At 46.3% G+C, this 144179-nt stretch overlaps 1 protein-coding gene across 1 annotated transcript; it reads right to left on the reverse strand.

Moving 5' to 3' along the window:
- Positions 1-1297: 1297 nt before the first annotated feature.
- LOC132383253 (ras-related C3 botulinum toxin substrate 1-like) lies at positions 1298-116499 on the reverse strand. The gene is made up of 7 exons (XM_059954197.1): positions 116309-116499; positions 51394-51465; positions 47280-47397; positions 41045-41107; positions 38168-38327; positions 10450-10582; positions 1298-5410 (listed from the first exon to the last, which is right to left on the reverse strand). Exons 1-6 carry the CDS (start codon positions 116341-116343, stop codon positions 10452-10454), a joined length of 579 nt encoding a protein of 192 aa, XP_059810180.1. The 5' UTR covers positions 116344-116499; the 3' UTR covers positions 1298-5410; positions 10450-10451.
- Between the last annotated feature and the right edge of the window lie 27680 nt (positions 116500-144179).

The raw sequence follows: 144179 nt of genomic DNA on the forward strand, positions 1-144179 counted from the left end.
CCAGTGGTCATTCAGCAGAAGACAAGCTGAATTGTGTTCAACTGCAGACTGCTGCAACATTCATGTTCTCAGGGTCTTGGACTGTATGTTTTGGCATAACTGCATTTTACAGCTATCTTATACTGTATGTGCTATATTTGCTTTATGCTGTGTGTGACTGTTAGTACTGTGCTCTGCACCATGACCCCAGAGTAACACTATTTGTTTGGCGCATTCATAGTTCAGTGACAATTAAACTGGAGTGGGGAATCTGATCGAAATTGACTGGACACTGAAAAGTCATGTAGAGGATTTTTCCATTATTCAGAGAGTCCAGCATCTTTTCCAACATGAGGGGACCAAAACTGTTCACAGTACTCAAGGTGACACCTCACCAGCACCTTATAAAGCCTCAGCAACACATCCTTTCTCTTACGTTGTAGAGCTCCTGAAATGAATGCCAACATGGCATTTGCCTTCCTTACCACTGACTCAACCTTCAGGGTGTTCTGCACAAGAACCCCCAAGTCTCTCCACATCTCTGATTCCTGAATTTTTTTCCCCATTTAGAAAATAGTCAGAACATTTATTTCTACGACCAAAGTGCATGAGCATGTACTTCGCCACTGTCTTACCCATTCTCCTAATCTGTCCAAGTCCTTCTGAATCCTACCTGGTTCTTCAACACAAAGGGATAATAAATCAGCCAAGTTGGAATGGTGGAGTAGACTTGGCTGTATATTGCTCCTATGTCTTATGATGTGGAAGGGGTGGGACATGAGAAAGAAACTGACGAGAGGCAAAACACTGGAAAACAAAACAGTTGATATTTCAGGCCAAGCCCCTTCTTCAGTATTGAAAAGGAAGAGGGTAGAAGTCAGAATAAGTTGAAGGGCAAAGAGTACAATCTGGCCTCTGGAGGGACCATCTGAGGGGGCAGGTGGGAAGGCTGGGGGCAAATATTGTGAGAAGCTCAGCTGCAATATGTATTAAAGATAAAGGGCTGAAGAAGAAGGGACTTAATAGGAAAGGAGAGTAAGCCAAAGAAGAAAGGGAAGGAGAACCAGAGGGTGGTGATGGGCAGGTGAGGAAAAGAGAAGTTGTAAGAGGAGAGCGGGAATGGGAAAAGAAAGAAGGGGGAGGAGAAGCCACCTTGTACTTCTTCCCATTTTCTTTCCAGACCCGAAGAAGAGTCACAGTCCAAATGTCAACTGTTTATTCCTCTCCATAGATGCTGACAGTGTGTGTTTGCATTGCTCTGGATTTCCAGCATCTGCTGAATCCCTTGTGTTTTAAAACAGAAACAAGTAAGGCCAGGTTTAGAATGCTCATTTTATTAGAAAAGACGTATCGAAGTTCATACATGGCTCATCACCAGCAGCAATAGCTTGTCCTCACAACTTTATTATTCTTTGTAATAAAAATGGAACACATACAATGAACTAGCAGGGTAGCAACTAGATCAGAAACTTAAAGGAAGAAATTGTAACTAACACTAAGTAGATGACCTTAGGCTACAGTCAATCCTGTCACCACGGCTGGTGCACCAGGGTGGGTGGGGAGGGAGCATTTTTAACCAGGACATTTAACAGAATGCAGGGAATGTTTGGAAAGGAACTCTTTTCAGGGACAACATTGTTGAACTTTACCATCCCTCCAAAATCTAAGGAAATGGCTCCCAGAATTTTCAGCGATTGAGGTCCAATTCCTGCCATAGCCTGTGAGAAGTTTGCCTGTCCGCCATGTGATTTGATTTCCTCCCACATTCCAAAAGTTTACAGATTAGGATTAGCGACTTGTGGGCAAGCCACGTTGGCATCAGAAGCCTCCAGCACAATCCTTGTTGACTTGATTTGACGCAAGCAACACACTTCACTATGTCTTGATGTATATGTGACAAATAAAGCTAATCTTAATCTCTCAGAAATGGAATGGAAAACGATTAACCGAAGTTAAGATGATGACATCATCTCTCCATTGTAAATAGGTCCTGCCCACCTGGTTGTTACAAGAGGATAAAGAAATTATAAAGGAGGTTAGGAGTCATGTATCACCTTCCTGTCCTACTGCGAAGGAGATTAATCTGAGGAAAGGTCATCTGCTGCTTCCTTCTCCCCAGATGCTGCCTGACCTGTAAGCCTGTTCTAATTTCATCTGCAGTTTCCGAAAATAATGAGCGCAAAGCTACTTCTGACACTACCCGTTTCTGAACCTCTCTTTAATCCCACCTCTCCATTTTTATACACGTGACTTTAATGGAGGAATAATTTGTTATTTTCTGACACAATTTAACATAGCACAATAAATGGTACAGGGTGTTGTGCCAGCCTTTTAGCCTATTCTAAATTTGTTGTGGGGGAAGAATGGAGAGGGTTATTAACTAGTAAAACAGTGATGTGGATTGTGTTAATGCAGTAACAGGAAACCACAGACAAAAATAGAGACATGGAATGCAGCAGCAACACCACCCACGTTTCAGGAACTTCACTAATTATGTTAGAGTACCCATTGTGGTAACAGAAAATTGGATTGGCCGTTAGATCGTTATTCTGTAATCAGGACCCAGTCTGTTAGTTAATTCAGTCCTCCTGTTGCCACCATTCTGTTATCAAATGTACTTTCACTGGTAATCTCCTCAACTGAGAGTGTAAAACCCATACCAAATTCATGCCCCCCGAGACCAGGTTCAGCCTGTCTCCTGGTGCACACCATTTTTAAAAACAAATTGCCTATGTTTTGAACACAAGTGTAAAGTGATTTCTCAGTTTGATCCAACAAAGATCAAGCTCACCCCTTTCTCCCCTAAAGCCCTTTATTTTCCTTTCATCCATTTGCCATTAGCTTGGAATTAAAAACTGTACATGTGAAAGCACTTTTTGGGGGAAGAAGAGGGGGTTGGGGGTGGGGAGGGGGGAAGGGGGAAGAAGAGGGTGAGAGGGGGGAGTGAGGTGATGGAGGCAGAGGGTTTCTTACCCCCCAACACACACACGCACAACATTTTAGGGAAGAATACTGAAAAATGGGAATCACATTAAACCTTTTCTAAATTAAATCCCTTAAAACAAGAATGAGGAGTGACTTCATGGAAGTGCTTCAAATTCTGAGGGGCACAGAAAAGGTGGACAGTAACAGTATTTTCTCCTGGATAGGGGAGTCCGAAACTAGGGGACACAGATTTACGGTGAGAGGGAAAAGATTTAAAAGAGACCCACGAGGCACCATTTTTGGTGAGGTAGATACAATTTTATCATTTAAGAGGCATTTGGAGGGGTGCAGCTTGGGTCGGACACAGGAAATCGTGACTATCTGCATGGGCCCATCGGTTGGCATGGGTTCACTGAGCCAAAGGGCCTGTACCTGCAGTAACACACACAAAATGCTGGGTGAACTCACCAGGCCTACGAAGAGGAATAAAGGGCCAACATCTTGTGCTGAGACTCTTCACTAGGACTGGCAAGGAAGAGGAAGACACCAAAACAAGAAGATGGGGAGAGTACAAGCTAGGAGGTCATAGGTGGAACCAGGTGAGGGATGGATGGGGGAAATGGAGATGAAGTGGGAAGCTGGGAGGTGATTGGTGGAAAAGGTTAATGGCTGAAGGAGAAATTGGAGAGTAGACTAGGGTAGAAAGGGAAGGAGGAGGGACACCAGTAGGAGGTAATGGGCAGCTGAGGAGAAGAGAAGGGTTTAGAGGGAAGCCAGAACAGAGAATGGAAAATGAGGAGGGTGAGGGAGTGAATTTTTTGGAAGTTAGAGCAATTGATGCTCATACTGTTAGATTTTTCGTGCTGTGACCAACATATTGGTACTGATATGGCAGGAATCTGTGTCCAACAATGCTACAAGCAAGGGCCCTACCTAACCCGAGATTCAGCAGAAACTGCAGAACCTTTTGCAAGAGGCCTCTGCCATGGGGGCCAGATTGTCAGATTCACTCCCACACTCCAGTCTCTCCCTCAGCTCACTTGCAGAGTTTCCAGGGTTGTCTGGGGTTTTTTTTGTGAAGTATTAAACAACTTTTTGACCCAGAAACTAACTGTTACAAAGTAGCACAATATGATGCTGATGGTGGATCTGGAGACAGCATTGCCTCTTGTGGGAGACTATAAACTGAAGAGTAAATATTTGAGAGGTCTCTCATCAAAGGCAATTTCTTTTTTGAAAGGATTGAACGCTCTTCCTTAGTGGGCAGTGGAAACAAACGTCTCTAGATAACTTTAAGGCAGAAGTAGATAGATTTTCCACAAGCAAAGTTAAGTTACGGGGGGGAGGGGGGTCAAATGGAACATGGAACCAAGGTTACAGACAGACAGAACTGACTCAAGGGGCTGGGTGTCTTATTTTTGCTCCTAATTAGCACACTGGCTCTGAAAGTTATTAGCATAGAAAAGTACAGCACTTAAATAGGCCCTTCGGCCCATCTAGTCTCGCTGAACCATTTAAACTGCCTGCTCCTATCGACCTGCCCTCCATATCCCTACCATCCAAACTCCTCTTAAATGCTGAAATCGATCTCACTTGAGCACTTGTGCTGGCAGCTCATTTCACACTCTCACGACCCTCTGAGTGAAGAAATTTCCCCTCATGTCACCTTACACCTCTCACTTTTCACCCTTAACCCATGACCTCTGGTTGTAGTCAAACCCAACCTCAGTGAAAAAAGCTTGCTTGCATTTACCCTACCTATATCCCTCATAATTTTGCATACCTCTTTCAAATCTCCTCTCAATCTAGGGAATAAAGTCCTAACCTGTTCAATCTTTCCTTCTAACTTGGGTCCTCCAGACCTGGCAACATCCTTGTAAATTTTCCATGTACCCTGTCAATGTTGTAATCATCTTTTCTGTTGGTAGGTGACACACAATATTCCAAATTAGGCCCCACTTATCCCCCAATCCCCATCTTCCACAAATTGGCCAAGACCTTTGCTGGAGTCATTTTAGGGGTCCTCAATTTGGACAGTTGTTGGGGATAGCTTTTCAGTATTAAAATGTACAGAAGCCTCCTTTTTGAACTGATAAAACCCTCCTATGTCCTCCCAGATATCTTCATTCGGTTTAATTGCTTCTGGTTTTATAGGGAGTGGTGAAAGAGGGCCCAGCAGGAAGAGGAAAATAAGTTAAATAATGTTCTTGGTTCACATATTTTATAGGATGTTTTTCAACATTAAGCTGCTATATAATATGTTTCAACTGGGTGTGAATTCTGTTTAATTAACAGAACTGGCAACAAATGCGCAAGCAAAAATAAAAGATTTTTTTTGGATCAACCTAGAATTTTATAAAACAAAATGAAATGAAACGTTCTAAGAAACGTAATTAAACAACCCCAAATATGTTACAAAAGGCATCATTCATCCGCATAAGGCTTGATGGTGCTTCCTCTGGTAGAATTCCTTGGCTTGGTTATTGGCTATGTGGCATCCATACAACTGCAATAGTGAGAGAAATCAGACAGGAGTTATAGTGACAGTGTTGAGCACCAGCAACCCTGTGTAACCAAAACTCTCCCCTGCAAGACTTACAACTCACTGTCTGAAAATTTGATGCACAGAATAAAAGTACTCCCTTGTGGAATTTACATGGAAAAAGTCAACTAATAAATATCAAATAAACACTCATTTCTTGACCCTAGCCATGTTATGGAAAATCTAGGCATTTTATAGGAATGTAAACTCCCATCCTCATAACGAAGGGGTCACCTGATCCAAAAAAGGACAAGAAAATAGGCCCCTCCGGCCTCCTGTATTCAGTACGAACATGGCTGATAGGCCAAGGCTCATCTCTTCCTCTATGCCATAGCATTTAATTTCCTGATCTCTCACAAATGGATCCCCTTCCACATTACATGCACTCAATGGCCACTTTATTAGGTACATCTACACACCTGCTTTTAATGCAAATACCTAATCAGCCAATCATGTGGCAGTAACTCAATGTATAAGAGCATGCTGACACGGTCAAGAAGTTCAATTGTAGTTCAGACCAAACATCAGAATGGGGAAGAAATGTGATCTAAGTGACTTTGACCATGGATTGATTGTTGGTGCCAGATGGGGTGGTTTGAGTATCTCAGAAACTGTTGATCTGGAATTTTTACACACAACAGTCACTGGGGTTTTTAGCAAATAGTGCGAAAAGCAAAAAAAAACCATCCAGTGAGTGTCAATGAGAGAAGCGGGAGGGGAAAGGTCAGACTGACAGGAGGGTGACAGTAACTCATTACAACAGTGGTGTGCAGGAGAGCATCTTTGATTCCTCTGGCCCTAACAAAAATCACCGAGTGGAGAGAGCTTTGAACTTGTGCCAGCAGTCAAAGGTGCATGTTATACCCTCAGTACTGGCCTGCAGCAGATCTTCCCTCAACCTCCCCACAATACTGGCTGGGGCACCTCCTTAGACCAGGGTCTTTTAAGTTCAGTGGAGGCCTGCCCTGGGGCTGTAGGCCTGCCTGTGTGTGTGTGTGTGACTGAGTGGGTGGAGGAGGGGCTCGATTTCCTGTTGCTGATTGTGTTATTCTATGGAACATTGTGGGCATGCTAAGTTGGCATTCGCAGGCTGTCCCCAGCGCATCCATGGGTGTGGTGGTCATTAATGCAAATGGCACATTCTCACTGTATGGTTATGTTTCGCATTAGGGAAAGGAAGAGGATGGCAGCAGTGATCGGGGACTCTATAGTCAGGGGGTCAGACAGGTGATTCTGTGGACACAGGAAAGAAACACGGATGGTAGTTTGCCTCCCAGGTGCCAGGGTCTGGGACATTTCTGATCGCGACTACGATATCCTGAAGTAGGAAGGAGAACAGCCAGAGATTATAGTACATATTTATACCAACGACATAGGCAGGGAAAGGGAGGAGGTCCTGAAAGCAGACTACAGGGAATTAGCAAGGAAGTTGAGAAGCAGAACCACAAAGGTAGTAATCTCGGGATTACTGCCTGTGCCACGTGACGGTGAGTATAGGAATAGAGTGAGGTGGAGGATTAATGCGTGGCTGAGGGACTGGAGCAGGGGGCAGAGATTCAGATTTCTGGTTCACTGGGACCTCCTTTGGGGCAGGTGTGACCTGTACAAAAAGGACGGATTGTACTTGAATCCGAGGGGGAGCAATATTCTGGCGGGGAGGTATGATAAGGCTATTGGGGGGAGTTTAAACTAGAATTGCTGGGGAGTGGGAACCGAACTGAAGAGATGGAGGAACAGGCTGTTGGCTCACAAATAGAGAAAGCTTGGAGATGGTGCGAGAGGAAGGATAGGCAGGTGATAGAGAAGGGATGTGCTCAGACTGATGATTTGAGATGTGTCTAATTTAATGCAAGAAGTATTATGAACAAAGTGAATGAGCTTGGATCAGAACTTGGAGCTATGATGTTGTGGCCATTACAGATACTTGGATGGCTCAAGGGCAGGAATGACTACTCCGAGTGCCAGACTTTAGATGTTTCAGAAAGGATAGGGAGGGAGGCAAAAGAGGTGGGGTGTGGCACTGTTGATCAGAGATAGTAGCAGTAAAGGAGGAAGACATGGAGGAATTGTCTACTGAGTTTCTGTGAGTGGAAGTTAGGAACAGGAAGGGGTCAATAACTTTACTGGGTGTTTTTTTTATAGACCACCCAATAGTAACAGGGACATCGAGGATCAGATAGGGAGACAGATTCAGGGTTATTATAACCCTGTAATAATAACAGGGTTGTTGTGGTGGGAGATTTTAATTTCCCAAATATTGATTGGCATGTCCCTAGAGCAAAGGGTTTAGCTGGGGTGGAGTTTGTTAGGTGTGTTCAAAAAGGTTTCCTGACAGAATACATAGATAAACCTACAAGAGGAGAATCTGTACTTGATCTGGAGTTGGGAAATGAACCTGGTCAGGTGTCAGATCTCTCAGTGGGGGAGCATTTTGGAGATAGTGATCACAATTCTATCTCCTTTACCATAACATTGGAGAGGGATAGGAACAGACAAGTTAGGAAAGCGGTTAATTGGAAGGGGGAATTTAAGGGGAAATATGAGGCAATCAGGCAGGAAATTGGAAGCTTAAATTGGAAACGTTCTCAGGGAAATGTACAGCAGGAACGTGGCAAATGTTCAGGGGATATTTGTGTGGAGTTCTGAATAGGCACATTCCAGTGAGACAGGGAAAGGGTGGTTGTGTACAGGAACCATGGTGTACAAAAGCTGTTGTAAATCTAGTCAATAAGAAGAGCTAATGAAAGGTTCAAAAAACTAGGGAATGATAGAGATCTAGAAGAATATAAGGCTAGCAGGAAGGAGTTTAAGAATGAAATTAGGAGAGCCAGAAGGGGCCATAAGAAGACCTTGGCAGAAAGGATTAAAGAAAACCTCCAGGCATTCTACAAGTACATGAAGAGCAAGAGGATAAAACATGAGAGAATAGGACCAATCAAGTGTAACAGTGGACAAATATGTATATAACTGGAGGAGACAGCAGAGGTACTTAATGAATACTGTGCTTCAGTATTCACTACGGAAAAGGATCTTTGCGATTGCAGGGATGACTTACAGTGGACTGAAAAGCTTGGACATGTAGTTATTAAGAAAGAGGATGTGCTGGAGCTTTTGGAAAGCATCAAGTTTGATAAGTCACCGGGACTGGACGAGATGTACCACAGGCTACTGTGGGAGGTGAGGGAAGAGATTGCTGAGCCTCTGACAATGATCTTTACATCATCAATGGAGATGGGAGAAGTTCCAGAGGATTGGAGGCTTGTGGATGTTTTTCTATTATTCAAGAAAGGGAGTAGAGATAGCCCAGGAAATTATAGACCAGTGAGTTTTACTTCAGTGGTTGGTAGGATGATGGAGAAGATCCTGAGAGACAGGATTTATGAACACTTGGAGAGACGTAAAATGATTAGAAATGGTCAGCATGGCTTTATCAAGCGCTGGTCACGCCTTACGAGCCACATCAAATTTTTTGAGGATGTGACTAAACACCAATGAAGGTAGAGCAGTAGGTGTAGTGTATATGGATTTTAGCAAGGCATTTGACAAGGTACCCCATGTGAGGCTTTTTGAGAAAGTAAGGAGGCATGGGATCCAAGGGGACATTGCTTTGTGGATCCAGAACTGGCTTGCCCACAGAAGGCAAACCAGTGGAGTGCCTCAGGAATTTGTTCTGGGACCCCTTCTCTTCGTGATTTTTATAAATGACCTGGATGAGGAAGTGGAGGTATGGATTAGTAAATTTGCTGATGACACAAAGGTTGGAGGTGTTGAGGATAGTGTGGAGGGCTGTCAGAGGTTACAGCAGGACATTGACAGGATGCAAAACTGGGCTGAGAAGTGGCAGATGGAGTTCAACCCAGATAAGTGTGAGGTGGCTCATTTTGGTAGGTCAAATATGATGGCAGAATATAGTATTAATGGCAAGACTCTTGGCAGTGTGGAGGATCAGTGGGATCTTGGGGTCCGAGTCCATAGGACACTCAAAACTGCTGCGCAGGTCGACTCTGTGGTCAAGAAGGCGTATGGTGTATTGGCCTTCATCAGTCGTAGGATTGAGTTTAGGAGCCGAGAGGTAATATTGCAGCTATATAGGACCCTGGTCAGACACCACTTGGAGTACTGTGCTCAGTTCTGGTCACCTCACTACAAGGACGGATGTGGAAACCATAGAAAGGGTGAGATTTCCAAGGATTTAAAAGCGTGCCTTTTGAAAATAGGCTGAGTGGACTCGGCCTTTTCTCCTTGGAGCGATGGAGGATGAGAGGTGACCTGATAGAGATGTACAAGATGATGAAAGGCATTGATCATGTGGATGTGGCTTTTTCCCAGGGCTGAAATGGCTAACACGAGAGGGCACAGTTTTAAAGTAGGCACAGAGGAGATGTCAGAGGTAAGTTTTTTTATGCAGAGAGTGGTGAGTGCGTGGAATGGGCTGCTGGTGATGGTGGTGGAGGCGGATACAATAGGGTCTTTTAAGAGACTTCTGTACAGATATATGGAGCTTAGAAAAATAGAGGGCTATGGGTAACCTGAGGTAATTTCTCAGGTAAGGACATGTTCAGCACAGCTTTGTGGGCCAAAGGGCCTGTACTGTGCTGTAGATTTTTTATGTTTCTATGTGATAAAGATAAGGCAATGACATAGAATTAGGTCATCCAGCCAATTGAATTTTTCTGTTCTACCATCCACCATGGCTAGTTTGTTATCCTTGTCAATCCATTCTCCTGCCTTCTCCCTATAACCTTTGAAACCCTGACTAATCAATAACCTTATCAAACTGTACTTTAAATATACCCAATGATTTGACCTCCACAGCCATCTGTGGCAATAAATTCCACAAATTCAACCATCCTCTGGCTAAAGAAGTTCCTCCTTATCTCTGTTCTAAAGAGACAGTGGATCCTATACCCATGAAACTAGACATCCCCAGATCTGGAGCCAATTCAGGTGTACACATCTAACACAACAGCGTAGTGTCTCGTTCACAAAGCAAAACCAGGCACCTTTACAGTAGCAGGCACTTCTTCTTGGACCTTTCCTCAGGGGCAGGGCAGAGAACAGCCCGAATGGCCTCATCAAACACAGTCTTCAGTCCTCGCTGGGTGAGGGCGGAGCACTCCAAATACCTCATGGAACCTGTGTCAAAGAAAGAGGAAAATATAGGAATTGCTTCGATAATAAAATGCTTGTTGCAATGTTTGGGCCAATGTTTCCCCAGCAATGCAAATGATTGGCCTCTTGTTGGTTTTCCTAGACTGGCTGAGAATCAGGATCACAAAACAAGCCCATTCCATCTCAGCTAAAGCTCACTGAACACATCCACGAGAGGCGGTGTCACAGGAAAGCAGCATCCATCATCCAGGACTCCTTCCTTCAGGCCATGTGCTCTTATCACTGCGGCCATTGGGAAGGAAGTGCAGGAACCTTCAGTCCCACACCAGCAAGTGGCTAACTTTACTCACCCCAACACTAAATTGATTCACTTTCAAGGACTCTGCAACTCAGGTTCTCAGTATTTAAACAACACACACAAAATACCGGTGGAACAGTATAGATGCATTTTGTGTGTATTGTTTGAACTTCCAGCATCTGCAGATTTCCGTGTTCGTCCTCAATATTTTATTTATTTTATTAGTTTGTATTATTCTCTTTTTAGCATTTGCTTTTGCACGTTGGTTGTTAGACTTTGTTGTGTGCAGTTCTTTATTGATTCCGTTGTGTTTCCTTGTATTTAATGTGAATGCCCACAAGAAGATTAATCTCAGGGTAGCACAGTAGATTCTGGTTAATTGGGACACATCAGGCCCAGTACATTTTCGCCCAATTAGCTGACGTTTCATGGAAATAGTTAAAAAGGCATAAAAAAGGCATTCAATTCAGTAACACATTATGTATTTAAGTGAAATACAGAACAAATTAGAACACTAACATCACTTGCACAGTAAAACTATCTATTAAAAAGTTTCAAAGATTCAGTTTATTATCAAAGTATGCAGAATACAACTCTGATTTGTCTTCTCCAGATAGCCATAAATTACAGAAAAACCATAGTAGTTGAAAGAAAAGCCATGAATCTCCCCATGAAAAGAAAAAGAAACAAAATAACCCAAACCCACAAAACCCCTCCCTCACACAAAAACCAACAGATCACCCAAACCCACCCAACCCCTCCCTCACACAAAAACCAACAGATCACCCAAACCCACCCAAACCCTCCCTCACACAAAAAACTAACAGATCACCCAAACCCACCCAACCCCTCCCTCAAACAAAAACCAACAGATCACCCAAACCCACCCAACCCCTCCCTCACACAAAAACCAACGGATCACCCAAACCGACCCAACCCCTCCCTCACACAAAAAACCAACAGATCACCCAAACCGACCCAACCCCTCCCTCACACAAAAAACCAACAGATCACCCAAACCCACCCAACCCCTCCCTCACACAAAAACCAACAGATCACCCAAACCCACCCAACCCCTCCCTCAAACAAAAACCAACAGATCACCCAAACCCACCCAACCCCTCCCTCACACAAAAACCAACGGACCACCCAAACCCACCCAACCCCTCCCTCACACAAAAACTAACAGATCACCCAAACCCACCCAACCCCTCCCTCACACAAAAACCAACAGATCACCCAAACCCACCCAACCCCTCCCTCACACAAAAACCAACAGATCACCCAAACCCACCCAACCCCTCCCTCACACAAAAACCAACAGATCACCCAAACCCACCCAACCCCTCCCTCACACAAAAACTAACAGATCACCCAACCCCTCCCTCACACAAAAACTAACAGATCACCCAAACCCACCCAACCCCTCCCTCACACAAAAACCAACAGATCACCCAAATCCACCCAAACCCTCCCTCACACAAAAACCAACAGATCACCCAAATCCACCCAAACCCTCACTCACACAAAAACTAACAGATCACCCAAACCCACCCAACCCCTCCCTCACACAAAAACCAACAGATCACCCAAATCCACCCAAACCCTCCCTCACACAAAAACCAACAGATCACCCAAACCCACCCAACCCCTCCATCACACAAAAACCAACAGATCACCCAAACCCACCCAACCCCTCCCTCACACAAAAACCAACAGATCACCCAAACCCACCCAACCCCTCCCTCACACAAAAACCAACAGATCACCCAAACCCACCCAACCCCTCCCTCACACAAAAACTAACAGATCACCCAACCCCTCCCTCACACAAAAACTAACAGATCACCCAAACCCACCCAACCCCTCCCTCACACAAAAACCAACAGATCACCCAAATCCACCCAAACCCTCCCTCACACAAAAACCAACAGATCACCCAAATCCACCCAAACCCTCACTCACACAAAAACTAACAGATCACCCAAACCCACCCAACCCCTCCCTCACACAAAAACCAACAGATCACCCAAATCCACCCAAACCCTCCCTCACACAAAAACCAACAGATCACCCAAACCCACCCAACCCCTCCATCACACAAAAACCAACAGATCACCCAAACCCACCCAACCCCTCCCTCACACAAAAACCAACAGATCACCCAAACCCACCCAACCCCTCCCTCACACAAAAACTAACAGATCACCCAAACCCACCCAACCACTCCCTCACACAAAAACCAACGGACCACCCAAACCCACCCAACCCCTCCCTCACACAAAAACAAACAGATCACCCAAACCCACCCAACCCCTCCCTCACACAAAAACCAACAGATCACCCAAACCCACCCAACCCCTCCCTCACACAAAAACCAACAGATCACCCAAATCCACCCAACCCCTCCCTCACACAAAAACCAACAGATCACCCAAACCCACCCAACCCCTCCCTCACACAAAAACCAACAGATCACCCAAACCCACCCAACCCCTCCCTCACACAAAAACCAACAGATCACCCAAACCCACCCAACCCCTCCCTCACACAAAAACTAACAGATCACCCAACCCCTCCCTCACACAAAAACTAACAGATCACCCAAACCCACCCAACCCCTCCCTCACACAAAAACCAACAGATCACCCAAACCCACCCAACCCCTCCCTCACACAAAAACCAACAGATCACCCAAACCCACCCAACCACTCCCTCACACAAAAACCAACGGACCACCCAAACCCACCCAACCCCTCCCTCACACAAAAACTAACAGATCACCCAAACCCACCCAACCCCTCCCTCAAACAAAAACCAACAGATCACCCAAACCCACCCAACCCCTCCCTCACACAAAAACCAACAGATCACCCAAATCCACCCAACCCCTCCCTCACACAAAAACCAACGGACCACCCAAACCCACCCAACCCCTCCCTCACACAAAAACCAACAGATCACCCAAACCCACCCAACCCCTCCCTCACACAAAAACCAACAGATCACCCAAATCCACCCAAACCCTCCCTCACACAAAAACCAACAGATCACCCAAATCCACCCAAACCCTCACTCACACAAAAACCAACAGATCACCCAAATCCACCCAACCCCTCCCTCACACAAAAACCAACGGACCACCCAAACCCACCCAACCCCTCCCTCACACAAAAACCAACAGATCACCCAAACCCACCCAACCCCTCCCTCACACAAAAACCAACAGATCACCCAAATCCACCCAAACCCTCCCTCACACAAAAACCAACAGATCACCCAAATCCACCCAAACCCTCACTCACACAAAAACCAACAGATCACCCAACCCCTCCCTCACACAAAAACTAACAGATCACCCAAACCCACCCAACCCCTCCCTCACACAAAAACTAACAGATCACCCAACCCCTCCCTCACACAAAAACTAACAGATCACCCAAACCCACCCAACCCCTCCCTCACACAAAAACCAACAGATCACCCAAATCCACCCAAACCCTCCCTCACACAAAAACCAACAGATCACCCAAATCCACCCAAACCCTCACTCACACAAAAACTAACAGATCACCCAAACCCACCCAACCCCTCCCTCACACAAAAACCAACAGATCACCCAAATCCACCCAAACCCTCCCTCACACAAAAAACTAACAGATCACCCAAACCCACCCAACCCCTCCCTCACACAAAAACCAACAGATCACCCAAACCCACCCAACCCCTCCCTCACACAAAAACCAACAGATCACCCAAACCCACCCAACCCCTCCCTCACACAAAAACCAACAGATCACCCAAACCCACCCAACCCCTCCCTCACACAAAAACTAACAGATCACCCAAACCCACCCAACCACTCCCTCACACAAAAACCAACGGACCACCCAAACCCACCCAACCCCTCCCTCACACAAAAACCAACAGATCACCCAAACCCACCCAACCGCTCCCTCACACAAAAACCAACAGATCACCCAAACCCACCCAACCCCTCCCTCACACAAAAACCAACAGATCACCCAAACCCACCCAACCCCTCCCTCACACAAAAACCAACAGATCACCCAAATCCACCCAACCCCTCCCTCACACAAAAACCAACAGATCACCCAAACCCACCCAACCCCTCAATCACACAAAAACCAACAGATCACCCAAACCCACCCAACCCCTCCCTCACACAAAAACCAACAGATCACCCAAACCCACCCAACCCCTCCCTCACACAAAAAACCAACAGATCACCCAAACCGACCCAACCCCTCCCTCACACAAAAACCAACAGATCACCCAAACCCACCCAACCCCTCCCTCACACAGAAACCAACAGATCACCCAAACCCACCCAACCCCTCCCTCACACAAAAACTAACAGATCACCCAAACCCACCCAACCCCTCCCTCACACAAAAACCAACAGATCACCCAAACCCACCCAACCCCTCCCTCAAACAAAAACCAACAGATCACCCAAACCCACCCAACCCCTCCCTCACACAAAAACCAACGGACCACCCAAACCCACCCAACCCCTCCCTCACACAAAAACTAACAGATCACCCAAACCCACCCAACCCCTCCCTCACACAAAAACCAACAGATCACCCAAACCCACCCAACCCCTCCCTCACACAAAAACCAACAGATCACCCAAACCCACCCAACCCCTCCCTCACACAAAAACCAACAGATCACCCAAACCCACCCAACCCCTCCCTCACACAAAAACTAACAGATCACCCAACCCCTCCCTCACACAAAAACCAACAGATCACCCAAATCCACCCAAACCCTCCCTCACACAAAAACCAACAGATCACCCAAATCCACCCAAACCCTCACTCACACAAAAACTAACAGATCACCCAAACCCACCCAACCCCTCCCTCACACAAAAACCAACAGATCACCCAAATCCACCCAAACCCTCCCTCACACAAAAAACTAACAGATCACCCAAACCCACCCAACCCCTCCCTCACACAAAAACCAACAGATCACCCAAACCCACCCAACCCCTCCCTCACACAAAAACCAACAGATCACCCAAACCCACCCAACCCCTCCCTCACACAAAAACTAACAGATCACCCAAACCCACCCAACCACTCCCTCACACAAAAACCAACGGACCACCCAAACCCACCCAACCCCTCCCTCACACAAAAACCAACAGATCACCCAAACCCACCCAAACCCTCCCTCACACAAAAACCAACAGATCACCCAAATCCACCCAAACCCTCCCTCACACAAAAACCAACAGATCACCCAAACCCACCCAACCCCTCAATCACACAAAAACCAACAGATCACCCAAACCCACCCAACCCCTCCCTCACACAAAAACCAACAGATCACCCAAACCCACCCAACCCCTCCCTCACACAAAAAACCAACAGATCACCCAAACCGACCCAACCCCTCCCTCACACAAAAACCAACAGATCACCCAAACCCACCCAACCCCTCCCTCACACAAAAACTAACAGATCACCCAACCCCTCCCTCACACAAAAACCAACAGATCACCCAAATCCACCCAAACCCTCCCTCACACAAAAACCAACAGATCACCCAAATCCACCCAAACCCTCACTCACACAAAAACTAACAGATCACCCAAACCCACCCAACCCCTCCCTCACACAAAAACCAACAGATCACCCAAATCCACCCAAACCCTCACTCACACAAAAACTAACAGATCACCCAAACCCACCCAACCCCTCCCTCACACAAAAACCAACAGATCACCCAATTCCACCCAAACCCTCCCTCACACAAAAAACTAACAGATCACCCAAACCCACCCAACCCCTCCCTCACACAAAAACCAACAGATCACCCAAACCCACCCAACCCCTCCCTCACACAAAAACCAACAGATCACCCAAACCCACCCAACCCCTCCCTCACACAAAAACCAACAGATCACCCAAACCCACCCAACCCCTCCCTCACACAAAAACTAACAGATCACCCAAACCCACCCAACCACTCCCTCACACAAAAACCAACGGACCACCCAAACCCACCCAACCCCTCCCTCACACAAAAACCAACAGATCACCCAAACCCACCCAACCCCTCCCTCACACAAAAACCAACAGATCACCCAAACCCACCCATCCCCTCCCTCACACAAAAACCAACAGATCACCCAAACCCACCCAACCCCTCCCTCACACAAAAACTAACAGATCACCCAACCCCTCCCTCACACAAAAACTAACAGATCACCCAAACCCACCCAACCCCTCCCTCACACAAAAACCAACAGATCACCCAAACCCACCCAACCCCTCCCTCACACAAAAACCAACAGATCACCCAAACCCACCCAACCACTCCCTCACACAAAAACCAACGGACCACCCAAACCCACCCAACCCCTCCCTCACACAAAAACTAACAGATCACCCAAACCCACCCAACCCCTCCCTCAAACAAAAACCAACAGATCACCGAAACCCACCCAACCCCTCCCTCACACAAAAACCAACAGATCACCCAAATCCACCCAAACCCTCCCTCACACAAAAACCAACGGACCACCCAAACCCACCCAACCCCTCCCTCACACAAAAACCAACAGATCACCCAAACCCACCCAACCCCTCCCTCACACAAAAACCAACAGATCACCCAAACCCACCCAACCCCTCCCTCAAACAAAAACCAACAGATCACCCAAACCCACCCAACCCCTCCCTCACACAAAAACCAACGGATCACCCAAACCGACCCAACCCCTCCCTCACACAAAAAACCAACAGATCACCCAAACCGACCCAACCCCTCCCTCACACAAAAACCAACAGATCACCCAAACCCACCCAACCCCTCCCTCACACAAAAACTAACAGATCACCCAAACCCACCCAACCCCTCCCTCACACAAAAACCAACGGACCACCCAAACCCACCCAACCCCTCCCTCACACAAAAACCAACAGATCACCCAAACCCACCCAACCCCTCCCTCACACAAAAACCAACAGATCACCCAAACCCACCCAACCCCTCCCTCACACAAAAACCAACAGATCACCCAAACCCACCCAACCCCTCCCTCACACAAAAACCAACAGATCACCCAAACCCACCCAACCCCTCCCTCACACAAAAACCAACAGATCACCCAAACCCACCCAACCCCTCCCTCACACAAAAACTAACAGATCACCCAAACCCACCCAACCACTCCCTCACACAAAAACCAACGGACCACCCAAACCCACCCAACCCCTCCCTCACACAAAAACCAACAGATCACCCAAACCCACCCAACCCCTCCCTCACACAAAAACCAACAGATCACCCAAACCCACCCAACCCCTCCCTCACACAAAAACTAACAGATCACCCAACCCCTCCCTCACACAAAAACTAACAGATCACCCAAACCCACCCAACCCCTCCCTCACACAAAAACCAACAGATCACCCAAATCCACCCAAACCCTCCCTCACACAAAAACCAACAGATCACCCAAATCCACCCAAACCCTCACTCACACAAAAACTAACAGATCACCCAAACCCACCCAACCCCTCCCTCACACAAAAACCAACAGATCACCCAAACCCACCCAACCCCTCCCTCACACAAAAACTAACAGATCACCCAACCCCTCCCTCACACAAAAACTAACAGATCACCCAACCCCTCCCTCACACAAAAACTAACAGATCACCCAAACCCACCCAACCCCTCCCTCACACAAAAACCAACAGATCACCCAAACCCACCCAACCCCTCCCTCACACAAAAACCAACAGATCACCCAACCCCTCCCTCACACAAAAACTAACAGATCACCCAAACCGACCCAACCCCTCCCTCACACAAAAACCAACAGATCACCCAAACCCACCCAACCCCTCCCTCACACAAAAACCAACAGATCACCCAAACCCACCCAACCACTCCCTCACACAAAAAACAACGGACCACCCAAACCCACCCAACCCCTCCCTCACACAAAAACTAACAGATCACCCAAACCCACCCAACCCCTCCCTCAAACAAAAACCAACAGATCACCCAAACCCACCCAACCCCTCCCTCACACAAAAACCAACAGATCACCCAAACCCACCCAACCCCTCCCTCACACAAAAACCAACAGATCACCCAAACCCACCCAACCCCTCCCTCACACAAAAACCAACAGATCACCCAAACCCACCCAACCCCTCCCTCACACAAAAACCAACAGATCACCCAACCCCTCCCTCACACAAAAACTAACAGATCACCCAAACCGACCCAACCCCTCCCTCACACAAAAACCAACAGATCACCCAAACCCACCCAACCCCTCCCTCACACAAAAACCAACAGATCACCCAACCCCTCCCTCACACAAAAACCAACAGATCACCCAAACCCACCCAACCCCTCCCTCACACAAAAACCAACAGATCACCCAAACCACCAGCCTACCAATCGGCAGCAAGGGTGAGAACATGAAAAAAAAACAGAAGTGAAAGAGGGCAATTTGAACTAAAGTCCAATCTATAAATGTCAGAATTTAGAGGACATCTCTGAGAGCATCGGGACTCCAAGGGAAGCAACATGAACCAGCAGACTCCCCAAGGACAGCGACACGAGCCAGCCGCCCAACCGAGGGAAGCAACATGAACTAGCCACCCCTCTGAGGGAAGCAACATGAACTAGCCACCCCTCCGAGGGAAGCAACATGAACTAGCCACCCCTCCGAGGGGAGCAACATGAACTAGTCACCCCTCCGAGGGAAGCAACATGAACTAGTCACCCCTCCGAGGGAAGCAACATGAACTAGCCACCCAACCGAGGGAAGCAACATGAACTAGTCACCCCTCTGAGGGAAGCAACATGAACTAGCCACCCCTCCGAGGGAAGCAACATGAACTCGTCTCCCCTCCGAGGGAAGCAACATGAACTATCCACCCCTCCGAGGGAAGCAACATGAACTAGTCACCCCTCCGAGGGAAGCAACATGAACAAGCCACCCCTCCGAGGGAAGCAACATGAACTAGCCACCCCTCAGAGGGAAGCAACATGAACTAGCAACCCCTCCGAGGGAAGCAACATGAACTAGTCACCCCTCCGAGGGAAGCAACATGAACTAGCCACCCCTCCGAGGGAAGCAACATGAACTAGCCACCCCTCCGAGGGAAGCAACATGAACTCGTCACCCCTCCGAGGGAAGCAACATGAACTAACCACCCCTCCGAGGGTAGCAACATGAACTAGTCACCCCTCCGAGGGAAGCAACATGAACTAGTCACCCCTCCGAGGGAAGCAACATGAACTAGTCACCCCTCCGAGGGAAGCAACATGAACTCGTCTCCCCTCCGAGGGAAGCAACATGAACTAGCCACCCCTCCGAGGGAAGCAACATGAACTAGTCACCCCTCCGAGGGAAGCAACATGAACTAGTCACCCAACCGAGGGAAGCAACATGAACCAGTCACCCCTCCGAGGGAAGCAACATGAACTAGTTACCCCTCCGAGGGAAGCAACATGAACTAGCCACCTCTCAGAGGGAAGCAACATGAACCAGTCACCCAACCGAGGGAAGCAACATGAACCAGTCACCCCTCCGAGGGAAGCAACATGAACTAGTCACCCCTCCGAGGGGAGCAACATGAACTAGCCACCCCTCAGAGGGAAACAACATGAACTAGTCACCCCTCCGAGGGAAGCAACATGAACTAGCAACCCCTCCGAGGGAAGCAACATGAACTAGTCACTCCTCCGAGGGAAGCAACATGAACTCGTCTCCCCTCCGAGGGAAGCAACATGAACTCGTCTCCCCTCCGAGGGAAGCAACATGAACTAGTCACCCCTCCGAGGGAAGCAACATGAACTCGTCTCCCCTCCGAGGGAAGCAACATGAACTAGTCACCCCTCCGAGGGAAGTAACATGAACTAGTCAGCCCTCCGAGGGAAGCAACATGAACTAGCCACCCCTCCGAGGGAAGCAACATGAACTAATCACCCCTCCGAGGGAAGCAACATGATCTAGTCACCCCTCCGAGGGAAGCAACATGAACTAGTCACCCCTCCGAGGGAAGCAACATGAACTAGTCACCCCTCCGAGGGAAGCAACATGAACTAGCAACCCCTCCGAGGGAAGCAACATGAACTAGCAACCCCTCCGAGGGAAGCAACATGAACTAGTCACCCAACCGAGGGAAGCAACATGAACTAGCCACCCCTCCGAGGGAAGCAACATGAACTAGTCACCCAACCGAGGGAAGCAACATGAACTAGCCACCCCTCCGAGGGAAGCAACATGAACTAGTCACCCAACCGAGGGAAGCAACATGAACTAGTCACCCAACCGAGGGAAGCAACATGAACTAGTCACCCCTCCGAGGGAAGCAACATGAACTAGTCACCCAACTGAGGGAAGCAACATGAACTAGTCACCCCTCCGAGGGAAGCAACATGAACTAGTCACCCCTCCGAGGGAAGCAACATGAACTAGCCACCTCTCCGAGGGAAGCAACATGAACTAGTCACCCCTCCGAGGGAAGCAACATGAACTAGTCACCCCTCCGAGGGAAGCAACATGAACTAGTCACCCCTCCGAGGGAAGCAACATGAACTAGTCACCCAACTGAGGGAAGCCTGGTTCCTAATATTTTCTGTTCCCAATTGTATTTCAGCTTATTTCTCACCAACTATCAGTGACAAAAATATCCTCTTTTTGAAGACTAGCACACACTACTGATGCTATTTAAAAACTGTTCACTCTAAGCAGAGTGTAGTATCGAATGGCCACACTGACACTAGTTAGAAGATGTCTCCTAGTCTCTTGCCCCAATTAAGTGGCATAATGTCTTAAATACAGGTAGGGAATCCAGGCTATTTTCTCAAGTAGTTTTTGTTCTTCAAGAGTTGTCCCAAATAATTAATAGCCCAGTTAACTGGAATCCACTGAATATGGTGACAATATATGTACTTTGACAATAAATTTAATTTGAACTTTGATTTTGGATCTCAGGTGTCAAACAAACTATCAACATCTATTAAGCTTTTTCATGCACATAAACATCCCGGGCAGATGTGAAACTGGGCAGATTTAGGAAGGCATAGAAGCTGCCTGGCCTGTTGAGCTCCTCCAGCACTTTGTATGTGCTGTTCTAGATTTCCAGCATCTGCAGAATCCCTTGTGTTTAAAATTTAGGAAGTGAGAAAACAGTAGAAAAATAAAGGGAAAATAAAATATTAAAAGAAAGAGCTAGAAAGCACTATAGGTGTGTGCTTCACAGTTGTCATGGCAACTGCTCTGCATATGACTGCAAGAAATTATAGAGAGTTGTGGGCACAGCTCAGCACGTCACAAGAACCAGCCCCCCACCCCCCGTGGCCTCTGTCTATACTTTCTCACTGCCAGACCAATCAAAGACCTCATCCACCCTCTCTTCTCCCTTACACAGAGAGCAGTAGGGCACTGAGGAGTGTGGTAGAACAGAGGGATTTGGGACTGCAGATCCAGAATTCATTGTAAGTCACAGGTAGATAGGGTCATTAAAAAAGCTTTTGGCACATTGGCCATAAATCAAAGTACTTATGAAGCACAGGAGATGGAATGTTATGTTGAAGTTGTAAGATGTTGGTGAGGCCTAATATGGAGCCTTGTATGCAGTTTTGGTCACCTACCTACTGCAAAGATGGTTGAAAGAGTACAGAGAAAATTTAAAAGGATATTTCCAGGACTTGAGAGTCAGAGTTATAGGGAAAGGAAAAGATCAGGATTTTATTTCCCAGAGTGTAGGATGATGAGGGGAGATTTGATAGAGACATATAAAATTATGAGCAGTATAGAGAGGGTAAATGCAAGCAGGTGTTTTCCACTGAGGCGGGTGAGATGAGAACTAGATATCATGGGTTAAGGGTGAAGGGTGAAAGGTGAAATGTTTACAGCAAACATGAGTGTTCAGAGTGTGGACTGAACTACCAGCAGAAATGGTGGATTTCATCATTTAAGAGAGGTTTTTTAAAAAATACTTATTTATTGAGATACAGCTCTTTGGCCCTTCGAGCTGCACCACCCGGCAACTCCTGACTTAATCCCAGCCTAATCACAGAACAACTATCAACGGGTACGTCTTCAAATTGTGGTAGGAAACCAGAGAACCTGGAGGAAACCCACAGGGTCACAGGGAGAAGTTACAAAGTTCCCAGACAGCGGTGGGAATTGAACCTGGGTCACTTACACTGTAAAGCATTGTGCTAACCGCTACGTGCCACCACAAGGTACATGGATGGGAGAGGAATGGAGGGCTATGATGTGGGTGCAGGTCAATGGACTAAGCAGATCATTAGTTTGATGGGCCAAAGGGCCTGTTTCTGTGCTGTAGTGTTCCATGACTCTGTCTCCCCTGTCCCATCAGGCAGAAGATACAAAAGCTCGAGAGCACATAGCACCAGGCTCAGTGACAGCTTCTATCCCGCTGTTATCAGACCCTTGAACAGACCTCTTGACAATACGATGGACTCTTGACCTCACTCTTTACCTCGTTATGATCTTGCACTTGATCATTTATCTGCACTGCCCTCTCTCTATAGCTTTTACCCTTTATCTCCATTGCTACTGCAGATTATTGGGCCTTCTTTTAGCTCAATGCACCACTTTTTTGTTCTAATTGCATTTTTCTTATAAAATATCATGTACAATTTATGCTTAATTTCTATTTCCTTGTGAATACCACGTAGCTGACGCTTTGTGCCTGTGGTGCTGCTGTACGTATGACAATAAACCGACCTGGAATTGAAGGTATGGCCACTAACATGGAGGTGGCAGAGACAGAGTTGTGCAAAGAGCCACAGTTGGAGACATCTGAAGGTAGTTTCAGAGACTGAGAGAGGCCGCAGACAGATTAGATAATCATAGAGGTGTTCCTGATTTTTCACACATCTATGCCGCGGAAAGTCATTTGTATCATGGATCATGAATTATCACGTGTACATCTCAGTAACAAAACATGGGTAGGTTTAAACTGTACTTCCACAATAGGGACAGCTTGAACACCGTTCGAAGTAATCCGAACAGAAATGCCCCAACAACAACATTCCATTGGCCAGTGTGACTGAGAGCACCTCACAGATTCTGATTGAATTTACCACTCAGCTGGTTCGGGTCCAACCTTGTCCATCAAACTGCAAAGCTGAAATGAAAAGTTAACTCAGGTCTTGCCCTTAGCCCACTGTCCTAGTGGCATTCAGTGTGAAAACCAAACTGCTGGACAGATTCAGCATTTGTAGACGGAGGTGGAGAGTCGACCGTTCAGGATGAGACTCTGCATCTGTGTTGCTACATTTCGCCAAAGCTCAAAGTTGAAAGTAAGCTTTATTATCAAAGTACATGTCACCATATAGAACCGCAAGAGTCATCTTCTTGCAGGCATTTACAATAAATACAAAGACAAGAGAATCTGAAAAACTGCTCAGAAAGACAAACAGCCCATGTGCAAAAGACGACAAACTGCAAACAAAATGAAAGAAAATTAGTAATAAATAAATCAGCAATAACTATCAAGATCATGGGATGAAGAGAACTTAAAAGAGAGTCCATAGGTCATGGAATTAGTTTAGTGTCAAGGTGAGTCAAGTTATCCACTCTGGTTCAGGAACCTGATGGTAATAACTCCCTCAACCTGGTAGTGTGAGAACTAATGTTTCTGTACCCTTTTCCTGATGACAGCAGTGAGAAGAGATTGTAGATGTAATGGCATCTACAGCCGTTAGGTATTTTAACGGCAGCTCTTCAACAACCAACAAACGGAGTCATGATCCCAACTCAGAATGTTCCTTCAGTGAGCAAAAATTGCATCACTTGCATCAGAGCCAAGATGCACCACCAGAGCTCATCCAACAGGTGGCGGTGTAACCCAGACTGCAACAAGGAGGCAGGGGTGGGTTCTCAAGTCAGGCTGGGCTGGCCTTTGGGAAAGAAGTCTGAACATTGGTGACAATGGAACAACCTTGTTGGTCTGGTTGGAAGCAGGAAACAGAAAAAGAAAAATAAAGCTGTAAAAAGATCTGAAAATAGAACAGTACAAGACCACTTTGGTCCGCAATGTTGTGCCAAAATAATTAGATGCTTAATTAAACTAGTTCCTTCTGCCTACATATTCCTCCATTCTCTGCACATTTATGTCCCTATCTAAGGGCCTCTAAAATGCTTCCAACATATTTACCTTCACCACCACCTCTGGCATTGAGTTCCATGCATACACTATGCTGGGTAAACTTGCCCCCCTCACCTTAACAGATATCACTTAATTGAGATCTGTGGAGAGAAAAACAGTTAATTTTTCACGTCAATAATCTTCCAAAAAAGGCTCTGATGTGAGGTTTCTCTCTGCACAGACGCTACCTGACCTGCTGAGCATTTCCAGAATTTTGTTTCAATCTCTCTCCAAGACTATGAATGGTATCCCTTCCTTTCTCAACACTGCCAAACCTCCACCCTACTCCATCCTCAGTATTGTCATCCACCAGCCAACTTGTCAGCGAGCTCTTCCTCTGTGGGAGAGTCTCACTAGTAGACTGCCAGCTCAGTCGTGAACATATCACTCACATACATTTGGCACTGGATGGTCATCAAAACTAGGATTAACAGGTAGACTAATCCCATAAGGTTGGTGCAGGTAGTGCTGCTGCCAAAAACACAAGGGATTCTTCAGATGCTGGAAGAATTCAGCAGGTCAGGCAGCATCTCTAAAGAGGAATAAACAGTTGATGTTTTAGGCCAAGAACCTTCATCAGGACCATAAAGGGAAGAAAGAAAGTAACTCTACCCCTTCCTCTCTAGTCCTGGGGAAGGGTCTCAGCCTGAAGTATCGATTGTTTATTCCTCTCTGTAGATGGTGACCAACCTGTTGAGTTTTGTTGCCAAACAACTTCAGTGACCCACATTTGATTCTGACCTCTGGTGCTGCCTGAGTGGTGTTTGCATGTTCTTCAAGCGATCTAAGATGTCCAGTATGTTAGATGTCACTGTAACTTACCCCGAGTGTGGAGGTGAGCAGCAGAGGAGTGTTGGGATGGGATGGAATCCATAGGAATGAGTGGAGAATAAAATGGGATTAATGCAAATTGCTGTTAATACCATCTTAGTGGGCTGAAAAGGCCCCATTATCACGATTCCATAATAGCTTTGAATTCAGGCAGTATACCCACACCAACTGAAGTAACCAGGACGATGAAAACACAACTTTGATCACTTCAAGCAGTTCTCAGCCCAGGGAGTCCAACAGATTCTGAAAAATTGCAGACTCAATTTCATACATTTGGTTCCTTTCCTCAAATCAGGCATGTCAGTCTGCTATGTGGGGAGAAACCCTTTGTGAAATTAGGCCACAAGACAAAGCAGCAAATGTAGTCCGTATGGCCCATCAAGTCTGCTCCGTCATTTCATCAAAAGATCAAATACAACCCTGAGATTTATTTTCTTGCAGGCATTCACAGTAGATACAAAGAGACACCGTAGAATGAATACACAAGCAACCAATGAGGAAAAGATCAAAAGCTGCAGAAGATCGTGAACATAGCCCAGCACATCACACAAGCCAATCTTCCATCCTTGGACTCATTTTACACCGCACGCTGTTGGAGCAGTACTGCCAGGATAATCAAGGACAACACACTTTTTGTCCCACTTCCCTCACGGAGAAGGTTCAGAAGCATGAAGATTCGTATGGCCAGATTTGGGAACAGCTTCTTTCCGACTGTGATAAGACTGCTGAACAGATCCTGACCCGGATCTGGGCCGTACTTTCCAGATATCTGGACATGACTTGCACTACCTTACTTTCCCTTTTCTATTTTCTAATTATGATTTATAATTTAAAATTTTATTATATCAGGGAGCGCGAAGCGCAGAATCAAATATCGCTGTGATGATTGTACGCTCTAGTATCAATTGTTTGGTGACAAAGTAAAGACACCAAACTGCAAATACCAAAAGAAAAAAAAAGCAAATAAATGTCAAGATCATGAGATGAAGAGTCCTTGAAAGAGAGTTCATAGGTCATGAAAACAATTTAGTGTTGGAGTGAGTGAACTTATCCACTCTGATTCAGGAGGCCTTTACTGTGATTTCTGAAGCTGGTGGGGTGGGTCCTGAGGCTTCTGTACCTCCTTCCTGATGGCAGGAGCAAGAAGAAAACATTTGTTCTACAATTGTAGATGTTAGTGGTTATATATATTTTAGTGGTTCTTTCTCAGCAACCAACAGATCATGTCACGATCTCTACTCAAAATATTCCTCAGTGAGCAAAAATTGCATCACTTGCCTTGGTGAAGGTGCTTGATGATGGATGCTGCTTTCATGCTACAGGGCTCTGTGTATATGTACTCATTGGTGGGAGGGCTTTACCTGTGATGGACTAGGTCGTATGCACTATTTTTGTAGGCTTTTTTGTTCAAGGAAATTAGTGTTTTCATACCAGGCCGTGGTATCCTGCCTGTTATTTCCTCAAAGAATTCAGGCAAGATTTCCCCTTAAGAAAACTATGCAGACTTTGGTCTGTTTTATCATGTGGCTCTAAGAACCCCAAAACTTCATCCTTAATAATGTAATAGAACTGTATAACTATTCATTGGAAATAAATAACTCTGAATTAAGGTCAGGGCAGGTTTTGGAGCAGAGGGATTTTTTTTTAAAAGAGAGCAGGGAAAGCAGAAGTGGCTAACTTGTTTTGTTTAAATATAGGCCGGATTTCCCCCACCCTCTCAGTCACCATCATGAGGTAGTGAAGCAAATGTCTGCCTCTTTCACCCATTCAAATAGGTCACGGCTTTTTCAAGGTTCATATTTATTTATCACATTTACATCATAACAGAACCTTCTGGTAAGTTGGCAGTACACTCAGACGCAGTGGCCTCCACGGGGTCAACCAAAGGTGTTAATGTCTTTTTTAAACATTTTTTAACAAACACAAGAGCTTAAAGTCCTGCAGGTCTACCCCATCAGCCAGTTCCTCACTAATGGAGAAGTTGGATTTGGTAGGGACGGTGTTGATGTGAGCGACAGAGAGTCATTCATGCGCGAAGGAGGTGTGCAATCTAAAAGCAAGTAATCGTCTTCATCGTTTTTCTTGTGACTGCAAGACCCTGTTGGATAATGGAGGTGTGGAATGTGCAAGTCCAATTCAATGGTTTATTGCCCAACGACAGGAGCATTTGGTGGGGGAGCTGTGTGGCCTTGGGCAAAGCGAGAACTAGGCCCCAAGCCGTGATGTCACTCGGTGCGGTGTGGCATCCACGCTAAGGGTAGTGCTGCCCCCCAGTGTTAGCTCGGCAGAAGACAAGCTGTATTGTGTTCGACTGTAGGCAGTTGCAACATTATGGACTCAGGGACTTGGACTAGGATCATTATACTTGGGCACTACATATAGTCAGGGTGCCTAAGACTCTTGCATAGTACTGTAGTAGTTTTATATATTGCTCTATACTGCTGCTGAAATTAAAGTTCATGACATGTGAGTGAAGACAAACCAGATTCTGATGTGGGTCTCTATTGTGGACTGAGAGTGGGAAGGGGGCAGGGAGAGAGGAATCATGTATGGGAACAGGGGAAGGGAGAGGGGAGGGAGCAGGAAGCACCAGAGAGACATTCTGTAATGATCAATAAACCAATTGTTTGGAATCAAATAAACTGGTGTCACTCAGGGCTGTGTGTGCCTGCCCACCCTTGGCACTTTCTCTGCCACCTGTCCCATACCCCTCCTGTGGCGCTCCACCCTTGCCATTCCTAAATATCCTTGGGTCCCGCCAGATTTACAAGCTTGTTCACCGCTCCGCTTTGGCAAATACCGTACTAGCTACATGCCTAAGACTTTTTGCACAGTACTGTACATAGTTTTGTGTGAGACTGTATTTTACTGCTGTTTTGTACGTGCCCTGTGCTGTATCTGAATGTTGGAATTGTCTTTTGAATCTTGGCACTGGAGGAACACTGCATTCATGGGTATTCATGTATGGTTGAATGACAGAGGAACTTGAACCTGCAGTGAGATGCTGCATCTGCATTAACAACCAATTCACTCAGGGAAATGCTGGGGGTAGTGCCCATGTGCTGACACACATTCTGGCAACAACACAGCATTCATTCCATGTTCAGCAAAATATGATTAGCAGCAAAACCAGCCCCATTCCTCCTTCACTCTCAAGCACACTCTCATTTCCCTAACCCCAGCAGATTCAGAGACAGTAGCCTTTTGATTTCCCCAGCTGGACCCAAGACTTTGTCCAATGGGCCTCAACTTCCAGACTTCCGATCGACCCTTGGGCCATAACATCGACTCTGAAACCCGGTGATCGCTGAACACCGGATTTGCCTGTGACGGACTCCAGACACTGGACCTCCAAACCCAGTCTCACCAATTTGCATACCCCTTGGATTTCGTTCCTCCTGTCCATACAGAACCTGCTGACAGTTTGTTGGCCTGGAGGAGGGGGTATCAGCCCTTGTCCATGCCAGTCTGCCAACTCCACATCCAACAGCTGACCACCAGTATCCCACCTCTGCATCACTGGCTTAGACTCTGGCCTGACCCCCATATCGCTTCCCTAGACCCTAATCTGACCCTTCACTTCCCCAAAAACCATCCCCTTGAAGCCACAGTGATTGACGAGTGTTGTAGGCATTTGGTTTGGGAGAAGAAACAGGCCACTCTGCCCAATGCAGTGAAGATGCTCCCACACATTGCTGGGCCAGGATTCCTTGGGTGCTGGTGAAAGGCAACTGTAGGGAGGTGATGTGAGGGAGGACCAGGGAGATGATGAAAGGGTCTTCACAGAAACAAACCAATTCAGACTTCGCCAGCATTCAATATTATCAGTGCTGAGTAGCAAAATTCAGGAGTATACCCCTTTCCATCCTTGCTTATATAATCCAGTCTTTAAAAGCAATGTTGACATTGGTCAGACCTCACGTGGAGTAACATGAGCAGTTTTGGGTGCTTACCTAACAAAGACATTTGAGAGGGTTCAGAAGAGGTTCTTGCTAATGATCTCAAGGCCATTTTATGGCTCCGGGCCTGTAGTCACTGGACGTTAGAACAATCCGGGGATTCTCAGTGAAGCATACTGAATACTGATAGAGTGGTTATGGAGAGGTTGTTCCCTATAAGTGGGGGAGTCTGGGACTAGAGGGCTCAGCCTCAGAACAGGATATCCCTTTAGAAAAGAGATGTGAAGGAATTTCTTTAGCCAAAGGATAGTAAATTTGTGGAATTCAGTATCACAGACAGCTGTGGAGGCTAAGTCATTGGGTACAGGCAGTCCCCGGGTTACGTACGAGTTCCATTCCTGAGTCTGTCTTTAAGTCCGATTTTTAGGTAAGTTGGAACAAGTACATCTGGTATTATTTAGCATCAGTTCGTCAAACATTTGTTTTAGTATATACTATATATTTTACCTTTCTATGCATATAAAACACTTAAGAAACGTATGTATTGCAATAATTAAACTGCTGCATTGCTTAGAAATATTTGTAGCTTTCATCGGGGCAGGGCCTTTCACATGCTCCATTCTTCTCACTTTATCTGTTATCCTTTAAAAATTGTTCTGAATGTTAACCAACTGTAGCCTAAAGCTTTTCCAATGACCGACAGCATTTCACCTCCTTCCAAACGCTTTATCATTTCCACTTTATTTTCAATCGCGATCGCTTCCCGTCAATGGAACAGAAACACTGTGGGCATCGGGTCCCGAGCTGTGCCGGCTCCCGAGGTCCGCTGGGTCCTAAGACTGAGACAGGCTGAATGGGACAAGCGGGGGCTGTGCTGGGTTTGGGTATTTGATCCTCCACAATATTCCGTGGGTATTTAAACTGGAGGTGGTAGTGTTTTTTTTTTACTAGGTTGAGTTGCGAGCTCGACATCCACCTGGCACGGATGGTACGGAAGTCGCTGGATTGACATCAACCCAGCACAGGAGCAGTCACTGGATTAAACTCACTGATCTCACTGCGCCACCAGCCGACCAGAACTGGGGAGGGGGGCAGGGTCAGGGTGAGTCTTACTAAGAAAAATTTAAGCCAAGTACAAAGTTAAACACTCAACACAGTGTCAATGGCAATGACTTAAAATGGTGGACTGCGTTCTCCTTCCTTGGTTCGTAAGTATAAGTTGTCCATAAGTCGGACGTTTGTAACTCGGGGACTACCTGTATATTTAAAATGGAGGTTGATAGGATCTTGATTAGTAAGGGCAACAACAGTTGTGGGGAGAAGGCAGGAGAATGGGGTTGAAAGGGTTAATAAATCAGCCATGATGGAATGACAGAGAAGACTCGATGGTCCAAATGTCCTTGTTTTATGCCTGCCCCCTTTCTGTTTAACTCATGAGGGGTACAGATAGGGTAAATGCAAGCAGGCTTTTTGCACGAAGGTTGGGTGGAGCTATAACTAGAGGTCATGGGTTAAGAATGAATGGTGAAAAGTTTAAGGTGAACATGACGGGAGATTTTTTTTTCTCAGAGGGTGGTGAGAGTGTGGAGCAAGCTCCCAGCGCAAGTGGTGCATGTGAGCTCGTTTTATAGATTATAGATAGATTATATAGAATATTACAGCACATTACAGGCCCTTTGGCCCACAATGTTGTGCCAACCCTCAAACCCTGCCTCCCATATACCCCCCCACCTTAAATTCCTCCATATTTTCAACATTTAAGAGAAGTTTGGTTCAGTACATGGATGGTAGGGGTATGGAGGGTTATGGTCCCAATGCAGGTCAGTGGAAGTAGACAGATTAGATGGTTCAGCATGGACGAGATGGACTGAAGGGCCTTTTTTTTTTGCTCTACTTTTCTATGATCCTATGACTTATATTCCTTTAAATCTCTTATCCTAAGAACAATAGCCAAATCCTTCTCGAGTATTAAATGATCTGACTTCAACTACTTTCAGCTGTGCAGCTCTGCGAAAAGAACATCCTCATCTTAAAAGTTTTGCCCCTTCTCTCAGTCTGTGAACTCTTCCCTCCCCACCTCATCCTTAACTGTGACCCCCTGACCTTGGACCTCCTCCCACCAGGAGAACATCCTTCTCAGTCTGACTGAGTTTTGCAAATCCGAGGAGATCCTCCCTCATTCTTCTGAGCTCTAGTGAACACAAGCCTAAATGACATCGTGCTGCCCTTCTCCGAGGGTCATCATCTTATCGTGGTGCCACTTCCCAAGACCCTCAGAGCGATGCCGTCTGGAGCTTAGCTCCTGGCCGGGTCGCCCATGCTGGTACGGTGAAGGAGGGGGTTCTGGACAAAGAGCGATCCAACTGAGAATTCAACAGTGGAGCTGGCAGAAGATGATGACACATCACAACGGCAGGGAAGGTGGAGTGAAGGTCCCCAGTCATCTTTCACTCCATGCCACTATTCACTGATCCTGATCTGTCAAGGGCCATGTTGTGGCTGCCCGTGCATCAGCCTCTCCACAATAAACAGTCACATACAGGTGTACTCGATTAAGGGAAACCTCCCTAATATCCCGGATTAAGTCCCATGATGATCAGCAAGTGGCAAAGAGGTCGGGATTGTGTGGATCCCAGATTGACCTCCACAGCCACCAATAGACAACAACTCATACTCGACTCAAAGTGATTATATTACTATTAATATCGTGCTGCCACCTCAACATCACTGCTCCAAATTCCACATTGTTATTACTGCAAATAACAAGACACTGAACACAATGCCGGAAGTAAATACTTTAAATTCATTTCTTTGGCAATCTGGGCACTGTCAGCACAAGGGAATGTACAGATGCTGGAAATCCAGAGCAACACACACAAAATGTTGGAGTAACTCAGTGGTCAGACAGCGTCTACGGAAGGGAATAAACAGTAGATGTTTTGGGCTGAGAGCCTTCAATAGGACCACTCTTCACCTGAACACCCACCTCTTTGCCTAAACTGCTGATTCCTGTTCTAATCTCCTTACATGCCTCTAAATCAAGTAGACTTTGAACACACTCCTGTGATCAGACAGCAAAGGTTTAGCAAGTTGAATCCTGGCATGGCAGCTGACTCACAATAGGAAGGATTAAACAGGCCTTAGTTTTACTGGCTGTATATGGGAAGATCAAGATGTGATTTTTAAAACTTTTTTCTATAGTGAGTCAGTTGCCGACTATATTAGAGGGGAGGGAAGAGATGGTCTCAGTTGGTGAACAGAATGCATACTGAAGTAATGACTTGTTCTGAAAGTCCGTGGTACATAGAAACGTTAAAGGAAGTGGTGTGTGGTTGTGTCCAAATTCAGCACAGGGCAGGGCTATCCTTCCCCAAACACTCAGAGAGATTACAACACAAGGCAAGTTACCAACTTCCTCAACCGAGCAAAGACAGAACCAGTCATATCAAACTCCACCATTCCCTGTGGACCAATAGTTTGGACTCTACCCCTTTCCGGCAATCTCTGGAATCATGGTTCCTCCCACATCAATATCTGGAACAGTTGTTGCACATTGACGGGGTGCTATGGTGAGAAGGAAATGGTGGGCAGGAAATTACAGCACAGCCTCTCAGCAAGAGTCCCGGTCCGAGGGCAATAACGAGCATATTGGTGCAATAGCTTGGAACTCGGGACAATATTTCTCCGGATACAGGTTTGAATCCCCAACTGCAGCTGGGAGATTTAAACCACAAGTCTGGAATTAAAATCAATTCCAGTAATAATAAACATGAAATCAACCCCAGTTGTTGTATAAAAACAATTCAGCTGGCATGGCCAACTCTTAACTTGTTCAACACTGTCCTCAAAGTTTAAGTAAAATTTATCAGAGTACATACATGTCAGCACATACAACCCTGAGATTCTTTTTCTGCCAGCACACTCAGCAAATCCGTAGAACAGCAACTGTTAAACAGGATCAATGAACAGCAAACTGTGCAAATACAAATGTAAAATAAATAACAAGAGCATGAAATAACAAAATAAAGAGTCCTTAAAGTGAGACCTTCAGTTGTGGGAACACCAGAAATAGAATGAGTGTAGTTATCCCTTTTGTTCAAGAGCCTGATGGTTGAGGGGTAGTAACTGTTCGTGAACCTGGTGGTGTGAGTCCTGAGGCTCCTGTACCTTCTACCTGATGGCAGCAGTGAGAAAAAAGCACAGCCTGGGTGGTGAGGATCTTTAATGATGAATGCTGCTTTTCCACGGCAACATTTCACGTAGAGGTGCTCAGTGGCTTTACCCATGATGTACTGGGCCGAATCCACTACCTTCTGTAGGATTTTCCACTCAAGGCATTGGCATTCCCACACCAGACCACAATGCAGCCAGTCAGTACACTTTCCACCACACATCTATAGAAGTTTGCCGAGCATTTTGATGACACGCCGAATCTCCACAGTCTCCTGAGGAAGTAGCCATACTGTTGTGCTTTCTTTGCAATTATGATGAGATCCTCTGAGGTAGTGCACCGTGGAATTTAAAGTTACTGACCCTCTCCACCTCTGATCCTCTGATGATTACTTACTCATGGACCTCTGGTTTGCCTCTCCCTGAAGTCTACTATCAGTTCCAGTTGACATTGAGTGACAGGTTGTTGTTATTACATCATTCAGCCAAATTTTCATTCTCCCTCCTGTATGCTGATTCAGTCCACAACAATAGTGTCATCAGCAAACTTGTAGATGGTATTGTAGCTGTACTTAGCCACACAGTCGTAGGTGTAAAGTGAGTAAATCGGGGGGCTAAACACACATCCCTGTGGTGCTCCTGTGCTGCTGGAAATTGTGGAGGAGGTGTTTTTGCCAATCCAAACTAAATGGAGTCTACAAATGGGGAAATTCAGGATCCAAATGCACAAGGAGGTATTGAGACCCAGTCGTGGAGTCTACTGATTAGTTTTGAATAGTACTGAATGCCAAGTTGCAATCAATAAAGAGCATCCTGAAGTTTGCATCTTTGCTGTCCAGATGTTCCGGGGTTGTGTGAAGACCCAATGAGACAGCATCTGCTGTGGACCTGTTGCTTTGGTAAGCATATTGGAGCAGATCCAAGTCGTAACTCACACAGGAGCTAGTATGCTTCAACACCAGCCTCTCAAAACACTTCATCACTGTGGATGTAAATGGTGATGGTCATTCAGACAGGTAACCACGCTGTTCTTGGGCACCGGTACGATTGAAGCCTAGGTAGGTAACACACACTGCTGGAGTGAGGGATTGAAGGTATCTGTGAATACACCAGCCAGCTGGTCCGCACAGGTTCTCAGTACTCAGCCAGGTACTTCATCCGGACTGAATGCTTCCTTGGATTCACTCCCTTGAAGGCACGTCATCTTCAGGTACTGAGACCAAAGATAGTGCAATGGTTCCTCTCTGTTCTGATGATCAAAGCGACCATAAAAGGTATTGGGCTCATCTGCAAGTGAAGCTCTGCTGTCCCCTATGTCACAGATTTATCTTTGTAGGAGGTTGTGGCATTCAAACCCTGTCATAGCTTTTGAGCATCCCTCATTGACTCCAGTCTAGTCCGGAATCTCCACTTCGCCCGAGAGATGGCTTTCCAGAGATCATACCTGCACCTCTTGTAGCAATCTTCATCTTCAGACATGAATGTCTTTGTTCTGGCTCTCAGCAGGTTCCAGATTTCATTGTTCACCCAGGTTTCTGATTGATGAAAACCCTGAACGATTTTGTGAGGGCACACTCATCCACAACTGTTTTAATAGAGTCCATAATGACCCTGGTGTGGTCATTCAGGTCCTCAGGTGAGTTCTTGAACTTGGCCCACTCCACTGACCCAAGGCAATCCTGTAACCGTTCCTTAGCCTCCCACGACCACCTCTTGGTTACCTTGATCTCTGGAGCCTTGCTGTTCAGGATCTGTCTGTACGCAGGAAATAGGAGTCCAGCCAAATGATCCGACATGTGGTCTCAGGAAGGAAAGACAGGTGTTCCTTATTGCAGTGTAGCAGTGGTCTCGTGCTCGGGACCTCTGGTGCAACAGGTTACAGGCTGGTGATAATTGGGCAGAGCTTTCTTTAAACACGCTTGGTTAAAGTCGTCACCAATAACTTGAAATGCATTGGGACGGGCTGTTTCTTGTCTACACACAGCATTGTGCAGTGTCGTGAGTGCTTGCTTATAACCAGCCACTGGTGGCATGAAACTGCCGTCAAGATCATGGATGAGAACTCCCAAGGGAAATAGAATGGTCTACGTTTAATTGTCAGGTATTCTAAGTGAGGGGAACAAGCAGCTGACCTCAACATATGTAGAGGAGGAATGATCAAGGAACCAAATAGACAAGCAAGACTTGTTTTATCATTCCCTCAGAACTAGTACTCACATATAGGATGTGGGCATCAATGGAAGGCTGAAGTGGGGACGACTAATCACAAAAATGCTGATGGATTGTCCTGTTTACCCTTGGAAAATGAAATGCCTGAAAAATTTACAAAAGAGGATACTCCTCTTGATGTACTCCCTCTAATGCCAATTAAAAGTCTCCCTATTATGGCAGGAATGATCCAGGGAGAAACCAGAAAAGACCCCATACTGTCGCAGATGTACATGGCAACTCAAAGTGGCTGGAAAGTACAGCAGAAACTCCAGTTCACCAAGTCACTGATGACTCTGGGTTTCACAGAACCAGCGCTCTCTACAGGGATTTAATTACACATTCAGCCCTCAAATGACAGGATTTTCCTATGGTGGGAGAGTCGAAAATCAGCCTCAAAATAGAGGGGTGTCCTTTTAGAATGGAAATTAGCAGGAATTTCTTTAACCAGAGAGTGGAGAATCTGGAATTCTTTGTCACAGGCAGCTGTGGAGACCAAGCCTTTCTGTATATTTAAGGCAGAGGGTGATAGATTCTTGATTGGTCAGGGCATGAAGGAATATGGAGGGAAGGCAAGAGATTGGAGCTGAGAGGAAAAATGGTCAATTCTGCTCCTATATCTTAGGGTGTTTTAGAAAACATTCACTACCTCAATCCAGGAACTTGATAGAAGAGCATATTGATAAAGGCATAGATCGAGTGGACAGTCCAGGGTGAAGTTGGTTAATACAAAGGTGCATATCTTCAAGGTGATTGGAGGTAAATAAAGTGAGATGTCAGAGGTAAGTTTTTTTATACCCAGAGTGGCACACATTGACAGAGGTGGCAGTGAACATTGATATGTTAGAGACAGTTAAGAGACTTAGACAGTCACATGGATGAAAGAAAAATGGAGGCTGATGCAGGAAGGAAGGGTGCAATTGATTTTGGAGCGGGTTTAAAGGTCAGTGTGACATTGTAGTCCAATGGGCCTGTACTGCTCAAAGCTCAACGTTTACATCATCTTTATGACAGGCACTCAATGAGGAACTGGAGTGAAACATGTTCATTTTGATTGAGCAATATACTAAAGTTTGGGACACAAGCAGACTTTACACAGTGACAATGCAATCTTAGACAGTCAAGATTGGAAATACTTAGCAGGTCAGGCAGTGTTCACAATTGACCTGAATTGTAAGCGAGTCCCTCTCTCTCTCTCTCCCCTCAGACGCTGCCTGACCTGCTGAGTGTTTCCAACATTTCCTGTTATCCAGGTTTCCAGCATCTACAGTTTTTATTTTGATCATGAGTATAGAGTCATAGAACAATACAGCATGGATACAGGCCATTTGGCCCAACCAGTCCATGATGACCACCCAATTTCCTGTATTTAATCAATATCCCTCCAAGACCCAGGCTTCCATGTATTTTATTTGATTGCTTCTTAAATCATACTATTGTACCTGTCTCAACCACTTCCTCAGTCTCCCCTCATGTCCCTTTTAAATCATTCCACCATATCAATGTGCCTCAACTTTAGACTTTTTTTTAAAGATGTTGTCCATCACTTTCCTACACACCAAGAAATATAAACCTAGTCTGCTCAACCTCTCTCTATAACTCATGCCCCCTAGTCTGGGCAACATCTTCGTAAATCTGCTCAGCAGACTTTCCAATTTAAATTAATCTTGGAGCAAATTAAAAGGACAGCATAGCATCATTGGCTAAAGGGCCTGACAGTCTTGTTCAAAATCATTGCCCAGTGTTTAGAATTAGGGTCATTATGAAGTAACTTCAGACAAACGTAATTCCACACTAACCATCAACCACCTATTTATATTCATCAATTCACCCCACCTACTACCACTCACCGACACATTGGGGATAATTTACAAAGGCCACTTACCCACCAACTCAAAGGCTTAATACATGTCAACCCCTTAACACACTGAGCCATCCTTACAAACACCCGCTCCCCTCAGTGTGGTGTGCACAGCTGATGACCCAGAGAAGGGACAACTCATACCAATCTCCTTTGTCATGGCGAGCCCTTGAGGATAGGTGATAGGAGCCAACTTCTTCTCCTTCAACTTCTCGATGGTGTCCTTGTCGTCCCTCAGGTCCAGCTTGGTGCCCACGAGGATGATGGGAGTGCTGGGACAGTGATGCCTCACCTCAGGGTACCACTGTGAGAAGAAGGTTAGATCTGTCAGCTTACCTGCCATCCACCTCCTGGTCCCCACACCAGCAGCTCATGATCGTGTCCCATAGGCATTTTAGATCATCACTGCTCCACTCAGAGAGGGTCCAGACAAGGTTCACAAGAATGAAAGGGTTAACTTATGCATTTTGATACCTCTAGGCTTGGACTTGCTGGAGTTTAGAAGAATGAGAGAGGACCTCATTGAAACCTATTGAATATTAAAAGGCCTAGGTGGAGTGGATGTGAAGAGGATCTTTCCTGTGTTGGGGAAACCTCGGACCAAATGGCACAGCCTCAGAATAGAAGGATGATGCTTTGGAACAGAAATGAGGATTAGTTTCATCACCACAAATGGCTGCAGAGGCCAAATCATTAGATATATTTAAAGAGGTGGCTGCTATGTTCCTGATTAGCAGGAGTGTCAAAGGAAAGGAGGGAGAAGGCAGTAGAATAAGGTTTGGAGGATAATATATCAGCCATGATAGAATCATGGAGCAGACTCGATGGGCCAAATGGCCCAAGTCTGCCCCCTGTGTCTTATGGTCCTACAGTGCGTGGCACAATGGCCATTTAACAAGCTCAGGGTTAGCAGTTTACTTCAGGCCACTGTCTTGCATCAAGATCACATCCCTGAATTCCTTAAACATCCCAATATCTACTGATTTGACTTTTGACTATAATCTATGACTGAGCCTCTTGGAGATTTCCAAAGAGTAAAGATCTTTCATGAATCATTAGATTCTAGCATGTTTCTAAAGGACTGGAAAATTTCAAATGTCACTTCACTCTTCAAGAATGGAGAGAGGCAGAAGAATTAAAATTATAATCCAGTTAGGTGGTTCAGAAGATGATTGAGTCAATTGTTAAGGATGAGGTTTCTGAATACTTGTAGGAACATGATAAAATAGGCCAAAGTTGGTATGGTTTCCTCAAGGGAAAACATTGCCTGAGAAATCTGTTGGAATTCTTTGAGGAAATAACAAACAGGACAGACAAAGGAGAGTCAGTGGATGTTGTGTACTTGGATTTTCAGAAGGCCTTTGACAAGGTGTCACACATGAGGCTGCTTGTGTGACACCCATGGTCTTACAGGGAAGATACTAGCATGGATGGAGCACAAAGAGAATATTTTCTGACTGGCTGCCAGCGACTAGTGGTTTTCTGCTGGTGTTGGGACCACTTATTTTTACATTGTATGTCAATGATTTGGATGATGGAACTGATAGCTTTGTGGCTAAATTTGCATATGATACAAAGATAGGTGGAGGAACAGGAAGTAGGGAGGCTACAGAAAGACAGACAGAATAAGAGAATGGGCAAAAAATGGCAAATGGAATACAGTGTCAGGAAGTGTACCGACATGTGCTTTGGTAGAAGGAATAGAAACGTCGTCTGATTTTTAGATGAGGTGCAGAGGGACTTGGGAGTCCTTGAGTCAGATTCCATGAAGTTTAACTTGCAGGTTGAGTCGGTGGAGAGGATGGCAAATGCAGGTTAGTATTCATTTCAAGAGGACGAGAATATTAAAGCGAGGATGTAATACTGAGGCTCCAAAAGGCACTGGTGGCACCTCACTTGGAATATTGTGAGCAGTTTTGGATCCCCTGCTTAAGAAAGGATGTGCTGACAATGCAGAGGATTCAAAGGAGGTTCATGAAAATGATTACAGGAATGAAAGGCTAATCAATGAGGAAAATTTGATGCTCTGAGCCTGTACTCACTGGATTCTAGAGGAATGGGGGGGACATCATTGAAACCCATCAAACATTGAAAAGCCTGGGTAGAGTGCATGTGGACAGGAATGAGTGAGTCTCGGACTAAAGGGCACAACCTTGGAATAGAGAAATATCCACTTAGAACAGAGATGAGGGATTTCTTTAGCCAGAGAGTAGTGAATCTGTGGGATTCATTGCTACTGGCGGGTGGGAAGGCCAAGTCATTGGGTAGATTTAAGGCAGAGGTTGATAGGTTTTTGATAAGTCAAGGAGTGAAAGATTACGGGGAGAAGGCAGGAGAATGGGATTGAGGGAATTGGATCAGCCATGATCAAATAACAGAGAAATCTGATGGGCTGAATGGCCTAATTCTGCTTGTATGTCTTATAGACTTCTGTCATCCATTGAATGACTAACCTTCTTATCTCTACCCAAAATGACGGACCCTTTATGCTGAGACTGTGATTCCTGGTTCTAGACTCCTCAGCCAGGAAAACATTATTCATGTATCTTCCTTGTCAAAACATTTTGTAGTTTCGGGGTCAATGGTGACAAGCAGGCCTTTCAGCCTCTCGAGTCCATACTGACCATTCTACACTAGTCCCATTTTCTTTGCTCCACATCCCATTCTCAGACATCACTAAGACACTCTGCTCTCCCTTTCTGAACATCCTGTCCCCATGAGACCATGAATTTAGTGCATGCATTAGTACTGAGGTCTCCAGATGCCCACACGTGCCTTGCATGTAGGGCAGACACAGTGTTGCCAGGAGCCACTGGCTCGATAAGCCAATGACAGCAAATTGAACGACCAGATTCTGAGTAGCTTGGGGCTGTTTGGAGCGATGGTTCCGGCAGTGAGCAGTGGCACGTTGGCAACCAAGCTCCGGCTTTTAATACCAGAGTACTTGGCAGAATCAGCAATGCCTGGACACGATTCAGGGTGCACTGGGTGTAGGCAGCACCGACTCGAAATTACACTCACCTTAGCACGAACGTTTTCAAACGATGCAGGACTGACCAATGAAAAGCAGATCAAGAAAACATCCTGGAAAGGAAAGACAATAAATGGTCACTCGGTGGGTTAATGCAGCCCAACACCCGCCTGTAACCGTGACATCCTTGAAAGTGGACCTGGTAGGAACAGACTCACTCTTCTTTTTGTCTCTTCTTAGCACTCGATAATTTTTGTTTCTCCCTCTATCCCCATTCACCTACTAAATAATTGCTCCTCACACACACAAGCATCAATAACAAGTGTCCCTGAGCCTTTTGTCTGTATAGGAGAATCAAATAGGATAGGAAAATTGGTCCTGATGAAGGGTCTCAACCTAAAATGTTGACTGTTTATTCCTCAGCATTGATACTGCCTAACCCGTTGAGTTCTTCCAGCATTGTGTGTGTGTTGCTCAGGATTTATAACACTCTTGTCGATGTGAAACTGGGTTTCACTTCACCCCTGCATCTTTTCCTGGTCACTGGCGCCAGTCCACTTGGCAGCAGCTTCCCACTGACCAATGAGAAGGTGATTAGATACCAAATGAGATCATGGTGTGGAGACCCAGCACAAAACACAACATGACAATGATCTCTCAACAAAAGGGCAAAGCGCACATGGTGGCCTTCAAGGTTGGACAGAGTGCTCCACAAAACCAGAACAAGGAATAGACAATAGACAGTAGGTGCAGGAGTAGGCCATTCGGCCCTTCTAGCCAGCACTGCCATTCACTGTGATCATGGCTGATCATACACAATCAGTACCCCGTTCCTGCCCTCTCCCCATATCCCTTGACCCCGCTATCCATAAGAGCTCTATCTACCTCTCTCTTGAATGCATCCAGAGACTTGGCCTCCACTGTCTTCTGGGGCAGAGCATTCCACAAATCCACCACTCTCTGGGTGAAAAAGTTTTTCCGCATCTCTGTTCTAAATGGCCTACCCATTATTCTTAAACTGTGGCCTCTAGTTCTGGACTCACCCATCAACGGGAACATGCTTCCTGCCTCCAGTGTGTCCAATCCCTTAATAATCTTATATGTTTCAATCAGATCCCCTCTCATCCTTCTAAATTCCAGTGTATACAAGCCCAGTCGCTCCAATCTTTCAACATATGACAGTCCTGCCATCCCGGGAATTAACCTCGTGAACCTACACTGCACTCCCTCAATAGCAAGAATGTCCTTCCTCAAATTTGGAGACCAAAACTGCACACAATACTCCAGGTGGGGTCTCACCAGGGCCCTGTACAGCTGCAGAAGGACCTCTTTACTCCTATACTCAATTCCTCTTGTTATAAAAGCCAGCATGCCATTAGCTTTCTTCACTGCCTGCTGTACTTGTATGCTTGCTTTCATTGACTGATGTACAAGAACACCTAGATCTCATTGTACTTCCCCTTTTCCTAACTTGACTCCATTTAGATAATAATCTGCCTTCTTGTTCTTGCCACCAAAGTGGATAACCTCACATTTATCCACATTAAACTGCATCTGCTATACATTTGCCCATTCACCCAACCTGTCCAAGTCACCCTGCATTCTCATAACATCCTCCTGACATTTCACACTGCCACCCAGCTTTGTATCATCAGCAAATTTGCTTATGTTACTTTTAATCCCTTCATTTAAATCATTAATGTATATTGTAAACAGCTGCGGTCCCAGCACTGAACCTTGCGGTACCCCACTGGTCACAGCCTGCCATTCCAAAAGGGACCCGTTAATCCCTACTCTTTGTCTCCTGTCAGCCAGCCAATTTTCAATCCATGTCAGTACTCTACCATGTGCCCTAATTTTGCCCACTAATCTCCTATGTGGGACCTTATCAAAGGCTTTCTGGAAGTCCGGGTACACTACATCCACTGGCTCTCCCTTGTCCATTTTCATAGTTACATCCTCAAAAAAGTCCAAAAGATTAGTCAAGCATGATTTTCCCTTCATAAATCCATGCTGACTCGGACTGATCCTTCTATTGCTATCCAAATGCGTCATAATTTCCTCTTTTATAATTGACTCCAGCATCTTTCCCACCACTGACGTCAGTCTAACCAGTCTATAATTCCGTTTTCTCTCTCCCTCCTTTCTTGAAAAGTGGGACAACATTAGCCACCCTCCAATCAGCAGGAACTGTTCCTGAATCTATAGAACATTGGAAAATGATTACCAATGCGTCCACGATTTCTAGAGCCACCTCTTTAAGTACCCTGGGACGCAGAGCATCAGAATCTCACAATCAACCTAGAGGCAAACAGAGGCTTTAACCTAAAAGTCTTCACTGACTGTCCAGTAACCATTTACATGAATCCCATTTTACTCAGCCCATATTCCCCTTAGTTACACCCTCACCCGCCAAGGTTCTTCCCCTTACCCACACAAAAGGGGAAATGTACGGCATCCCATTAACCTTAACAACCAGCACATCTTTGGAATGTGGGAGGAAACAGGAGCAGCCATTGAAAGCCTACCAGACCACAGAATACGTGCAAATTTCACACAGACAGCACTGGAGGTTAGGATCTACCCTGGATCACTGGAGCAGTGAGGAAGTGCTCAATTGGCCGTGCCACTTGTCCAGTGTAACAAGTAGGAGCTTGCAGAGTATCACAGTGGTGAGTGTAACATTATTACAGCAGCCCAGGTTCAATTCCCGCCATTGCCTTTAAGGTGTTCATACATTCTCCCTATGGCTGTGTGGGTCTCCTCTGGGCACTTTGGTTTCCTCCCATATTTCAAAGACGTACAAGTTAATGGGTTAATTGGTTACGGGTGTAATTGGGCGACACAGGCTCATTTGTATAGAAGGGTCTGTTGCCATGTTGTATCTCAAATTAGAATTAAAAATTGGGAAAATAAATTATCACTATATTCATGGGATGCTGACATCACTGACAATGCCGGCATTAATTGTCCATCCCTCACTACTCCTGAATTGAGAAAGCAGTTAGAGCCAAGGTCACTGTTGGATCTGAGTCACTTTGAGCAGACTGGGTAAATCTTTCCTGAAGGCTGCTCAGTTACATGCCCAGGTTTCAGCAGAATTGAAACTGGAGTCACCCTAGACCATTGGGTTCCCCATGATGCTATCACTGTGTAAAACACATTCCCAGGACGAGTTACACAAACACAATCCCATCCTGACTGGTTCCATCACAGTCTGGTATGGAAACACCAATGCCCAGGAACGGAAATTTCTACAGAAGGCAGTGGATACAGCCCAGTCCATCACAGGCAAAGCCCTTACCACTAATGAGCATATTTACAAGGACCACTGCACAGAAAAATAGCATCCATCAAGGACCCCACCAACCCATTCTTCTCACTACCAGCATCGGGTACAAGGTACAGCAGCCTTAGCTGTTCCTGAATCTGGTGGTGTGGGACCTATCAACTATAACCACTGGGCTCCTGAACCAGCATTGATAACTTCTCTTACCTCAACTCAGAACTGCTTCCACAACCTGCAGACTCACTTTCATAAATTCTACTGTAGTTCTTTATTTTCCTGTAAATGCCTGCATGAAAATTTACCTGAAGGTCGTATATGGTACAGACACTTAGACTGAGATCCTGTGCTAACTCGGTGACTCCCATTACACTGACACTGCAACTGCATCATGGAGTCCACACGTACACAACACTCACCCCCCAAGAATGCATTGTCATGCTCGACCAGGAACTGGTCCTCGCTAATGTAGTAATAGTTCAGACAAAACAAGAGGTTGGGGGTGGGGGAGGAAGGTACAAGGAATGGAAGGAAACGTTGGATTTCAATGCAGGGGTGTTATCGACTCTCAGAAGTAGAGCTGATTGTTGACATCAGGAGGGGGAAGTAATGCAAACATGTGTCTATTATTAGGGAAGGCAATGGAGAGAGTCATCAGCTTTAAACTACTGGGTAATAGATGACCTGTCCTGGGCCCAGCACAGAGATACAAGAAGGCCTACCAATATCTTTACTTTCTTAGGGTTAGGAGATTTGGATTGTCAGCAATCACTCTAAAACAAACTAGCCTGATTGGTGGCATCATGGTCTAATAAAGCAATTCAAACTCACAGAACTCAAGAAGCTGCAGTGAACTCAGCTTAATACATCAGGGCACATGCTCCCCTCCATCGATAACATCTACAGGAGGTGCTACCTCAGGAAGGCGACTTTAAATGCTTCGGTGATATTTCAGACGACTTGTCCTGAGCCCAGCACATTTGTGCAATTACGTAGAAATTCTCATTCTCTCTCTCTCCCTCTCCCTCCCTCTCTCCCTCTCTCCCTCTCTCCCTCCCTCCCTCTCTCCCTCTCTCCCCCCCTCCCCCCCCCCATTGGTAGGGGAGAGCTTCATGCTGATTCTTGAGTCAGAGAACTCAGGAAAAAAAGGCACGGCAGTCATTAACACCATTTTGTTTTGTCTTGTTAGTCTCCCCTCTCGCTGTGTGGCACCTCTCTGCCCTTTTATGAGGGAGAGGGAGCCAGTGTAGGTTAAATTATCAGGTGAACTATTCACTTTTGCTGTACTGCAGATGATGGACTTTCCTGCGGGCTTTGGTGTTTGGTGGAGGGAGGGTGCTGATGCTTTTCGGGGTGGGGGAGGGTTGTTGCTTTGTGCGTGGGGAGGGGCCTTTGGGGTTCCAATGTTTTTACTGTCATTCATTCTTTGGGACCCTTCTGTTTTCGTGATTGTCTGCAAAGAACACGAATTTCAGGTTGTGTATTGTATATATTCTCCGATATTAAAAGGAACTGGTGAACTATTGAGTTTGCAAAGATGTGGCATGACATCTAAAACTCATCTAGAGATATGTGGAGGAGAGGATATTGACCGGCTGCATCACAGCCTGGTGGGGAAACACCAATGCCCTTGAACGGAAAATCCTACAAAAAGTAGTGAATGCTTTTTGTTCTCACTCCAGGTGAGACCACCACCAGGTTCAGGAAAGGTTGTAACCCCTCAACCATCAGGCTCCTGAAACAAAGGGGATAACTTCACTCAATTTCCCTTGCCCCATCACTGAGACGTTTTCAGAACCTTTGGACTCACTTTAAAAGACTCCTCATCTCATGTTCTCTATACTAATTATTTATTTATTTATTATTATTCTTTCTTTCTTTTTGTATTTGCACAGTTTGTTGTCTCGTGCTCACTGGTTGAGTGCTCAAGTTGGTCTGGTCTTTTATTGGTTCTGTTCTGGTTATTTTTCTACGGAATTACTGAGTATGCCTTCAAGAAAATGAATCTAAGGTTTGTATATGGTGATACATATGTACGTTGATAATAAACTTACTTTGAACTTTCAATATCCATCCTCAAAGATCTCCACCATCCAAGGCCACACCATCTTCTCACTGCTACCATCAGGCAAGAGGTACCGAAGCCTGAAGTCCCACACCATCAGGTTCAGGAACAGTGACTTCCCTTCAACCATTCAGTTCTTGAACCAACTAACAAAATCCTAATCACTACCTCAGTACAGCAGCACTGTGACCTGTGCTGGGCCCAGCACAAAGGAAGATATGCCAGCGAATTTACTTTAAGAAAGTAAATTTACTTTAAGAGGGTAAGGAGGTTCGGCTTGTTAATGAAACACTTGTACAAACAGATGTGCTATTGAAGTATCCTGACTGGTTGCGTCATGCTCTGGTGTGACAATCCAAATGTGCAGGAAAGCAAGAAGCTGCAGACAGTGGAGGAATTAAACCCAGTATGTCCCAGTCGGCAGTGTCTACACAAGGCACTACCTTCAGAAAGCAGCATCCATCATCCGAGACCCTCACCATCCAGGCCACACCATCTTCTCACAGTTCGCAGCAGGCAGCAAGTGTGAAGTCCCACACCACCAGGTTCAGGAACAGCTACTTCCCTTCGTTCTAAAACCAATTGGCACAACTCTAACCTCTACTTCAACACAAAGCACCAAAACCACTTTGTCCTTACTGTGGAATTTGTTTTTGTTCCTATAGTTTTTTCCCCTCAGATAGTTTAGGTTATGTATTTCTTGTGAATATTGAGCCCGTAAGTTTTTCATTGCACTCTGTGTAGGACAATGAGAGACGGCCGTGCAGTTACAGAAAAGTTCCCACACAGATAGACTTGGCTGGTGTGCAGCTGGAATTTTCTTTTATATAATGTGCCACACAGTTTTCAGGCCATGTAAACATTTCCTGCTCAGAGCAATAGTTGTAACAAAATTAGAGGGAAGGTTGCTTCAGAGTGACAAAGGGGTACGTACTGTCTGTGGGTAAGAGAGTGGCCGAAGTCTGTCATAATCCTCTTGTCCAGCTGTATCCCAGAGTCCCAGGTTCACCGGCTTCCCGTCCACCATCACGTTGGCGGAGTAGTTATCGAACCTGAATGGGGGCAGAAGAGTATCAATGGCACAAGTGCAAATAAAGATAAAGATTCACTTCATCAGTCGCACGTACACCGAAACATAGAGTAAAGCATGCTACTTGAGTCAAATCAAACCAGTGAGGATCGCACGGCACAGCCTGCAAGCGGCTTAACACAACCCATGCATCTTTGGAATGAGGGAGGAAACCTGAGCACCCAGAGGAAACCCACGCGGTCAAGACAGAACGTACGAACTCCTTACAAAAGCTGCAGATTTTGAAGCCAGGTCACTCATGCTATAAGAGCATTTTGCTAACTGCTCCGCATCTGTGTCGCTCTCAAAAATCTCCCTGGAAATGCATTATTCCTGCCACTTGTGCAGTGGATCACTGCATTACTTTATCAACTTTGGCATTACTTTATACACACAAGGGATTCTGCAGATGCTGGAAATCCAGAGCAACACACACAAAATGCTAGAGGATCTCAGCAGGTCAGACAGCATCCATGAAAATGAAAACACAGTCGACGTTTGGGGTCGAGACCCTTCATCAGGACAGGAAAGGAATGGGGAAGAAGCCAGAAATAAGGTGAGGGGAGAAGGAGGAGTTTATGCTCGAAGGTTATAGGTGGAAAAGATAAAGGGCTGGAGAAGAAGATATCTGATAGGGGAGGAGAGTGGTCCATAAGAGAAACTGGAGGACAGGCACTAGGCGGAGGTGATAGGCAGGTGAGGAGAAGAGGTGGGGCAGGGCAGATTGGGGATTTGAAAAAGAGGGGAGGGGAAAAATTACTGAAAATTGCTTTTACACATATTTTTCCATTATTTATCTGCAATGGTTCCTCAAGGGGCCTTCCCAAGAGCAGTGAACTCTCCATTATCTCCCCCCCCACTGATTCCCCCCCCCCCCCCCCCGCAGCTGACACTACAGCTCTGTTTACCAGCCGGAAATAACAAAAACTGGTGTGTCAGAGGCAAGAATTTCCCCCTTCTGCTGTCTGAGTCAAAACAAAACTAACAATCAGCAGCTAAAAGCCACGACTAGTGTTGCTGAGTGTGAAGAGAAACTCTCTAGCCAAGCCTTCAAATGGTTATAGCTCCCAAAAGCTAAAAGAAAAAATAAGTCACATGCAACTGCTAGGGTTTGTTAATCCGGCGGGAGCAAAGGATGTTGGAAATGGTGAGGGTGGACCGTCAGCGGCGGGGTGTGGGACAGGTGGCAGAGAAGGAGTGCCCAGGGCAGGTGCGGACACACCCAGCCCTGAGACACCAGGCAAGGTCATTTGATTCCAAACAATTGGTTTATTTATCATTACTGACTGTTTCTCTGGTGCTTCCCACTCCCTCCCCTCTCCCTTCCCCTTTCCCCAACCATGATTTCCCTCTCCCTGCTCCCTTCCTTCTCTCAGTCCACAATAGAGACCCACATCAGAATCAGGTTTATCATCACTCACATGTCAGGAAATTAGTATTTTTTTTCGGCAGCGGTACAGAGCAATACCTAAAATTACTATAGTACTGTGTAAAAGCCTTAGATGCTCTAGCTATATATATATGGGCTTAAGACTTTTGCACAATGCTGTACAAGAAATCCAAAATAAGAACAGAAAATGCTGAGAGAAAACAGAAATGACATCAGGCAGCCTTTGTGGGGAGAGAAACTGTTAACATTTCTTTTTCCTCATTATGTCTCTTTCAATCGGTATTTCAGTTCCAATTCCTCCATTTGATTTACACTCGTTCCCTACTAGTGCCTTTGTTTCCTCAACCTTCCAGCACCATTCTGGCATTTAAGGTGAGCAAGGGCAAGTTCAAAAGAGATGTTTATTTATCTGATTATTATTTATTTTACTTTGAGGTACAGCATGGAAACGGGCCCTTCCTCGAAGCGCGACCAGTTAACCCTCTAACCGTACACCTTTTGAATGTGGATGGAAACGGGGGCGCCCAGAGGTCCCCCACACAGATATGGGGAGAACTCCTCATCAGCAGCAGCAGAACGGAATCCTGGTCACTGGTACTACGGTGTTATGCTAACCGTGCGCCACCAGATAAGTGGGGCAAGCGGTTTTCTTTTACAGAGAGTGGCAAGTGCCAGGGGTGGGCTTCCAGGGGTGGGGGTGAAGCCATTCATGATAGGCTCTTGCATATCTGACTGTGCGATGAATGGAGATTCACAGACCACGTGCAGGCAGAAGACATGAGCAAAATTAGAACACTGGCTTAAAAAGATGTTCTGCAGATGATGGAAATCTTGAGTAATGCACACAGAATGCTAGAGGAACTCAGCAAGTCAGGTAACCTCTGTAGAGGGAAATATACAGTCAATGTTTTAGGCTGAAACTCTTCATTAGGGACTTAGTTCCTTCAGCATCTTGAGTGTGTCACTCAAGATTTCCAGCCTCTTCTGTGCCCGTGTAATAGCACAGAACCAGCCATTCAACCCAGAACTGATTAAACTAATTTCTTCTGCCTACACAACTGTCCACACCGCTCCAAACTCCTCAAAGTCATGTACCTATCGAAGAACCTCTACCAACGCCCTCAACAGTGTAAAAAGAAAACTTATTCTGCACATCTCCCACACGTCTCCTTTTAAATCACCTCTCTCATCATAAATGGCTGTAGTATTAGATAATACGTCCCTGGGGGGAGAAAAAAAACAGGATTCTGCCTGAAGAAAGGCCCATAGGTGCTGCCTGATCTGCTGAGTTCCTCCAGCATTTTGTGTGTGTTGCGCTGAATTTCCAGCACCTGCAGAATCTCTGGAGATTCTGACTCTCTATCTTGTCTATACATTGAACTACAGTACAGCACAGTGTCGGGTCTTTGAACCACGATGTGTGCCAAAATCACTCTAACCCCTTCCTCCCACACAGTCTTCCATTTTACCATCAACCATGTGACCATCTACAAGACATTTTAAATGTCCCCAATGTACCTGCCTCGAAAGCCAACCCTGGCAGTACATTCCAGACACCCTGTGTAAAATATCTCAAAACACCCTACCTCTCAGTCTTAGCATTTCTATCATGTGCCCCCTCAGCCTCTGGCACTCTAGAGGAAGCAACTCCAGCTTGTACACCGTTTCCTGATCATATATGCCCTCTAATTCGGGCAACATCCTGATAAACCTCTTCTGTACGCTCCCCATAGCCTCTAAATCCTTCCAGTAAGGGGCAAATCAGAACTGAATGCGATATTCCAGACGTAGTCAAATGAAGGACTCCCGGTACAGTCACAAGATGCACTGGATAGAAGCTGTTGGAAATACAGAGGGGAATGGAGCCAATTCCGCCACGCTTCACATGGTGACGTGGAAAGTTACAACTGTGTACTTCAGTGTGGCATTCACACCTACAAAGTCCTAGTCTTTAAGCAGGGAGTGGGAGCTAAAAGTACAGCGATGGGGAGCAGGCTTAACATCAGAGATAAGGGACAAAAGAAACATCAGGGGCATTGTTTCCACACACACACACACACACACAGTTCCGCGTATTTGGAACACAAGGGATTCTGCAGATGCTGGAACTCCAGACTAACACACACACAATTTGCGTATTTGGAACGTGATGCCAGAAATAGTAGTTGAGATGAGCCTGTTAGCAACGCTCAAATGCCTGACGTTCAGGGACTGGAGAGGTGACAGGCCAGACACGGCAGATGGGACTAGCTCACTGAGCAACGCAGTCAGCATGGACGAGAGTGGGCAAAGGCACTGCTTCCACACCGTATGATTCTGTGGTTCAAGATGATCCCAGGGAGATGATTGTACACCTGATCTGGAAAAATATATTTTATAGATGTCCCAGAGGTGAAGGAAAATTTGGCAAAGGCAGCCAATTTGTTGGTGGTGAGACATAAAACAGAGCTGACATATTGTGGGCCTTTAAAAACAGTCCTTGTAGGTAATGAACAGCCATGTAAACCAAATGATTACTATTCTGTGCTGTAGCATAGAGACACACACACACACACACACACACACACACACACACACACAGATACTTACACAGTCGGGATGTACTCTCCGGGAAAGGCGTTTGTAGTGTAGCTGATCAAGAGGCAGGTTTTACCCACGGCCCTGTGAATGAAAAGAGAAACAGGCATCAAAAACGTGACCATCACAGTCTGCTCTACTTTGCTCTGGCGGCCTCATCACCCACATTACAGCAGTGCCTGCACTTCGGAAAGTGCACGGTGGTGTGGTGGTTAGTGCAATGCTTTACGACACCAGTGACCCAGGTTCAATTCCCACCGCCGCCTGTAAGGAGGCTGTACGTTCTCCCCGTGACCGCCCGGGTTTCCTCCCACAGTCCAGAGCTGTGTTGCTGAGTCATGAACATGCCGGGAGCGTGGTGACACTTGTGGCTTGTCCACAGCACATGAACTGTGTTGGCTATTGACGCAAATGACACATCTCACTGCTTGTTTCAAAGTACATGTGACAAGTAAAGGTCATCTTTAAGAAGAAATTTGCACAGGACAGCATCAGAGAACTCAGCAGGTCAGGCAGTATCTATAGAAATGAATACAGTCAATGTTTTGAGCCAAGATCCTTCTTCAGGACTGAGAGTAAGGGTAGGATTGGTAAAACCAGATGTAGGAATCCAGGAATAGAAGGTTATTAAGCTTCACAACTATCTCACTATTCAGCGAGATCCTGCCTTAGTTGTGGAAGCCTTGTTTACTATGCACAAGCAAAATGAAATGCAGAACACAGGGTTCTGAAATTTACTTTGTGAATACATGCAAACTGTATCTGAAACTTATTCCTGAACAGCCCAGATCTTAATAAGGTCAGACTTTTCACTACTGCTCTCAATTCCTGATGAAGAACCTCAGCCCAAAAGGTCAGCTGTTTATTCATTTCCATAGATGCTGTCTGTTTGCTGAGCATTTTGCGTGTGTTGCTCCGGATTCCTTTTGCCTGTTCCAGCCAGCCCTTCCTTCACCCCAGGGAAAGGATTTCTCTGCACATTCTAGCAATTGCTCTCTTCAATTTAAAATACCAAAGAAAACTTTGGTAAATAATAACTTTGCAAAAAGTTTCATTCTTGCACTTTTCCGATAAGAAACCGAATTTTAGCCCAAGGTTTTATTGATAATATACAAGTATTTCTGTAGCTTCCTTCAACATAATGCAGCACTGTAAACAAAATGGGGTGTATATCGCAAATCACTGGGAAGTGTTCGGACTAGTCAGTAAAGTTTTATACCAGAGGGCAACTCGCTACAGGAACTTCAGTTTCCAAAAACACATGGGTTGCAGTGAACCAGGTTAATGACTTCCTATGTCAAACTCCAGCAAGACAAGAGATCTATAATTCCCAGTATTCACATCCTCCTAAGCCAGGACGTGCTGTCTGATCCAGGACAGGACCTATAGCCACTGGTCCTCATACATCCAATCCCCTTGCGTTGGGGGAGGGAGAGAGTCAGAACCCAAGATTAGTGCATCGCAGTGTTGGGGAGGTGGGGTGTATGCAGGAGAATGGGCCATGGTTCCAGGGTCGGGGCAGGGGTGTGGAAATACCAGGTCCACTATCGTGGGCCATAGTGAAGGGTGGGAGGATTACGATAATTAAAGTTAAGAGGCAAATAAAGACAGACGTGATCGCACTCTGTGTGGGGAGGGCAAGGTTAAATCATAAATCAAGTTAAGAATTCCAAAGATTTGCACCCTCAATGAAAAAGTATCTCAGTAATGAACACTGTTGCTTTCTTAGAAAGCAAACCCCACCTCCCCCAAGGCAAGACATTAAAACATCATTCCAAATGTAGACACGGGAGACACCAACTGAACTGTTTTGGGAAAAGGGAAGCAACGTTTCCCTCCTGACATCTAAAATTCTGATAAACTTCGAAAGATGTGCGATGGAGAGTGTATTGACTGGCTGCATCACAGTCTGGTATAGAAACACCAATGCTCTTGAATGGAAAATCCTACCAAAAATTGTGAATATAACCCAGTCCATCACAGGGAAAGCCTTCCCAACCATTGAGCGCATCTACATGAAATGTTGTCGCAGGAAAACAGCATCCATCATCATGCCTACCACTGCCCAGGACATGCTCTCTTCTTGCAGCTGTCAGCAGGACAAAGGTATTAGAACCTCAGGATTGACACGACTAGGCTCAGAAATAGTTGCTATCAAGGGCCATCAGGCCCTTGAACCAAAGGGGATAACTTCACTCAACTTCACTTGACCCATCTTTGAAATGTTCCTACAACCTATGGACTCACTTTCAAGGACTCTCCATCTCATGTTCTCAACATTTATTGCTTATTTATTTATAATTATTATTATTATTATTAGTTCTTTTTGTATTTGCACATTTTGTTGTGTTCTGCAATCTGGTTGAACACTCAAATTCATTGATTCTGTTATGGTTATTATTCTATGGATTTATTGAGTTTGCCCAATAGAAAATTGGGCTGTATTTGGTGACATATACGTACTTCTGATAATAAAATTTACTTTGAACTTTGAAATCTCCTGGGTAATGATTAAAATGCTCAATCAGCAAAAACATTGTCATAACAATGCTGTTTATGGGAACTTTTTGTGTTGAAGCAGACTACCACACTTACTAAAACTGTAACAGCTTGGAGAGTTATCACTTTGGTTGTAACGTGCCCTGGGATGTTCTGAGGTTGGGAAGGCCACTACAGAAATACAAATCTTTGCAGCTGAAGCTTGAGACTTTAGGGTGGAAGTACAGACCCTCAGCTTGGTCCAACATGCATCAAGGTGGCAAAGAAAACAGTGGAGGTCTCGTTGCTGCTGGGTTGGATTTCAAAGCATTGTGGATTATGATTCATTGAAAACTCTCCTAAAGGGTTGAGTCATTCTGAAAGCTCTGTACAACAAAATCCATCTCAAATCTTCAAACAAATAAGGCCATAAGACATAGGATCAGAATTAGGCCATTTGGCCCATAGAATCTGCTCCACCATTCCATCCTGTCTCATTTATTTTTCCTCAACACCATTCTCCTGCCTTCTCCCTGTAACCTTTGAAACCCTTATTAATCAAGAACCTATCAACCTTCACTTTAAATACACCCAATGACTTGGGCTCCAAAACAGTCTTTGCAAATGAATTCCACAGATTGACTATGTTCTAAAGAAATTCCACTTCAAAATTATATATTTTAGCTTAAGAAACAGCCAAATTCAGGGGCTGCAAAGATTTATTCTTCTCTGTAACAAGTGTTCCATGGAGTGCAAATTCTCTCATCTTCTGCGATCTCTGGCCTCTTCCCACACTCACACAAGCTCATCTTGGACTTAGAACCCCAAACCCTTCCCTCCTCTCAAACCCCAACAAAGAGCTTCCTCGTCTGATTGAGTGAAAGGAGCTATACACTAGCATCTTCCCTCTTACAGGTAATCCAGTCCTCATTGAGGGGTCAGCATTGGAAAGGGTGAACAGTTTCAAATGCCAAAGTATCTGAAACTCCATCCTGGACCCAACATTACAAAGAAGGCATGTCAGCAGCTATATTTTATCAGGAGTTTGAGGAGACTTGGTATGTCATTGAAGACTCTTAGCTAATTTCTGTGATGTACTGTGGAGAGGCTGCACTACCATGTCACACGGAGGAACCACCGTACAGGATTTAAAAAGCTGCAGGGGATCGTGGACTCAGCAGCTTCATCATGGGCACCAGCCTCCCCACCATTGAGGACATCTTCAAAAGAAGTTGCCTCAGGAAGGCAGCATCCAGCATGAAAGACCCTCACCATCCTGTACACCCCCTCTCCACATTACCACCATCAGGGGAGAGGTACAGGAGCCTGAAGAGACACACTCATTTTAGGAACTGTCTCTTCCTCTCCACCATCAGAGCTCTGAATGGTCCTTGAGCACCACCTCACTCTTTTGTATAATTTCATGTTTATGTATTCTTAATGTAACTTATATTAATTTTACCTATTGCACTGTGATGCTGCTACAGAGCAAATTTCATGACATGTCAGTGATAAAATCTAATTCTGGTTCAGATGGAAACCGTACAAGATAGTTTGTGAAATAAATACCTCGATGAGCACCTTGTTGGTAGAAAGTTTTCACTCCTGAAGGCAATAAATTTTCAGCCAGCAGGTAACTTGAAAGCTGAACCATTTATGATGAGGGCAATGAGGCTGATAGAGGCCATTTGGCCCATTACACTGTACCTGTGTACTTCTGAGCAGTAATATTATAGATGTGTATGAAATCATGGGGGGGGGGGGGTTACACATAGGACATCCTTATTCCAGAGCTGTGGTGTCATGAACTGGAGGGCTTAGGTTTAAATCTAGAAGAGAAAATTTTATGAAGAAAGTTTGAGTGAGCTTGGACTTTTTTCCTTGAAGCAAAAGAGGATAAGATGTGACTTGATAGAGGTAACAAGATGACAAGATCGAGTGGACAGCCAGAGATTTTTCCCGAGGGTGGAAATGGCTAACACAAGAGGGCATCATTTTTAAGCTGAGTGGAGGGAAGGTATGGTGGGGGGGGTGGGGGAGGTGACAGAACTAAGTTTTCTTTTTCACTGAGTGGTAGGTGCATGGAATCCTTGCCGAGGGTGGCGGTGGAGGCACAGAGAATTTAAGGGCATTGAAGAAATTCTTTGATAGGCACATGGATGTAGGAGGGAAGGGTTAGATTGATCCTAGAGCAGGTGAAAAGGTCAGCACAACATCATGGGCCAAGGTGCCTGTACTGTTCAAGTGCAGTTTTCCCATTAATCCTGGGCACAGGGAACCACCCCTCATCACAAACTTCTCAACAACAGAACCAGGCAAGGGCAACGAAGGATGAGGAAGCACAGAGGGGAAGTTTATGACACAATGGAATCTTTTACAGTGACTGACTGGAATATTGCATCTACGTTTGCAAGCTTTATTGTAGAAAGCTCTCATTCAGGTAGATTCTTTTTTAAAAATCTCTTCTCTGAACGTAACAAGACAAACACAGCCAGCTAGACTCCTTCCCCTCCCCCTTCTTTATTCTGGCTTCTGCCCCCCTCCTTTCCAGTCCTGATGAAGGCTCTCAGCCCAAAACATCAACAGTTTATTCCCTTCCATAGATGCTGCTTGACCTGCCGAATCCTTCAAGCAAACATTTTTGCTTGTACCTCATTATTACAAACACAAGACATTCTGGATATAGAGTGTGATCTTAGGGTCGGGTGACCTGTCCTGCCAAATATTTTTATAGATTAACCAAAACTCCAAACAGCAGCACAACCAATGAGGCCATGGGTGTACCTCTACATTGGTAAGACTTGGCCCAGATTGGGAGGCTGCTTTGTTGAGGAACAGTATTTTGTCTGCTGCAAGAGGTAGGATCTCCTATTTCAGTCTGACTTCCATTCCCATGACATGGCCTCCTCTACTGCCACGGCTGAGGTCAAACTCAGGTTGGAGGAGCAACACCTCATATTCTGTCTTGGTAGCTTGGTTGAAGAAAACTTGATTTCTTCAACTTTTGGTAATTTCTACACCCCCCCACCCCTTAACTCCTTTCCCTTCCCCACCTTCTTTTATTGGGATCTGCCCCTCTCTTTTCCAGTTTTGATCAACAGTTGGCCAGAAACACCATTTTTTCCCAGAAAAGTTGGTGTGTGTTGCACCTGTAGATCTTTCTCACCAGTGACCAGGGCTACTGTTATTTCCCAACAGACTCCTCCCATTATAATGAGAAGGAATGTGTTGTGTATTTCATATCTCAGTAGTGTGAGTAATATTGTAAATATGTTGTTGATAAAACCATTCTTTGTTTGTTTACCACTAATACCATTGCCAAAAGGGGTCTATAAAATAACAGGTTTTCTTTTGAGAAAGAATTCTACAGACTTTGTGTAAACAACTTCCCTCTATTTAAACAAAGCACAGTATTCATTCTCTTCTTCCTCTTCAGTATTTGTTGCTTCATGGAATGCAAAGTTTTGATGATTTTTTTTGAACAAAGGCATGGTTTTAGGGCCCATGTTCACTGGAGTTTAGAAGAACAAGAGATGATCTTGACGGAAAACTAAATGATTCTGACAAGGTGGCTGCAGTGGACAGAGTGATGAGCTTTCAGTACCACTGAGCAGCATACGCACTGTGCTGGAGGAGTTCAGCAGTCAGCATCGATGGAGGGGAATAAACTTTCAGCATTTTGGCTGAGACCTGTCCTCAGGACTGGAAATGAATGGGGAGGTGGGGGAGAAGCCAAGCTGGCAGGTGATAGATGGAACCAATAAAAGGCTGAAGAGGAATCTGATGGGAGGGGAGTGCATACTCCTTCCCCTCACAACTTACTGAGTTCCACCAACATTTCGGGTGCTGCTCAAGGTTTTCAGCTTCTGCAAAATCTCTTGTATTTATGATTCTATCCTTTGACATGAGCAGTGAGGTTCCACCACTGCTTGCAGTTCAGGCTAAGATGGCTGCAATAGGCCGCACTGATACCACTTTCAAGAAGGTGCTAGATAGGTATCTTATGGATAGGGGAATCAAGGGATATGGGGACAAGGCAGGAACCGGGTATTGATAGTAGATGATCAGCCATGATCTCAGAATGGTGGTGCAGGCGCGAAGGGCCGAATGGTCTACTTCTGCACCTATTGTCTATTGTCACTGTGCAACCATCACCAGATTACCAGTAAGAAACATATCGAAACATCTCACCACTACTGAATAGCTAATTCTACAAGACAAGATACTGAAACTATTTATTTAATCAGTCATTAAACTATTAAGTGTTTCAGAATGCCTCCGACATTCCTACAAAGCAGGCACACCTCAGGACCAATTCCAATCAGGATCACATGGATATGGAGATAACAGCATGCTTAGAAAGGTTCCAATCCAGATGGCACCGAGTTGTGGTTTCTGACGATGTCGTATCTCAGACTTTTTAGGTTCATAGGGATGGTTTGGGGGACAGAGGGTGGAGTTAGGGTTTAGGGACAGGAATGGGGAAGTTCGAGGACAAAGACAGAGTCTAAGTCTCACTCTGAGCTCGGAAGCGTGATGTGGTCGGATGTTGGGTTAGGAGAAGTCAGGGGTTAGTGGCCCTCACAAGTCAGTGAGTTGTCAGTGTTGTTATGGGAACTGTGTTCCATGCAGGCAGGACAGTCGAGGGATGGGAATCTCCTAGGAATGCAAGTAACAAGTCCAGAGCTTGCAGCATTGTATTCAGTATCCTGTCAACAGCAAGTCCATAATTCAAGGCCTGGTATTTGGGTGCTCAGAGTTCTCATTCATCATCATTGGTTGATACCAAAGGTCGAAGCCTGAAGATCAACTGCAATGCCAGAATTCGAGGCCTGATGGCCAGAGACCCAGGTTTTCAACCCTCCGAGTCCAAGGTCTATGAATGTACAAGTCCAAAGGAGGCTGAAGCGGGTCTGAGGTGGGATTAGAGGAATGTGTGTGTGAGAGGGGTAGCCTGTTTCACTGTCGTCACTTGGTACGTTCTCCGTTGTTCTATGGGCACTTGCGGGCTGCCTCCAGCACATCCTTGGGTTGTTAATGTGCATGTAACTGCATGTGGAATAAATCTGAATCTAAAAATGAAGCTGCAACATATGAAACTGATGTCACCATTCTGGAATGCCTGTCCTTCTGTCTTTCAACTGGTCAAGAATCAGATGCTTTGCACATTGATTTACTGGAGAGATTGATACACAGTTTATAGAAATCTATACAGGCAAAGCATCATCAAATTCAAACCCTATACAGGTTATAGAGGAGGATGTCTTTGCCACCCTGACGCAAATCAGGGTGGATAAATCCCCAGGGCCCGACAAGATGTTTCCTCGGACCCTATGAGGGGCAAGTGCAGAAATTGCCAGGGCCCTAGCAGAGATATTTAAATCATCCTTGGCAACAAGAGAGGTAGCAGAGGATTGGAGGATGACCAACATTGTTCCACTGTTTAAAATGGCTCTAAACCTAAACTGGTGAGCATGACATCATTTGTGGGAAAGCTATTGGAAGGTGTGCTAAGGGACCAGAGTATTTGGTTAGACATGGACTGATTAAGGATAGTCAGCATGTCTTCGTGCATGGTAGGTCACGTCTAACCAATCTTCTAGAGTTGTTTGAAGGAAGTTACCAGGCAAATAGATGAAGGCAAGGCAGTGGATGTTGTCTACATGTAAGGCACTTGACAAGATCCCACATGGGAGGATGAACAAGAAGGTTCAGTCGCTCGACATTCAGGATGAGGTAATAAATTGGATTAGAAGTTAGCTTTGTGGGAGAAGCCAGAGAGTGACAATAGACAATAGGTGCAGAAGTAGACCATTCGGCCCCTCGAGTCTGCACCGCCATTCTGAGATCATGGCTGATCATTCACTATCAATACCCAGTCCCTGCCTTGTCCCCATATCCCTTGATTCCCCTATCCATCAGATATCTATCTAGCTCCTTCTTGAAAGCATCCAGAGAATTGGCCTCCACCATCTTCCGAGGCAGTGCATTCCACACCTCCACAACTCTCTGGGAGAAGAAGCTCTTCCTCAACTCTGTAATAGATAGTAGTAGTGGTAGTAGATAGTTGCCTCTCTGGAGACCTGTGACTAGGGGTGTGCCACAGGGAACGGAGTTGGGTCCGTTGTTGTTTGTTATCTATATCAATGATCCGGATGATTCTGTGGTTCACTGGATCAGCAAACTTGTGGATGACACCAAGACTGGTGGAATAGTGGACTGAGGAAGGGTACCATGGCTTGCAGAGGGTCTGCATCAGCTGGAAAAATGGAAGATAGAATTTGATTCAGACAAGTGCAAGGTTTTGCACTTTGGTAGGACCAACCAGGCTAGGTTTTACACAGTTAACTTTAGGGCACTGAGGAGTGTGGTGGATCTGGGAACACAAGTCCATAATTCATTGAAAGTGGTGTCACAGGTAGAGAAGGTTGTAAAGGAAGCTTTAGGTACATTGGCCTTCATAAATCAAGGTACTGAGCAGAGAAGATGGGATATTACATTGAAGTCGTGTAAGATGCTGGTGAGGCCTAATTTGGAGATTTGTGTGCAGTTTGGTCACCTACCTACAGGAAAGATGTAAACAAGGTTGAAAGAGTACAGAGAAAACTTCTTCACTCAGAGGGCCATGAGAGTGTGGAATGAGCTGCCAGCTCAAGTGGTCCATGTGAGCCCAATTTTAACATTTAAGAGAAGTTTGGATAGGTACATGGGTAGTTGGGGTAAGGAGTTTAAATGGTTTTGGTATGGACTAGATGGGCCAAAGGGCCTGTTTCTGTGCTGTACTTCTCTATGACTATTAAGGAGAGATGGTGGGAGGATAGAAACAGACTACCCAAAGCCCACATACATCTCCACCAGGGTTTCTTGCATCAGCTTTTATATCCCTTCTCCCTCCATCTGCGATTCCGCAGTGATTTGCCTCCACTGACGTTGAAACTGTATATAATCACCTGCTGTTAACTTTATGCTTAAAAATTATAAAATCTCATTGAGCTTTGAGTTCAGTGAGATTATTTTTAACAGGCTCTAGCAGAATGCCAGCTTCTCACACTGAATTATGTCACAAGTTACACCTATCCCAGCTACGGTACCATGTAAAAATCTTATACACATGCTTTTGCACAGTACTGTATCTGTCAGAGTGTTTGTAAATCTGGCAGGAGCAAAGGATGTTGGAAAAGGAGAGGGTGGAGCTCACAGGAAGTGTGTGGGACAGGTGGCAGAGAAGGAGTGCCGAGGGTGGGGGGAATGGTATAGGTGCAGACACACCCAGCAAGGTCATTTGATTCCAAACAATTAGTTTATTGATCATTAACAGAATGTCTTTGATGCTTCCCACTCCCTCCCCTCTCCCTTTTCCTAACCATGATTTCCTTCTCCTTGCCCCCGTCCCAATCTCATTCCACAACAGAGACCCCTATTAGAATCAGGTTTATCACCACTTTGGCCTTCTCCTTACTCCTGTCGGAGAGGGGGAAGGAGGCCAAAGATCCACATACAATAATTGATAAGCAGCTTCTTCTACTGAGCCACAGATTTCTGAACAATCCATGAACACTACCTTCCATTTCTGCATTAATTTATTCTAATTTTATGTCTGCTGCTGCAGAACAACACACACAAGTCAGTGGTAAAATTGATTATGATGGTTTTACACAATTGATGGGCAAAGAGACTCTGCTGGTGCTGGAGATCCACTGGAACACACACAAAATGCAAGAGGAACTCAGCAGGTCAGGCAGCATCCATAAACAGTCGACATTTTGGGCCAAGACCCTGTCCTGTTTTATTGACTATTTTTGGAAGTATCCACATCATTTCACATGGTCCACACTGGGCAATGACCATAAAACACAAGAGCAGAATTAGGCCATTCAGGCCATCGAGTCTACTTTGCCATTTCATCATGGCTGATTTCTTACCCTATTCTCCTGCCTTCTCTCTGTAACCTTTGACGCCCTGACTAGTCGAGAATATTCCAACCTGTGCTTTAAATATACCTGTACCTAATGACTTGGCCACCACAGTTGTCCGTGACAATGGATTGCACAAATTCACCTGTCTGGCTAAAGAAATTCTTCTTTAGTTTTGTTCTAAATGAATGTCCATCTATTCTGAGGTTATAACCCCTGGTTCTAGACTCCCCCACTATAGCAAACATCCTCGCCACATCCACTCTATGTCTTTCAATATTTGATAGGTTTCAATGAGGTCCTCCCTCATTCTTCTGAACTCCAGTGAGTACAGGCCCAGAGCCATCAGAAGCTCCTCATACGTTAACCCTTTCATTCCTGGACTCATTCTCATGATTCTCATTGGACACTCTTATAAAGCCTCAGCATTAATCCTTGCTCTTTGACTTTCTCACCACTGACTCTCGTTTTGTGCGTGGAATGGACTGCTGATGACGGTGGTGGAGGCAGAAACGATGGGGTCTTTTAAGAGACTGCTGGATAGGTACAAGGAGCTGGGAAAAATAGAGGGCTATGGGTAACCCTAGGTAGTTCTAAGGTAAGGACATGTTTGGCACAGCCGAAGGGCCTGTATTGTGTTGTAGGTTTTCTATGTTTCAAGGACTCACAAGCTCCTTTGTATCTCAGATTTTTGAATTTTCTTCCCATTTAGAAAATCATCTCTACTTTTATTCACCAAAGTGCATGGGCATATATTTCCTACATTATATTCCATCTGCTACTTCTTTGCCCATCATTGGCCCAATCTGTCCCAGTCCTTCTGCAGCCTCTCTGCTTTCCCAGCACTAACTGCCACTCTGCCTATCATCCATAAACTTGGCCACAAACCCTTCACTTCCATTCTTCACTGACATACATCTTGAAAAGAATCAGTCCCAATACCAACCTCTGTGGAACACCACTAGTCACCTGCAGCCAACCAGAAAAAGCCCCTGTATTCCCACTTTTGCCCCCTGCCAATCAGCCAGTCTTCTATCCATGCCAGAATCTTTCCTGTTATACCCCAGGCTCTCATTTTGTTAAGCAGCCTCACATGTGGCGCCTTGTCAAAGGCCTTCTGAAAATCGAAGCAAACAACATCCACTTACTCTCCTTCATTGGATGATGATGGTGATTGGCAATGATTTAATCGACCATTCTGGTGTCTCAGAGCCTCATTCACAGTCACATCATGTGCAAACCCCCCATGCCAGTGGCTTGTACCGCCACCAAACCAAAGACAAGGACAGGAGATGCTTCAGAACACCATGACACGTAGGTCACACACAACTCCAATGTAGAAACACCACAAAAGCCAGCCCTAAATCCTGGAATGTTCTCAACAACACTTGAGTACAGCTCAGATACCGGCCCTTCAGCCCAACTGGCTGATGCCAGTCAAGGTTCCCATCTAAGGTGATTACACTGCTCTCATTTAGCCCATACCCTCTAAACACTTCCTATCCATATGATAAAGGGTTAACTTAAATATAGCCGGCTGTTTTCTCTGAAAGAAACCTGATGATCAACAAGTATGCTATTCAATGCTGAGTAATATTTCTTCTCGAAGTTAGCCAGCTAGTGTTTCAAGGTCCCCGTCTCCTTGTGTAGTCACGCGCAGAGATAAGACCACTCCAGTCTGTTTTGTGTATGAGGCCATTATGACTATTCTGTAATGTGTCTTTCAGTACAGTAAAACAATCGATAGTCTGGCTCCAGCTTAGTATGTGTGGGGGTATCTGAATGACTATATCCATTCTGTAAGGGGAACTGGCAGATAGTTGGTGGACTGGGCAGGAACAGTCACTGACTGGTCCTGTTTGAGCGACTGAGTAAGCCCTGGGGGCTTTGAATAAAGAGTTTGTACCTAAACAGTCTCTGAGTGACTTTATCTGGATTCGACTTCCACACATATACCTGTCCGTGTACCTGTCCACATTCCTTTCAAATGTTAAAGTGCCTTCCTCAATCACCTCCAGGAGCCCTTCTCCCTCTGCTGGAGCACTTTCTCCAGAAGGGCAGCAGTGGTTCAAGGCTACAGTTATTCAACTTTTCTCGGGGTTAGTAGGGATGGCCCATGTACTTGAGCTCAAAATTCTTGTATGAATAACAACTTCAGAGCCACAGTAACAGGAGTAAAGGTGACACACAAAAACCTGGAGGAACTCAGCAGGCCAGGTAGCATCTATAGAGGGAAACAGGCAATCGGTTTTGTGTTAGGAACTCAAGACATAGGAGCAAGAGTGGGCCATTTGGCCCATCGAGCCTGTTCCAGCATTCAAAAATACCATGGCTGATCTGGCTCCAGCTACCTGCCTTTTGCCCATAATGCTCAAACCCCAGCTACGCAAAATCTGAGCAGGTCTTGAATATATTTAATGCGGTAACCTCCACTGCTTCCCTGCGCAGAAAATTCCGCAGATTCCCTTCTTTCCGGGAAAGCAATTCCCTCTCATCTCTGTCCCACATCTATTCCTCGGAATCGTGAGGCCAGTCCCCGAGTTCTATTGTTGCTCCATGTTCCAGCATCTGCGAGCTTCTCACTTCTCAAGCAGGAATAAAGCGACGGTGAGTCAGAAAGGAAGTTTCTATCACAGCTTGGCAACAATTTCCACAGCCATTTCAGAACATTGCTGCCCATTTTGACCATTTATCTTGAACAGGAAGAAGATCGCAGTGGAGTAACCCACACACGGCTGATGCAACCTTCAAATGACTGTTCTTCCTGTCAAAGCAGCTGGGGTGGGGCAGCAGTGGGGGGGGGGGGAAGTGAAGCAGCCCCACATCCAATAGCCTCAATCTTGCAACACTTCACCAGGAGGAAGGAAGTTGGCAACTGGGGAAAGGCAAAGCAAAAGCCATCGACTTAACCAGTCCCAAAACCGAGTAGTTTCAGAGTATCGAAGAGATATATATAGATAGATACGGTACATCGAAACAGAGTGAAATGTGCCATTCGTGTCAAATCAAATCAGCAAGGCTGTGCTGGGGACAGTCTGCAAGTGTCACCACACCTCCCACACTAATGCGACATACTTACAACTCACTAACCCCAAGCTGTACACCTCTGGAACATGGAAGGAAAGCGCGGCACCGGGAGGAAACCCAGTCACAGGAAAAACGTACAATATCCTTAGAGGCAGCAGCAGGAATCGAACCCAAAATACCTAGGCACCACTTCACCACCCTAGTGGACGGAGAACTACAGAAAGAGGGACTCTGTAAGCAGATGATAAGAGGTTATTCCCTCTCAGGGCAGGACAAAAATCAAAATCTGGTTTATTATCACTGATATTGTTGTGCAGCTGCAGTACACAAAATTACTGTTACAAAACAAATAAATGGTGTAAAAGATGAATAATGACTGTTCAGAAATCTGACAGAGAAGGGGAAGAAGCTGCTCCTAAATATTTGGTGCGAGTCTTCAGGCTCTTGTACCTCCTCCCTGATGGTAATGTGAGAGGGCATGTCCCAGATAGTGAGGGTCCTTAGTGATATATGCCACATTCTAGAGGCACTGCCCCTTGAAGGTGGTCAAAGTGAATGTATTATCAGAGTTCTTACATACACAGTATGTTACCAAATACTACCTTGAGATTCATTTTCTTGCTAGCATTTATAGGAAAATAAATAAATACAATAGAATTTATGAAAAACTATACAAGGACTGACAAGCAGCCAATGTCAAAAGACAGATCGTGTCAATAAAAGTAAATATCACTGAGAACACGAGATGTAGAGTCCTTGAAAGTGATTCTGTAGAATCAGTGCAGAGTTGAGGTGAGTGATGTTATCGGCACTGGTTTAGGAGTCTAGGGTAATTACTGTTCCTGAACCCGGTGGTGTGCGACTTGAAGCTCCTCTACCTCCTGCCTGATGTAGCAGGGAGCCTGGAACGTGGAGTTTCACTGCTCTCGGGTGGCAGCGCTCCTAGTAAATGTGCTCAGTGGAGGGATTGGCTTCTCCTCAGATGGACTGGACGAACCTGTGACGGAACTGGGTCTGGAAATGGGACTGTAATTCAAGCGAGGAGGATGGATTTCTCACTTCAAGGTGTGGCGAACTTCTGGAATTACTGACACCAGAACATTGTGAAGGCTGAATCACCAGTTGCTTCAAGGCTGAATAGACAGACGACTAGGGGAGACAGAAGGTTGATTTGAGGCCGAGGTTATTGAACAGCACTCCACTATGATGCCGATTGTCCCACTCCAGGCTTGATGAAGGCCAAATGAATATCCTGCTCCTGTTCTGGCCTGCTGAGTTCCCTCAGAATTTTGGTCGTGTTGCTTGGATTTCCAGAATCTGCAGATTCTCTCTTTTTTGTGATTATTCTACTCCTGTTCCTGTTTGTTTGCATTTTTAGAAGGGTTTAAAAATAGCAGTTGGTTGTTGAAGTGGAGGTACATCTCTACCAAAGGAGGTGTATGGTGCTCCCTCACTCCATTAGCCTGTGGGTCACCCTTGCAAGGCATAGCACCTGCCTAGCCCCTGATCAGGGTCACATGAAGCCATGGGAGCAGGTGGTGGATGGTCGTACGAGCGACTGGTTATGCAACCACTGACACCAAACAGACAATCTCTGAAGAGTATTGGAAGTAGCTGGGATCACCCGTTTTGAAAAAACACTGCTCAGAAAGAAATGGCAAACCACTTCTGTAGAAAGGTTTGCCAAGAACCATCATGCTCAAAGATCATTATAGGAGACGTTATACGACACAGCATATAATAGTAACCATGAGGAAAATTAGCTGAGCCACTAGGTCCCCCATTCAGTGAGGTACTCGTGTTGGAGAGAGACAAAGGCATAATGTAATTGCCTCTACCACAATACCAGACATCTACAACCCCTCACATCCCCCTTGGATCTACCCCCTCTCACCTCCAATGCATGCCTCCTGGTAATAGACATTTCAACCCTGGGAAACAGTTACTCTCTGTGCACTCTATCTATGCATATCATAATCATGTAAACCTGTATCAGATCTACCCTCAGCCTCTGATGCTCCAGAGAAAACAACCCCTGTGTATCCAGACTCGCGTGATAGCACGTGCCCTCTAAACGAGTACTGTTGGATCGCACTCAGAATTAAGGTCAGGGAATCCATAGAAGCAGTAACCTGGGAATAGGACAACAAGGAGTCGGGGAACCAGCAAAGCAGAGGAATTTGATGAGAGAACCAGAGGGCAGCGGAAGATGAAAGAATGGTCTCAGTCTCACCAACAAAGTCAACCACTAAAACGGCTTTTGGGTGTGGTGGTGTGAAAAGATGAGAGGGAAGGGTCTGAGAAAAAAAAAATAGGGAGGGTAGTTGAATTATTTTCAAAGTTCAAGCACATTTATTATCAAAGTATGTATACTTTGATAATAAATGTATACTTCTCCTTACAGGCAGCCAAACAAACCCAAAAGAACCATTAACAAGACCAACAAACACCCACTGGACGGAGAGAGAAAAAGAAACAAATCGTGCATACAATAAAAGTGAGCAAATAGCATTTCAAATGAAAGTGAGTCCCCAGACATGAAGCCTGGAGAAGGCCTCAGCCTCAGTGCATCACATAGCAGAGAAATGTCACAGAGCCTGCAGACATGAAGCCTGGAGCAGGCCCCAGCCTCAGTGTATCACATAGCAGAGAAATGTCACAGAGCCTGCAGACATGAAGCCTGGAGCAGGCCCCAGCCTCAGTGCGTCACATAGCAGAGAAATGTCACAGAGCCTGCAGACATGAAGCCTGGAGCAGGCCCCAGTCTCAGTGCGTCACATAGCAGAGAAATGTCACGGAGCCTGCAGACATGAAGCCTGGAGCAGGCCCCAGTCTCAGTGCGTCACATAGCAGAGAAATGTCACGGAGCCTGCAGACATGAAGCCTGGAGCAGGCCCCAGTCTCAGTGCGTCACATAGCAGAGAAATGTCACGGAGCCTGCAGACATGAAGCCTGGAGCAGGCCCCAGTCTCAGTGCGTCACATAGCAGAGAAATGTCACGGAGCCTGCAGACATGAAGCCTGGAGCAGGCCTCAGCCTCAGTTCAGTGAAGAGCAGAGTAAACGTCATGGAGCAGTGAGCAGAATGGCCTGACCCTCACCTCTGGTCCAAACACCCTGCCTTTTCAATCCATCTGGCCCCACATTAAGTTGTCTAGACATTGTATTGTTCCTCGCTCTGGGACCTGGACCCTGTTGTATCAACACGCTCTGGGCCTGGGTGCCGCTGCCATGTTTCGGACTGTACCCGACCTTTCCAAATTGATCCAGCGCTGAGATCGATCAAACCTCGCTCTCAGTTTAGGTGGATGGGCCTGACATCTGACTTCAACTCCACTTGCCCCAACTTAGCCTCGAATGTGCGAGTTGCTCTGATGTCTCCACAACCCAACTCCAACTTTGTCTCACGCCTGCACGCTTCAACTTTCTACTCAATTTCGCCTTTGTTCACCTCTTCATTGTTTGCAGCAATCGTTTACCATATTTTATACAGAAAATGTGTTATTAGAGTACTTAGATGTTTTGTTAACCCCCCCCCCCCCCACCAATAAGCTGTTGCTCACCCTCCAGTGATGCCATCTTAAACCAGAAATCCATCTAGATTTTGCTCGGGGGTAAATGTGAAATGCTAGAAGGCATCGCTTTACAGTAGGAAGCTTATGCCAGTGAAAACTATGATAAGTTTCAAACCCCAGGCAATGCACATCTTGCACAATGTCTCATGGGCCCAGAACACGCCCTCCGTAATCAAGAGAGTTCACTATCGCCCCTACTTTCTGAGAAGGCAGAACTATGCACATCCATACTCTCGTCTGCCTACAGATGCGCAGGAGAGAGAATCCTAACAAGCTGCATCACTGCCTGGTACGGAAACTGTACTGCAGTGGGCAGGAAGGCTCTACAACGGGTGGACAACACTGCCCAACGCACCACTAGCACCAGCCTACTCACCGTCAAAGACATATACTCTATACAGAAAGGTACCACCCCCATTGGCATCATGAAGGATCCCACCCTCCCAGCTCATGGACTGTTCGTCCCACTCCCTTCAGGGAGGAGGCTACGTAGCATCCACACCAGGACCACCAGACTCAGAAACAGTTACTTTACCCACACAGTAAGACTGATCAACATCCTCACCCACTAACCTACCCCACCCTACACCGCCACTACTTTATCATTTCCTGTCAGAACTACCTGTGTAGAATCCTGTACCTAGTGTATATAATTTATCTTGTTGTGTTTTTATGGTGTTCTTTATGCTTAGTTCTGATACATCACATCCAGAGTAACAATCATTTCATTCTCCTTTACACTCGTGTACTGGAAATGACAGTGAAGAACTGTGAGTCTTTAAAGGAGAGGAGAGTAATGAGGTAAGTTTTTTTTTAAAACACAGAGAGTAGAAAGAGCTTGGAACATCCCACACTGCCAGAGGAAGTGGTGGAAGCAGAAAACAGTAATGTTTAAGAGACACCGAGACAGATACGAACATTCAGGGTACAGGCCACGTGCAAGCAAATATGCTTTTTAAATTGGTAACACGGTCAGCACAGATATTGTGGGCCGAAGGGTCTGCATGCTCTATTCTATATAGAGGAATATTCCATATTCTAAAGGAACGAAGGGTGTTACTGCACCAACTGGGTGAACTAGGAGGAGTCTGACATACGACAGAGGGTTGGTCAGGTTTGTCATAGAGCACTACAGTACAAATGCAGGGCCTTTGGCCCATCTACTCCATGCCAACCTGATCTTCTGCCTCGTCCCATTGACGTGGACACGGACCATAGTCCTCCTTACCCCTCCCATCAATGTACTTGTCCAAACTTCTCTTGAATGTTGCAGTCGAACCTGAATCCACCCCTTCTGCTACCAGCTCGTTCCACGCTCTCACAACCCTCCGAGTGAAGACGTTTTCCCACTCATGTTCCCCCCTTAAGCATCTCAACTCTCACCCGTAAACTATAATCTCTAGCTCTAGTTTCACTCAACCACAGTGGAAACAGCCTGCTTGCATTACCCTTCATAACTCTGTATACCTCTGTCAAATCTCCCCTCATTCTCCTCTGGTCATGGCAATAAAGTGAGAACCTATTCAAACCTACCCTGTAACTCAGTTACAGTTAAGTTTTGAAACTAGCTGGTCTCTTGTCACCAGGTTTTGCTTCTGTAAAGAGATTAACCATTTGAAAATTAATGATGGATCAGACATACTGTATCAGATGCGTTATGGGGACCTTACTGGGACAGAATGCAATCAGTTTGGTTCACGGCCGGGGGGGGGGGGGGGGTGTTTAGTATGCGAATGAGAGCTCAAGTTAGTGGCAAGTCTGAAGTGGTACAGTTGAGTAATGGTTAGCACAAACTTTACAGCACCAGCCATCAGTTAGGGGTTAATTACCGCCACTGCCTGCAAGGGGTTTGTATGTTATACCTGTGACCGCATGGGTTTCCTCCAGGTCCTCCGATTTCCTCCCACAGTCCAAAGACGTACACGTTACGGTTAGTAAGTTGTGGGTATGCTATGTTGGCATAGGAAGCCTGGCAATATTTACAGGCAGTACCCAGCACATCTTCAACACAAACAATGCATTTCACTCTACGTTTCAATGTACATGTGAGAAATCAAGTTAATCTCTAAATGACATGGGCTCAGGATAAGGAGGAGGTAAATCAAATCCCAGCATCACAAACAACAGTGCAAGGTCAAGCAGCACACACGAAATGCCGGAGGATCTCAGCAGGCCAGGCAGCATCTACGGAAAAGAGTAAATGTCGATGTTCTGGGCAAGACCTGAGGCAGTCCTGATGAGGGTCCTGGCCCGAAACATCGACTGTATCCAACATCTTCAGATTTTCTTGTGATTTTCTCGACACTGTTCCTGCAATGTAATGGCAGTTTCATTCAATTCTCCTGCTTCATGGGTGTTGTTTGGGTCAGAAAACAACAAATTACACTTTTCTTTTCAGATGTCTGGATATGGCAAAGAATTCCAAAAGTTCCATGTAGTGTAAATCTCTGATAACCTGTTGTCCAACTACTACAGGAAAGAGGTGCTTGAAGTGGGAAGAGTGCACAGAACATTTGCAAAGATACTGCCAGGAATAGAAGGCCCAAGTCCTAGGGAGAGATCTAGATCTTTCATCTTCAAATGCAGGAGAATGAGGCACAAATTTACAAATGGATAGTAACAATCTTTTCCTCAGGGTAGAGGAGTCCAAGACTAGGGGGCAGAGATTCAGGGCGAGCACAACCTTTTCTCCATGTAGAGGGCGGCGAGCACTTGCAACAAGAGGTGGTGGTTGAGGGAGGTACAAAAGTATCATTTAAGAAGCATTTGGACAGATACGTAGAGGTGTGGGACTTGGCAGAATATGGGCCAATAGCTGGGATTGCTCAGTGGTCACGGTGGTTGATATGAACTCTGCCTGCATCTATGCATATTGTGAGCAGCTTTAGCCTCCTTACTTAAGAAAAGATGTGCTAGCAATAGAAAGAGTCCAGCCGAGGTTCACTAGGATGATCCGTGGAATTGAAGGGTTAATGTATAAGGAGCATTTGATGGCTCTGGGCCTGTACTCACTGGGGAATTTCATAGAAGCATTGAATATTGAAAGGTTTGGATAGAGTGGACTTGGAGAGGATGTTTCCTGTAGTGAGGGAGTCTGGGACCAGAGGACACAGATAGAGTGGGTGTGGAGAGGATGTTTCCTATAGTGGAGAGTCTAGGACCAGAGGACACAGATAGAGTGGATGTGGAGAGGATGTTTCCTATAGTGGGAGAGTCTAGGACCAGAGGACACAGATAGAGTGGGTGTGGAGAGGATGTTTCCTATAGTGGGGGAGTCTAGGACAGGAGGACACAGATAGAGTGGATGTGGAGAGGATGTTTCCTATAGTGGGAGAGTCTAGGACCAGAGGACACAGATAGAGTGGGTGTGGAGAGGATGTTTCCTATAGTGGGGGAGTCTAGGACAGGAGGACACAGATAGAGTGGATGTGGAGAGGATGTTTCCTATAGTGGGAGAGTCTAGGACAGGAGGACACAGATAGAGTGGATGTGGAGAGGATGTTTCCTATAGTGGGGGAGTCTAGGACCAGAGGGCACAGCCTCAGAATTCAAAAACATCCCTTTAGAACAGAGATGAGGGGGAATTTCTTTGACCAAAGGGGCTGTGGAATTCATTGTCACAGGCGGCTGTGGAGACCAAGTCATTGAGCATATTTAAAGTAGAGTTTGATCGGTTCTTGATTAGTAATGATGTTAAAGGTTACAAGGACATGGCAGGAGAATTGGGTTGACAGGGATAATAAACCAGCAATGATGGAATGGTGGAGTAACTCAATGGGCCAAATGGCCTCATTCTGCTCCTATGCCTTATTGTCCACCAAGTTGTATTTGCCATGCTCTCTGACACTCACAGGGGGCTGATATCCCCACAGTTCTGACCCACTCCCTGTTCCCTGATTCTAACGCTGCCTTTAAGCTTAATTGGTTCACAATTAAATAATATTGAGTAACATTAAAATAAAATCAAATTAAAAGCAAGTATGTTGGAATATTAATAATACCATTAATCCAGATAATTGTGTAGAGGTTAGCGTAACACTGTTACAGCCCCTGTGGCCCGTGTTTGATTCCTGCCGCTGCTTTTACACTCTCCACATGACTGTGTGGGCTTCCTCGACAGGCTCCGGTTTTCTCGTCGGTTAATTGGTTACACAGGTTTAATTAGGCAACACGGGCTTGTTGGGTCTGTTACCAAGCTGAATCTTTAACCCTAAAAAAAATCTAAATAAAACCAATCCAGCACCACTGAAGTCCCAGATATGCTGGATTCTCAGGAGCCTTGCTCCTTTATCAGGGTTAACCGACTGCAAACATTCTCCCAAATCCCACCCAGTCCTGCCTTTGGAAAATATCAACTCAGAATTAAACATCATTCTGTTTATGGAAAGAAAGGCCAATTTTCTAATGGAATTGGTATGTAAAAGGAAACTTACAAATGTGGGTGGGGTGTTTATATCACACACGGTAAGCTGATTTAAGTGGTACATTGCTGGAACAGTTTAGGAAATTTGTTATTACAGTAACACATGTTGAACAGGAAACAATGAACTCTTGGTTGCAGCCTTGTCCTGGGAGAGCACAGGCTTCACCTCAGGCTCAGAAACCCTTTGGAAATGAGCTGATTCAGGCAAGGAAGTGAACATGAAAGATCATGGAAATCTGTAGTTTTGTGAGATGACCAATTTAGGACAACATAAACACAAGAGAATCTTTCAGAGTGGTAGAGCAACAACTCATTGCCCATCTAGGTATCCTCCAATCTGGCAGCATGACCATCGATTTCTCCCCACACTCCCCCATCTAGCTCCCATCTTACCACTTCTCTTCTTACTTGCCCATCACCTCCCTCTGGTGCCCTTCCTCCTTTCCATTTTCCTCATGGTCCATTCTCCTCTCTTACCAGATTCCTTCTTTGCCAGCCCTTTACCACTTCCACCGATTACTTCTCACTTCATCCTCCATTCCCATTCTCCGACAATCTAGGGAATAAAGTCCTGATCTATTCAACATTTCCCAATAAATCAGGGCTTCAAGTCCCGGCAAGATCCTTGTGAATTTTGTCTGCAATCTTCCAACCCTATTGATATCGTCCCTGTAGGTAGGTGAATAAAACTGCACAAAATACTCCAAACTAGGCTTCACCAATGTCTTACACAATTTCAACATAACATCCTAACTTCTATACTCAGTACATTGATTTACCAAAGCCAATGTGTCAAAGGTTCTCATTACAAATAGAGGTCTGCATTCCTAGATCCCTCTGATGACCACACTCTGCAGTGCCCTACCACCCACTCTCTAAGCCCTACCCTGGTTTGTCCTCCCAAAGTGCAATGTGAATATGTACTCAAACAGTTGCCCAAACCAGGGCCTTAGACCACAAGACATAACAGCAGAATTACGCCATTCAACCCATCGAGCCCAATCTGCCATTCAATCATGGCTGACTTATCATCCATCTTGACCCCATTCTCCTGCCTTTTCCTCATAACTTTTAATGTCCTTTATCAAGAGCCTGTCAGCCTCTGCTTTAAATACACCCAATGACTTGGCCTCTACAGCCACCTGTGGCAGTGAATTCCACAGATTCACCGCCATCCGGCTAAAGAAATTCCTCCTCATCTGCATTCTGAAGGGATGTACATCTATTCTGAGGCTGTGCCTCTCATCCTAGACTCCCGCAATATAGAAAATATCCTCTCCATGTCCACTCTATCAAAGTCTTCCAACATTCGATAGGATTCAATAAGATTCCCCTTCAATCTTCTAAACAAGCAAATGCGAGCTCTGAAATCATCTGATTTAAGAAGTTCCAGCTTTGGCAGATTTTCTCGTGTTTTTGGTTTTAATTTAGTATTCCTCTCAACCCCACTTCTGTCTTCTCCACATAACCTTTGATGTCCTTACTAATCAAAAACCTCTGCTTTAATAAATGTCTCCCTCTGTCCCTACAACCCTGCTCGTCACAGTACTTTGCATTTGAAAGCCAGATTATTTCACATTGTGAAACAGCTCCTTTCAGTATCTATTTTTGCCTACTTCCCAATTCCAATGCAAGTTCCTTAGTTTCATATAAATGAATATTCAGAATTCTGTTATCTATAATCTGCAAGTTTTTTTAAAAATATACACACAAGAATATAATTCAATGACCCAACATCCCATTTCAGTTTCCTCTTTCCCTGAAGCTTCACAAGTCATTCATGTCTCAAGGTCATGTTCAGCATTTTCTATGTCCTTTCCAAAACAAATATTCTCTCTCCAGTGCAAGAATTAAAACCAAACCCAGCTAGCCTGTGACCTCATCACCAGACCTGGTGGTCTGCATCACTACATATATCTGAAGTCAGCACCAAATCATTCGAGATTATATAACGGCATTTCTTGTAAGGAGAATGAAATAATTATTACTCCAGATCTGATGCAGCACAAAAAATAAAATAAGATAAAGAACATGATCATAATAACGAAACAGAACATAAATATAAATACACAGAATAGTGATTGCCAGTGTCACTTTATGGACATCAGGCGATTGACGGGGAACAATAACGTAGTGGTGGAGTGTTGATCAGACTTACTGCTTGGGGAAAGGAACTGTTTTTGACTCTGGGAGTCCTGACTAATACGTAGCCTCCTCCCTGAGGGGGTGGGAGGAACAGTCCATGAGCAAGTATTGTGGGATTCTTCATGATGTTGCTAGACCTTTCCTGGCACCTTTCTGTGTACATGTCCTCCACGGTGGATAGTGATGTGTCGGGCAGTTTTAACAACCCATGGTAGACATTCCTGTCTTCCACAGTGCAGGTTCCATACCAAGCAGTGATGCAGATGGTAGGATGCTCTCTACTGTGCATGTGTACAACGACACGGGTGTGGATGTGCATAGACCAGTTCTCTTCAGTATCCTCAGAAAATCATGGTGTGGTGAGCTTCCTTGGCTGTGTAGAATGTGTTCTGGGGCCATGAGAGGTGCACTTCCAGGAGATTGAAACTGCTCACAGTTTTCACTGCTGTGCTCCTGAAGTCAATAACCATCTCCTTTGTCTTGTTAACATGAGGTGTCTGTAAGCTGTCTCATCCATCACTGTTGTGTCATCAGCAAACCTGACCATGTGATTACTCAGGTGTTTGGCTGTGCAGTCGTGTGTGAGCAGAGCGTAGAGCAGTGAACTCAGCACCCAGCCCTGGGGGACGTTATCAATGGGGATGATGGGGAGGGAGAGGCGGTTCTGCATCTTGACTATCTGAGCTCTGTTCATTAAGAATTCCACCACCCCGTTGCACAGTGGTGTATTCAGACCGAGGAGTAGGAGTTTGCTCACCAAGTCAGTGAGGCAATAGTGTTGGATGCCAAAATGAAATCCAGAAACAGCATTCTGACGTAGAATGGCGAGTCAGAGCCAGCAGAATGACTATTTGCCTTCACAATGTCCATATCCCTCTGCTCTCTGCATATTTACATTTATCCAAGAGCCTCTTGAACACCTCAATTGTATTTCAAGGTTCAAAGTGCATTTATTGTACATTTAAGGTACAACCTTCAGATTCACCTCCTTGCAGGAGCCACAAAACAAAGAAACACAACAGGATCAGTCAGGACCCCCACATCAAGGACTGTCAAACATCCAACGTGTGAAAAAAAACAAACGCGCAAACAAAAAAATAATACTCGGAACCTGATCCGCAGAGTTCCCAACAGTGAGTTCACAGCCATGGAGTCAGGTCAATGCTGAGGTGAATGAAGCCAATCCAGGAGCTCGATGGTTGAGGTGAGTGAGGCCAATCCAGGAGCTCGATGGCTGAGGTGAGTGAGGCCAATCCAGGAGCTCGATGGCTGAGGTGAGTGAGGCCAATCCAGGAGCTCGATGGCTGAGGTGAGTGAGGCCAATCCAGGAGCTCGATGGCTGAGGTGAGTGAGGCCAATCCAGGAGCTCGATGGCTGAGGTGAGTGAGGCCAATCCAGGAGCTCGATGGCTGAGGTGAGTGAGGCCAATCCAGGAGCTCGATGGCTGAGGTGAATGAAGCCAATCCAGGAGCTCGATGGCTGAGGTGAGTGAGGCCAATCCAGGAGCTCGATGGCTGAGGTGAGTGAGGCCAATCCAGGAGCTCGATGGCTGAGGTGAGTGAGGCCAATCCAGGAGCTCGATGGCTGAGGTGAATGAAGCCAATCCAGGAGCTCGATGGCTGAGGTGAGTGAGGCCAATCCAGGAGCTCGATGGCTGAGGTGAGTGAGGCCAATCCAGGAGCTCGATGGCTGAGGTGAGTGAGGCCAATCCAGGAGCTCGATGGCTGAGGTGAGTGAGGCCAATCCAGGAGCTCGATGGCTGAGGTGAGTGAGGCCAATCCAGGAGCTCGATGGCTGAGGTGAGTGAGGCCAATCCAGGAGCTCGATGGCTGAGGTGAGTGAGGCCAATCCAGGAGCTCGATGGCTGAGGTGAGTGAGGCCAATCCAGGAGCTCGATGGCTGAGGTGATGAGGCCAATCCAGGAGCTCGATGGCTGAGGTGATGAGGCCAATCCAGGAGCTCGATGGCTGAGGTGAGTGAGACCAATCCAGGAGCTCGATGGCTGAGGTGAGTGAGTCCAATCCAGGAGCTCGATGGCTGAGGTGAGTGAGGCCAATCCAGGAGCTCGATGGCTGAGGTGAGTGAGGCCAATCCAGGAGCTCGATGGCTGAGGTGAGTGAGGCCAATCCAGGAGCTCGATGGCTGAGGTGAGTGAGGCCAATCCAGGAGCTCGATGGCTGAGGTGAGTGAGGCCAATCCAGGAGCTCGATGGCTGAGGTGAATGAAGCCAATCCAGGAGCTCGATGGCTGAGGTGAGTGAGGCCAATCCAGGAGCTCGATGGCTGAGGTGAGTGAGGCCAATCCAGGAGCTCGATGGCTGAGGTGAATGAAGCCAATCCAGGAGCTCGATGGCTGAGGTGAGTGAGGCCAATCCAGGAGCTCGATGGCTGAGGTGAGTGAGGCCAATCCAGGAGCTCGATGGCTGAGGTGAGTGAGGCCAATCCAGGAGCTCGATGGCTGAGGTGATGAGGCCAATCCAGGAGCTCGATGGCTGAGGTGATGAGGCCAATCCAGGAGCTCGATGGCTGAGGTGAGTGAGGCCAATCCAGGAGCTCGATGGCTGAGGTGAGTGAGGCCAATCCAGGAGCTCGATGGCTGAGGTGAGTGAGGCCAATCCAGGAGCTCGATGGCTGAGGTGAATGAAGCCAATCCAGGAGCTCGATGGCTGAGGTGAGTGAGGCCAATCCAGGAGCTCGATGGCTGAGGTGAGTGAGGCCAATCCAGGAGCTCGATGGCTGAGGTGAATGAAGCCAATCCAGGAGCTCGATGGCTGAGGTGAGTGAGGCCAATCCAGGAGCTCGATGGCTGAGGTGAATGAAGCCAATCCAGGAGCTCGATGGCTGAGGTGAGTGAGACCAATCCAGGAGCTCGATGGCTGAGGTGAGTGAGGCCAATCCAGGAGCTCGATGGCTGAGGTGAGTGAGGCCAATCCAGGAGCTCGATGGCTGAGGTGAGTGAGGCCAATCCAGGAGCTCGATGGCTGAGGTGAGTGAGGCCAATCCAGGAGCTCGATGGCTGAGGTGAGTGAGGCCAATCCAGGAGCTCGATGGCTGAGGTGAGTGAGGCCAATCCAGGAGCTCGATGGCTGAGGTGAGTGAGGCCAATCCAGGAGCTCGATGGCTGAGGTGAGTGAGGCCAATCCAGGAGCTCGATGGCTGAGGTGAGTGAGGCCAATCCAGGAGCTCGATGGCTGAGGTGAGTGAGGCCAATCCAGGAGCTCGATGGCTGAGGTGAATGAAGCCAATCCAGGAGCTCGATGGCTGAGGTGAGTGAGGCCAATCCAGGAGCTCGATGGCTGAGGTGAGTGAGGCCAATCCAGGAGCTCGATGGCTGAGGTGAATGAAGCCAATCCAGGAGCTCGATGGCTGAGGTGAGTGAGGCCAATCCAGGAGCTCGATGGCTGAGGTGATGAGGCCAATCCAGGAGCTCGATGGCTGAGGTGAGTGAGGCCAATCCAGGAGCTCGATGGCTGAGGTGAGTGAGGCCAATCCAGGAGCTCGATGGCTGAGGTGAGTGAGGCCAATCCAGGAGCTCGATGGCTGAGGTGAGTGAGGCCAATCCAGGAGCTCGATGGCTGAGGTGAGTGAGGCCAATCCAGGAGCTCGATGGCTGAGGTGAGTGAGGCCAATCCAGGAGCTCGATGGCTGAGGTGAGTGAGGCCAATCCAGGAGCTCGATGGCTGAGGTGAATGAAGCCAAACCAGGAGCTCGATGGCTGAGGTGAGTGAGGCCAATCCAGGAGCTCGATGGCTGAGGTGAGTGAGGCCAATCCAGGAGCTCGATGGCTGAGGTGAGTGAGGCCAATCCAGGAGCTCGATGGCTGAGGTGAGTGAGGCCAATCCAGGAGCTCGATGGCTGAGGTGAGTGAGGCCAATCCAGGAGCTCGATGGCTGAGGTGATGAGGCCAATCCAGGAGCTCGATGGCTGAGGTGAGTGAGACCAATCCAGGAGCTCGATGGCTGAGGTGAGTGAGGCCAATCCAGGAGCTCGATGGCTGAGGTGAGTGAGGCCAATCCAGGAGCTCGATGGCTGAGGTGAGTGAGGCCAATCCAGGAGCTCGATGGCTGAGGTGATGAGGCCAATCCAGGAGCTCGATGGCTGAGGTGAGTGAGACCAATCCAGGAGCTCGATGGCTGAGGTGAGTGAGGCCAATCCAGGAGCTCGATGGCTGAGGTGAGTGAGGCCAATCCAGGAGCTCGATGGCTGAGGTGAGTGAGGCCAATCCAGGAGCTCGATGGCTGAGGTGAGTGAGGCCAATCCAGGAGCTCGATGGCTGAGGTGAGTGAGGCCAATCCAGGAGCTCGATGGCTGAGGTGAGTGAGGCCAATCCAGGAGCTCGATGGCTGAGGTGAGTGAGGCCAATCCAGGAGCTCGATGGCTGAGGTGAGTGAGGCCAATCCAGGAGCTCCATGGCTGAGGTGAGTGAGGCCAATCCAGGAGCTCGATGGCTGAGGTGAATGAGGCCAATCCAGGAGCTCGATGGCTGAGGTGAGTGAGGCCAATCCAGGAGCTCGATGGCTGAGGTGAGTGAGGCCAATCCAGGAGCTCGATGGCTGAGGTGAGTGAGGCCAATCCAGGAGCTCGATGGCTGAGGTGAGTGAGGCCAATCCAGGAGCTCGATGGCTGAGGTGAATGAAGCCAATCCAGGAGCTCGATGGCTGAGGTGAGTGAGGCCAATCCAGGAGCTCGATGGCTGAGGTGAATGAGGCCAATCCAGGAGCTCGATGGCTGAGGTGAGTGAGGCCAATCCAGGAGCTCGATGGCTGAGGTGAGTGAAGCCCGTCTCCACTACCAGCCTAGCAGTGCTTTCTAAACACACAGCACTCTCCCTTACTTCTCCTTTGAACTTTCCCCCTCTCAACTTAAATGCATGCCTATTAATATTAGACATTGTGACCCCAGGACAAAGCTATATACTGCCTGTCGATATCACTCGATCATCTATCAGTACTCCCCTTAAACTCCAATATTCCCGAGAAAACAACTCCAATTTGTCCACCCTTATAGGTGATCTCTAATTCAGGCAGCATCCTGATAAGCCTTTCTACACTGCCTGAAGCCTCCTTCCTGTGACGGGGTCAGCACTCCCGATGTGGAGTAACATTACAGAGGCAGCTGTGTCTTTCGTCCTCGGCTGCTGCATCTCATCCACTTTAAGGATTGGCGTGTTGTACGTTCAGAGATTCCATTCTGCACAACACAGTTGTACTAAACACATGGTTATTTGAGTTACTGTCATCTTCCTGTTAGCTTGAACTAGACTGGCCATTCTCCTCCAACCTCTCTCAATAACAAGGCACTTTCCACTCACTGGATGTCTGCTGTTTTTCGCACTACTCTCTGTATGTCATGGACCCCTACCATTAACTGAGTGGTCCATCAACCCCAGGATGGGAACCCCTGCTCTAGAAACTGTTGTTCACGAAAACCCCAGGGTTTCTGGAATACTCAAACAAACCCATCTGGCATCAACAATCTTTCCACTGTCAAAGTCACATTGATCACAGTTCTTCCCAATTCCAGTGTTGGCTTTGAGCAACAACTGAACCTCTTGACCATATCTGCTTTCATGCATTGGGTTGGTGCCACATGATTGGCTGATTAGAAATTTGCATTAATGCAGTGACCCCTGAGCTTGGCTTCTTTGGACTGACCTGTCAGCATGTACTCACCAAGTTAGGTTTTGTTTCACCATCGGAAGTAATTATGTGTGTTAATGGCTTTAATCCAACCATTCATGGAACGATACACCAATAAGAGATTCTGCAGATGCTGGAAATCCAGAGTAACACACAAGCAAACTGCTGGAAGAACATGGCGGGTCAGGCAGTGACTATGGAGAGGAATAAACAGTTGACATTCCAGACCAAGACCCCTCACTGGGACTAGAAAAACACCTCAAATCTAGATAAACTTTAAAGTAATCTAGACTACATGTTTCTTACTTCAGATTTTTCCCTTTCCACTATTCCCCTCCTACCTCTTCTCCTCACTTGCCCATCACCTGCCCTTGGTGCCCCTTCCCCTTTCCTTTCTCCTATGGTCCACTCACGCGGTCTATCAGATTTTTCTTCTCCAGCCCTTGACCATTCCCACCCATATAGCTTCACCTATCACCTTCTAGATATCCTCCTTCCTCTCCCCCAACCTTTTTATTCTGGCATCTTCCCCCATCCTTTCTAGCCCTGAAGAAGGGTCCTGGCCTGAACTGTAAACTGTTTATTCATTTCCAAAGACACTGCCTGGCCTGCTGAGTTCCTCCAGCATTGTGTGTGTTGTTCTGGATTTCCAGTGTCTGCAGAATCTCCTGTGGTTATGATTAAACATGATGCTGATTGGTTTGTGAGTAAGAACTTGGACCATCAAAACAATGAGGAACCATCACAAACTTCCACAACCCCCGATGATCCTGTGGGTTCAGTCTCTAAGGCTGATGTGAGAGCATCCTTCAGGAGGGTGAGCCCACAGAAAGCACCCAGCCCAGACGGGTACCCGGCCGAATACCAAAGACCGGTGTTGATCAACGGGCTGGAGTGTTGAAACACATCAACTCCTAACTGAGAAGCAGAGGATCCACTCCAGCACAACAGGTCCACAGCAGGTGCCATTTCATTGGCTCTTCACTCAACCCTGGAACATCTGGACAGCAAAGGTGCATACATCAAGATGCTCTTTATCGACTCCAGCTCAGCATTCATCCTCTCAAAACTGATTAATAAGCTTCAAGACCTTGGCCTCACTATTCCACTGTGCAATTGGACCCTGGATTTCCGTGTATACAGACCCCATATTGGCAACAACTTCTCTTCCACAATCTCCATCAGCACAGGTGCACTACATATATAGAACTAGGGTGCCCAAGACTTTTGCACAGCAAAATGACACACTTGACTGATATGATGATACACCTGATTCTGATGTGGGTCTCTATTGTGGACTGAGAGTGGGAAGGGGGTAGGGAGAGGGGTACCATGGCTGGGAAAAGGGGAAGGGAGAGGGGAGGGAGCAGGAAGCACCAGAGAGACATTCTGTAATGATTAATAAACCAATTGTTTGGAATCAAATGGCCTCCAGGCTGTGTGTCTGCACCTGTACCACCCCACCTCCTCTGTTCCTTCTTTGCCTGTTGTCCCACACCCTACTACATTGCTCCCCTTCCTTGCTAATCCCAACATCCTTTGCTCCTGCCAAATTTACAAACTCGCTCTACACTACACGTTGACAAATACAGTACTGTGCAAGAGTGCTAGGCACCCTAGCTCTGTATTTGTGCCTAATACTTTTGCACAGCTGTGCCTCACTGCTAGTGGAGCCAATGTAACATTGTCGATCACCTGACTCACACTAGAGTGACATCACACACGGCGTGATAATGCGCGGAAAACTAGAGACACTGAACTATGCCACATAGACATTCCAGGTTAACAACCGTGCAATGCTTTCTCCCCTCTGGAATGACATCTGGAGTCCAGGCCTCAGCTCCGCAGTTAAAGGCCAGTGATGTGAACATGTGATAGAGGACGTCCGTGCTGGTAGAGCCTGAGATCAAGTGTCTGTGTAAGCATGAGGCACAATAGTGTGGGCAAGCCATGTTGGTAGCAGAATATGTGGTGACACTTGGGGGCTGCCCCCAGCACATCCTTACGTTGTGTTGGGTTTAACATAAACAACGCATTTCGCTGTACGTTTCAATGTAGATATGAACCATTCTCCAGACATTAAAAAAGGTGGAAAATGACAAATATAACCAGATAATGATGGAAACACTCAGCAGATCAGGCAATGTCTGGTGGGAAAGGAGAAAAACCAACATCTTTGACACCTTCTCTCTCCACAGTAGCTGCTTGACCTGCTAAATGTTTCTAACATTTTCTGGTTTAATTTCAATCAAGTATTCTAATTTACCACATAGTCTACACTTTGCTGCTGTTGTTAGACTGACCACATTTAAAGAGACTCTAAAAGCTCAAGACAACCAAAATAAAAAATCTTGTTCAAAACAATTTTTTTGATTATCAAACTGTGCCCACAAAACAAGACCATAAGACAAGAGCAGAATTAGGACATCCAACCCATTGAGTCTGCTCTGCCATTCCATCATGGCTGATTTATTATCCCTCTCAACCCCATTCTCCTGCCTTCTCCCCGTAACCTTTGGCATTCTTACTAATCGAGAACCCATCGCACTCCACTTTAGATATACCCAATGACTCGGTCTCCACAGCCGCCTGTGGCGATGAATTCCACAGAATGTCAGCCTTTGGCTAGAGAAATTCCTCCTCATCTCTGTTCTAATAGAATGTTCTTCTTTTCTGAGTACATTATATTGCCTCTCCATAACCACTCTATGTAGGCCTGTCAATATTCAGTAGGTTTCAATGAAATCCCCTCATTTTTCTAAACTCCAGCAAGTACAAGGCCAGAGCATTCAAATGACCCTGATACATTAACCCTTCCATTCCTGGGATCTCTTCTGGACCCTCTCCAATGCCAGCATGTCCTTTCTTAAAAGTGGAGCTAATGGAACATTGTTGATCACCTGACTCACAGTAGAATGACACATGATCTCAGGCTCCACCAACATGGACATCTTCTATCACATGTTCACATCACTGGCCTTTAAGCGCAGAGCTGAGGCCTGGACTCCAGATGCCCTTCTGGAGGGGAGCAAGCATTGCACAGTTGCTCAAAACTGCTCACAGTTCTCCAAGTGAGGTCTGACCAATGCGTCATAAATTCTCAGCATAACATCACAAAAAGGCAAAGAAGAGAAGATGAAGTGTATTTGTTTTAAGGAAATATCCTTTTGGGAAATTGTGGTACTCTTTCAGCTAAGTGTTGTATTTTGTGATTACTAACCAATCTAATTGGAGAAGACACAACTCATAATAAAAAATAAACATAATACTGAAAGCACACACACAAAATGCTGGAGGAACTCAGCAGGTCAGGCAGCATCCAATGGACAGAAATCAACAGACGATGCTTCGGGCCAAGACCCTTCATCAGGACTGGAAAGGAAAGGGGCAGAAGGTGGGGGAAGGATGGAGTACAAGCTGGCAGGTGGAAGGGGAGAGTGGACCACATGAGAAAGGGAAGGAGGAAGGGCACTGGGGAAGGTGAGAAGAGAAAGAGTATTAACCAAATTTAAATTTTACAGCTGTCTTGGCAGGATCTGAACTTTGAGTCTGGATCCACAAGAGGCTACAGATGTTGGAATCTAGTGCAAGGATAAGGACGCTGAAGGGATTCAGGAGGTCAGACAGCATTTATGGAAAGGAATAAAGAGTTGATGTTTCCCCATGGTTTTCTTCCGGGTGTTCTGGTTTCCTCCCATATTTCAAAGACTGAGTCAGGGTTAGCTAGGTGTGGGTGTGCTATGAGGGTGCTTGAATCCATCATAAACAACACAAGGAAGTGAAATACAGGACCTGAAGAGAAATTGGAGAAATTTAGGGAAGGAACTTTAGAACGATACCTTAACTCAATCCTTTGTCCAAAGCACAAACCTGGCTTTAAAACGTTATACTTTTAACAAGTCATTGAGTCTTTAATGTAACCACAAAAAAGTACGTTTCCCATGGTGAGAGAGTCGAGGACAAGAGGGCACAGCCTCAGGATAGAGGGATGTCCTTTCAAAACAGAGATGCAGAAAAATTTCTTTAGCCAAAGAGTGGTGAATTTGTGGAATTTGTTGCCACATGCAGTGGTGGAGGCCAGGTTGTTGGACACATTTAAGGCAGAGATTGATAGGTTCTTGATTGGACATGGCATCATAGGTTACAGGGAGAAGACTGGGAACTGGGGTTGAGGAGGAGAAATAAAAGGATCAGCCATGTTTGAATGGCGGAGCAGACTCGATGGGCCAGGTGGCCTAATTCTGATCGTATGTCTGATGGTCTAATGCAGTGGTTACTGCAATTGCTTTACAGTGCCAATGATGAGCGTTTGATCCCTGCCACTGTAAGGTGTTTCGACATACTCCTTGTGACCACATGGTTTTCTTTCAGGTACTTTGAGTTCCTCCAACTTTCCAAAGACGGAGTTCCGGTTAGCAAGTTGTGGGCCTGCAACGATGGCGCTGGAACCTTAGCAAGACTTGCAGGCTGCCCCCAGCACATCCCTGGACTGCTTCGGTTGTTGATGCAAACATTCTGTTTCACTGTATGTGAAGTTTCACATTGAGAAATAAAGTAATAAAAAACTCCCCAGTGCCTCAGTCTTCTCTTTACTAAGGAAACAGGAGTTACTCAACACCAAATGCAGCTTAATAAGAAGCCGGGAAGCGATAGGAGAAAAAGACAAAGGGCTGAATAGGAGAGGAGAGTGGACCAGGAGAGTAAGGGGTGGGAAAGGGCACCAGAGAGGGGTAACAAGCAGATGAGAAGAGAAAGGGCAAGGGGGAGCCGGAAAGAAGAATGGAAAAGGGGAGAAGGGGGACGGAGGAAGAAATTACCAGAATTTGGAGAAATTTATGTTCAATTTTGGATTAACCTACAACTTCAGAAAGTTGGGAAAAATAAATGTTTAGGATTATTGTAAATAAGTGGTCAAAGATCAGTGCAGACACTGAGGGTTAAAGTGTCCATTGAAGCTACCCTTGCAAAGATAATCCATGTCAATCTGGTAAAAGACCCACATGTGAGGAACGCTTGACTGCTCTTGGACTGTACGCCTTGGAGTTTCGAAGATTGAGAGGGGGCCTCATAGAAACATTTTGAATGTTGAAAGGCATGGACGGAGTGGATGTGGCAAAGTTGTTTCCCATGGTGGGAGAGTCTAGTACGAGAGGATGTGACTTGAGGATTGCAGGGCACCCACTCAGAACAGAGATGCAAAAAAACTTTTTTAGCCAGAGGGTAGTGAATCTACAGAATTTGTTGCCACGGGTGGCAGTGGAGGCCAAGTCATTGGGTGTATTTAAGACAGAGATTGATAGGTATCTGAGTAGTCAGGGCATCAAAAGTTATGGTGAGAAGGCGGGGGAATGGGACTAAAGGGGAGGTTGGATCAGTTTGTGATGAAATGGTGGAGCAGACTCGATGGGCCGAATGGTCGACTTCTGCTCCTTTGTCTTATGGATTACGTTCAGCAAAAGTTCAACTTTTAACTGTGCTAAAAACTGCAAAGGTCTGCTCTGTGAAATTTGCACAAAATTGTTTCCCTTATTTTGAAACTGTGTGGGTAAAATAAACCAATTATTTTACATTGTGATAAGGGGAATGGAAGGGAAGAGGGAGGGGATCTTGTACACACACTTCATCAACCAGTGTTTTAGACCAGACACTCCATCAGGATGGGCCCAAGCCTGGCTGCAAAAGGAGGAGGTTCGGGTATGGGGCTAGCAACTCCACCCTGTAAAATCCCAGTGCTACAGAAATGCCAACAGAAGCTCCAAAGACCACATCCCTGTAACTGGAAAGATCTTTGAAGATGGGCTACATCTGTGAATGACAGGACAGTGAACACCACATCTCAAAATTGTGTACTGTTCTGGTCACCGAATTGTAGGAAAGATGTTAACAAGATAGAGAGAGTACAGAGAAGATTTACTAGAATGTTACCTGGGTTTCAGCACCTAAGTTACAGGGAAAGGTTGAACAAGTTAGGTCTTTATTCTTTGCAGCGTAGAAGGTTGAGGGGGGACTTGATAGAGGTATTTAAAATTATGAGGGGGATAGATAGAGTTGACGTGGATAGGCTTTTTCCATTGAGAGCAGGGGAGATTCAAACAAGAGGACGTGATTTGAGAGTTAGGGGGCAAAAGTTTAAGGGTAACATGAGGGGGAAATTTCTTTACTCAGAGTGGTAGCTGTATGGAACGAGCTTCCAGTAGAAGTGGTACAGGCAGATTCGGTATTGTCATTTAAAGTAAAATTGGATAGGTATATGAACAGGAAAGGAATGGAGGGTTATGGGCTGAGTGCGGGCCAGTGGGATTAGGTGAGAGTAAGCGTCGACACAGGCCAGAAGGGCCGAGATGGCCTGTTTCCGTGCTGTAATTGTTATATGGTTATAAGATCCAGACTCTGATGACAGGAACCCGAACACTAGGCCTCGAGTGGTGGTATCTCCATTGTCAGGACCCTGCACACTAAATCTCAAACACCATTCTCACCACTAATGGGGAAAGGCCCTGAACTCCAGTTTCACCAGTTTGCAGATCTAGTGGTTACCTTTGCTTACGTTTTCTGCCAACATGGTAATCCTGTCAACAACTCGCTGATGTGGGGCACCAGATGAAAATCAACCGCCTCTGCTTTCACCAGATTGCTTCTGTCTGATGGTAAACATTGGCAATTGTAGCCCATCTTTTATTTCCCCATTAGCTTCTATCCTGCTCGTGTTTGCACCTTGTTACATAATAACTACCTCAACATGTTCTTGTACTTTGCCTGCATGGCACTTCCTCTGTAACATTCTGCATTCCGTTATTGCTTTCCCTTTTGTACTAGCTCCATGTACCTGCGTATGGAATGATCTGGAGGGTGGCGTGGAAACAAAAGCTTTTTAAGTATCTCAGTACATGGGACAATAGTAAATCAACAGGCAAATATCAAACTGATCAACCCTAAATGTGGATCTGGAGTCAAGTACAGGAAAACAAGAAATCCTTCTTCAAAGGGGGCTAGGGAGAAAGAGAAGATAGAAGAGTAGTCTACTATAAGCCTACAGACTCTCCTCTTCCCACCCTGTCTCTTGCAAAAAGGCTATCCCCTTCTCACAATTCCTCTGTCTCCACCACATCTGCTCTCAGGATGAGGCTTTTCATTCCAGGATGAAGGAGATGTCTTCCTTTTTTAAATAAAGGGGCTTCCCTTCTTCCACCATCAACCCTGCTCTCAAATGCATCTCTCCCATTTCCCGCACATCTGCCCTCACCCCATCCGCCCGCCACCCCACTCGGGATAGGGTTCCCCTTGTCCTCACCTACCACCCCACCAGCCTCCAGGTCCAACATATAATTCTCTGTGACTTCTGCCACCTCCAATGGGATCCCACTACCAAGCACATCTTTCCCTCCCTCCCTTTCTGCTTTCCGCAGGGATCGCTCCCTACGTGACTTCCTTGTCCACTCGTCCCCCTCCCCATCCCTTCCCACCGATCTCCCTCCTGGCACTTATCCTTGTAAGCGGAACAAGTGCTACACCTGCCCTTACACTTCCTCCCTCACCACCATTCAGGGCCCCAGACAGTCCTTCCAGGTGAGGCGACACTTCACCTGTGAGTCGGCTGGTGTGGTATACTGCATCCGGTGCTCCCAGTGTGGCCTTTTATATATTGGTGAGACCCGACACAGACTGGGAGACCGTTTCGGTGAACACCTACGCTCTGTCCGCCAGAGAAAGTAAGATCTCCCAGTGGCCACACATTTTAATTCCATGTCCCATTCCCATTCTGATATGTCTATCCATGGCCTCCTCTACTGTCAAAATGAATCCAAACTCAGGTTGGAGGAACAACACCTTATATACTGGCTGGGTAGTCTCCAACCTGATGGCATGAACATTGATTTTTCTAACTTCCGTTAATGCCCCTCCTCCCCTTCTTACCCCATCCCTGATATATTTAGTTGTTTTTTTTTCTCTCTCTGCCTATCACCCTGCCAGCCCCTCCCCCTTTTTCTCCCGAGGCCTCCCATCCCATGATCCTTTCCCTTCTCCAGCTCTGTAACCCTTTTGCTGATCACCTTTCCAGCTCTTAGCTTCATCCCATCCCCTCCGGTCTTCTCCTATCATTTTGCATTTCCCCCTCCCCCCACTACTTTCAAATCTCTTAGTATCTTTCCTTTCAGTTAGTCCTGACAAAGGGTCTCAGCCCGAAACATCGACAGTGCTTCTCCTTATGGATGCAGCCTGGCCTGTTGTGTTCCACCAGCATTTTGTTTGTGTTGTTGGAAGAGTAGAGTTAGAATGCTCTCTATGGTACATCTGTAGAAATTTGCAAGTGTCTTTGCTGACATATAAATTCTCCTCAAACTCCTAATGAAATATAGCCACTGTTCTGCCTTCTTTCTATTATATTAATATGTTGGGCCCAGGATTGACACCCAGGAACTCGAAACTGCTCACCCCTTCCACTTTTGATCCCTCATAAGAGCATAAGGACACAAGAAATAGGAGCAGAAGTAGGCCATTTGGCCCATTGAGCCTGCTCCGCTATTCAATTCATGGTCGATCTGACCATGGACTCATCTTCACCTACCTGCCTATTCCTCATAACCTTTATTCCCCTGCTGTGCAAGAATCTATCCAACCTTGTCTTAAGTTTATTTACTGAGGTAGCCTCCACTACTTAATTGGGCAAAGAATTCCACAGATTCACCACTCTCTGGGAAAAGCAGTTTCTCCTCATCTCCATCCTAAATCTACTCCCCCTAATCTTGAGGCAATGCCTCCTAGTTCTAGTCTCACCTACCAGTGCCTCTACCTTATCTATCCCTTTCATCTTTTTAAATGTTTCTACAAAATCTCCTCTCATTTTTCTAAATTTCAGCAAGTACTGTCCCAGGCAACTCAATCTCTCCTCATAGACTAAACCTTCATCTCTAGAATCAGCCTGGTGAACCTCCTCTGAGCCAGTATACCCTTCTTCAAGTAAGGAGACCAGACCTGTTCGCAGTACTCCCGGTGCAGCCTCACCAGTACCTGTACATCCCTGCTTTAATTTCAATCCCTCTATCAATGAAGGCCAACATCCCATTTGCCTTCTTGATAGCATGCAGAGAGATTTGGGAGTGCTTGTGCATGAATCACAAAAGGCTGGTTTGCAGGTGCAGCAGGTTATCATTTAAATAACAATACCTGAAACCTAGACTGACACCTTGCCCTACTGTCCTGTTTATTATTTATTGTAATGCCTGCACTGTTTTTGTGCACTTTATGCAGTCCAGTGTAGGTCTGTAGTCTAGTGTAGCCTTCTCTGTTTTTTTTTAATTATGTAGATCAGTCTAGTTTTTTGTACTGTGTTATGTAACACCATGGTCCTGAGAAACATTGTCTCATTTTTACTATGCACTGTACCAGCAATTATGGTCAAAATGACAATAAAAGTGACTTGACTTGATAATCTGCCCTTGCATTTTTCCTTCCAAAGCGTATGACCTCACATTTACCAACATTGTACTCCATCTGCCAGACCTTTGCCCACTCACTTAACCCATCTGTATCTCCCTGCAGATTCTCCATACCTTCTGCACAATTTGCTTTTCCAATCAGTTTAGTACCATTAGCAAACCTAGGTACACTACACTCAGTCAGTCCCCTCTTCCAGATCGTTAATGTATATCATGAACAGTTGCGGACCCAGCACCGACCCCTGCGATACACCACTCACCACTGATTGCCAACCAGAGTAACACCCATGTATTGCACCTCTCTGCTTTCTATTAGTTAACCAATCCTTTATCCATGCTAATACGTCACCCCCAACACTAAGCATCAATATCTTATGGATAAGTCTTTTATGCGGCACCTTATCGAACACCTTCTGGAAATCCAAGTAAATAACCTCCATCTGTTCCCCTCTATCCACTGCGCTTGTTATATCCACAAAGAACTCCAGTAAATTTGTCAAACAGGACCTGCCTTTGCTGAATCCATTCTGCATCTGCCTGATGGATCGATTTTTTTCCAGATGCCTCACTATTTCTTTTTTAGTGATAGCTTCAAGCATTTTCCTAACTATAGATGTTAAACTAACTGGCCTATAGTTACCTGCCTTTTACCTACATCTTTTTTTGAATGGTTGTGTGACATCCACCATTTTCCAATCTGCCAGGATCTGCCCAGAGTCCAGAGTATTTTGGTAAATTATCACCAAAGCCTCTACTACAATTTCTGCTATTTCTTTCAGTTCCCTGGGATGCATTCCATCAGGACCAGGGGACTTGTCTATCTTTAGGTCCATAAGTTTGCTCAGCACTACCTCTTTAGTGATAGCTATTGTATCAAGGTCTTCACCTCCCATCACATCCATAACATCTCTCTTTGGCATGTCAGACATATCCTCCACAATGAAGACCAACACAGAATAGTCATTCAAGTCTCAGCCATTTCGTCATTACCCAATATCAATTCCCCCTTCTGGTCCCCCAAGGGACCTATGCTTACTTTAGCTTAATGAGGACCACTGCGTGTTTCCTTGACGTCTCGTTCCTGAAGTCCATAACTAACTCCTTGGCCTACTGATGCCGAGAGCAAGGTTGTTACTGCAACACCACTCAACCGGCTGACATACCTCACAGTTGTACGCCTCCTTGTCGCCATGTGAAATTCTGCCAATAGTTGTGTTGCTGGAAAATTTATAGATGGTGTTTGCTCTGTGTCTAGCCACACAGTCATGGGTGTAGAGAGAGTAAAGCAGTGAGCTAAACACACATCCTTGAGATGCGCCAGTATCGACTGTCCGAGGGGAGGAGAGATTATTTCCATCCACACAGACTGTGGTCTCCCAGTAAGGAAATCAGGGATCCAGTTGAACAGGGAGGTACAGAGGCCCAGGTTTGGTTAATGGTAAAGAGTTTCCAAAAACACATCTGCTGAAGGTCAGCACGTGTACAGGGTGGCACAGTAACATTGTGGGTAGTGTAACTTGTCACAGCAGCAGCAGTCAGCAGGGTTCAATTCCCACTGCTGCTTGTAAAGACTTTGTGTGTTCTCGTGGGTAGGCTAAGTTGGTGCCAGAAGCATAGCAATGCTTGAGGGCTGCTCCCTGCACATCCTCGGACTGTGGTAGCTGTTGATGCAAATGATGCCATTCACTGTATATTCCAATGTACATATGACAAATAAAGCTAATCTTTAATTAGAATACACAAAGTACACTGCAGATGCTGTGGTCAAATCAACACGTACAAACAAGCTGGAGGAGCTCAGCAGGTCGGGCAGCATCTGTTGAAAATGAGCAGTCAGCGTTTTGGGCCAAAATGTTGACTGCTCATTCAACGGATATTGCCTGACCTGCTGAGCTCATCCAGCTTGTTTGTACCTTTAATTCGAATAGATCTGAGTACTGTTCAGTTTCAAACACTTGCTCTGTGATGAGAAATGCTATGACTCACTACAGACACCATTTTAAAATAGCAAATGAAAGGCATCATTAAATAAAAATGGCAAACCACGTCAGCTATCAATAAGATCATTCTAAAAGTGAGATTCTCTCCTATAATGTACATAATAACAATCACAAGCAAAGAGTCTTGGGCTGAGGCAAACTTCACACTGAGTTACCACATAGAACTGCTCAGAGATCGAGTATAGCTGGACTTGGAAAAGAGATTACAAAAGGAATTGATCTGCTGGCAGAGGGGAACCGCTTCAGATTTCTGAAAGGACAATGTACACTACCTCACTATCAGATGCAGAGCCCAACATCAGTAAGTGACTGGCATTTAGGTCTGGAGAACTTCATCATGGACAGCGCTGAATGGAATGTACAGAAATGAGACAGGGAAACACATACAGACATAGGCATGCACCTCTACTTGTGCATAGAACATTCGTGTACACACACACACCAGAAATTTTCTGTTTGGCAAAAGGCACGAGGCATTGTGAAACAGATTTCACTATCTCACACCCAGCATTTAAACTGAACTTCGATGTCTATTTCAGAATCAGAATCGCTGACGTCTGTTGTGAAATTTGTTGTTTTACAGCAGCAGGACAGTGCAATACGTAAAGTATACTCTAAATTATAATAAATATATGGTGTAAAATTAAATAAGGAGTGCAAGAGAGAGCAAATGAGGTCCATTCAGAAACCTGATGGCAGAGAAACTGTTCCTAAAACGTTAAGTGTGTACCTTCAGGATTCCATTATCTCCTCATTGATGGTAGCAACGAGAAGAGGGTATGTCCTGGGTGGTGGGAGTCCTTAATAATGGATGCTTCCTTCTTGAGGCATTGCCTCAAAAGCTTATCCTTCGCAGATCAGGTACAAAGGATATGATGATTCGGGTGGTTGGGGGTGGGGCTGGTTCTTCAGCTCGTACAGACACAGTGGGCTCTTCCTGTGTCCAAAATATTCTGTAAATCCTCTGGTCTCAGAGTAAGCCACAGGTGTCAGTCAGCTGTAGAACAGGGTAACTGAGCTAGAGAGAAGGGTGGGAGAAAGGTGGGTCTCATTCAGTCAGGTTTGATACGGCCCAGTCCATCACAGAAAAAGCCTTCCCCACCGTTGAGCACATCTACAAGGAGCACTGTATCCACCAACAAGGCCATGCTCTCTTTCTCATCAGAAAGGAGGTACGGGAGCCTCAAGACCCACGCCACCAGGTTCAGGAACAGTTATTCAACCATCAGGCTCCTGAATCAGTGTAGATATCTTCACTCACCTCAAATTTGAACTAACTCCACAACCTATGGACTCACTTTCAAGGACTCTACAACTTATGTTCTCAATATTATTGAGGTGTATAAGATGATGAGAGGCATTGATCGTGTGGATAGTCAGAGGCTTTCTCCCAGGGCTGAAATAGCTAGCATGAGACGGCACAGTTTTAAGGTGCTTGGAAGTAGGTACAGACAAGATGTTAGGAGCAAGGTTTTTTTTAAAAATATATAAACACAGAGAGTGGTGAGTGCATGGAATGGGCTGCCGGCAACGGTGGTGGAGGCAGATACAATAGAGTCTTTTAAGAGACTCCTGGACAGGTACATGGAGCTCGGAAAATTAGAGGGCTATGGGTAACCCTAGGTAATTTGTCGTGTAAGGACATGTTCAGCACAGCTTTGTGCTGTAGGTTTTCTATGTTTCTAATATTATTTACTTATTATTATAATGTGTTTTTGTGTGTATCTGTAGTTTGTCTTTTGTACATTGCCTGTCAGCCTTTGTTTGTGTCTAGTTTCTCATTAGTTCTTTGTACTACTGTGAATGCCCACAAGAAAATAAATCTCAGAGTGGTATATACATACTTTGCTACACTTACAGCAGTGAGATATCGATCAGGTAAATGTTTTTAACATTGCCTATGGGATAAACTTCAGCCAGGACAATTAGTGAATCCATTTAGCCTGCCGACAACATGCACTTTAAGCCTAACAAGCACAAATTGTTTCTATTTTGTGACACTGGTCTGCCTAGGATGAGATTACAGATCAAGAGAACTCTGGAATCCCTGACTCATCTCTTAGCCCCAAAGGAACAAAACCAAATTATAATCAAACCTTTCCGTTCTGAAAGGAAAGCTGGTTCGTTTTTAGCTGCACCATTCACCCAGTCCCCTGCCCACTCTCCATTACAGTTTTTGCAGGCTGGTGGAGGCAGATGCAACAGGGATCTGGGCCATGGAATCTGTTCTCCTCACTGTTGCAGGGGTAGAAAACTCCAGTTAGGGTCTGGAGTTCTGGTTGCCCCATTATAGGGAGGATCTTGAGGCTATGGAGAGGGTGAAGAGAAGCCGCCTGGTTTAGAGGGCATGTGCTATTACGAGAAGCTGAACAAACTTGGGCTGCTCTCTCTGGAGGGACCTGATAGAGGTTCATAAGATTATGAGAGGCATAGTTAGAGTAGACAGACACTATTTCCCAGGGTTGAAGTGTCTAATACCAGAGGGCATGCATGCAATTAAGGTGAGAAGGAGCAATTTCAAAGGAGGTGTGAGGAGAAAGTCATGTTTTTTTAAATCATTTAGAGAGTAGAATGCACTGCATGGGGTGGAGGTGGAGGCAGATACATTAGAGACTTTGACATGAAGAAAATGGAAGGATATGGGCAGTCAGCAGGCTTAAGGGATTAGTTTCATCAGCCATTTGATGACTGATTTATTTGGTTCAGCACAGAATTGTGAGCTGAAGGATCTGTTTTTCTGCTGTCCTATTCTATGTTCCAAGAGGTGATGCAAAAGATTCTGCACATCCAAAACAGCGCCTATTCATTTCCCACTGCAGATGCTGCCTGACCCATTGAGTTCCTCCAACCTTTCATGGCTGTTGCAGAAGACCATGACTCAGGAAGGTAACATCCATCAAGGACCTCCACCTTCTCAGCCAAGCCCTCAGCAGCAATACAGGAACCTGAAAACCAGCACCTCAAAGTTCAACAACTTCTTCCCATTGTCATCAGGTTCTTGAACCAGCCTAAAAAACCTTATTACTACCTCACAGAGTACTTAGAGATAAAGACTGGCTTTATTTGTCACAGTCACATGGGAGCATAGAGTGAAATGCATCACTTGTGTCAAATCAAATCAGCAAGGATTGTGCTGGACAGCCCGCAATTGTTAGCACGCTTAGGGTGCCAACGAAGCATGCCCACAATTCACTAACCCTGGCCTGTGGATGTGGGAGGAAACTGTAGCATCTGGAGGAAACCCACGTGATCATGGGGAGAATGCAGAAACTCCTTACAGATAGCGTCAGGAATCCAACCCCAATCTTACAGCTGTTGCGCTAACTCCTACATCACCATGCAACCCCATATATTTTTCATATTTCTTTCTCTTCTCCCTCTCAGCTCGCAGTAATGTCATTATGGTCATCTTGTCGTGCCTGTCTATTGTCATACACTGCTGTTGTATTTACAGTCTGGGTGTGTATACCCAGGACAATAAACTTGGATAAATGTCCGAAACAAAAAAGGAAAGAGTTTGCAGGGCTGCTGGAAAAGGGCAAAGGAGTGACCCAGAAAGGGCTGGATGAACACTTTGCCTCCCTTCCATGGGCAGAATAAGCAGTCAATGTCCCAGAACTGGGAAGGAAAGAGGAAGACTCCAGATTCAGGTAGAGGGAGGAGGAGTCCAATCAGGCAAGTCTTGTACTCCTTCCCCATCTCCGGCTTCTGCCACTTGCTTTTCCTGTCCTGATGAAGGGTCTTGGACCAAAACTTTGACGGTTTATTCCCTCCCCTCCATTGATGTTGCCTGACCCAAGTGCTTAGTGTGCGTTATTCCAGATTTCCAGCATTCGCAGAATCTTGATTTTATGGCTTCCTTCAAAGACAAGGAAACAATTCTAAACACTGCATGTACTGCAGAATCCAATGTGCAAGATTTAACAAGCTTGTTTAATGCCTTTCATGTACCGGGGTGGGGTAACATTTTGGGTTTCTTGAAACATTCTCCGTAAGATAAACAATTAAAAAAAAATAAAATGGCGCATTTCTCATCCAACAAATCCTTCTCCCTCTAGCTAAATAGAGAGCAAACCAGTTAAAAAACTCCTTACAGACTGCAGCAGGAAGATGTTGGTTGGATCAGAGGGCAGGTGACATGAGAGATTGGACATCTAAAAGGAGCAGTTTAGGGTACCACAGTAATGTAGTGGTTAATGACACTATTACAGTGCCAGCGATGCAAGTTCAGTTCCTGCCTCTGCCTGTAAGGAATTTGTACTTTCTCCCCATGACCACATGGGTTTCCTCTGGGTGCTCCGGTTTCCTCCCACAGTCCAAAGACGTGGGTTAATAGGATGATTGGTTACATGGAGTAACTGGATAGCACCAGCTTTCTGTGCCAGAAGGGCCTGTTACCATGCTGCATCTCTAATTAATTATTTTTTCAAAAGCAAAATAAAAACTTGGATTGGATTGTGTTCTCCAAATGTCAAGGGGAAACCAAAATTACAGGAGGGATAGATGTGGTAAATGGTTTTTATTCCCTCCGGGTGGAAATTTCAAACAGTTTTAATGTAAGGTGGGAAAGTTTTATTTTTTAAAGGGGCAGAGAGACTGGTAGATGCTTGGACTGCACTGCCAAACAGTGACATCAATGTTTAAGAGGCACATGAAGAGTCAGGGAAAGGATGTGCAGTTTAAACTGACATTGTGGGCCACAGGGCCTGTCCTGTTCTAGCCCCATCATACTCCTAGGCATTTGACCAACCCTGGTGTTTCACGTTCATCCCCCTTGCCCAAACGTAGCTCTGCACTTTCTGCATTATCCATCTAACTACAACAGAGTTCACTTGAAGATAGCAATTGGCAGGAATGATGGAAAGCCCAGGAAACCAGACGAGTGATGGAAGCAGATTCCTCTGGGAAAAACTGAAGACACTGGACATTGGATAAAGTGGATGGAGTTGTACCTCACACAAAGGAAGAAGGCAAATCATGCCAGCCCCTAGGGTTATTGCGGGGAATTCTCACAGTAGTATTCTATACCAAACTTCATGAGTGACTTTCATTCCATCATCATCAGGGGTGGGGACATTACAACTGTTCAGTGTGAAATTGTATTGACGGCTCACCATTGAGGCCACCTTCAAAAGGCAGTGCCTCAGGAAGGTGCGACCCATCATTAAGGACCCTCACCATCTGGAACATGCCCTCTTAACATTACTAAGGTACAGGAGCTTCAAGACCCACACTCAGCATTTTAGAAACAGCTTCTGAACACTACCTTACCACCCCACTTCTGCACAATTTTACTTTGCATTGTAACATGGTCATTTTTAATGTCTTGCCCTCTACCACTGCCACAGTATGCCATACTGTATCTCAGAGATGATGAAGCTGGTTCCGCTGTGTCCAGTTCCTTGGCAAGTGAAGCAGCCCATTTCAACTTTCAGTAAGACTTGGACAGCAGGCAGGTGTACCTAGTAACGTGCAGAGCAGTGCTGATGCCACTAGAGTGCCATGCAATGTCCAGTGCCAGCAAGGGACAGTCTATCTATCTACCCTCAATACTCGTTGGCATTGCCCACAAGCCCCCACCCCCTCCCGGAGATCACCAATGAGAAACATAGAAAATAGGTGCAGGAGTAGGCCATTCAGCCCTTTGAGCCTGCACCGCCATTCAGTATGATCATCCAACTCAGAACCCTGTACCTGCTTTCTCTCCATACCCCAGATCCCTTTAGCCACAAGGGTCATATCTAACTTCCTCTTAAATATAGCCAATGAACTGGCCTCAACTGTTTCCTGTGGCAGAGAATTCCACAGATTCACCACTCTCTGTGTGAAGAAGTTTTTCTTCATCTTGGTCTTAAAAGGCTTCCCCTTTATCCTTAAACTGTGACCCCTCGTTCTGGACTTCCCCAACATCGGAAACAATCTTCCTGCATCAAGCCTGTCCAATCCCTTTAGAATTTTATACGTTTCAATAAGATCCCCCCTCAATCTTCTAAATTCCAGTGAGTATAAGCCTAGTCGGTCCAGTCTTTCTTCATATGGAAGTCCTGCCATCCCAGGAATCAATCTGGTGAACCTTCTCTGTACTCCCTCTATGGCAAGAATGTCTTTCCTCAGATTAGGGGACCAAAACTGCACACAATACTCTAGGTGTGGTCTCACCAAGGCCTTGTACAACTGCAGTAGAACCTCCCTGCTCCTGTACTCAAATCCTTTTGCTATGAATGCCAACATACCATTTGCCATTTTCACCGCCTGCTGTACCTGCATGCCCACCTTCAATGACTGGTGTACAATGACACCCAGGTCTCGTTGCATCTCCCCTTTTCCTAATCGGCCACCATTCACATAATAATCTGTTTTCCTGTTCTTGCAACCAAAGTGGATAACCTCACATTTATCCACGTTAAATTGCATCTGCCATGAATTTGACCAATCACCTAACCTATCCAAGTCACCCTGCATCCTCCTCACAGCTAACACTTCCGCCCAGCTTCTTGTCATCCGCAAACTTGGAGATGCTGCTTTTAATTCCCTTGTCTAAATCATTAATATATATTGTAAACAACTGGGGTCCCAGCACTGAGCCTTGCGGTACCCCACTAGTCACTGCCTGCCATTCTGAAAAGGTCCCGTTTACTCCCACTCTTTGCTTCCTGTCTGCCAACCAATTCTCTATCCACATCAATACCATACTCCCAATACTGTGTGCTTTAAGTTTGCACACTAATCTCCTGTATGGGACCTTGTCAAAAGCCTTTTGAAAATCTAAATATACCACATCCACTGGCTCTCCCCATCCACTCTACTAGTTACATCCTCAAAAAATTCTACAAGATTCGTCAGACATGATTTTCCTTTCACAAATCCATGCTGACTTTGTCCGATGATTTCACCTCTTTCCAAATGTGCTGTTATCACATCTTTGATAACCAACTCTAGCATTTTCCCCACTACCGATGTCAGACTAACCGGTCTATAATTCCCCGGTTTCTCTCTCCCTCCTTTTTAAAAAAGTAGGGTTACATTAGCCACCCTCCAATCCTCAGGAACTAATCCAGAACCTAAGGAGTTTTGAAAAATTATCACTAATGCATCCACTATTTCTTGGGCTACTTCCTTAAGCACTCTGGGATGCAGACCATCTGGCCCTAGGGATTTATCTGCCTTTAATTCCCTTCAATTTACCTAACACCACTTCCCTACTAACATGTATTTCCCTCAGTTCCTCCATCTCACTAGACCCTCAGTCCCTTACTATTTCTGGAAGATTATTTACGTCTTCCTTAGTGAAGACAGAATCAGAGTAGTTATTCAATTGGTCTGCTATGTCTGCCATGCCTTTTGAAGGTGGCCTCAATGGTGAGCCGTCAATACACTGTACAGTTGTAGTGTCCCCACCCCTAAGAAGAAACACAATTGGCCACTTCCATGGTTACCAAAGCAGTTCAGGTACCTTGTGGCAAATGAGTCTCTTCCTGATACCCTGGAACCTTTCCATCTTCTACAGAATATGATGACATTCGTTATGAATGAGTTACGTACCATCTTCTCTCAATAAGCTGGACATACCCAAGACAAAGCAGCCTTCTTGACTGACTCACTATTATCCAGTCCAAACACTCAATCCCTCTACACCCAGCACACGGTGTCTGTACAGTTGTAGTGTATAACCGTCTACAAAATGCACCACAGTTCCTCATCCAAGCTCTTCCAGCAGCATCTCCCTAACCTGTAACCCTTTCATCTCCAGGCACAAGGGCAGCAGAGGCAGAGGTACACACCACCTGCCGGTTCCCTCCATGAGTCACACCATTTTCACTTGGTCCATCATTTCTGAGTCCAACCCCTGAACTCTTTCCAAGGGAGCACCTTCACTGGAAGGGTTGGGCATTAAGATACACAAAGACTAAGTACACATCAAGGAATACTAGGAACTGGTAAAAAAAAATCCCCTAGTAGTGATGGGTTCAATCCAATATAATATAAAAAGGGGAATGGGCAGGTTCTTTAAAAGGAAGGATTTGAACGAAGTTGGAGTTCAGAAGGACAGTGGGGGGTCAGGGGTGAAATCTCATTGAAACCTACTGGATAAAGACCTGGAAAGAGTGGATGTGGAAAGGGTATTTTCATTAGCAGGAAAGTCTAGGATCTGAGGGCAGAGCCTCAGAATAAAGGGAAGTCACTCTAAGCCGGAGATGAGAAATTTCTTCAGCCAGTGGGTTATGAATCAATGGAATTTGTTATCACAGAGGGTTGTGGAGGCCACCATTGGGTGTATTTAATTCAGAGACTGACAGGTCCTTAAGTCAGGACTAAGGCTTATGGGTAAAAGGTGGGACAATGGAATTGGAGAATAATATCAGCCAAGATAAAATGGCAGTTCAGCTTGATGGGCTGAATGGCATTCTGCTCCTATAACTTTGGACTAGATCTTTCATAAGCCTAATAGAGTGATAGCATGCTGTGATATTTGAAGACAATGTTGGATAATGTTGACAGAGAAGATTTGCCCTTCCTGTGCTAGGGAAAAGTTGACAGTCACAGCCCTATACCTGACTTATAGGGAAGGGCCATGAGGTAGAGAGTACTAACAGCAACGTTGCCATTAGAGACACCCTAATGCAGGGCTTCTCAACCCCTGTCATTAACCGAGGGGTGCATGGACTCCACTGGCCTAATGAGTTCCTAGCAGTCTTTGAGAAGGGACCTTTTGCTCCCCTTCTGCAGAAGGTGCTCCCACAGTACTGGAGTCAGGAATGATGAGAGACCAAATCCACGACAATGCTGTGACACTAGAGGGAACCTGCAGGTGGTGGTGCTTCTCGGCTGCCAGTACAGTTAGAGGAAAATCCTACTTACTAGAAATTTCCAACTTGCAGAATTGCATTTAGCCAAAGATGCAATTCAATGCTCATGTTCTAATTTATTCTTGGCAATGTAGTTGAGTCAAAACTGGCCAAGAATCGCTGATGAAGGGTGTGATCTGATCTGACAGTTAAAGGCAGGAGGTATAAAATATCCAGCATTCGTCCTCTGGCAACAGACCTCCATCTCTACAAACCTCAGTTACCCTCGAGCTGCTTCTACAAATGCCCAGTTTCCGGAGGTTACTAATACAGCCCTCCACACAACCTCTTGATCGGCTCCTGATAGAAGAACGCAGAAGGAGGGAGAGAAGTTGCATCAGTTCATAAGTGCTAGCAGATAAGCAGACATTGTGCCAGGAAGTGTACACTTCCGTCAAAGCCGGGGCTCGAAGCTGCTTAATATCCCGTGCGGTTTAACTTCCTACTGGGTGCAAAAGCTTTTGCCTTTCAGAGATGAAAAAGCACCTTTCACAACCTCTGGGGGATCCCAAAATACTTTGCAGCCACTTTTTTTCCAATCACTCTCTGGAATGCCCAGAACGTTGGTGTCACAACGCGGCAAAATGGCACTCCATTTTATTTTGCAGGCATGAGACTGCAGATGCTGTAATCTGTAGCAACAATCTGCTGAAGGAACTCAGCAAGTCAAGCAGCATCTGTGGGTGTGTGGGAGGGAACTGCTGATGTTTTGGGCTGAAACATTGCAGATCTCTAATACTTCGAGTCCCCCAATGCAGGGTTAATTACAAAGGTGGACAATTCGATGCTCTGAGCTCCTCCAGCAGGTATGTTTTTAGAACTACAGAATATTACAACACAGAAACAGGCCCTTTGGCCCTTCTTGGCTGTGCTGAACCATTTTACTGCCTAGTCCCAATTACCTGGACCATAGCCCTCCATACCCCTCTCATCCATGTACCTGTTTTATTTTGCTCCAACTTCATTTGAAACTGCAGCTGGCTGGGAATATTAATTCTGAATACTGGGATCACTGACAGAGGTAAATGGTCATTTTGGAATCCTTATGCATCAGAGTAGCCAGTCCTCTGAGATGGGAGCGTTGGAACGACAGCGCTGCCATGCCAATTTCTACAGATGCATCCTGGAGAGCATTCTAACTGGCTGCATCACCAGCTCACATGGAGGGGCCAGTGCACAGGATGGCTTCAAGGAGCACTGGCTCAAAAAGGCGGCATCCATCATTAAGGATCCCGTCACCCAGGACATGCCCTCTCCTCACTGCTGCCATCAGGGATGAGGTACAGGAACCAGATTCCGACCCTGATGTGCACTCAGGTGTTCAGCTCAGGCTTCGAGGCTGTATTATTCAATGAGGCCTCCTTTAGTCAGGGTCGAGCATGGATATTGCGTCCTAACGGTCTAGGTACGCAAGCCTGGGCAATACCACATGGAGAACAGGCTGTTGCCCATGTAGCAAGGTCTCACCCTCCACACGTCTATCAACCCAAAGGAACGGCAGAGACCGATACAGTTCGGTACCAGCAGCACCACACCAGTTGCCAGTCAACATTGAACTCAATGTAGAGCTGTCTTAGGGACTCCAGCACCAGACTTTTCCCCTCAGAGTTTACTCCCAAAGCCTTCCCCTGAGCTGCAAGGTAACAGAGGCTTGAGATCAGAGGTTTCCTTCTGCATGTGTATTATTAGAAGAATAGACAGAGTGGACAGCCAGCTCCTCTTCCCCAGGGCACCACTGCTCAATACAAGAGGACATGGCTTTAAGGTAAGGGGAGGGAAGTTCAAGGGGGCTATTAGAGGAAGGTTTTTCACTCAGAGAGTGGTTGGTGTGTGGAATGAACTGCCTGAGTCAGTGGTGGAGGCAGATACACTAGTAAAGTTTAAGAGACTACTAGACAAGTATATGGAGGAATTTAAGGTGGTGGAGTTGTATGGGAGGCAGGGCTTGAGGGTTGGGCCAAAGAGCCTGTACTGTGCTGTACTATTCTATGTTCTATGTGTATTATTAGAGTCAAAGAAACAGGCGATTTGACCCTGCTCACCCACACCAAACAAGATGCCCAACTGAACTAAAGATTAAACACAAGAAATTCTGCAGATGCTGAAAACCCAGAGTAACAAACACAAAATGCTGAAGAAACTCAGCATCCATGGAAATAAATAAACAGTCGAGGTTTCGGGCCAGGAACTTCATCAGGACCAGAAAGGAAGAGGGAAGAAGTCAAAATAATAAGGAGGGATGAGGAGAAAGGTGGGAAAGGTAAAGGGCTAGAGATGAAGGTATCCAATAGGAGAGGAGAGTGGATCATAGGAGAAAGGGTGGGAGCAGGGAACACAGGGGAGGTGATAGGCAGGTGGGAAGAGGCAAGAGGCCAGAGTGGGGAATAGAAGTAGTGGAGGAAATCAATACTAAAGGTTAGATTTATTTATCAGAGATCTATGGCAGATGTTCAGAGTCAACAGGATCTAAAGAAAGGGTAGAGCCCAGTTCCCAGCCATACTGTTGTCAACTTCCAAGCACCAGTAAGGCCCACTTGCTAATCTGTTCTGACAACAGAGATTGCCTGAGTTGGCTTTTGTCCCCGGTAATCATTCCCGACTGGGTGCCAATCCTGAGGGAAGGTCTCAAAGGGCCAGCTCAGTTTTCCTTGTGCAGTCTTTAGTTCTCAAATGGCCAGGTATGGCAACTGGGCTCTTCTGCCCAGTGAGACTCTCCCTGGCAAGTGAGATTGCCTTACAGAACCTCACAGAGTCAAGAGCAATAAAGCATAGGTATAGGTGCCTGGGGAGGCCAAGCCATCGGGTATATTTAAAGTGCAGATTGACATGTTCTTGATTAGTAAGTATGTCAAAGGTTAATGGGGTTGAGAGGAAAAGTACACTGAGGTATTCCTATATAACCGCTCAGTAATATAAATATCAGCAAATCATGTGGCAGCAACTCCATGCATATAAGCATGCAGATATGATCAAGAGGTTCAAATGTTGTTCAGACCAACATCAGAATGGGGAAGAAATGTGATCTAACTAACTTTGACCATGGATTGGTTGTTGGTGCCAGACAGGGTGGTTTGCGTATCTCAGAAGCTGCTGATCTGGAATTTTCAAGCACAACACTCTCTGGTGTTCACAGAAAATGGTGCAAAAGGAATACATTCAGTGAGCAGTAGTTCTGTGGACAAAAACACCTCGTTAATGGGAGAGGTTGGAGGAGAATGGCCAATCCAGTTCAAGCTGACAGGAAGGCGACAGTAACTCAGATAACCAGGAGTCACAACAGTGGTGTGCAGAGGAGCATCTCTGAACACACGACATGCTGGATGTTGAAGTGGACGGGCTACAGCAGCAGAAAACCACACTGGGTTCCACTCCTGTACCTAACAAAGTGGCCACTGAAAGTACATCACCCATGGCCGAACACAGGGCTTCCACAGACCCCTCAGTTAATGGTAGGGGTCTGTGCTGTTAAAAAGGGTGGGAACCCCTGGCAATTCTACTCCCGTGTCTTATGGTTTTATAGTCTTATGAGACCACACCAATTAAACACCCCTTTACACCAGGATTCCCCAATCTTTTTTACGCTGTAGATCCCTACCATTAACTAGGGGATCCACAGACCCCAGGTTGGGTTTCCTGACACTCCCATCACTGATCTAGATTCCTCCTCCCACCCACACATCAGAGACCAACTAAACTGCCAACCTGCCCATCTCAGGGCAAGCCAGAGCTCTTGGGGTCATCCTGGGCACCCGCAAGGAGAAACATAGCTGAATGCATCACAGAAACCAGCCTCCTTGCCTTCCTCACTGTTTCAGTAAAGCAGCCAACACGAAAGACCCCACCCACCCCAGACATTCTCTTCACTCTCCCTTCTCCACCCAAAATTGTACAGTTGATATGTACCAAGTACTGCTAGTCTCAATGACACTGTTATCCAGTTATTGAATGGCTCCCGCTTGAGTAATAAGATGAACTCTTGACCTCATTATGGCCTTCCATTGCACACTTTCTTCTGCACTCTGTTATGGCTTTCCATTATGTTACCTTAGTGCATTAGTGTGATGAAACAATCTGAATGGATGGCATGCTAAAAGCAGCAGTTCCTCAGTCCCTTTGCATTTGGGAAGGAAGAAATAACCTCTACATTAGTACACGCCTATATTTAGATGTGAACAGACTTTATTGTGCTTGCTTAGCAAGGTTACTTTGACCTTGAAATAAAATGCCTCAACTTGCAGAACATTGCTGAGTGAAATCTGGATCCATTGCATAAGATGTTTGGCACAATTGAACAATTTTGAATTCAGAGCAACGCTCAAAATGCTGAAGGATTTCAGCAGATCTGTGGAGGGGAAGAAGTACCGGCAGATGTCAAAGAACAAAGATTGCAGAGGGGCAGCAGTGAGAGAGGGTTGCACTGAACTCCCAGAGAGAGGATTTAAACTCCTTCAGGTTAGGCTTACCTGAACAGACTTCACAGAGAAACTGCAAATCATAAATGCAGGAGATTTTGCAGCTGTCAGAACTCTTAAGCAATGCACACAAAAAACTGGGGGAACTCAGCAAGTCGGGCAGCGTCTACAGAGGACAAACATTTGCCATTTCTGCCTGAGACCTTCCCTCCATTGATGCAGCCTGACCTGCTGAGTTCCTCCAGCATTTTGTACCTGTTTTCCAAGCAACCTCAGCCCAACTCCTCTCCGGGATGACTGGATCAGTAGTCTTAGTTTTTAATCAATTTTATATGAAATGTTTTAATTTTTAAATCTCTGAATATTAAGATATTTTTAAAATGTTTCACAGATACTTAAAAAGTGTGAGAGCCTTGCAGTCTTTGACACTAGACAAAGTTGGAGAAAAGCTATTGTCTCTTGTCATTGACACTTCACAGTCAACATCCTGGGTGCAGGAAGACAACTCACTGGCCCCTTCACAATAGGACGAACGAGGGTCTTGAATACAAACATTGGGAGGTGATGTTGTGGAGCACCGGGATAAAAGATGTCAGAGTATTACAAAATGTATTGGTCTTAATTACAGAACGGTAGCAACCTTCAAAAGGCAATACATCGAAAAGGCGGCATCCATCATTGAGGACCCCCACCACCCAGGCCATGTCCTCTTCTCATTGCTACCATCAAGGAGGAGGTACAGGAGCCTGAAGCCACACACTCAACAGTTCAGGAACAGCTTCTTCCCCTCCACCATCAGATTTCCGAATGAACATTGGGCCCATGTACACAACCTCACTATCTTCTTTTTTGCTCTTTTTGCACTTTGTTCATTTAATTGCATATAATAATTTACAGTTTTTTTTAAATGTATTGGACTGTGCTGCTGCTACAAAACAATAAACGTCACAACACATGCCAGTGATATTAACCCAGATTCTGATACTGTACTAGAAGCAGTGGAATAAGCATGAGTGGCATAGGTTAAGGGAGAAGACAAGAGAATATGGGCTGAGAGGGATAATAAATCAGCCATGATGAACTGGCCTACACTCGATGGGGCAAATGGCCTAATTCTGCTCTCATGTCTTATGGTCCTGGAATGTCTTTATGAGGAAAGGTTGAACTGTCCGGTGAAGGGTTTCCCGACCCTGTTAATGGTAGGGATCCATAAGAAAAGGTTGAGAACCCTGGAAACAAACAAAACCCTGAAGGTTTCTGGCAGACTGGATGTGGAGTTTACACCCCACACTCCAATGTGGGACAACTAAACCTCAAGCAGCCTGTTCAGTTGCCCATTCCTGGTCTCACTGTGGTCAGGCTTGTCGACTCCCTCCCCACCTTTCCCCAATCCCTCGTCAGCAGCCTCAGGCATCCAGCGATGTCCAGCTCTCCCCTTCCCCACCCCTCAGTCTCGGCCTCAATGCCAGAAGGATTAAAGTCTTTGGCAACAAATTTACTTTCAACTTTGAACCCCTCTCTCAGTGAAAGCAAAGTAAAACACCATCCTGGTGCACGTCAATGTATCCTAATTGGGGCACAAAATCAGCGGCGATCTCTATGGCTTCACTGGGCTCCCACACACCATTACTCTGGCAGAGCACTGAGCTCTTCCGTGTCTGATAGGGTGGCACACAAGCAGTGCTGGAGGAACTCAGCAGGCCAGGCAGCACCTTGTAAGGAGAGTGGTGGCTGTGTGGAAAGGGTGGTGGTGGAGGCAGAGACATTAGGCACATTTAAGAGAGTCTGAGATAGGCACATGGATGAAAGAAAAATGGAAGGCTATGTGGGAGGGAAGGGTTAGCCCAGTCTTAGAGTAGACTAAAACTTCAGCACAATGTCATGGGCCAAAGTGCTCTACGTTTTACAGTATGTTCTATATATAGTAATTTCATGCTTTTGTAGAGGATATGGCCCAGTCCTTCACAGGGTAAAGCCCTAACCACTATTGAACATATCAACATGGAGACCTGTTGCAGGACAGCAACATCTATCATCTACAAGGCCCACCACCCAGGCCTTAGGTCATGCTCTCTTCTCACTGCTACCATCAGGAAGGTGGTACAGGAGCCTCAGGACTCAACACCAGGTTCAGGAACAGTTATTACCCCTCAACCATCAGGCTCTTGAACCAGAGAGGTTAACTTCAATTGCCCTATCACAGAACTGTTCTCACTCACTTTCAAGGACTCTTCATCTCATGTTCATGATAAATATTGTTAAGAGTCGGGCAAGGTTAGATTGCTCTGGGTGCTGAGCTGATTTGGAAAGGTCAAGAACAGCTCTTTCAGCAGCAAAATCTAGGCCCGGAGTAATCTGACGGCATCAGGGCCCGGGTCCTAGTGCAAGGTTCAGACAATTTAAACGTCAGCCCAGATAATCTGGAGGCTTCCCTCTCCAAAACACTAAGGATGTGAGACTGCCCCCGGCTGCTGTGCTTTGTGCCTGTGAACTCTGTGGTGAATTACCCCACTAATATGATATACAGAATTCTGAGGCTTTGGGCCTACTCCAGGCCACTCCATGGATTTGGATTCAAGGATTCAAGTTGGTTCAGAATGCTGTTGTTGTCACTTGCTTCTAAGGTTTGTGATTTTTGTTTTTTTTTCCTCTTTCTCTGTGTGCACTAGGGGTGGGAGAGGGTTGGTCTCAATTTGTTTTTAAGTTGGGTTCTTTTGGGTTCCTTGCTTTGTGGCTGTCAGTGAGCAAACAAATCTCAAGGCTGGATAATTTATACATTCATTGACAATAAATGCACTTTGAAACTTTGGTGCATTGTTTATTTATTATTAGTATTTCTTATTTTTTACTCTTTTTGTATTTGCGGTTTGTTGTCTTTTGCACATTGATTGTTTGACTGTCTGGTTGGGTATGGTCTATCATTGATTCTATCGTTTCTTGGATTTACTCTGAATGCCCGTGAGAAATCGGATCGCAGGGCTATATATAGTGACATACATGTAATATGACAATAAATTTCCTTTGAATTTTGTGTACAGCTGCTGAAAAACAACAAATGTTGTATCACACAGGTCAGTGATGACAAATCTTATTCTGCTCCATAGATTGAGTGGACAGTTAAAGAGTTTCGACCCAAACACCGACTGTTCATTCCCCCTCTCCCTATCCCCACAGATGCTGCCCGACTCATTGAGTTTCATCTGCTTCTCATGTGTTGCCCCAGTTTCCAGCAACTGCAGTTCTGTGTCCCTGAGCTACCACGTGAACATGAGCCTGTCTCTCGCCGCCAATGAGATCACCGCAGGGACCCCAAACTCTGCAAGGATGACTCAGTATCACAGGTGACAGAATGACTGCCCAGAAACCTCAGAAAGGCTCCTGATTTGCCTACTGCTAAACTGCACAGCAAAGAGACAGTATGCAGTTATGAGATACTGCGGCAATTGACAAATGCAGATGACATCCCTTGAGGGTAGAATTCAGCTCCTGAGTCTCCAAAATAGATTTTAGACACGAGGTATGTGGCACAGTTATACTGCAGTGAGTGTAACACTACTACAATGCTGGTGACTCCGGTACAACTCTGTCGCCGTCTGTAAAGAGTTTGCACACGGTGACCACACCAGTTTCCTCCAGGCGCTCCGGTTTCGTCTGACATTGCAGAGACCTACGGGTTACCTGGGTGTAACTGGGTGACCTAGAAGCCCTGTATCAATCTATTGCATCACTGTTGAGCATCTTCATTCTAATTTGCCACACAGGTTGGGTGGCGGTGAAAATAATCCAATATAGTCACCTGCTCACCTTCTGGCGGGTGGGGGAGGGGCGGTGAGTATGGAGCTCAAAGTTGACTGCTCGGCCTTGTTTGAATTGGATCCAATTACTTTTACACAAATTACAGAAGAGTTGAATGATTTTATTATTGGTTTGTAATGAAGGATTAAATGTACTTTTAAAATTTGGAATTCAGTAAATTGTAAGCACACCTCTCAGAGACTTTTAGTTCACTTTCGAGTCAGGAGGGACTGTTATTGTGTTGATTCTCTAATTAGATTACCTACATGTGCTGAAATCTAGAGGAAATCAGGAGGTCTCGACCAGAAACAGTTTCTCCAGCTGTTTGCTTCCTGTTTAGGAACAGATTGTTGCCTGCAAACCTCACTTCCACAAACTTCTCTCTGAGCACTGGCCAGGATTTAGTGGCGCTCTGTCCACGCGGAAGGCATCAAAACAGATACGAGTGTGGCAAGCCCTCACTAGCTGCAGGGCTGTGATGCAAGGGCCGACAGGATGGTGGTTGCATCGCAGGTGGTGAGCAGCTGAGGAAGTTGAGCCCCGCACCCCAGCGTAGAAATCAAGGCCTGAAGCAAAGAGGAACCTGAGGCAGCCTGTTCAGTTGGCCTTTGCCCGTCATGGGGAGGGTTCTCCCTAGGGTCAGCCCTGTTACCCATTATCCTCAGCCTCCCTATGATCTTTCATCAGCACATTTCCCTTTGGTCTCAGACACGTGCTCTGCTCCTGTACACTGATGACTTCCAGAGCTTCCTCTCCTTACCCTGGTAGACACCCTCCCGAGCCACAGTCTCAGACTCAATGAACCAAATACCGGAAGGAGTGAGGTCTCACATCATTGCCCGATTACAAATGCCAGTCACACCTCTGCTGCCCCACCCACAATCACCAGACTGACCAGGCCATAAATGTTTCATAGCTCTGGGCCTGTATTGACAGGAGTTTAGAAAAAACAGGGGGGAGGGATCTCATTGAATCCTATCAAACATTGAAAGGCCTAGATAGAGTGGGTGTGGTGATGTTGTTTCCACTAGTGGAGGGAGTCTAGGACCAGTGGGCACAGCCTCAGAGTTCAAAGATGTTCCTTTAGAACAGAGATGAGAAGGAATTTCTTTAGCCAAAGGGAGATGAATCTGTGGAATTCATTGCCACAAACAGCTATGGCCAGGTCATTGGATATATTTAAAGCAGAGGATAATTAGTAACGGTGAAGAAGGTAGGAGGATGCGATTGAGTGGGATAACAAATCAGCCATGGTGAGATGTGGAGAAGTTTTGATAGACTGACTGACCTAATTTTGCTCTCATGTTTTATGGTCTGGCTTGCCCAGAAGGATAGACAACTAAAGAGGATTTTTCAGCAGCACCTTATCCAGAGCCTACCTTTGCACAATGTTGCAAACACCAAAACTCCTTTACCACATATAGTGACTCCACTTATAGTCTTCCCTCATACAGCCGCCCTCCACTCTCCTACACAGCCCCCCCCCCAGTCCCGACAACATGGATCCTCGGTCATGGAGCTTCTTCAACTCCGACCCCATCCCTACTGCTGAACCTGACCGAGATTTGGTTCGCCCACCCCGCTGGTGTTTGTTTCAGACCATCCTATGCACCAGTGTGACGCACACTCCGACTGAACACTTTAGAACAATGGATCCAGACGGCCAAGGTGTGCTTGTTGGAATGTAGACAAGAATGCAATCACCGAAGCAGAGACTTGGGTCCTTCACAGTTAAGGAGCAGCTCCCGAGTGACAAGTTTCATGCATCCAATGGCCCACGTCCCTTAGAATGGGAGATCACTAACAGCAAGGATGATGAGTGTTTAGTCATGAAGGAGGATGAGATGCAACTTGATAGAGTGGACAGCCAGCACCTTCTTCCCCCGGTTAGAAATGGTCAATACAAGAGGACATATTTTAAAGGTGATTGAAGGAACAATTAAAGGGGAAATGTCAGGGGTAGGAACAGAGTGGTGGGTGTATGAAACACACTACCAGGAGTGTTGGCAGAGGCAGATAGATTAGGGACTCTTAGTTAGACACATAGATGAAAGAAAATATCTATATCAATGATCTGGTTGGTATTGCAGGTCATTGGATCTGCAAATTTGCAGATAACCCCAAGATTGTGGGTGTAGTGTACAGTGAGGAAGACAATCACGGCTTGTAGTGGGATCTGCATCAGCAGGAAGAGTGGGCTGAGAAATGGCAGATGGAATTTAATTCAGACAAGTGTGAGATTTTGCATTTTGATCGGACCACCATGGTAGGTCTTACACAGTGAATGGTAGGGCACTGAGGAGCACATCACAGGTAGAGAAGATCATAAAGAAAGCTTCTGGCACATTGGCCTTCAAAAATCAATATACTGGGTACAGAAGTTAGGAAACTTAAGGGGAACATGAGGGGAAACTTCCTCACTCAGAGAGCTGTGAGAGTGTGGAATGAACTGCCAGTACAACTGGTCCACATGAGCTCGATTTCAGTGTTTTAGAAAAGTGTGAATAGTTACACAGATGGTAGGAATATGGAGGGCTTTGGTCCTGTGCAGATCATTGGGAGCAGGCAGTTTAAATGTTCAGCATGGACTAGATGGGCTGAAGGGCCGTTTCTGTGCTCTACTCTTATAACTATGAAAAATGGAGGGCTGTGTGGGAGGGAAGAGTTAGACTGATCTTGGAGAAGGTTAAAAGGATACACAATGATGTGGGCCAAAGGACCTGCACTGTACTCTTCATGGTCAAAGGTCTTGGGTCTCAGGATTTGGTTTAGTAAATGGAAACAGACAGCCCATGACAGGAGATGCCCCAGGTAAGTATTCCGCACCTCTGCTCAAGGTCAGTAGAAATACCAATAGAAGCTTCAGGAGAGGAAGTCAGTATGAAATGGCCCACTGGTCCCTGTCTCACCACTCTCGCCCCTCCACTTTAAACTGGCTTTACACTTCATGACATGCCAAGGTTTGGTATATCATCTAAAACTTCAGCAAACTTCTATGAATGAGTGGTGGAGAATATACCGACTGGTTGCATCACAGCCTGATATGGAAACACCACTTCCCTTGAACTGAAAGGCCTACAAAATGTAAAGGATACGGCCCAGTCCATCACAGATACAGCCTTTCCTACCACTGAGCACATTGACATGGAGCACTGTCACAAGAAAGCAGCAGCCAAGGGCTCCCACCATCCAGCCATGCACTCCTTTCATTGCTGCCATGAGCAAGGATTTACAGAAGCCTTGGGTCCCACACCACCAGTTCAAGTACAGTTATTACCCCTCAACCACCAGGCTCTGAGGGTATAATTTCATTCAGCTTCACTGAACAGCTCCCACAACTTATGGACTCACTTTCAAGGACTCAGATTCTCAATATTTATTGCTTAATTTTTATTGCTTATTTTTCTTTGTACTTGCAGAGTTTGTAGACTTTTGTGCGTTAGTTGTTTGTCCTTCTTGTTATGTGCTGACTTGCATTGATTCTATTATGTTTCATTGTACTTACTGTGAATGCCTGCAAGAAAATGACTCTCAGGGTTGTATATGGTGACATATGTACTTTCGTAATAAAACTTACTTTGACTTTCACGTGACTACCTTCCCTCTGAGTTCCTCCTGCAGAGTTTTTTTTTTTATCTCCATAGGTTTGCTCATATGAACAGCACAGAACAGTCCATTCAGCCCACAGTATCTGTACTGAAAGCAATGCCAAATTAAACCAAATTTCTTCTGCCTGCACATGATTCAAATCTGTCAGTACTGACATTCCTAAAAACCACTTGAATTCCTTCATCATATCTAGTTTCACCACCACCACCTTGGTAGCCAGTTTCCAGCACCCATTTGTTTAAAAAAAATCTGCAAATTTCCTTTAAAATCCCCTCACCCCCACCTTCCTGTCACCTTCTCCACTGTAAAAGGAAAAGAATCTTTCAATTTATTAACCTTTCTATTTTGTTTTACAAACATCACTGAAACCAGTGCCAAAACAGTGTTTGAGCAACACTGGGATCAGACTGGCATCGAGCACTATTGCACAGAAACAGGTCCTAGAGCCCATCTGCTCTATGTCAAACTGCCCAGTCCCATCGATCCACACCTGGACCACAGCCCTGCATACCCTACCCATCCATTTACTTATCCACACTTCTCTTAACTGGGACGTGCATCTACTGGCACCCACCAAGTGAAAAAGGTCCCCTTAAACATTTCATCGTTCACCCTTAAACTGTGACCTCTAGTTCGAGTCACACCCAACCTCGGTGCAAAATGCCTGCTCGCCCTATCTATACACTTATAATTTTGTATACCTCAATGAAATCTCCCTGCAATCTTTTATTTATTCATTTACATTCAGCACAGAACAGGCCCTTCCAGCTCAACGAACTGCACAGCCAGCAACCCACCCATTTATCCCTCAGCTAGTCACATTCCAGGGAATAAAGTCCTAACCTATTCGACCTTCCCCTGTAACTCAGGTCCTCAAGTCCTGACAACACCCTCTGCACTCATTATTGGTATCCTTCCTGCAAGCAGGAGGCCAGCACTGAGGGGTGGGAGAGTTGCCAAGCTGATACACTATAGTACCACAGCAAGGCAGTTAACTTGCTGCATTAGTAGCCGGAGTTCAAGATCGTAATCCAGAGATAAGAGACAAGAGCTCAAATCCCACCATGGCAGCTGGGGAATTAAATAAGTAGCCATGGTAGTGTGGTGTTAAGCTTGATGCTATCACAGCTCAGGGTTCAATTCGGCTCTGCCCTGTAAGGAGTCTGGGAATCCTCCCCGTGGAATGTCTGGATGTTCCCCGGGTGCTCCGGTTTCCTCCAAAATGTACCAGTAGGTTAACTGATCATTTTAAATAGTTTAGGGTTAACCACTTTGTCTGTGGTGGTATGACTCAAAGGGCTGGAAGGGCCTTCTCCACACTCTTCTAGATTCAGTAAACCATCAGCAGACCGGTCCCATTACACCGAGCCCCCAGTCAATCAATTCATCAACATCCTCCTAATGAAGGGCAGGCTCAGACAGGGAGGTGCAGGTTACAACAGAATTCGCACCCAGCAAATTTGTACTCAAAAGAACTTGCATTTCTCTTTGGTAACACACACTAAATCCTGGAAGAACTCAGCAAGTCGGGCAGCATCAATGAAAAGGAATAACCAGTCAATATTTAGGGCTGAGATCCTTCCAGACCAGCCCTACAATGCCTACTGTTTATCTCCCTCCATAGATGCTGCCTGTCCTGTTGAGTTCCGGCCGCATTTTATGTGTGTTACTGTGGATTTCTCACATCTGTAGAATTCGACATTTTTCTTTCGTGCCCCCCACCCTTTTCCACCCATAAATTGCAGTCATCACGGAGAAAAGACAGTACCACATTAATGTTCAGCAAAATCCCATTAGCCACAGCAAGATAAATGGTAACTCGTTGGGAAGGATTAAATACTGTACAGGCAACAGGGCAATGTTAAACACAAGGGGTCCACAGCAGACGGAAGTCCTGTGCAACACATGCAGGAACTCAACAGGTCAGGCAGCATCTATGGAGGGAGATAAAGAGTAGGCATTGTAGGGCTGGTCTATCGGACCTTTCCCGATGAAAGGTCTCAGTCCAAAAAGTCAATAGGGAAATATTCCTCTGAATTGCACTCTAGAGATTGGAGAGGTGTTTGGGGGGGGGGGGGGAGAGTTCTGAATGGTCCTCCAACACCATCTCCTTATTTGACTTTAACACTCTTTATGCTGTAAGGTAATCCCGATGTCTCACGCTGCCCGGCTAATGCAATGCAACAGATTTTCATTTGTCAGTGATCATAGCCCTTCCAGTAAGATGTTATCATTTAAAAAAATCTACCCAAAATAACTCCCTTCTGAACAAAATCACAAAACCTTCGAGCCTAACTAGCTCGCAGACGTGTTGCCACTTTATGAAATTTCAACCAGTCCACCTGCTTGCCGTTAAGATCCGTTAGGCTGGAACACTGTAGAACGGCAAATCATCGTTAATTAGAACCTCGAACTAAAAGCAAAAACTGCCCGAGCGTTAAAAATAATACTTTCTGGAAATCAAGCCGGCCGTAGTAGGCGTTGAATTTCTTAGATACGTCATCACCGTTACATCCGTTATCGCTGGCTACAACAGATATATCATACTATGTAGAAATTCTGAAGATTTTTTTGAGCTGTCATTTCGAATTAAATTAACCCTCATCAGATTACAGACCATACAACAAGGAACAGGTCCTTCGGCCCAACTAGTCCATGTTGTCTGCTTGAGCTGGTCCCCTTTGCAAATATCACTCGAACCTGTCTAAACGTCTACCAAGCATTGCAGTTGTACCCAACTCTACCACTTCCTTTGACAGCTCGCTCTTTCGAGTCTCCCCATCATCGAGAACTTCAAAAGGCAGTGTCTCAGAAGGCGGCATTCGTCATTAAAAACCCTTACCACCCGGGACTCGCTCTCTTCTCATTACTCCAACAGCCCGAAGCTAACAGTTTCTTCCCCTCTGCCATCAGATTTCTGAACAGCTCATGAACTAATTTCGCACTGCTACCACAAAACAACAAATTTTAGGACCCGGTTCTCACATACCCACCACCATCTGTGTGGAGAATATCGCCCTCAGGTCTCCTTAAAAACGTTCCCCTCTCACCTTACACCTCCGCCCTCTGGTTTTAGACCCCCGAGGCCTGGGGAAAAGACCACGACCATTCACCTCATCTGGGCTCCTCGTGATTTGATACCCCTCGCTAAGGTAAAAAGTCCCAGTGTAGGTCGCTCCTTCTAACTCAAGCCCTCACACTTATCTCACAAGAGAACTTTCGAACTGTCTGATGGCAAACACTACCAGGGTATTTTTTAATCTCAAGTCTACAGTATTAACCTTTATTAAAAACAGATGGAGCATTAAAGGCAGATGTGGGAGTTACACAGTGAGAGCGGCAGACACAATGTAAGATCCGTAAAGTTGCAGATTGCTAATGTTACTGCTGCGATTTTCATTTTTTCAAAGGCAACTTGCATCGAATAACCTTCATGCACAAAGCTGAGGAAATGAAAACAAGATGATTTTCCTTCTAGTCATCCTCCCAGCACACAGCATGAGAAAAAACACAATCTATCATGACAAAAATCAATACAAGAATTAATACAATATTTCCGCAACTTCTCAATTTAAGAGAAGGGAGCGTAAAAAAAGAACTTTTAAAAAGTTTAAAGAGAAGTTTACTTACCCATCCCCCACTACCACACATTTGATTGCCTGCATCTTCCAGATAAGGTTTCAAAGTTTCCCAAAAAAAGTTAATTTGGTGAAAAATAGAAGGTCAGGAGCGGTGAGAAGGTAGAAATAAAATAACTGCAAATTAAACAAATCCCAGACAAGTTCCCCTGACCAAACCCGAACACCAGCCACCACCCAAAGCCTGCGCTGCAGATTTAACTAACTTGAGTTACAGCCTCCACCTTCTCATCGCGTTCATTGGTCGTTTAGCAACCAACTCTAAGCTGGTTGGTTCATATTGATGTCATTCATAACCAGCAATCTTGCCTGTCCCTTCTGTCAGTCAGCCGGTCTTGCGCCCGCCCCTTCATTTCCGATTGGACTGTAGTGATAATAGGCAAGGCAAGGTTGCCAATTTTGGACCAGCATTGCACCAAATTGCCTTGTATCTAGTTATATAAAGCAAGCCTGTGAAAGGAACCCTCTTCCCACCTTTGTGTCTGTATATCTATCTATATTCTCGAATCTGTAGGGGTTAAGATCTCAACAAAGAACAAACTAGCTGGTAGCACAAGAGATTCTGCAGATGCTGGAAATTCAGAGTAACACACACAATGTGCTGGAGGAATTCAGCAGGCCAGGCAGAATCTCACACTCCTCGTATTCCAACTGGATAGCCTCCAACATGAAGGCATGAACATCGATTTCTCCATCTTCCAGTAATCCCCCCCCCCCATTTCAATTCCCAAGCCTCTTACCTGCCCCTTCTCCTTCCCTTCCTCTTCTCCCATGGTCCATTATCCTCTCCTACCAGATTCCTTCTCCAGCCCTTTCCACCTATCATGTCCCAGTTTCTTACTTCATTCTCCCTCTCTCACCCACCAGATTTCACTTTTCACCTTCTAGCTTGTCCTCCTTCCCCACCCCCTTCTTATTCCGTATCTTCCCTCCTCCTTTTCCAGTCCTGATGAAGGGGCCTTGGTCGGAAATGTTGACTGTTTATTCATTTCCATAACCTGACCTGCTGAGTTGCTCTAGGATTCTGTGTGTAAGTAGTTGGTTGGTTAATTGTAACACTTGGATTCTGCAAATATTGGAATTCCAAAGCAACAAACACAAAACGCTGGAGAAATTCGGCAAGCCAGGCGGCACCATTCATCAGGACTGAAAAGGAAGGAGGAAGAAGCCGGAATAAGAAGGCAGAGGGAGGGGAAGAAAGACTGCTGGCGGAAGATGGTATCACACACAAAATGCTGGAGGAAGGTGAGACCGTGTGAGGAGAAAGAAGGGTGGTGAAGTGAGAAGCTGGGAGGTAACGGTTTAATTGGTCTCTGTAACTTACCCAGGAAAACTGGATAAAAATAGGTCCTTTGGCTCAACTCATCCAAATCAAATCCCTTATCTAAGTTAAACCCATCTGCATGTATTTGGCCCATATTTCCCTAATACCTTTGAAATGTCATAATTGTACCCCTTCCTCCACCCCTCTTTCCATCTACCCCTTCCACCTCACCTCACCTATGAACCTAGGCCTCACCTATGAACCTAACAGCCACCCATCAGTCCTGATGAAGGGTCTTGGCCCAAAACATCAACTGTTTATTCTTCTCCATAGATGCAGCCTGAGATTCTGAGTTCCTCCAGCATTTTGTATGTGTGTTGCTCTGGATTTCCAGCACCTGCAGAATCTCTTGAGGTTTTTAACAGCTACCCTTCTTATGTCTCCCACTCTGCCTTTCTGAAATTTCTAAAGATTGATGACCTTTTAAGAGAGGGAATTCCTCCTCATCACCATACAATTACGACATTTCAAAGGTTGCATGGATGGGGGGGGGGGGGAGGATATATGCCAAATACATACAGATGGGAGTTACTTAGATAGGGGATTTGATTAGTATGAAACATTTGGTCAGTAAGAAGGATCCCACCATCTAGGCCATGTTCTCTTCTTGCTTCTACCATTGGGCCTTAGGTCCCAGACCACCAGGTTCAGGTGAACCCTACAGCTGAACCAGCATGGATAACTTCACAAATCTCAACTCTGAACTTATGGACTTACTCTCACTCATGTTCCCAGTATTATTTAGAGAATGGTACACCAACCATCCAGTGAGTGGACGTTCTGTGGGCACAAATGCCTTGTTAATTGGAGAGGTCAGAGAAGAACAGCCAGACTGTTTCAAGGTGACAGTAACTCAGATTACAGCAGTGGAGTGCAGGAGAGCACCTCTGAATGAACAACATGTCAAACCTTGAAGGAGATGGGCTGCAGCAGCAGCAGCCCACAAACATACACACAGTGTATTCTCCAGGAGGAACATAGAGACATCGATGTTCATGTTGTCAGGTTGGAGGCTACCCATATCCGTTAGACAATAAGACATGGGAGCAGAATTAAGCCACTCGGCCCATCAAGTCTGCTCCACCATTCTATTGTGGTTGATTTATTACCCCTTTCAATCCCATTCTCCTGCCTTCTCCCAGTAACCTCATTCTTAATCACGGGCTCCAACGTCTTCCCAACAACCGAGCTCAGGCCAACGGGTCTATAATTTCCTTTCTTCTGCCTCCCTCCCATCTTAACGAGTGAAATAATATTTGCAATTTTCAAGTCCTGGAGAACCACTTCAGATTGTATTGATTCTTGAAAGATCATTACTAATGCCTCCTCCCTCTCTTCAGCAATATCTTTTAGAATCCTGGGGTATAGACTGTCTAGTCCAGGTGATATATCTACCTACAGCCCTTTCACTTTTCCAAGTACCTTCTCCTTAGCAAGTACACTCACCTTTGCCCCTTGACACTCTGGAATTTCTGGTGTATGCTAGTGTCTTCCACAGATGCAAAGTACTGATTAAGTTCATCTGCCACTTCTTTCTCCCATTACCTCCTCTCCAGTGTCATTTTCCAGCAGACCAACATCTACTCCTGCTGCTCTTATAAAGATCCAAAGTACATTTGTTATTAAAGTGTGTATGCAGTATACAACTCTGAGATTCATCTTCCCACAGACAGCCACGAAACAAAGAAACTCCATGGAACTTATTCAATGAAAACATCAAACACCCAATGCGCAAAAAAAGAACAGATTGTGCAAATGGCAATAAATGAGTGAAAAACAGAATATAAAACATCAAACCACAGAGTCAATGGAACAGTCTAGCTACGTTCAGTTCAGTGCAATTTAGTACTATGTTGTTTGTTGACGGCAGGCCGCAGAGTCAATCTGCCCCGATTAAAATAGCAATAATAAAGGAGTGACCAGAAACCAACAACACATAACATGAACTGCAGGGTCCAGTCCACAATCTGCCCTAATTAAGTCTTGCCCAAGACACAAGACTCTGGCACCATCGTCCAGCAGCATCGAGCGAAAGGGAGGGAGGCAGGCAGGTGGCACTGAACCGTGCTTGTCTTCTGCTGTCATCCTTATCGATTACAATCTTGCTCGACACTTTAATCAGTGAGAAAAGGAGCCAACCATGGGCCCATGCTCTGTTTTGAGGCTTCTTGGCTTCCAGGCCACACACTCCACTTGAAACTTCACCGACAGCGACAGCAAAGCAGCAGATTACTCTGTCGACCCGAAAACACACCACCAAAATGTAAATCACAGGTTCCAATCACACGCAGCTTGATAGTGGAATCATATTTGGAAGAAGAAGTAGTAAAACGAGTAAAAGAAGTGGATTCTGGAACTGTTTAAAGGACGTCCTATTGTTTGTTGCCACCATCTTCTTCAGGATTGGTATAAAGCTTACCTTTATATTTCATCGTTACACTCCTTATGCTTTCTTACTTCTGTTGGTTTTGAAAAGCTTCCCAATTCTTTAACTTCTCACTAATTTTTGCTATATCATATGCCCGCTCTTTTGCTTTTATGCTGTCTTTGACTCCCCTTGTCAGCCACAGTTACCTCATCCTCTCTTTAGAATACTGTTTCAACTTTGGGATGTACCTATCCTGGGCTTTCCAAATTGTCATCATGAACTCTATGCTGCCATCATCTCTGCTAGTGTACCCTTCCAATCAACTTTGGCCAGCTGCTCTCTCATGCTTTAGTAACTTCCTTTAATCCACCATAATATTGATACATCTTGCTTTATCTTCTTCCTCTCAAACTGTAGGGTGAATTCTATCATATTATGATCACTGTCTTCTTAGGGTTCCATTACCTTCAGCTCCTAACCAAATCTCATTCGTTACACAACACCCAATTTTTTACCCTTTCCACCCACAAGAATTCTACATTTTCCAATCCTATGTTACCTCTTTCTAAGGATTTCATTTCATTTTTTATCAACAGAAACACACCACCCACTCTGTCTATCTGCCTGTCTTTTCAGTACAAGGTGTTTCCTTGGATGTTATGCTCCCAATTATGATCTTCTTTCAGCCTCTACTCAATGATGCCCACAAAATCATACCTGCCAATCTCAAACTGTGCTACAAGATCATCTCCCTTAATCCTTCTTCCGAGAGAAAATATGAGGTTTTTCACCTCCAACCCGAGTGTGGCCACATCATGGCAGTAGAGGAGACCATGGGAATGGGAAGGGGAAGTTGAAATGGGTGACCACTGGGAAATCCCTCTGTTTGTGGGGGACAGAGAAAAGCATTAGATTGATTGGAACAACATCATGGCAGTAGAGGAGACCATGGGAATGGGAAGGGGAAGTTGAAATGGGCTGACAGTACATCATGGGCTGACAGTACTGAACTGTGCTGCACTGTTTTAGGATGTTGTACGTTCTGCTTCAGGTCAACTGGACAGTAGGTGCTAGTTCCTCCTCCTTTACAGACATGCAGAGAAGTTTGATCAAAGCCATGATGAAAAATGCACTTTTTCCTGGGGTGAAATGTGATAATGATCATTTCTGAGACACATTATGTCACTCCAGCCCTATTCTGACAAGAAGTGTGCTCGTGACTGAGTGGCATAATTACCTATGTAATCTCCTCATATTGTTCCAAGGACTGGCCTCCACTAGTCTCTCCTGGAGCCTTTCAGTTTGATTGGCACCCTGCCAGAGTGCTTTTTCACTAAAGCAGCTTTCAGACCTCAGTGCTTTCCACCAATTATCCCTATCTCCACAATTTCCCCTTCCTACCCTCATATTATTGCTTACAACCGTACTTACCAACATCCTCCTAAAGCTACAAGCTCCCAACTTCTCCAGTAGGACCCACCATTCGATATATACTCACTTTAAGAGGTACACCCGCTCATTAATGCAAATATCTAATCAACCAATCACGTGACAGCAACTCCATGCATAAAAGCATGCAGACATGGTCAAGAGGTTCAGTTGTTGTTCAGAATGGGGAAGAAATGTGATCTAAGTGACTTTAACCGTGGAATGACTGCTGGTGCCAGACAGGGTGGTTTGAGTATCTCAGAAATTGCTGATCTCCTGGGATTTTCATGCACTGAGTTTGTAGAGGATGGTGCATAAGCACATCCAGTGAGCAGCAGTTCTGTGGTGAAAAGGCCTCGTCAGAATGACAGGACTGCTCCAAGCTGACAGGTAGATGACTGTAACTGAAATAATGACGCTTTACAACAGTAGTGTGCAGAATACACAACACATTGAACCTTGAAGTGGATGGGCTAAAACAGCAGAAGGCCACAAACATAATAAAGTAAGTCTCCTCACATAGTTCCAAGGAGTGATCTCCACTGGTCCTCTTGGAACAACTCAGTTACAAAGTTCAAAGTAAATTTACTATCAAAATACATACATGTCACCACATACAACCCTGAGATTCATTTTCTTGTGGGCGTACACAGTAACCACAAAGACACACATTATAGTCAATGAAAAGCAGCACACTAGATGAAAAACCAACCAACGTACAAAAGTCAACAAAATGCAAATACAAGAAGAAAAAAATGAAATAAATATCAAGAATATGAGGGGTCCTTGAAAGTAAGTCCATAGGTTACGGGAACTGTACGGGAACGGGGCAAATGAAGCTGAGTGACGTTATCCCCACTGCTTCAAGAGCCTGATGGTTGAGGGGTAATAACTGTTCCCTACCTGCTGTTGAGGTTCCTGACCTCATCTCTGTGAGAGGAAGGGTCTTTTAAGATGGCTACAGGTAAGTAAGCTATTGACCATCAGAACATGCCCCAAGTGAGGGACTGAGAGGAATTGCACCACTCTCACTACTAAGCATACAAGTAGAAGTGATCCAGTGGACTTTGGCATTTGGCACCAAATGGCTGACCTAATGGGGGTGCCCTCAGTCCTTCTGACCAGACCACTTCCAGACAGACCTTGTTCACTCGTACTGCCTGCTGTGCGCCCTACAAAGACATCCACTCGTAAGAAGCAAATCCTTTGAATTTTTAAGAAAATAATTTCTTCTTTATATTGCTACTAATAGAAAACAATGATTAATTAGTTATTTACTGGTTTATTTATTTACTTGTTTACTAAGACTCAGCGTGGAATGGGCCCTCTGGCATTCAACAATCTTCCCATTTAATCTGAGCCTAATCATGGAACAATTTACAATGACCAATTAACCGAGCAACTGGTATGTCTTTGGACTGTGGGAGGAAACCAGAGCACCTGGAGGAAATCCACACAGTCACGAGGAGAACTACCTTATAGGCAGCAGTGGGAATTGAACCCGGGCCATTGGTGCTGCAAAGCGTGTGGTAACCACCATGCTGCCGTGCTGCCCCTCTTAATTTTGGATATACACACAGTGGCCACTTTATTAGGTACACCTGTATACCTGCTAGTTTATGCAAATATCTAATCAGCTAATTATTTGGTGGCAACTTAATGCATAATAACATGCAGACATAGTCAAGAGGTTTATTAGTTGATTAGACCAAACATCAGAATGGAGAAGAAATGTGATCTAAGTGATTTTGACTGTGGAATGACAGTTGGTGCTAGATGGGGTGGTTTGAGTATCTCATAAACTTGCGATATACTGGAATTTTCATGCCCAACAGTCTCTAGAGTTTATAGAGGATGGTGTGAAAAACAAAGAAACATCAAGTGGGCGGCAATTCTGTGGGTGAAAACACCTCGTTAATGAGAGAGGTCAGAGGAGAATGGCCAGACTGGTTCTGTGGGTGAAAACACCTTGTTAATGAGAGAGGTCAGAGGAGAATGGCCAGACTGGTTCCGTGGGTGAAAACACCTCGTTAATGAGAGATGTCAGAGGAGAATGGCCGGACTGGTTCTGTGGGTGAAAACACCTTGTTGATGAGAGATGTCAGAGGAGAATGGCCGGACTGGTTCCGTGGGTGAAAACACCTTGTTGATGAGAGAGGTCAGAGGAGAATGGCCAGACTGGTTCCGTGGGTGAAAACACCTTGTTGATGAGAGAGGTCAGAGGAGAATGGCCAGACTGGTTCCGTGGGTGAAAACACCTTGTTGATGAGAGAGGTCAGAGGAGAATGGCCAGACTGGTTCCGTGGGTGAACAGACCTGGTTAATGAGAGATGTCAGAGGAGAATGGCCGGACTGGTTCCGTGGGTGAAAACACCTTGTTAATGAGAGAGGTCAGAGGAGAATGGCCGGACTGGTTCCGTGGGTGAAAACACCTTGTTAATGAGAGAGGTCAGAGGAGAATGGCCGGACTGGTTCCGTGGGTGAACAGACCTGGTTAATGAGAGATGTCAGAGGAGAATGGCCAGACTGGTTCCGTGGGTGAAAACACCTTGTTGATGAGAGAGGTCAGAGGAGAATGGCCAGACTGGTTCCGTGGGTGAAAACACCTCGTTAATGAGAGAGGTCAGAGGAGAATGGCCGGACTGGTTCCGTGGGTGAAAACACCTTGTTGATGAGAGAGGTCAGAGGAGAATGGCCGGACTGGTTCCGTGGGTGAAAACACCTCGTTAATGAGAGATGTCAGAGGAGAATGGCCAGACTGGTTCCGTGGGTGAAAACACCTTGTTGATGAGAGAGGTCAGAGGAGAATGGCCGGACTGGTTCTGTGGGTGAACAGACCTGGTTAATGAGAGAAGTCAGAGGAGAATGGCCGGACTGGTTCTGTGGGTGAACAGACCTGGTTAATGAGAGAGGTCAGAGGAGAATGGCCGGACTGGTTCTGTGGGTGAACAGACCTGGTTAATGAGAGATGTCAGAGGAGAATGGCCGGACTGGTTCTGTGGGTGAAAACACCTTGTTAATGAGAGAGGTCAGAGGAGAATGGCCGGACTGGTACTGTGGGTGAAAACACCTTGTTGATGAGGGAGGTCAGAGGAGAATGGCCAGACTGGTTCTGTGGGTGAACAGACCTGGTTAATGAGAGATGTCAGAGGAGAATGGCCGGACTGGTTCTGTGGGTGAACAGACCTGGTTAATGAGAGATGTCAGAGGAGAATGGCCGGACTGGTTCTGTGGGTGAACAGACCTGGTTAATGAGAGATGTCAGAGGAGAATGGCCAGACTGGTTCCGTGGGTGAAAACACCTCGTTAATGAGAGAGGTCAGAGGAGAATGGCCAGACTGGTTCCGTGGGTGAAAACACCCTGTTAATGAGAGAGGTCAGAGGAGAATGGCCAGACTGGTTCTGTGGGTGAACAGACCTGGTTAATGAGAGATGTCAGAGGAGAATGGCCAGACTGGTTCAAACTGACAGAAAAGGCAACAATTGCTCAAATAACCACATGTTACAACAATGGTGTGCAGATGAGCATCGCTGAATATACAACACATTGAACTTTGAAGTGAATGGGCTGCAGCAGCAGAAAATCTCACCAAATTCCACTCCTTTGTGTAATAGAGTGGCCACTGAAGGTAGCCTGGATATCAGGGCACAAGGACAGACACTGACCCATTACTTAAGCAAGGCTCAGTTTTAACGATTCTATGCCTGCTTTAAAATCCATCCATATTTCTACCCCTCCACATCTCTGTAATCTCCATGGTAACCTTCCTAGATCCAGGGTAAAGATTTAAGGAGTTCAGGAATCATGATGCAGTTCTGGTTATGTCACACTTGTACACCCCATTACAAGAAAGGACACAAAACCTTTGGAGAGGGTTCTGAAGATGCTGCCTGGATTAGAAGGTATGAGGAAGAGAGGTCAGATAAACCTGGATTATTTTCTTCTGAGTGTGAGGGGACACCTGACATGGTGTTATAAAAATTAGAGAGACAAAAGAAGAGAGTGAGAATTGTTTTCCCCAGGGTCGTCGTCATCATCATGTGCTGTGTCATTTGATGTGCGTGACCATGGTGTTTTTGATCATGAATGTTTTTGGCAAAGTTTTCTACAGAAGTGGTTTGCCATTGCCTTCTTCTGGACAGTGTCTTTACAAGAGGGGTGACTGCAGCCATTGTCAATACCCTTCAGAGATTGTCTGCCTGGCATCAGTGGTCGCATAACCAAAACTTGTGATATGTACCAGCTGCTCATACAACAAACCGCCTTCTGTTCCCATGGCTTCATGTGACCCTGATCAGGGGGTTAAACAGGTGCTACGTCTTGCCCAAGGGTGGCCTGCAGGCTAGTGGAGGGAAGGAGCGCCTTACACCTCCTTTAGCGGATACGCTTCTCCACCCCACCCCGTTTCCCAGGATTGAAGTGTTGAATACCAGAGGGTATGGTTTTAAGGTAAGAAAGTGTTTGCTGAGGATTTTTACACAGAGGGTAGTGGGAGCCTGAAAGCACCTCCTGGGGTGGTGTGGGAAGTAGATATGATAGTGGTGCTCAAGATAGATACATGAATACGCAGGGAATGGAGAGATGTGGATTATGAACAGGCAGGAGGGATTAGTTCAAATTGACACCATGCTCAGCACGGGTATTGTGAGTCAAGAGCTCCATTACTATGTGCTCTGTTGTATCATTCACTCACTTCCAATCCTCACCCCTTGACTGTTAACTCTTCTCTATCAACTGCTTCATCAATGATGCCATGTGCTTGGTTTCCTAGATCCTGGTCTCTGGAATTCCTTCCTTCAACCTCTCCACCTCCTTGGTTTCTGACCAGGACCATGGTGCCACTAGAAGAGCCACTGCTAAAAGCACTGGTGATCCAGGTTCAATCCTGACTCCGGGTGCTGTCACTGTGGGGTTTGCACGTTCCTCCTGTGACCACGTTTGTTTCCAGTGGGTTCTCCACTTCCTCCCATGTCCCAAAGGTTAATTGGCCATTGTAATGAGCCCCTAGGAGTTACATGAATGTGGGGAGAATTAAAAGGGATTAATTTAAGATGAGTGCAAACAGGTGGTTCGTTATCAGCACAAACACTCAGGAATACAAGGATTAATGTATGAAGAGCACTTGAGGGCTCTGGGCCTGTACTCAGTGCAGTACAGAAGAAATCTCAGTGAAAGTTACCAAATATAGAAAGCCCAAGATAGAGTGTATGCAGAAAGGATAGTTCCAATAGTGGCAGAGCCTTAGAATAGAGGGACGTCCATTTAGAACAGAGAAGAGGAGGAATTTCTTTAGCCAGAAGGTGGTGAATCTGTGGAATTCATTGTCACAGATGTCTGTGGAGGCCAGTCATTAGGCATATTTAAAGCAGAGATTGATAGGTTCTTGATTAGTAAGGTTAAAAGGAGAAGGCAGGAGAATGGGGTTGAGAGGGAAAATAAATCAGCCCTGATCAAATGACAAAGCAGATATGAAAGGCAAAAGGCTTCATTCTGCTCCTTTAACTTATGCTTCTGTGCTATATTTTACTGTGACAATATAACCCTTTCCAGCTAATCTCTCCACAAACAAACGAACGTTTGTCTCCCTGGTGTTTTTTAAGTGTTGCGTCTTTTTGTTTGATGCTTTTCTCATGAGGTGTCTTGGATTGAAGGCGCTACAAAAATGAATGCCACTGTTGCTGTTGAGATCAGCGTAAACTCTCCAACCTCCTGCTCACCACTTCCTGTAGGCTTCTCAACATTTAAAACAGTCATGAGTGCAAAATACCAATTTCCTCAACTGAACCTTCATCGTATTTGAATGTAAAGCATGATCCTTTATAAAGTTCCACTAATGAGCATTGGTGTAGGGTGAATCAATGCTGAATCCACCATTTCAACTAAATCTTCTGCATTATTTGCATTGTCAATTTTGGTAATGATAAATCCGCCTTTTAGGCTTCTTAACAGCATCATCTGCATACTTCCTGTGGTTGACATTAAGAAGAACTTAGAGGTGAATTACAGGAGCTGTGAACATAGCAAGTTTACAGATCCAGCACTGAAGGGTGGGATTAAGCTCGGTAGTTCTTCTGCTACTAGCATTGGAATAATGGGCTGAAGAGACCCCTTCTATGTTTGAAGCTTTCTTGATATCTTCCTCTACAGAGTGATCAACGTGGTGCAGTAGAAGAGGCCAAAAAGTTGTTGCATTGTGTGCCAGCGACCCAGATTCAATTCTAACATCTGTTGCTGTCTGAATTTTCTCCCCCACCCCCCGTTGAGTTCCCTCTGGTGCTCTTGCTTCCTCCCACATCCCAAAGGCACAGAGCAAAGAAAACAAGACATGGAATGGTTCTGCACCAGGAACACACCCTTCAGCCCACATTGTCTGGACCAACTGAAAATGTTATCTGCTTGCCTAATTGACTCTATCCCAACATTTCCTCCTGTCTAAGTGTCTCCTAAATGTCACTCAGCCTCGTGGATTAGTGGGTCAATTGGCCACTATAAATTGCACCTTGTGTGTAGTGGGGAAAGTTGATGAGAATGTTAGCATAGTACGTAGAATATAGTACGCATAATATAGAACAATGAACATGCTACATAGAATGCAGAGCATGTAACATAGAACAGAGAACATAAAATATGTACTGAAACTGCTCAGAGACGAAGCACAGGGGTTGACACAGTATGAATCGTTTCAAACTAACAAAGTTCTAAAGTTCAAAAGAGAGTATTCGATCCTTAATTAAGAAACCAGCAAAGATGGACAATCTTGCAATGATAAAAAAGTAATGGAACTAAAACCAGCGATATAACGAAATAAGCAATCTGGCAACAATATAATAGCGACCTAGCGGTAGCATTAACATTGACATTCCAATTAGTGGTCAACAAAAAATATCAGCCCATGGCCCACTCCCAGGCTCTACTTAGATTAATCTAAATCTAGCCAAAGCATGAATACGTAACTATATTCATTCACTTCTACACCCCAACTTGTGACAAGTTATCCATAATAAACGCATAACACAAAATACAATACAAACAGAAAAGACATACATGCTCCTAAAGAATATATAACATCAGCATAGAACACAGAACAGTACAGCCCAGCACCTGCCCTTTGGCCAACCAATACAAACCTACTCCATGTTCAATCTTACCCTGCACAGCCCATAGTCCTCTAGTTTTCTTACAGCCATGTGCCTATCTAAGAGTCTCTAAATACCCCAATGTGCCAGCCTCTACCATTACCCTTGGCAGTGTGTTCCAGACACCCATCAACCTACCTCTGACATCTCCTCTAAACTTTCTTCCATAAAAGGATGTCCTCTTGTGTTGGCCATTGCCGCACTGGGAATCCACTCTATGTATGCCTGTCATAATCATACACACCTCTATCAGGTCAGCTCTCATCTTCTTTCGCTCTAAAAAGAATAACATTGGATAAGTGTAGCACGGGCACTTGTTGGCCGGCACGGACTCAATTTAAGGTCCTGTTTCTGTGCTGTATCTCAATGAAGATCTTTGCCGTACAGATGTTGACCTTTAAAGGAATCATCTTAGATGGTCCAGTGAATCAGAATCAGGTTTATTATCACTGACCTGTGCTGTGTTGCTTTGTGGCAGCAGTACAGTGCCAAACATAAACTATAAATAAGAAATAATATAACATAAGAATAACATAAGAATAACATAAACTATAATAAGAAATATATATAAAAATTAAATTGATAGTGTAATAAGAGAGTAAAAATTGTGAGGCAGGGTTCGTGGATCCATTGTCCACTCAGAAATATGATGGCAGAAGGGAAGAAGCTGTTCCTAAATTGTTGAGTTGGAGTCTTCAGGCATCTGATGGTAGGAATGAGAAGAGGGTGGAGGGGATCCTTCATGATGAATGCCACCTTTTGAGGCATCCCCTTTTGAAGATGTCCTTGATGATGGGGAAGTTAATGTCCATGATGGAGCTGGCCAAGTTTACAATCCTCTGCAACCTTTTCTGATCCTGTGCATTGGAGCCTCCACACCAGCCAGTGATGCAACCAGTCAGAATGCTCTCCACAGTACATCTGTAGAAATTTGCTCAAGTCTTTGGTGACATATTATAATTTCATCGATATGTTGGGCCCAGGATAGATCTTCAGAGATGTTGAAACAGCTCACCTTTTCCACTGCTGACCCTTGGTTAAAGCCGGTTCCCTCAATTTCCCCTTCATGAAGTGAAGTGATTGTTTAGTAACGGATTAGCTCTTGACCCTGAACCTGAGCAACTTTAAGCATCTTCTACACTGACAAAAAATAGGAACAGGAATAAACGTCCAAGCCCATTAAAGTTGCCCACTATTCTTGGCAAATCCATTAAGGCTTCAACTCCTCTACTGTGCCATCTTGGCAATCTCTGAGGTTCAAGTAATTTAGTCCAGAGTGCACCCACTGCTGGACAAACTGCTTCTCTTTATGACTGCCATGAGCTATACTCCCCACGTGAAATTTACAAGCCATTGGTTGGACCACTTTTGGAATATTTTGAGCAATTTTATGCACTGTATCACAGGGAAGATGTTCTAACCCTGGAGAAAGTCCACAGGAGGTTCACAGAAATAACAATTTTGACATATAAGAGGTGCTTGATGTCTGTGGTCCTGTACTGGACAGAGTTCAGAAAGGTGGTGGGGTCTCATTGAAACCTAGTGGATACTGAAAGGTTTGGATTGAGTGAATGTGGAGAGGAGACTTCCACTAGTAGGAGAGTCTCAGATCTGAGGGCACAGTCTCAGAGGAAAGGAAGGAAAGAAACGGAAGAATTCCTACATTCAGAGGGTGGTGAATCTGGGATTCACTGCCTCAGATGGCTATGGAGGCCAGGTCATTAGACGAATTTAAGACACAGATTGGTAGGTTCTGGAGTGGTGAGTAATTGGGAGAAGGCAGGAGAAAGGGGTTTAAAAACATCAACCATAATCGAATGGCAGAGCAGACTCGATGGGATAAATGGCCTAAATCTGCTTCAGTATCTTATTGACTTATGACATTGTGGTAAGGAAAGGTGAGAAAGTAACACACACAAAATGCTGGAGGATCTCAAGTCAGGCAGCATCCATGGAAATGAACAAACAATCAACGATTTGGGCAGAGAACGTTCATCAGGACTGGAAAAGAAGGGGGAAGACAACAGAATAAAAAGGTGGGTGGGAGGCGGGAGGAGAATAGATAGAAGGTGATAGGTGAACCAAGAAAGGAGGGAAAGGTAAAGGGCTAGAGATGAAGGAATCCCAGAGGAAAGGACAACGGACCAGAGGAGAAAGGAAAGGAGATAATAGCAGGTGAAAAGCAGAAAGAGGCCAGAGATGGGAATAGAAGATGAGGAGAGGGGGAAGGCATTATATAAAATTAAGCTGAAGGTTACCCAGATGGAATATAAGGCACTGCTCCTCACCCTGAGGGCTCATCATGGACTGACAGGCCAGGACAGGAATGAGAATGAGAATTAAAATCTTAGCACACAGAGAAGTTCTGCTTTAAGGAAATGGAGCAAATGTGTTGACGAAGGGACTCCTCCAATTTAGAACAGGTCTCAGGAAGGTAGAGGAGTCTCAGGAAGGTAGAGGAGTCACAGGAAGGCAGAGGAGTCACAGGAAGGTAGAGGAGTCAGAGAAAGGTAGAGGAGTCTGAGGAAGGTAGAGGAGTCACAGGAAGGTAGAGAAGTCTCAGAAAGGCAAAGGAGTCTAAGGAAGGCAGAGGAGTCACAGGAAGGTAGAGGATTCTCAGGATGGTAGAGGAGTCAGAGGAAGGTAGAGGAGTCACAGGAAGGTAGAGGAGTCACAGGTAGGTAGAGGAGTCACAGGAAGGTAGAGGAGTCTGAGGAAGGTAGAGGAGTCACAGGTAGGTAGAGGAGTCACAGGAAGGTAGAGGACACACAGGAAGGTAGAGGAGTCTCAGGAAGGTAGAGGAGTCACAGGAAGGTAGAGGAGTCACAGAAGGTAGAGGAGTCACAGGAAGGTAGAGGAGTCACAGGAAGGTAGAGGATTCTCAGGAAGGTAGAGGATTCTCAGGAAGGGAGAGGAGTCACAGGAAGGTAGAGGAGTCACAGGAAGGTAGAGGAGTCACAGGAAGGTCGAGGAGTCTCAGGAAGGTAGAGGAGTCACAGGAAGGTAGAGGAGTCACAGAAGGTAGAGGAGTCAGGAAGGTAGAGGAGTCACAGGAAGATAGAGGAGTCAGAGGAAGGTAGAGGAGTCTCAGGAATGTAGAGGAGTCACAGGAAGGTAGTGGAGTCACAGGAAGGTAGAGGAGTCAGAGGAAGGTAGAGGAGTCAGAGTAAGGTAGTGGAGTGTCAGGAAGGTAGAGGAGTCTCAGGAAGGTAGAGGAGTCAGGTAGGTAGAGGAGTCACAGAAAGGTAGAGGAGTCAGAGAAAGGTAGAGGAGTCACAGGAAGGTTGAGGAGTCAGAGAAAGGTAGAGGAGTCTCAGGAAGGTAGAGGAGTCACAGGAAGGTAGAGGAGTCAGAGAAAGGTAGAGGAGTCTCAGGAAGGTAGAGGAGTCAGAGTAAGGTAGAGGAGTCTCAGAAAGGTAGAGGAGTCTCAGGAAGGTAGAGGAGTCAGGTAGGTAGAGGAGTCAGAGAAAGGTAGAGGAGTCTCAGGAAGGTAGAGGAGTCAGAGTAAGGTAGAGGAGTCTCAGAAAGGTAGAGGAGTCTCAGGAAGGTAGAGGAGTCAGGTAGGTAGAGGAGTCACAGAAAGGTAGAGGAGTCAGAGAAAGGTAGAGGAGTCACAGGAAGGTTGAGGAGTCAGAGAAAGGTAGAGGAGTCTCAGGAAGGTAGAGGATTCTCAGGAAGGTAGAGGATTCTCAGGAAGGTAGAGGAGTCAGGTAGGTAGAGGAGTCACAGAAAGGTAGAGGAGTCACAGGAAGGTAGAGGAGTCACAGGAAGGTAGAGGAGTCTCAGGAAGGTAGAGGAGTCAGGTAGGTAGAGGAGTCAGGTAGGTAGAGGAGTCACAGGAAGGTAGAGGAGTCACAGGAAGGTAGAGGAGTCACAGGAAGGGAGAGGAGTCACAGGAAGATAGAGGAGTCACAGGAAGGTAGTGGAGTCACAGGAAGATAGAGGAGTCACAGGAAGGTAGAGGAGTCTCAGGAAGGTAGAGGAGTCACAGGAAGGTAGAGGAGTCACAGGAAGGTAGAGGAGTCACAGGAAGGTAGAGGAGTCACAGGAAGATAGAGGAGTCACAGGAAGGTAGTGGAGTCACAGGAAGGTAGAGGAGTCACAGGAAGGTAGAGGAGTCACAGGAAGGTAGAGGATTCTCAAGAAGGTAGAGGAGTCACAGGAAGGTAGAGGAGTCTCAGGAAGGTAGAGGAGTCACAGGAAGGTAGAGGAGTCACAGGAAGGTAGAGGAGTCTCAGGAAGGTAGAGGATTCTCAAGAAGGTAGAGGAGTCACAGGAAGGTAGAGGAGTCTCAGGAAAGTAGAGGAGTCACAGGAAGGTAGAGGAGTCACAGGAAGGTAGAGGAGTCACAGGAAGGTAGAGGAGTCACAGGAAAGTAGAGGAGTCACAGGAAGGTAGAGGAGTCACAGGAAAGTAGAGGAGTCACAGGAAGGTCGAGGAGTCACAGGAAGGTCGAGGAGTCACAGGAAAGTAGAGGAGTCACAGGAAGGTAGAGGAGTCACAGGAAAGTAGAGGAGTCTCAGGAAGGTAGAGGAGTCACAGGAAGGGAGAGGAGTCACAGGAAGGTAGAGGAGTCACAGGAAGGTAGAGGAGTCAGGAAGGTAGAGGATTCACAGGAAGGTAGAGGATTCTCAGGAAGGCAGAGGAGTCACAGGAAGGTAGAGGAGTCACAGGAAGGGAGAGGAGTCACAGGAAGGTAGAGGAGTCACAGGAAGTTAGAGGAGTCACAGGTAGGTAGAGGAGTCACAGAAAGGTAGAGGAGTCACAGGAAGGTAGAGGAGTCACAGGAAGGTAGAGGAGTCACAGGAAGGTAGAGGAGTCACAGGAAGGTAGAGGAGTCACAGGAAGGTAGAGGAGTCACAGGAAGGTAGAGGAGTCACAGGAAGGTAGAGGATTCTCAGGAAGGTAGAGGAGCCACAGGAAGGTAGAGGAGTCAGAGTAAGGTAGAGGAGTCACAGGAAGGTAGAGGAGTCAGAGGAGTCACAGGAAGGTAGAGGAGTCACAGGAAAGTAGAGGAGTCTCAGGAAGGTAGAGGAGTCTCAGGAAGGTAGAGGAGTCACAGGAAGGTAGTGGAGCCACAGGAAGGTAGAGGAGTCTCAGGAAGGTAGAGGAGTCACAGGAAGGTAGAGGAGTCACAGAAAGGTAGAGGAGTCACAGGAAGGTAGAGGAGTCACAGGAAGGTAGAGGAGTCACAGGAAGGTAGAGGAGTCACAGGAAGGTAGAGGATTCTCAGGATGGTAGAGGAGTCTCAGGAAGGTAGAGGAGTCACAGGAAGGTAGTGGAGCCACAGGAAGGTAGAGGAGTCACAGGAAGGTAGAGGAGTCACAGGAAGGTAGTGGAGCCACAGGAAGGTAGAGGAGTCTCAGGAAGGTAGAGGAGCCACAGGAAGGTAGAGGAGTCAGAGGAAGGTCGAGGAGTCTCAGGAAGGTCGAGGAGTCTCAGGAAGGTAGAGGATTCTCAGGAAGGTAGAGGATTCAGAGGAAGGTAGAGGAGTCACAGGAAGGTAGAGGAGTCTCAGGAAGGTAGAGGAGTCTCAGGAAGGTAGAGGAGTCAGAGTAAGGTAGAGGAGTCACAGGAAGGTAGAGGAGTCACAGGAAGGTAGAGGAGTCAGAGTAAGGTAGAGGAGTCACAGGAAGGTAGAGGAGTCACAGGAAGGTAGAGGAGTCTCAGGAAGGTAGAGGAGTCACAGGAAGGTAGAGGAGTCTCAGGAAGGTAGAGGAGTCTCAGGAAGGTAGAGGAGTCTCAGGAAGGTAGTGGAGTCACAGGAAGGTAGAGGAGTCTCAGGAAGGGAGAGGAGTCTCAGGAAGGTAGAGGAGTCTCAGGAAGGTAGTGGAGTCACAGGAAGGTAGAGGAGTCACAGGAAGGTAGAGGAGTCACAGGAAGGTAGAGGAGTCACAGGAAGGTAGTGGAGCCACAGGAAGGTAGAGGAGTCACAGGAAGGTAGAGGAGTCACAGAAAGGTAGAGGAGTCACAGGAAGGTAGAGGAGTCACAGGAAGGTAGAGGAGTCACAGGAAGGTAGAGGATTCTCAGGATGGTAGAGGAGTCTCAGGAAGGTAGAGGAGTCACAGGAAGGTAGTGGAGCCACAGGAAGGTAGAGGAGTCACAGGAAGGTAGAGGAGTCACAGGAAGGTAGTGGAGCCACAGGAAGGTAGAGGAGTCTCAGGAAGGTAGAGGAGCCACAGGAAGGTAGAGGAGTCAGAGGAAGGTCGAGGAGTCTCAGGAAGGTCGAGGAGTCTCAGGAAGGTAGAGGATTCTCAGGAAGGTAGAGGATTCAGAGGAAGGTAGAGGAGTCACAGGAAGGTAGAGGAGTCTCAGGAAGGTAGAGGAGTCAGAGTAAGGTAGAGGAGTCACAGGAAGGTAGAGGAGTCACAGGAAGGTAGAGGAGTCACAGGAAGGTAGAGGAGTCAGAGTAAGGTAGAGGAGTCACAGGAAGGTAGAGGAGTCACAGGAAGGTAGAGGAGTCTCAGGAAGGTAGAGGAGTCACAGGAAGGTAGAGGAGTCACAGGAAGGTAGAGGAGTCTCAGGAAGGTAGAGGAGTCTCAGGAAGGTAGAGGAGTCTCAGGAAGGTAGTGGAGTCACAGGAAGGTAGAGGAGTCACAGGAAGGGAGAGGAGTCTCAGGAAGGTAGAGGAGTCTCAGGAAGGTAGTGGAGTCACAGGAAGGTAGAGGAGTCACAGGAAGGTAGAGGAGTCAGAGTAAGGTAGAGGAGTCACAGGAAGGGAGAGGAGTCAGAGTAAGGTAGAGGAGTCACAGGAAGGTAGAGGAGTCACAGGAAGGTAGAGGAGTCTCAGGAAGGTAGAGGAGTCACAGGAAGGTAGAGGAGTCACAGGAAGGTAGAGGAGTCTCAGGAAGGTAGAGGAGTCTCAGGAAGGTAGAGGAGTCTCAGGAAGGTAGTGGAGTCACAGGAAGGTAGAGGAGTCACAGGAAGGGAGAGGAGTCTCAGGAAGGTAGAGGAGTCTCAGGAAGGTAGTGGAGTCACAGGAAGGTAGAGGAGTCACAGGAAGGTAGCGGAGTCACAGGAAGGTAGAGGAGTCACAGGAAGGGAGAGGAGTCTCAGGAAGGTAGAGGAGTCACAGGAAGGGAGAGGAGTCTCAGGAAGGTAGAGGAGTCACAGGAAGGTAGAGGAGTCACAGGAAGGTAGAGGAGTCAGAGGAAGGTAGAGGAGTCACAGGAAGGTCGAGGAGTCTCAGGAAGGTAGAGGATTCTCAGGAAGGTAGAGGAGTCACAGGAAGGTAGAGGAGTCTCAGGAAGGTAGAGGATTCAGAGGAAGGTAGAGGAGTGACAGGAAGGTAGAGGAGTTTAGAGTAAGGTAGAGGAGTCACAGGAAGGTAGAGGAGTCACAGGAAGGTAGAGGAGTCACAGGAAGGTAGAGGAGTCAGAGTAAGGTAGAGGAGTCACAGGAAGGTAGAGGAGTCACAGGAAGGTAGAGGAGTCTCAGGAAGGTAGAGGAGTCACAGGAAGGTAGAGGAGTCTCAGGAAGGTAGAGGAGTCTCAGGAAGGTAGAGGAGTCTCAGGAAGGTAGTGGAGTCACAGGAAGGTAGAGGAGTCACAGGAAGGGAGAGGAGTCTCAGGAAGGTAGAGGAGTCTCAGGAAGGTAGTGGAGTCACAGGAAGGTAGAGGAGTCACAGGAAGGTAGAGGAGTCACAGGAAGGGAGAGGAGTCTCAGGAAGGTAGAGGAGTCACAGGAAGGGAGAGGAGTCTCAGGAAGGTAGAGGAGTCACAGGAAGGTAGAGGAGTCAGAGGAAGGTAGAGGAGTCACAGGAAGGTCGAGGAGTCTCAGGAAGGTAGAGGATTCTCAGGAAGGTAGAGGAGTCACAGGAAGGTAGAGGAGTCTCAGGAAGGTAGAGGATTCAGAGGAAGGTAGAGGAGTGACAGGAAGGTAGAGGAGTCAGAGTAAGGTAGAGGAGTCACAGGAAGGTAGAGGAGTCACAGGAAGGTAGAGGAGTCACAGGAAGGTAGAGGAGTCAGAGTAAGGTAGAGGAGTCACAGGAAGGTAGAGGAGTCACAGGAAGGTAGAGGAGTCTCAGGAAGGTAGAGGAGTCACAGGAAGGTAGAGGAGTCACAGGAAGGTAGAGGAGTCACAGGAAGGGAGAGGAGTCTCAGGAAGGTAGAGGAGTCTCAGGAAGGTAGTGGAGTCACAGGAAGGTAGAGGAGTCACAGGAAGGTAGAGGAGTCACAGGAAGGTAGAGGAGTCACAGGAAGGTAGTGGAGCCACAGGAAGGTAGAGGAGTCACAGGAAGGTAGAGGAGTCACAGAAAGGTAGAGGAGTCACAGGAAGGTAGAGGAGTCACAGGAAGGTAGAGGAGTCACAGGAAGGTAGAGGAGTCACAGGAAGGTAGAGGATTCTCAGGATGGTAGAGGAGTCTCAGGAAGGTAGAGGAGTCACAGGAAGGTAGTGGAGCCACAGGAAGGTAGAGGAGTCACAGGAAGGTAGAGGAGTCACAGGAAGATAGTGGAGCCACAGGAAGGTAGAGGAGTCTCAGGAAGGTAGAGGAGCCACAGGAAGGTAGAGGAATCAGAGGAAGGTCGAGGAGTCTCAGGAAGGTCGAGGAGTCTCAGGAAGGTAGAGGATTCTCAGGAAGGTAGAGGATTCAGAGGAAGGTAGAGGAGTCACAGGAAGGTAGAGGAGTCACAGGAAGGTAGTGGAGCCACAGGAAGGTAGAGGAGTCTCAGGAAGGTAGAGGAGTCACAGGAAGGTAGAGGAGTCACAGAAAGGTAGAGGAGTCACAGGAAGGTAGAGGAGTCACAGGAAGGTAGAGGAGTCACAGGAAGGTAGAGGAGTCACAGGAAGGTAGAGGAGTCTCAGGAAGGTCGAGGAGTCTCAGGAAGGTAGAGGATTCTCAGGAAGGTAGAGGATTCAGAGGAAGGTAGAGGAGTCACAGGAAGGTAGAGGATTCTCAGGATGGTAGAGGAGTCTCAGGAAGGTAGAGGAGTCACAGGAAGGTAGTGGAGCCACAGGAAGGTAGAGGAGTCACAGGAAGGTAGAGGAGTCACAGGAAGGTAGTGGAGCCACAGGAAGGTAGAGGAGTCTCAGGAAGGTAGAGGAGCCACAGGAAGGTAGAGGAGTCAGAGGAAGGTCGAGGAGTCTCAGGAAGGTCGAGGAGTCTCAGGAAGGTAGAGGATTCTCAGGAAGGTAGAGGATTCAGAGGAAGGTAGAGGAGTCACAGGAAGGTAGAGGAGTCTCAGGAAGGTAGAGGAGTCTCAGGAAGGTAGAGGAGTCAGAGTAAGGTAGAGGAGTCACAGGAAGGTAGAGGAGTCACAGGAAGGTAGAGGAGTCACAGGAAGGTAGAGGAGTCAGAGTAAGGTAGAGGAGTCACAGGAAGGTAGAGGAGTCACAGGAAGGAAGAGGAGTCTCAGGAAGGTAGAGGAGTCACAGGAAGGTAGAGGAGTCTCAGGAAGGTAGAGGAGTCTCAGGAAGGTAGTGGAGTCACAGGAAGGTAGAGGAGTCTCAGGAAGGGAGAGGAGTCTCAGGAAGGTAGAGGAGTCTCAGGAAGGTAGTGGAGTCACAGGAAGGTAGAGGAGTCACAGGAAGGTAGAGGAGTCACAGGAAGGTAGAGGAGTCACAGGAAGGTAGTGGAGCCACAGGAAGGTAGAGGAGTCACAGGAAGGTAGAGGAGTCACAGAAAGGTAGAGGAGTCACAGGAAGGTAGAGGAGTCACAGGAAGGTAGAGGAGTCACAGGAAGGTAGAGGATTCTCAGGATGGTAGAGGAGTCTCAGGAAGGTAGAGGAGTCACAGGAAGGTAGTGGAGCCACAGGAAGGTAGAGGAGTCACAGGAAGGTAGAGGAGTCACAGGAAGGTAGTGGAGCCACAGGAAGGTAGAGGAGTCTCAGGAAGGTAGAGGAGCCACAGGAAGGTAGAGGAGTCAGAGGAAGGTCGAGGAGTCTCAGGAAGGTCGAGGAGTCTCAGGAAGGTAGAGGATTCTCAGGAAGGTAGAGGATTCAGAGGAAGGTAGAGGAGTCACAGGAAGGTAGAGGAGTCTCAGGAAGGTAGAGGAGTCAGAGTAAGGTAGAGGAGTCACAGGAAGGTAGAGGAGTCACAGGAAGGTAGAGGAGTCACAGGAAGGTAGAGGAGTCAGAGTAAGGTAGAGGAGTCACAGGAAGGTAGAGGAGTCACAGGAAGGTAGAGGAGTCTCAGGAAGGTAGAGGAGTCACAGGAAGGTAGAGGAGTCACAGGAAGGTAGAGGAGTCTCAGGAAGGTAGAGGAGTCTCAGGAAGGTAGAGGAGTCTCAGGAAGGTAGTGGAGTCACAGGAAGGTAGAGGAGTCACAGGAAGGGAGAGGAGTCTCAGGAAGGTAGAGGAGTCTCAGGAAGGTAGTGGAGTCACAGGAAGGTAGAGGAGTCACAGGAAGGTAGCGGAGTCACAGGAAGGTAGAGGAGTCACAGGAAGGGAGAGGAGTCTCAGGAAGGTAGAGGAGTCACAGGAAGGGAGAGGAGTCTCAGGAAGGTAGAGGAGTCACAGGAAGGTAGAGGAGTCACAGGAAGGTAGAGGAGTCAGAGGAAGGTAGAGGAGTCACAGGAAGGTCGAGGAGTCTCAGGAAGGTAGAGGATTCTCAGGAAGGTAGAGGAGTCACAGGAAGGTAGAGGAGTCTCAGGAAGGTAGAGGATTCAGAGGAAGGTAGAGGAGTGACAGGAAGGTAGAGGAGTCAGAGTAAGGTAGAGGAGTCACAGGAAGGTAGAGGAGTCACAGGAAGGTAGAGGAGTCACAGGAAGGTAGAGGAGTCAGAGTAAGGTAGAGGAGTCACAGGAAGGTAGAGGAGTCACAGGAAGGTAGAGGAGTCTCAGGAAGGTAGAGGAGTCACAGGAAGGTAGAGGAGTCTCAGGAAGGTAGAGGAGTCTCAGGAAGGTAGAGGAGTCTCAGGAAGGTAGTGGAGTCACAGGAAGGTAGAGGAGTCACAGGAAGGGAGAGGAGTCTCAGGAAGGTAGAGGAGTCTCAGGAAGGTAGTGGAGTCACAGGAAGGTAGAGGAGTCACAGGAAGGTAGAGGAGTCACAGGAAGGGAGAGGAGTCTCAGGAAGGTAGAGGAGTCACAGGAAGGGAGAGGAGTCTCAGGAAGGTAGAGGAGTCACAGGAAGGTAGAGGAGTCAGAGGAAGGTAGAGGAGTCACAGGAAGGTCGAGGAGTCTCAGGAAGGTAGAGGATTCTCAGGAAGGTAGAGGAGTCACAGGAAGGTAGAGGAGTCTCAGGAAGGTAGAGGATTCAGAGGAAGGTAGAGGAGTGACAGGAAGGTAGAGGAGTCAGAGTAAGGTTGAGGAGTCACAGGAAGGTAGAGGAGTCACAGGAAGGTAGAGGAGTCACAGGAAGGTAGAGGAGTCAGAGTAAGGTAGAGGAGTCACAGGAAGGTAGAGGAGTCACAGGAAGGTAGAGGAGTCTCAGGAAGGTAGAGGAGTCACAGGAAGGTAGAGGAGTCACAGGAAGGTAGAGGTGTCTCAGGAAGGTAGAGGAGTCTCAGGAAGGTAGAGGAGTCTCAGGAAGGTAGTGGAGTCACAGGAAGGTAGAGGAGTCACAGGAAGGGAGAGGAGTCTCAGGAAGGTAGAGGAGTCTCAGGAAGGTAGTGGAGCCACAGGAAGGTAGAGGAGTCACAGGAAGGTAGAGGAGTCACAGAAAGGTAGAGGAGTCACAGGAAGGTAGAGGAGTCACAGGAAGGTAGAGGAGTCACAGGAAGGTAGAGGAGTCACAGGAAGGTAGAGGATTCTCAGGATGGTAGAGGAGTCTCAGGAAGGTAGAGGAGTCACAGGAAGGTAGTGGAGCCACAGGAAGGTAGAGGAGTCACAGGAAGGTAGAGGAGTCACAGGAAGATAGTGGAGCCACAGGAAGGTAGAGGAGTCTCAGGAAGGTAGAGGAGCCACAGGAAGGTAGAGGAATCAGAGGAAGGTCGAGGAGTCTCAGGAAGGTCGAGGAGTCTCAGGAAGGTAGAGGATTCTCAGGAAGGTAGAGGATTCAGAGGAAGGTAGAGGAGTCACAGGAAGGTAGAGGAGTCTCAGGAAGGTAGAGGAGTCTCAGGAAGGTAGAGGAGTCAGAGTAAGGTAGAGGAGTCACAGGAAGGTAGAGGAGTCACAGGAAGGTAGAGGAGTCACAGGAAGGTAGAGGAGTCAGAGTAAGGTAGAGGAGTCACAGGAAGGTAGAGGAGTCACAGGAAGGTAGAGGAGTCACAGGAAGGTAGAGGAGTCACAGGAAGGTAGAGGAGTCTCAGGAAGGTAGAGGAGTCTCAGGAAGGTAGAGGAGTCTCAGGAAGGTAGTGGAGTCACAGGAAGGTAGAGGAGTCACAGGAAGGGAGAGGAGTCTCAGGAAGGTAGAGGAGTCTCAGGAAGGTAGTGGAGTCACAGGTAGGTAGAGGAGTCACAGGAAGGTAGAGGAGTCACAGGAAGGTAGAGGAGTCACAGGAAGGGAGAGGAGTCTCAAGAAGGTAGAGGAGTCACAGGAAGGGAGAGGAGTCTCAGGAAGGTAGAGGAGTCACAGGAAGGTAGAGGAGTCACAGGAAGGTAGAGGAGTCAGAGGAAGGTAGAGGAGTCACAGGAAGGTCGAGGAGTCTCAGGAAGGTAGAGGATTCTCAGGAAGGTAGCGGAGTCACAGGAAGGTAGAGGAGTCTCAGGAAGGTAGAGGATTCAGAGGAAGGTAGAGGAGTGACAGGAAGGTAGAGGAGTCTCAGGAAGGTAGAGGAGTCACAGGAAGGTAGAGGAGTCACAGGAAGGTAGAGGAGTCACAGGAAGGTAGAGGAGTCTCAGGAAGGTAGAGGAGTCTCAGGAAGGTAGAGGAGTCTCAGGAAGGTAGAGGAGTCAGAGAAAGGTAGAGGAGTCAGGAAGGTAGAGGAGTCACAGGAAGGTAGAGGAGTCTCAGGAAGGCAGAGGAGTCTCAGGAAGGTAGAGGAGTCACAGGAAGGTACAGGAGTCACAAGTAGGTAGAGGAGTCACAGGAAGGTAGAGGATTCTCAGGAAGGTAGAGGAGTCACAGGAAGGTAGAGGATTCTCAGGAAGGTAGAGGAGTCAGAGGAAGGTCGAGGAGTCTCAGGAAGGTCGAGGAGTCTCAGGAAGGTAGAGGATTCTCAGGAAGGTAGAGGATTCAGAGGAAGGTAGAGGAGTCACAGGAAGGTAGAGGAGTCACAGGAAGGTAGAGGATTCAGAGGAAGGTAGAGGAGTCACAGGAAGGTAGAGGATTCAGAGCAAGGTAGAGGAGTCACAGGAAGGTAGAGGAGTCAGAGGAAGGTAGAGGAGTCTCAGGAAGGTAGAGGAGTCACAGGAAGGTAGAGGAGTCTCAGGAAGGTAGAGGAGTCACAGGAAGGGAGAGGAGTCTCAGGAAGGTAGAGGAGTCACAGGAAGGTAGAGGATTCTCAGGAAGGCAGAGGAGTCACAGGAAGGTAGAGGAGTCACAGGAAGGTAGAGGAGTCACAGGAAGTTAGAGGAGTCACAGGTAGGTAGAGGAGTCACAGAAAGGTAGAGGAGTCACAGGAAGGTAGAGGAGTCACAGGAAGGTAGAGGAGTCACAGGAAGGTAGAGGAGTCTCAGGAAGGTAGAGGAGCCACAGGAAGGTAGAGGAGTCACAGGAAGGTAGAGGAGTCACAGGAAGGTAGAGGAGTCACAGAAAGGTAGAGGAGTCACAGGAAGGTAGAGGAGTCACAGGAAGGTAGAGGAGTCACAGGAAGGTAGAGGAGTCACAGAAAGGTAGAGGAGTCACAGGAAGTTAGAGGAGTCACAGGTAGGTAGAGGAGCCACAGAAAGGTAGAGGAGTCACAGAAAGGTAGAGGAGTCACAGAAAGGTAGAGGAGTCACAGGAAGGTAGAGGAGTCACAGGAAGGTAGAGGATTCTCAGGAAGGTAGAGGAGTCACAGGAAGGTAGAGGAGTCACAGGAAGGTAGAGGAGTCTCAGGAAGGTAGAGGATTCTCAGGAAGGTAGAGGAGTCACAGGAAGGTGGAGGAGTCACAGGAAGGTCGAGGAGTCTCAGGAAGGTCGAGGAGTCTCAGGAAGGTAGAGGATTCTCAGGAAGGTAGAGGATTCAGAGGAAGGTAGAGGAGTCACAGGAAGGTAGAGGAGTCACAGGAAGGTAGAGTAGTCACAGGAAGGTGGAGGAGTCACAGGAAGGTCGAGGAGTCTCAGGAAGGTCGAGGAGTCTCAGGAAGGTAGAGGATTCTCAGGAAGGTAGAGGATTCAGAGGAAGGTAGAGGAGTCACAGGAAGGTAGAGGAGTCACAGGAAGGTAGAGGAGTCACAGGAAGGTAGAGGAGTCTCAGGAAGGTAGAGGAGTCACAGGAAGGCAGAGGAGTCAGGAAGGTAGAGGAGTCAGAGAAAGGTAGAGGAGTCAGGAAGGTAGAGGAGTCACAGGAAGGTAGAGGATTCTCAGGAAGGTAGAGGATTCAGAGGAAGGTAGAGGAGTCACAGGAAGGTAGAGGTGTCTCAGGAAGGTAGAGGAGTCACAGGAAGGCAGAGGAGTCAGGAAGGTAGAGGAGTCTCAGGAAGGTAGAGGAGTCAGGTAGGTAGAGGAGTCAGGTAGGTAGAGGAGTCAGAGGTAGGTAGAGGAGTCACAGGAAGGTAGAGGAGTCAGAGAAAGGTAGAGGAGTCAGGAAGGTAGAGGAGTCACAGGAAGGTAGAGGAGTCACAGGAAGGTAGAGGAGTCAGAGAAAGGTAGAGGAGTCAGGAAGGTAGAGGAGTCACAGGAAGGTAGAGGAGTCACAGGAAGGTAGAGGAGTCTCAGGAAGGTAGAGGAGTCACAGGAAGGTAGAGGAGTCAGAGAAAGGTAGAGGAGTCAGGAAGGTAGAGGAGTCACAGGAAGGTAGAGGAGTCACAGGAAGGTAGAGGAGTCACAGGAAGGTAGTGGAGCCACAGGAAGGTAGAGGAGTCACAGGAAGGTAGAGGAGTCTCAGGAAGGTAGAGGAGTCACAGGAAGGTAGAGGAGTCACAGGAAGGTAGAGGAGCCACAGGAAGGTAGAGGAGTCACAGGAAGGTAGAGGAGCCACAGGAAGGTAGAGGAGTCACAGGAAGGTAGAGGAGTCACAGGAAGGCAGAGGAGTCTCAGGAAGGTAGAGGAGTCACAGGAAGGTAGAGGAGTCACAGGAAGGTAGAGGAGTCTCAGGAAGGTCGAGGAGTCACAGGAAGGTCGAGGAGTCTCAGGAAGGTTGAAGAGTCTCAGGAAGATAGAGGAGTCTCAGGAAGGTAGAGGAGACTCAGGAACTTTGAAGAGTCTCAGGAAGGTAGAGGAGACTCAGGAACTTTGAAGAGTCAGAGGATGGTAGTGGACTCTCAGGAAGGTAGAAGTGCTCTCACGAAGGTAGAGGAAGAATCAAAGAGGTCTCCGGAAGTTAGAGGAGGCTGCTTGGGAGCTGTCTGAGAAATTCCAGTGAGGTATTCCACTGTATCTTGTTGATGGTACTCATTTGGATGGTGCTGTCTTTCCAGAGCATCTTGTACCCGGTACAGCTTCCGTGCAGCAGCAGTGGAGCAGGTGAATGCTTGTCGATCGGATGTCCATCCTGTGTGCTGCTATGTGCTTTATGTTGATGAGGAAGCTTCACGTAATCAAATCACAGTTCACAAGAGTGATCTTAGGTGTGAAAGGTTTAACACTTGAAGGTTACCCCAAAGGTTTGATATCTCTGGGTCTGAACTCGTTAAAGTTTAGAA

The sequence above is a fragment of the Hypanus sabinus genome, chromosome 29 (genome assembly GCF_030144855.1).
Source record: "Hypanus sabinus isolate sHypSab1 chromosome 29, sHypSab1.hap1, whole genome shotgun sequence".
Lineage (NCBI taxonomy): Eukaryota > Metazoa > Chordata > Chondrichthyes > Myliobatiformes > Dasyatidae > Hypanus > Hypanus sabinus.

What these genes read in the sequence shown, in the direction of transcription:
- LOC132383253 (XM_059954197.1), bottom strand. Translation starts at nt 116,343, where the DNA reads ATGCAGGCAATCAAATGTGTGGTAGTGGGGGATGG. An exon ending in TGTGTGGTAGTGGGGGATGG is followed by an intron (nt 51,466 to 116,308) that starts GTAAGTAAACTT and finishes TTTCATTCACAG; the next exon opens with GGCCGTGGGTAAAACCTGCC. An exon ending in TTGAAAACGTTCGTGCTAAG is followed by an intron (nt 38,328 to 41,044) that starts GTGAGTGTAATT and finishes TTCTTCTCACAG; the next exon opens with TGGTACCCTGAGGTGAGGCA.